We start from the raw sequence: 144,179 nt of genomic DNA, 5'->3' as shown, positions 1-144,179 counted from the left end.
GCTCTGAGACCTCTGCTCCCTCTCAAATTTGCTTAAAATTAGCGTATGGATGTAAAAGCTATGAGTGCTTGCATGTGAGGGGCAGGGAGGGTAGGGCTGCAGAGACGCAGTTGTGTAAGCATAATTCACTTAGGAAAATAAGCTAAAAATAATAAAGCTACATCATCACATTCTTTCACAATGCTTCAGAAGAACTGGAGTGGCACTTACAGCTGCGAGGAATCCCTATTAAAACCGAAGGGAAGTAGGTGAGGACGGAAAAGCAACCTCCGTGTCCTGCTCGCTCTGCCAGGCAACGCTGGGCCAGGGGGCTGGAGCCCCTCGCTCCATCCTGCTCCGCACTCCCCTGCTTCGGCGCAGGCTGCAGCAAAGTCCTCAACGCACTGCTCCACTCCGGGTTAGCATGCAGAGAATTCCTTAAAAAACCTCCTCTCTCCTCTCGGCTGAAGGGCTCCCCTGCCTCCTCAACAGGTTTTTGAAGACAGCTCGTCAGCAGGGGTGAAGGCAGGTGTTAATCTGTGTTCCCCCCAGGCGCGCCGTCTAATTAACTAAATTCACAGGCTGATTCTCTGGGAGCTCTGCGTGCATTTGTATGAAGGAGGGATATGACAGTGCAGGAAAGACTGTAGGAATAGTAGGACTGTTCAGACCAAAGCTTTGCTCAAGTTTAGGGTAGCTGAGTACAAAATCATGTGCGTATTCACCCCTAGTTCTGGCTTTTTTAAACGTTGCTGCCCTAAGGTGACTATTCCTGCTATCACTAACTTCTAGTATTCCGTGGTTTGGGAGCCTTTGCTGATGGAGGTGGTCGGTACATATAAGGAAGGCTCCTGCTGCAAACAGCTGGCACGCTGAGGATAAGAGAGAAAGAAAAGAAAGATACAGATAAGAAAGAGCCCACAATGAACTGGGACTGTATCTGTCAGTACAGCAGGAGGTTGTCTCAGCACACTGGGAGCTGAATCACTGCAAAATGCCGTGCGGTAGGGTGTAGATAGGGCCTAAGCAGCAGCTTCTTCAGAAGAGCCTGCAGAAAGAGAAGAGGGAGGTTTTGGCCACAGGGACCCGGCACAGCCTTATAGGAGAAAACGCTTGGCTGAAAATAAACCTACAGGGCAATGGTCAATGGCACTGTGGGCAGTTCAGAGGTGGGAGTTAAGCTCTCAATGAGTGACGAGCAGGAAAGAAAGGCCGCTTGTTTCTCTGCTCCCATTTTCTGCCTTCTTCCTGCATGTGGAACCGCCCTGGCAGTGCCAAAGGGGATGGGAGCGGGGTCCCATTTGCTCCGCACCGGCACCAGCCGCAGCACTCGTGCTTCGGGACTTTGTTTTCCCCCTGGAAAATTTGCTATACCTAAGATGAGTAGATAAGTTTAGCACACATTAGAGTTAATTCCTTTTGTGAAGCTATATTTTTCTGTAGAGACACTCAGCTGGTCCCATCCCCTAAGCAGTAAGGGATACTGCTGTAGAGAGGGCACTTTCGTCCCTCATTTATATCCATCTCCTGGGGGTGTCTTGCTGGCAGGTTGGTTGGTGCAAAAGAATTGAACGCCATGCTGGGTGTCTGTGCTACCCGGGACGTGAAGGAAAACAGGACAGATGCTTTCTGGCAAAGAGAGGAAGAAAAGACTGACAATTCATATGGTGTGATGCTGTGAGGGCTGCAATAAAAAAAGAGTTGACGTTTCTCTTTGACGGAGCCACGTTCCAATGGCTAAACAGGCTTTATAGTCAAGAAAAAGCCACATTTACGCTGCAGTAGAAAATAGCGAGTGTACACTTTTATTATCTCATTAACACCCTCTCCCCCTCTCCCCAGGATCATTTGGCTCCAAGTCTGGCAGCAGGGTACAATAATGTTCCCAGCAGAAACAGCTGGTACAGAGACGGGATATTGTTTGAAATGGCCTGAGAGACATCGTCACCAGGTGGCATTTATCAGCTGTATGCAAACGCTGCGCTTCAGTAAGGCAGTCTAAGAAAGGGTATATATCCCAAAAAATAAAAGACGAGTACAACTCAGCAAAGAGAGGATTTGTAGCCGAAACCTCCTTTTCGGTATAGATGGAAGGGGAGGGAGTAATAAACAGCCCTGTTAAGCTAGTCTGTTGGCTTTAAACCAAGGTAATGAGGCATGTGGGTGCTTTGACAAGGAGCCAGAAACTGCATTTTGCCACCGATTTGACTTCTACCTTTTTTGTCTCTCTTAAGCTGACAGTAAATTCCTCACAGTCCACTGAGCATATCAAAATGGGGCTCAGGCTAGGTCTAATGCACTGTTAATTGGGGATATAACCTTTTAAAGTACTACTAGGAAAATAATTCACTTAATTAAATATTTCCAGTTGTGGAAACCACCCTCTAGGCAAATTGCACCACCTCTTCCCCCTTTGCATACCCAAGATATAGAATAAAAATGGATATGCTCATTTTTTCCTGCATGCAGCATTTCCCACACCCATTTCTTCTCAGCTGTCCTTCCTAGGGCTGCTTCCACAGCCCAGAAGATTAGTCTGGTGATTGGGTTTGAGAAGTGGGAGGGTGAGCTCCTGGCTCCGCTGCCCACTTGTTTTGCAGCCCTGGATGGATTTCTTAACCCCTCTTTGCAACAGCTTCTGCATCTATATGGCCTGGAGACAAGCAGTGTCCTTCCACCCCATCGCTCTGCTCATTGACTAAGCGTCCACAGAGCAACTTAGACAATGAGGGTGGTGAAACCCTGGAACATGTTGCCCAGAGGTGGTAGATACCCCATCCCTAGAGACACTCAAGGTCAGGTTGGACGTGGCTCTGAGCAACCTGATCTAGTTGAAGATGTCCCTGCTCATTGCAGGGGGGTTGGACTAGACGACTTTTAAAGGTCCCTTCCAACCCAAAATATTCTATGATTCTATGTTAGATAGAAGAGGATTAAGAGTTTGTTCAGGCCAGAGCACTGCCGATCGGTTCCTTGGACAGAATATTGTTCAGCTGTAGGCACAACAGACAAACCCTGCCTTTGGGGAATTGCGAGCAGCATGACCCCACCGCTTGATCAAAGGTGCCTGACCACACCAGGGAGCCACTGGTGGCCTGCATTGGCAGAGTCCACGTAGGAGGACAGAAGTATGCAGGAAAATAGGCCCAGTCTTTTTGTACAAATTTGCCTGTCACTTTAAAGAATCTTACCATGATAGAAAGCTTGGGGTTTGTGCAGAGATAAGCCTCCTGAAAGGAAAGCATGAAATCTTAAACCCTCTTGCACGAGTACTTTTTTTCTCCAGACTCAGTACCATCACAGCCACACTGAAAATGTCACCACTGGGCTTCTGGAACCCTTTCATGAGATGAACACAAAGTTTCTACTGGAGAACAAAGTGTGTTAGTATCTTTTAACAGCCATCTCTAACTAACTTGCAGTACTTGCCCTGCAGTAGGTAGGCTCCTTATATCTAAACGGTGTCCTGCAGTGAAGAGGTTGAATCAAAACATTCCTGCATCTTTGTGCACCATAGCTGTTCAGTGTCTAACCTGTACCAGATCCCCAAGCAGTTCGTAGCAGCTGTATTTTGTCCAAGGGCACATCTATGCTACCACTAGCACCTGCTAATGTTTCTTCTTTATGACTGAAAAAATTTCCCCATCTCCGTGCATTTTGCCTGCCTCCTGCTAGGTACCACCACGAGTCTTTACAAATGACGGCTTGTAAGTGAGGAAGGCACAGCAAGTCGCGCATTAGATTTGCTTGTACTGCTCGCAGACTTGTTAACTTGCTCTCTCCTGCAACCCTTCAAAGGCTGGGAGATGCTGTCTCCAGCATCCTCCATCGCAGCAGAAGGAGGCAGGTGGTGGGCGCCCAGCTTGGGCTCGGGACATCAGGTGCACAGCGCTGCTCTGGGGGCTGCTGCACACGCCAGGTTTGAAGATAGCACCCAAAGCACGTTGGGGCTTCCTGAGCTGTCAAAGGATGGTGTTCCCCAGCTGGCGGGAGACGCTTGCCTTGGAGTTTGCTCACTCCCCACAGTGAGAGAGCCGGCCAGCTGCAACACAGAAACTGCGTTTTCAAACTGCTTCCTCAAAACCAAGGAAGAAAGGGATTATTTTTTTTTGGCCTGCAATGAGAACAAAGGGGAAGTGTGGAAGCCACATTTATGATCTGGGTAGAAATTTTACTATCCACTCCAACAGGAAGGGTGTTTTCAGACAGGGTCTTCAGGACACCTGTTTGTCGCTGCAGCGCACCTCCCAGCTGTGCCGTCTCTATCGCTGGCTGGTGTGTTTTGACAAGGAGCTGCATTCCTCTGACATTATAAACTCAGAAGAGGCCAGGGTAATCTCTTCGCCTGACCTCCGGCCTCATGCAGGCCACGGAAGAGCTCGAGTTCATGCATATCTGGATTTATTCCACGTGAAACTCAGTCTGGAATAACCACTGCAAAACTTATCTTTAACAGCCCTCAGAAATAAAAAGCCCTTAAAGCTCTCAGAAAGACAATGTTCTGCTGTCTGAACATAGCAGTAATTATTTGATTGTATGTGACATTTCAGACACTTTTGTATGCAGCTGTTACGAGTTGTCCTACCTGTGCCTGTTTCTGAGTGATTTTTAAGTACATCAATTGATGCCACGTGCTGCCTCCATAAGGAACACGTGAGTCATTTGGCGGATCATGTGAAGCCAGTTGGTGGGTCTCAGCCCAGGTCATCATGGAGAGATATCAACATCACAGGGAGCTCCCGAGTGTCCATCCCCCAGCCTACATGTCTGTGGACCCCCCACTTTAAGGAAGACCCTCGTTACAGAGGTTTATGTAACATCTGGGTAGATGCCTCTGGTCTCTGGCCCTGTCAGTGTGGTACCTTTCACTGACAATGAGCTGGAGATGTTTTTAGGATTCAATGGGGAAACAAACCTTCCAGTCATCTCATTGCTTAATTGCTCTCTATTGCCTTAAGTACAATGGCTAACAGCTAAAATGGACTTTGGGGTGTTGCCTACAGACCTCTGTAATGGTCTCCTGCTTTTTCTTTCTATTTGCAAGCTATTTTAAGTTGATCTACCTTTCCTGGACTGCCTAAGAGGAGCTGTGTTGTGCACTTTTCATCAGCTGACTCTGGGAAATGTCAGTTATGCTGTTCTGTTAGTAATACGTTTCTTGAACGATTTAAAAATAGCACAGTATGAAACATTTCCATCTTCTCTCTTCTGGAGGAGAACTGAGGGGGAGTTAACTCTTTTCTGCTTCACTGGAGCAAGAAGTCGTGCAGCGTTCAGGTGCTCTGGGACAGGAACCAGCTCCTGGTGCCGGCAGAGGCAGCGCAACGAGGGCACCTGGCAAGAGCCTGAGCTAAAGGAGGCCCTTGCCATTGTCCGGACGGGTGGTCCCAGTACACATGACAGTTGTGTCAGTGCAGGACATGGCAGGACTGGGCATCTGAATGCTGACCTGCCTTTCTTCTGCTTTTACAGCTTGCTCAGAGGGCTTCCCAGCCAGTGCCCATATAGCCAGCTGATGCTGGTCACGTTAAAGCTGCTCTCTGTGAACTGCTCCAACACACGCTAACCCTAGAGTCTAAACCCAAGCTGGGAACTACCTCTTCCAGGCATCCACTTCAGTCCTATAGCACTATCCCATTTATAACCCCCCTTGGAGTGCTTCATCACTGGCTGCTTGGTCTGTGCCTTGTGTTCATTGGTGTCTCCTTCCTCAGCTGATCGGTTCCTTGTTAACCTCCCCTCCCACTTTGTTTTGACCTTCCAGCATCTTTTTCCTTTCTCTTTTGGTCCTACCGCCCTGGCTTGCTCCTTTTTGTTTCTCCATCTCTGGCATTTCCTCCAGGGGCACCTTCTCCTACGCTCCCCATCTGAAGGCAGCTTGAAAGATGGTCATCTATGGTGCAGTCCCAGGGAGCTGCTTGGCAGCAGCCTGCTGTGATAAACCTGTATCTACATTAGAGGCAGAGGGAGAAGAAAGATCCTTTTATCACCCAAGCAGCAGAAGCATACGTTCATCAGACACAGCTTCCCCTATCCACTTGCACTTGCCACGCACTTTTCCTCTGGCCTGTTGTCCCTTTGGAACCACTCTGGTAACCACAAGGTTGGGAAATACTGTTTCAACCACAAAATGCAGCTTCCTCTTTCAGATGACAATTAACTTTTCCCCTGTGCCTGTGGACAGCCTAGAAACATTTAAACAACAACTGGTCTTGGCCTGCTTGTGTAAGCACCCCCAACATGACGGCATGGTAGCTTAGATTTTTTTGTCTAGTGGCTTTCCCTGGACCCTTGTCTCCTCCAAACCTCCCCTGCTGAGTGCAGCCCCTTCCAGCTTTTCCTCCCCCTCGGTGTGCCCCAGGTCTTCTAGGTGCAGGTGGTGGGTGCAACCACACAAATGCAGATTGGCCACATCACCCCGAGTTGGAGGAACAGCAGAGGTCAGTAAGAGTTCACTGGCACATGGTGGTGGTGGAGGGGTGAAGAGGAGAAACAGTGACGCAGTTAACTACGGATGACTCGTCCTGGCTCTGGCTGAGGTTTAGTGCCACTTTGGCTCCCTGCCGCAGGAAGGGCTACACAGGAGAGCCTTTGCATTGGAGCCTGCCCGACTGAAATGAATACAAATATCCCTACCAGCTTCCTGAGCCTGGGGGTGTGGGGCGTCTCTTTTCACATAGGTATCTAGAGGCACATCAGGGCTTCAAACTGCTTCCAGAACGGTGCTGTCTCATTTTGTTTTCTTTCTTTTCTCATGGGCAAATATTACTTGTGGTAGGTCACCCTTGCTTTCTCTGCCTGCCCAGAACTGCTTTAAAGCACTGATTAGATGGTTATAAATCACAGGGGATCTGTGGTATTTTGAATCACTCCAAACTTTGGCATTATAGCTGAGGTCTTGAATGCACTCTGCAGCAAATCCACTTGATATTGGTTTCTGTTTATTCAGCAGTGTTGTCGTATCAAACTTTCTGGAGCACTCTGAGGGAGACTTAAGTTTATTAAAAGAAGTCTGGGTAGCGGAGCCAAGTTTAGCTGCAGCCAAGTTATTCAGTAAGACAGCAGGTTGGGTAGCAAAGCAGAAGGATAACTCTCGCCTCTGTGCTGATGTCTGGCTTGAAAGCCTGCATCTGCTCTGCCTGCAAATGCTGCCACGTGCAAGGGTCCGCTCCGAACAGGAATTATGTGCACCCACAGCAACCCAGGAGTTCAACTTTAACTCGTGTGAAGAAGACACCTGTGTGCTTTGTTTGTCTCCACTTGAAAGTAACACTGCCCAAGATGCATTTTCCATCAAATAAGGGCCCTACGGACATGAGGAGAAACAGTAGTAAATTTTGCAAGAAAATGTTTTCCAGTGGGAAAATACTCAGTTGCTAATACCTCTCAGGAACAACTTATTTTCCATGAATTTCCAAACAACATAAGGAAGGCTTCCAACATTGCTTGGTGAGCCGTACCACACATGGATTTTCCCGCAAGTTCCCTTGCTCCTCAGGAACCCACTGATATTTTCTACATTTCCCCAGCCCTTCCTTGAAAGAGATGCCATAGCTGGGATTGCAGGGCTTTTACACTCCCTGATAAAGTGTTTCCTGGGAGATACGGACTCGGGAAGCCCTTGACAACTGCTGACTAAAACTGGCATGGTCCTTGTCGTCTCCACCACTCTTTACAGCTGAATATCTGCACTCAAACCTCTTCACTGCAATGGGAGAGATTGTGCCACTTTGAAGCAGCAGCTGCCCCAGGTCTGTGGAGTGTCTCACCGAAGGGGAAAAAAAAAAAGAAAAAGCTACGTCTGCAGTATGAATTTCCTGCGATTTCTGTTTCCTGGGCAATTTGGAAAAGAGTATTTTTATTGCAGCATTGGAACAAAACCAAGAAGGAGGGCTTCTTACAAAGGGTAAACCCCCAAGTTTGGAGCGGCCCTTTGCCCGTGCATGTTCCCTGCCACGCTTGATGCCCTTGATGCCCCCTGCGCAGCCCGGCTGGGGGAAGCTTCTCAGTCTGGCTGAAACGCTACCGCTTCTTGAGGGGAAAGGGGTAAAAGTGAAATATTTTTAATGGATTTTTTGTTATGCACCTAAAACAAAGTTCCCAGGACTGGCTGCAGGTGCAGCTTTCAATGAGCACAGCTTCGTTTCCCCGGGAGCATGCTGCGAGTCGTGGTGCTCTGGCGGGTTGAAGTATGTTTTAAAGTGCTTCATACCTGTTCAAAATCCCCTGAGAACCAACCTACCTATGTCATTTTGGAGCCCAAAACTGAAGTTTTGGCATAGCCCCAGGGTAGGAGAAAGTAGTTTTGCCTGGCTCCCAGCTGGCTCGGTTGCCCATTTCAGCACACAGTCTGAGTTGGAGCTTGCGTAAGGCTTCTCAGGAAAGAGAGGAGCCACACTTTCCCGGCTAGCCAGGCTTTCCAAGGCTCTGCTCTTGGCCAAGCAGGGCAAGGCCAAGTTTTGCCCTTGCAGCTTGCAGGCTCACACGACTACCCGTTTCATCTTTGCCTCGGAACCAGCCCTGGGGAAAGGGCTGCAGGAGCAAACCAAGAGGGGCTGTCTGCAGGAAGGGTGGATGTCACCCACAAGCAGCAGAAAGGATGACCTGAAGGTGAGGAAGGTCTCCCAGGGTTTGAGCTTAGGTCTTACCTGCAGCGTAACTCCTTAGGCCAGAGACCCAAACCAGTCCGCAATGTGAGCCCTCACCAATCGAACGGGGGATGACACAGCTCTCTCTTTCCCACCGGAGTGTCAGGAGGATAACAAAAATACTTTATTGCTGCGAGGCCCTCCAATGCTGCGCTTGGAGGAGCACATAAATCCCTGAATAGCTTCTTTGAGTTAGACCCTCTCTGCCTTCCTCTTCTCTCCTTATGCGAATGCGTTGCACTCTCTGGGTAGAAATATTAACACCTGAGAAAAAGACTTTGCAGGCTGGAGCTGCGCTTGTCCTTCTGTTTTTCCTCCCCAACAGATGCACCCAGGTGGGGCCAGAGATGCCAGAGGGCCAGGCACGGCCCCAGGAAACGTTCGTTAATTGCAGAATAAAAAGAGATCAGTCTTGAGGTTTTATTACTCACAAATTTAAACAACAAACTGGTGGGCATTCCCTTTGAATTAAGTAATAATGTGCATTTACTGCTAAATGCAGCTCTCCAGTTGCTGTCAAGTTGCCAGCGTAGCCCTCTGTCCCTGAGCGGACGGACGCCGTGCGCTGGTGGCCTTTCCGAGCAACCAGGAGGGGACCGGTGGCTGCCGCAGGGCCAGGGCACAGCCCCTCTGCTGGGGGGGACCTTCTTGCACAAAACACTTTGCCAAAACACTTTGATGCCGTGTGCCAGGCTCTCGGGCAGCATATTAGCCATAGCACAAACTGCCTCTCACAGGGGAGTCAGGCGAAATTCAATATTTATAAAATACAAGCAGAACGCCCCAGGGCAGCATAAAATATTACCTTTTTTCCTTTATTGGCACTCACAGGAACAGTTAATGCTCAGTTTGGATAGAGCTGACGACTCTGCCGCTGTTCATCATTTATCATCTATAAGTTATTGTGGCTGCAAATCATTTGGCCGATTTCTCTGTTTTGTCTTTGGCAGATGGCAGTGTCCGTGAAGCATGACACCCTTGCAGGCATCTGACTTACTGCCAGGCAGGAAGCTCGAGGACCTTTGGGGATAAAATGATCCTTGATATTAATTGACCTCTAATGTTCATGGACTGATGCACTGTGATTTGCGCAGACCTCCCCGATCCAGACACTCTCTGCCTGGGTCGTTGCTTGAAGATTGTGCTGCTTCCGAGAGGAGCCTGCGCCGGCGATGGGTCAGCACAAGTAAGAGTGTAATTTTATTGCTCTGCTACTTAATGTTCTTACTATGCTACTTAATGTTCATGCTTCAGCTCTGGTGCAACCTCTTCCAAGGCGGGGCTCTAACGCACTTAAGCTGTAGTTAGACTAAGGCAGCATGGAATAAGCCCCCCACACTGTAATTTAACATGGGAAGGCAACGTGCAGAAGCCACGCTTCTCCAGCTGATGTCCTGTTTGTTGTGGGCTGGAATGGTAACAGAGCTGAGCAGCTCCTGCAGCTGCAAACAGAGGGTGTTTCCATCCCCAAGACACACTGAATCAGTCGATGTACTGTTCTCCTCCGCTGCCTTATTAGCAGTTAAAAACTAAGAAAACACAATGTCTTCCACAAACATCTGCCTCATTTGCCTTCCTCTCAGCATAGCAACGGCCCCCGCTGCAGACCAGCCCTCATTACTGCAGCTCGGGGGGAAGCGTAGGTCAAATTCTTCTCGCATAACGAGCTGCAACCCTGTGATCTTTAATAGGATTATACTGGGGGAAAAGGACAGGACTCGGCCTTGTGATTGCAGAGCAGCTTATGATTCATGGACATCAGTGTACTGTCTGGGGACATCCTGGATGCTCCCTCCTCCTCCCATTAAGATGTCTTTGTGCAGAGACACGGGGTTTGTTCAGCTGTCCCTAACCTCAGTCCCTGACCCTACGCAGCCAGTACCATCCAGCTGCCTGGGGCTGGGCCAAGTCCAGAGCAGGATGGAGCAGCCCAGTAAGCAACGGAAGTGACCAGCCATGCTCCCTCTGGGTTTGTGCCTTGGGGTTGACAGGCTTTGTAACTCAATCGTACTATAATTCGCTCTTATCTCCTCCTATCCCTATAAAATACAGTTTCTTTTTGCCTTAACAGCTCTCCCCTGGAAGAGTACTTTGGAGACAACATGCGGGCTGGCATGTGCTGCAGCACTGGGGACTCTTGGGAATGATGCCTCCTCTCTCCCACACGCAACTCTTGCTGGTGAAACTTGATATTTTTGGGGCACCTGTAGTCAAATTTGGTTGAAATTGGCTACCAGGCTCGAAAGTAAGGGTGGCAAAATGGATAGTCCACGAGATCACGTGAAACTTCCTTTCACAGGAAACAGTCCTAAAACATACCTAAAACTAGGTGAAGGAGCACGATGTGTTAGGAAGAGGGGCAGACTTACAGGATGGAGCCAGAGCATGTGCAGAGGCACATGCCTCTCTCTCAGGAGCATCCTTCTGGACCACTCTCACAGCCAAACAGTCCATTCCCACCCTCAGTTAAAAGCTCTTTCCTCCATGTACGATGGGCCTGTACTGAAGGGTAAAGACCCAGGCAACACTGAATCATGCATTTCCCACCTCCCACCGTCACTAATGCACCGTACGCCACTTAGGAACGAAGGTTCGGGGTTTCTAGAAATAGAGCGAAATAAAATATCATGTCATCTGCCTGAAGATTCAGCAGCCCACGTGTCCTCCCACACACGCTGCTGCGAAGGCACCACGCCGGTGCTTTGGGCAGTTCTCCGGCTGCTCCTTCGGTAGCAGATTAGATCCGAGCTCTGACTCCTGAGCAGGAACGTGCTTCGGAGACTAGCGCTCACATCAGCAGCGTGCACCAGGGGCAGTGGTCCTCTCTGCACCAGGGTGAAGCCTGCGTGCGTGCAGGACAGAGGAGTGCTACCAGCCTTCATTCGTACGTAACAGTACAGCCTTCGTTTTTCTTTCGCAGGAATGGGATGATCTTGCTGTAACCAAGCCTGAATACAAGCCCCTGTCTTCTCAGTATAGCCCACCCCTTCACTGCAAAACACAAAAGTTGGTAAATAAGATGCTTATCATATCCTAGTAGGGACAAGAGTTTCTCCAGAAAGTGTCTATTTATATCATCTCTGCAGGGCTCAGATACCACAAAACCCAGTAAAGAATAATATCTTGGGAGTGCCTGTTGCATTGCAGCTTTATGTATCATTCACTGTTTGTTAGCAACCTTGAAACTCCTTCAGGATTTCTCCTCCCAGGCTTGCCCCAGTGAGTAACCATATTTTGGGATCACATTACATTTTCCACAAATTTCCCCCGTATTTTTTCTAGCCATGCTTCTGTTCTCTGAGCCCACAGCTCCTCCCTGTCCACACTCTCCGGGAACAGCAGCTGGGTAATGCTTATTCCTCCACCTGGCTCCTGCATGGGGATATTTCTGAGTATAAATTGCAGACTATTTAACATTGCGCGTCTCAGCTCCACCCTGCGATTCTCTTGTGCTCTCCGCTGATACCTTGCTGCCAGTTATCCTTTATTAGCAGCACTTCGGGCACTTTTAAAAATTGCTAAGTCTTTGTCAGAGCCAAGGCAATTTGAATGATTTTTGAGGAACTCTTTTTAAATGTTCTACTGAGACCCAAATATATTCCACCTTACCACATGCCCCTTGAATCTACTAAGCTTGAAATTCTACCTCATAGATTCATTTAAAATTCATTTTGCTGGGGCCTATGCAGATTTGTTAGACTGCTTATCCCTTATTCCGAGGAAACTGCCTTTTAGGCAAGCTTCTATTGCTGGGAAGTCTAAAGACCAAAGTCCAAAAGGGTTTAGTTCACATCCAGCCCCTGTGGTGGTTCACTCATTAAAAGAGATTTCATCTCTGTCTGCAAACTTCATGCTGCCTTCTGATGGGTCACGGGCTTGTTAGAGACTCCTGTCTTCTGCACATTTTATGTGATCAATTGTGATTGCAAGCTCCAAGCCCCAGTCCTCCCCTTGCCAGAGTCCAGCAGGAATATTTGATTTCTCCCCGGCCCTGGTGATTGCTGTGGAGCTCACGGCAGCCCAAGTCAGGCAGACGGGCAGTGTCCAGAAGACATGCCTTGGGGGATAGAGACTAGGCTACAGCTTTACACGAATGGTTTACTAACATGTTTATCTGATGCCAAAGAAGTCACGCATCCTTTTCTTTCAGCACTTGGGACATTAGGAAAAAGCTTTGGGCTGTCTGTAAATATGTACAAAATATGAATTATTCATCATTGCTGAAGATAGCTCTGTTATTCAGGGAGCAGCCCAATTAAAAAAGTTCTCCAGGTGTAAAGAACTATGAAAGAAATGCCAGAACAGAGAGAAATAATGTGTGGCCTAGGCTATACGCAGCCACATTACTGAAACATGAGAGGTCCTAGCCCTGGGCTTGCTGGCCCGCTGGCCGTGAGTACAGGCGTGTTGAAGTGGCAGACACACACCCAGCAGGGTGAGAGGGATGCGTCTGCCTTGCGCTTCCCATCCCTTGCAGATTCCCAAGTGACACCATTGCGTTTGATCCCTGACCCTTGTAATCTAAATCACGTGCCAGTATCCACATTTACAGATTTTCTTGAAGCAGGTATCTTTGTACCCAGGAAGCTCACGGTTTGCCAGGCATACAGATATCCCAGCTGGGAAGGGATAGAAAGACCCAGAGGATTGCAGAAGGGAAGGCATTTTATTAGTAGAGAAGAGCCGATCGCAAAATACTCAGATCCTGAAGGGCGAGCAATTAGCGACAACAGGAATCCTCTACCGTGCAAGACAGCTATCCTGCCCGTGGCAGGCGGGTTGGAACTAGATGATCTTTAAGGTCCCTTCCAACCTAAACCATTCTAGGATTCTATTTTGAGGTACCACAGTGAATCGTGGAAGATTACCTTTTAAATACCCCAAGTCCTCTGCCTGTTCTTTCCCTACAGCAGTTTGGGGGCTTCTGTTTGAATAAGCAACTCTGTAGGTAAAGACCAGCTCTCTCAGCCAGCTCTGCTCTCTACACCCCTGGTGCACTTCATACCTGCCCCAAGAAACAAGCCACATTCAGCCCTGCAGGGACATGTCTCTCAACACATGCCAAATGCATCTCCTCACAGTATTTACAACAATCTATTGTGGCTCCCCAAACAATAAAATGCAAAAGAAAGCTTTCATGCCGTAGGCAACTGTGAATGCTAGACCATTTGGGCCATTAACCTTCTTACTTGTGGATACTGCAAACATTTAAAGATCTGCCTGGCTAAGAGCACCCTTTCCTTTGCTCATGTAGTTGGAAGTTAGTGGAGAGATATGAACAAACTACACTGAATGCAATGAATGACTGCCAAGAAGATATAAGTGGACTGCTAAAAGCAAAGTAGCTTTATTTTGCAATTTCTAACCAAAACCAACATTTTGATTAGAAATTTATGTATGCATTGATTAAACACATTATTCCTCAAAGGAAGCAAATTGCTCTATTCATGCCGACATTATTTTTCTCCCCCTTTTATTTTTACCAGACAGCTAATCAAATAATAATTTCCATCAATCCACATACGAAGCAGGTTTGAAGATTTTTAGTGTTGCCCCCTAAGTCAATGGCAAAACATGAATTACCTGCAAGCAGAAAAAGACCAACGCTCAAAGAGTTAATGCTTGTAGCACACAAGTGATGACAGGGAAGAACTGAGAGGGTTTAAATACTATGAAGAGCAAGGAGCCAATTAGCAGAATGGTCCAGGCTAGAATTAGCATTCAAGGGTAAAGATAGGAAAGGAAAACGTGGAGTATCAGGAAGGACTTTGTGGCGGTGAGATATGCGAAATTATCTCCCAAGAGTGAAGTGGCAGAAGCTGTACTGCTTGGTACATTTAAAATTAAGTTGGACAAAGCGATAGTGAGCGAACGCAAGATAACAGTTCTGCTTCAGCAGGAAGATGGGCTCAAGTTATTTTCATCTTCAACTCCTTGGAGCTGGCTCTCAGCATGATTGTTTCTAAGCAGGAAAGAAAAAGTGTTCGCCCAATAGCAGGTAACAGAGAGCTCTGCCTGTACCTACTAGTATTGGCAATTTTAAGACATTTTGCCAGACGGATCTAGGAAAGATAGGAAAAACCATGAGACCTGAGACTGCTTTGCAACTCTACGCTAAATCAAGAAAAATCCAACAGGAAACAAAATTCTAAAATAAATAGCATGCAAAAGAGAAATTTAGAAGTAGATGGAAAAGAAAACAATAGGATATGTATACACACATATAGTGATAGAATTTACTACCTAATAGACAGTCGTTACAGCATCACAACTAGAATTTACATCTCTGGACTATTGTTTACGTTCCCCTAATGTGACTTGTAAAAGAGACGTGTCATCAATATTTTCTGGTCCCAGACTAAATTAGGCATTTTGTACAGGAGACGTTGCAAAACAGTCTCTCTCTTACGGCAACGCGGGAGTCGGGGCTGGGCTGTGATGGGTTCTACCACCGATTTCCTGCACGACCCGAAGTCGCTCCCTCCACCCTGATAACATGACTGTGGATGGGACTGTCTGCCAAGTGTGCTTCATTTTATGTCTCTTGCTCAAGTCATTCTGAAGGCAAAACTGTCCTAGCTGTGACTAAAAATTAGTCACGCACAGAAACGGGGACTTCAGCGAGTGCCGGTAGCAAAAAATCACAGCCTACTACTATGGTGAGAATTTAATATGAGTATTGAACTCGCAAAGGTTAAAACAGCTCCCTTGCAAAGCCACTGGGCCGGGCGCTGAGTTACGGGCAGCCTTGAGGTGGTGGTGAGAGAAGAAGTTGGGTGGGAGGCAGGGGTCCCTCTGCAGCACCCCATTTAAGGCACAGTGTGATACGCCGCAGATCTGGCTCCGGACTCGTTTGCAGGTTTGGTGGAGGGGCTCTAGGACCTCTGATTCAGCATTGCAAGAGAGAGAGAGACAACCCTTAGGAAAAAAGGAAATTGTTGTGGAAAAAGCCTGCTATAGCTCATGAAGGCAGCAGGCAGCTTTGAACTGGCATGGATCCTACATAATAAAAGCGACCTACTCGTTTAACGCATTTCCTTCAACAATAGCTGGGAACTATAAGGCCCAGCTGTGCAGCACAACACATCACCATACAGCCAAGCGGATACCTATAGATCTGACTTTAGCAAATTAAGCAATCCATTTACTGCCTATTTCTGCTACTACTGAGACTTGCACACGGGTAGTATGTGAGGGGAGAGAAACTACCCCGTGAGATTTGTGCTGCTGCCAATGTCTGTTATCACAGCAGAGAGGAGCACTGTTAAGATGCTAGTCTGGGTCTGGAGATCTTGGCCAGAGTCGTGTTGAAGCTGCAGGGTAACGTCGATCAGCAGCAGCTCCCAGGGACCAGCTAGGCTGACAGCATCGCTGGCTGTACGGGGAAAGGACTGGCCAGATGGAAACCAGGCCTAATATATTTTACGCTTGGCAAATGTCACTTTTAACAGCGACTGTGACCACTTTTTCCTCAATCCACTCTTTCAAGTCTCAGGCTCATATTGCGGTCTGTTAATGCTCAGAAGGGAGAACCAGTCACACGCACCACCACCCCCTTATGTATTTTTCTGGGAAAAGTCACAAGGTTATAGCAAGGAAAAATGGGACAAAACTGAAACATTTCTTGGCCACAAGCCCTGGCCAAGCAGGGAGAACTGCTAAACTGTGGGACAGTTTTCAGGCAGAAGGGACACAGCCCAGCCTCATACTTCATTCAAAACTAGACTGCCAAGAGCATTGGAGAGTATGCTGCAGGCAACGACCTTGCAGAGAGTCCAGCGAGCAAGCAAACAGAAACTCAAAAATTAGCCATAACACACATCCCCGCCCCCGCATCAAATCACAGAATGGTTCAGGTTGGAAGGGACCTTAAAGATCATCTAGTTCCAAGCCCCCTGCCCTGGGCAGAGACACCTCCCACTAGACCAGGCTGCTCAAAGCCCCGTCCAGCCTGGCCTTGTTTCCTGGCCTGGAAACTGAACCCTATTTCAATTTCCTAAAGCTCCACAGAGCCAGGCACAAGGAAAACTGGCTTTCCTGGTAGAGGCAGTTTTGTCTATACCATGTCTATGCATGTTGTCCAAGAAGACTATCTGGAAGTAGCTGGAACTATGTTCTCCATTGGGCTTTCACAGCTGAAAGATTAGAAATACGTATTTGTCACATATATTGACATTCTTATTACCTCTGCCATTAATCTCATTACCTCTCCTGGCTGAGCTATTGCTTTCTTAAGCAGCTGACTGTACCCAATTAAGGAGTAAGCTGTGTCTATCAAATCACGTAGGTCAGACTTTTCTTCCTTCTCTCAGGAAAGGTGATTTTAAACAAAAGTTTCTATTAAGTGAGGTTGGAAAGAAATTCATCCTGGCTTTTATCTTAATGGTCTTTTGAATGTCACCTTTCCATTTAGATCCTCTTGTGATAATCAGGGGCTTCCTACTGACACACAAAGGCTTTGGCAGCTCTTTTCATAATACCTGTCCCTTCAGGCAGCGCTCTAATTCGGGGAGCTTGAGTGTCTGTAGAAAGAAAAGCAGTGCTTATTAAAAAGAGCACACAAACTTCATCCACTCTGAGCCTCGTACATTCTTCCCCAGTGAAAAGGATTTCCAGTTCCTCTTTATGGAAGTGAAGCCTCATGAATACAGAAAACCCAGTGGATCAATCTGTTAGTCATGCCATGTCCCCTAGCCTTCCTCTAGAATAATAGCAAGCCTCAATTAGGAGCAAAAAGAATTAGTAAAATATCAGCACAAATGATCAGACATCAGATATCTGTGTGAGACTTGATAACAAGGCACAAAGAATTTATTTTTGTCTAGAAGAGTGTATCTGTTATGGTTACATGGCATTAGCAGTACTATCTGAAACGTCCTCTCCAGACCTTTACAAACTGCATTTAAATCCCTCTTGAAAATTATTTTCTTCATGTTCCTTCTACAATGAGAAAACAGCAGGTACTGTTGGTTTTTTTTTTTAATATGTGCTTTAAAATACCTGCTGCAAGACCCATTAAAAACTGCACCCTCACTGACAGTGACAGATCTCTTTCTTCATCCTATCTTAACACTCCTCTTCATCATCATCTCCTCCTATGACTTCTGAAAAATACAACCATCAGGCAAGGGGAGGCAGGCAGGAGAATTTCTCACACCTCTTACCCAACTTTCTGCCACTACAAAAATTAGTCTCTGGGAAGGAGTGCTCACCCCACCGAGTTCAGCGAGGCAAAGGGAGAGGCACGCACACGTTATTCCTTCAAGGAACGGTGTGATCATCATGGCTTCCCCCTATTTCCCTTCACAGCCTCACCTGAGAGTGATTGCTTTGATCATTGCTAGCGCTGGGGGCAATTAATCTCTCAGTGTCTGCTTTTTTGCAGCGCTGCATTTGCAGGGCCTTACACCGGGCACAAACTGATGTAGCTCCGACGCAATGTGATGGTCTGGCCTAACACAAATAAAGAAGTGAGCATAGCCGTGTGTTGAATGGAAAGATCAAGCTGAATTGCAATGTAATCCCCACCTAACACTGACACGGAGGCACAGTCCCTGCCTGGCAGGGTACGGACGACCAAGAGCACAGAGCTGCTGATTAAACAAATAAAACAGCTCTGATGAGCAGAGAAATGCCGAATGCTTCCATCAGCAGTTCGTTTAGGCAAGCTTTCAGCGCGTGAGTAAACAGATGCCAGATGCCCCCCGGAGCAGCGCAATGATATCAAGAAAAACTCAGGTGATGGATGGATATGTAAAGCGTTAAAAAAATCAATTTCTTTGCACCACTTGAGAGCCATAAAGGAAGTATATCTGACACAAAAACTGGCCAGCAACACTGGGAACGCTGCGCTTCTGCCTGCTTTCTGCCCGTTTCAGTTCATCAGCAAGATTTTCACGAAGGTCAACACATTTTAATGATGTCATCCTGGCCAGAGAACAAACAGCTTCCGAATTTGAGCAATTACTTTGGAAAACTCAGGCTGGCATCCCCGTCCATTCACAAACTTGTCGTTCTGGGGGAGAACCTGAAACCGGCTAGGAGGCTAGATGATGAACTAAGGATAAAAACTCATGAGACCCTACCCTCAACAAGAAAAGCATTGCTCTTTGCAAGGAGGACAAAGTGTTTTCTGCCATTCCCGCACAAAATAACGCACGGGGCGATGCTGTCCCCACAGCAGGGCAGCCATAGCCTGCGGCTCTCACCTGGTGCCCCGCAGCTCCCGGGGTGCCTCGTCCCAGGCTCCGCTAATGCAGCTCCGGCTCAGCTCTGCAGCTCCGGCAGGTTGGCCACGGGGAGCAACAATACATAGGCTTTTGGTCTTGCACTTCTCCCTGGACTTTGTGGCACAAATAAATAAATTATGCCAGCGTTTTACCACCCCTCCCTATCTAGCCATGCCGTGTCCTTTACAAAAAGATTTATTGATGAAGGATTTCCTTTTCTCTTAGTATTAATATGCTATAAACATCCATTTCTCAGAAAGCAGCAGCGGCATTCAATCCAACCTCAAGCGCACCGTTACCATCCTGCCCTTCAGGGTGGTGCCTCTCTAAGAGCCCCAGACTGAACAGTCAGCCTCACGAGTTATTCTTTTGGGGATCTGAAAGGATTTTTGTATGATTCTAGGTACAAAATCCACAGGTACATGTAGTTTCATCATTATCTCACCCACAAGTGGCGTAACTACTTCAGGTACCAGTGAGAAAAAGCACAATTTCAGGTAGCAAACCCAGGAATTTCACAGGTGGAAATAAATCATCCCTTTCCGACCTCAGCTCTCGGGAGAGAACAGCTGTGAAATGCCACCTTCAGCATTTATCCGCATGGAAGATGTTAGCCCAGCTTTCCGAACTAGCTGTCACCTTGGAGCAAGGGAAAGGAAAAGCTGTCGCACCCAGACCAACAGACATGCAGACTTACTCATTAAAGGTATTGATACGTGACATGGAAAAACAGCCTCCATTTTTCTTACTTATTGATATTTTGTTTTATTATGAAGCATGACAACAAGGATACAAGGATTTTCTTCCCCTTGTACCTGGACCAAAGCCATTTGAACGGGCTTAAGTCTTTCCATCAGGTGAAACAAATGCATGCTCGCTTAAGTCCTATTTACGGCCCAGTTTGAGGGAACGAGAGTCCTTATTCTTTTGTTGCACAGCTTGCATTGTGCCTACATCATATTTGAGTTAGCCTTATAAATCCTAATGCCTTCAACTATAAGGTATTATATACAGTATTTAATTTAAATTGTTCACAAAATGCACATAAATTATTTACAAACCCTGATATGACTGCGTGTCCAAACCCAGGCAAGGTTACCTTCTCCATTAGCAGAATGATATGAGTATTCTCAAATGTAAGAACACCTTTTCCAGTCTTTGCCTTGCAATATATGCACCTTATGCAATATGCATGCACATGCACATGTATATGCACACGCACCATGTTACGGCACAGCTGATACAGGTTAGCTAACAGCGGGCGCATGCATCTGAAAACCGCTCAGGGACTAATTGACAGTTTTCTGTGTTGCCATAACTCTTTCTCCTAATGTGTGTTTTGTGGACTCTTAATGAAGCAGAGATTTAATGAAAAAAAAAAAAAAAAGAGTCTCTAATTGTGTCGTTAAAAAGGTGAAGTCTCGGTGCATATACAACATGTGGAATCCAGTCCCAACAGCTATTCAGCCTGGACTAACACCATCTGCCTTGTGAGACTGGTTGTGTCACCCAACAACCGACAGCGATGGTTCTCTCTGAGAGAAGAGGCTGTTGGAGGATGGTTGTGGGAACCGGCCTTGTCCCCACCTGCCGACACTGATGGCTGTCAGGATGCAGGTGGGTCCCTCAAATTGGCTCGCAGGGGAGTGCTGAGCAGGTCTCCGACTGATGAATTTGGTCATCTTGACACACTTTCTGTTCAGCATTGAGCTCATGGTGGGTTGAGATTTGAGCTACTGGTGCTTTGCTGGTCCAGAAAGAGGAGAAAGCTTTAACAATTGCATTAGGAAGCCCCTGGTTTTCCCTGCCGGTGTGTACAGGATTTGCTTTAGGAGGATGTTTCCGTACCCTTGGGAAGCCCATTTGCTTGTTGGTTTTATAGGAGACCATCATTTTTCTGAGTTATGCAAAGAAAAGAGGGGAAATAGTTAACCAGCTCAGTCTACCAAAGTGGAAATGCACGGGGCAGTTGAGGGCTTGTTCATCCTTCCACAGCACAGCTGGGGGCTTCTCAAAGAGAAAAATCACAAGAAGCATTTGTACAGAAAGTGAAGGCACCCTGACCACAGAGCCTGCGTGAGACTGATCACCCAACCTCTTATATCCGGAGTTGTTAAAGCTTATTCACAACCCATCAACCACAAAGTGTGTCGCAGCACTACACTAAGGCAATATCGGGCATATTCCAGAAGTAGTGGAGGGTCGTGGCAGAGAAGCACGTGGGGTTCAGCAGGCGCAGATCCATCACACCTGCACCTGTGGGAAGGTGAAGAGGATGACTCTGCTCCGCTTCTATCCCTCCACTGACTGTGGAGGGATCCTGCAGGACTACGGACCACTGCTCCCTGCAGCAATCTGGTGGCTCCTGCTCAGCTCTGAGCCTCGCTGGGTGACCGGAACAAAAGGTGTTTGGTACCCACGGTGTGCGGGAAGAGATGGGATGGTGCGTCCCTCTCATGTGGCCAGGGGAAGAGGCAGAGCCCGCAGTAACCAGCACAGTCACAGGCTTTCCTCCAAAGGTTTGGGTTTTGAAAGCCTTCTGTAGCTGTCCCTTCCCTGGGGACGTGTCCAGTGGCAAACAACCCCCCGGTGAGCAGGTCTGTCTGCTCTTCATCAGGGTCTGGTGTGAATTTATACTGCTGCACCGGGGCTGCACACGGAGACCCTGTGGGCAAACAGTTCTCTGATCCAGCATAGGATGTGGTAAGCTGGGAAGTTCATTTTGCAGGGACTTTATTTGGTACAGAAGAGAGTTTGTGTGTTGTAGCTTGGGCAGTTAATTAAGAACTGAGAGCCGTTTTCCTGGGGCAACGTGCTTGTTGGATAAAGACCTTCCTTAGAGAGGGCGGTTGGTATTATTTATGGCTAGAGCTGACCTAACCGCTTGCTGCCAAGGAAAGGAAAAGTCTCACTTCACTTCTCCCTCCCTGCATTGACACCAGCCCTGGCAGCCCTCTGAGCTGGCTCTGCTCCCTGCGCTGGCAGAGGCAGCCGCCCCAGGCCCCAGGGGAGCAGAGACCAGGAGCAGGAGCCCCTTCCCCGGGAGCTGCTACATCAGATCAGCCGCAAGCTGCAAATTCCCCTTTGGTGCTAAACAGAAGTGAGGTGAAACCTGCTTGAAACACCTTGATCCGGCTTCTTAGCGTACACAAATAACAGTAGAAGGTGATTATAGCATTATTTTCCTGCAGGACACCTGCCTCACTCACTAGGCGGGATGGGACATCCAGTGCTCTGATTCATTCACTGCACAGCATCCAGCATGTTAAGCAAGAAACGTATGCCAAAGATACATATAATTAAGTAATGAAGCAGCATTGTAAAAAAAACAGGCACTGAGTGACAAAGTTAAGGAGAAAAGCACAACTTTATTTCTGTAAATGCCTGAATTCCAAGTGGTTCCGTCGGGAAACCTGTTCTTTTACATGTAGCTTTTAATGTAAGACTCCCTACTTTTTTAATGATAAAGAAACTGCATCCGACAGAATGATGTACCAAACTGAAGTAATGCCCAGTCGTGCACAAGCTGATTTGAGAGCGTGTCGCCGCAGCCCCCTCTGTTGTAAGAAACAGTCGGGTCTTTTAGCTAATTCATCTCGTGCTGCTCGGACCATTTTAGGGGGAAGGAGCGCCGACGGTATTTCCTGTAGCTCTGGTTAATGGGCCAGAAATTCTTCACCTTTGTCATCTCAGCACAGGTCTTGAGGACCGAAACTCTGAGCTGAAGCACCTGTAGTGACCAGTAGAATTTTTTGTCTAAGGACTTTTTGTAGACCAGATTTCAGCTCCTGTAAGTGCTGAATTAACCTATTTCCATGACCTAGAAATGATATTTTTTCTGCATACACAGCATTGCTGAGTCTCAAGTTTATTGTGTCTCTCTGAATATCTGGTATTTCTCTTAAACCTCTTGCCTGTGAAGAATGTGAAAATCTTAAATTCCGTCAAAAAGGAAAGTTTTGATTATTCTGGCTGGAAAGAAAAACTCGTAGCCTGGGTGCAGTGTGTAGCTGCAGCAGCAGAAGGCAAACCTCACCAGGGTGAGGTGGCGTTCCCAGCGCCCGCTCTCCCTCTTCAGCCGCTTGCCTCAGTGCAAAATAACAAAAAGTGGGTTTAACACCTCTGCACGCAATTCAGGATTTTACAGGCAGGAACATGGATGGCGACATGAAGCACCGATTTGCACGGGCACGTTGTGGCATGAAAGTGGGTGTGCAGGGGCAATGGTCAGGCGGTGAGTGGTCTGGCGGCACGAATGAGACCCAGCAAGGCACCTGTCCCACACCCACATCCTGAGGACCCGTCCTTCTGGAAGGCCCCCGCAGGACCCGCAGGGGTCGGATGGGGACGAGCCGGGCACCAAAGGGCTGCTACAGGCACTCCCTGGCTGTGGGTTGGGTCGTGGGTCGATGCTGCGTGCGGCTGCAGAGGGTCTGAAATTGGGGTATAGCAGGGAAAACCGGGGTGAGCTGCCACAGCAGTGCATGCCTGCGGCAGGGATGCTGCTGCCACAGCTGTGAGCAGCATTTTGCCTCCGTCCCATCACCGCACTAGCACCACTGCTGCTGCCGGAAAGCTACTTTAAGCGTGACACTATATAAAAATCTTACGGACATCACCTGTAATTTGATGTAGTTTGTATTTAGGAAAGATGGATAAATTTGGGGAGGGACTCTTTATCAGGGAGTGTAATGATAGGACGAGGGGTAATGAGGGGAGTTGGACTAGAGGATCTCTAGAGGTCCCTCGCAACCCTGAAGATTCTGTGATTCTGTAACAGTTTCAAACCAAAAGAGGGGAGATTTAGATTGGATATTAGGAAGAAATTCTTTACTGTGAGGGTGGTGAGACACTGGCACAGGTTGCCCAGAGAAGTTGTGGCTGCCCCATCCCTGGAAGTGCTCAAGGCCAGGCTGGACGGGGCTTTGAGCAGCCTGGTCTAGTGGGAGGTGTCCCTGCCCAGGGCAGGGGGGTTGGAACTAGACGATCTTTAAGGTCCCTTCCAACCCGAACCATTCTATGATTTGCTGCAGTGATGCTGTGACCTGAGTCTGGGGGCAGCGGTCACCGACCCTCTGAGAACGCGCTGCCTGCGCTGCCTGCTGCTGCCCAAAGTTTCCATCTACCCCCTGGGCTGAACTGGCTTCCAACCAGCAACGACAATACGTGTCACTGTTTTTTAACACAGACAGAGTGTTTATAGTTAGAGCTTTTGTACTCTCTTCCATAGCTTAATTAGCAATATGATTTCCTGTAGACCTCCCTGTACTTGTGGGAATGGAGGAGAACAGCAATTACTGGGGAAAGCCAGGGGCAGGGAGGGGGGAGAGGGAGATAGACACAGACAGACACCCAGAGCCATTTCTCTGCAAGTGGCGTAATGAGGAGATGGCACTGATCTAATGCTGGCGGAGGGGATCGTGCGTGGCAGGTTTATAAGGGAGTGATGACTCATTTCGTGTTTGACTTAGGGAAGGTTCCCATGTTGCACAGGAAGAAATCTCGTGCACATTGAAATAAACTGGCTTTAGCCTGCATTAGCAGCAGGGTCTGTATTACCATTACTTTCGCAAATTGTATCCTGGGCTGCCTCAGGAGAAGTATGGCCAGCAGGTCGAGGGAGGTGTTTCTCCCCCTCTACTCCACTCCTGTGAGACCCCACCTGGAGTACCGCATCCAGATCTGGAGCCCCTACTACAAGAAAGATATGGACGTGCTGGAACGTGTCCAGAGAAGGGCCACGAGGATGATCAGAGGGCTGGAGCACCTCTGCTATGAGGACAGACTGAGAGAGCTGGGGTTGTTCAGTCTGGAAAAAAGAAGGCTCCGAGGAGACCTTATAGTGGCCTACCAGTATCTTAAGGGGGCCTACAAGGAAGCTGGTGAAGGGACTTTTTAGGATGTCAGGTAATGGCAGGACTAGAGGGAATGGATTAAAACTAGAGATGGGTCGATTCAGACTGGACATTAGGAAGAAGTTCTTCACCATGAGGGTGGTGAGACACTGGCACAGGTTGCCCAGGGAAGCTGTGGACGCCCCATCCCTGGAAGTGTTCAAGGCCAGGCTGGACGGGGCTTTGAGCAGCCTGGTCTAGTGGGAGGCGTCCCTGCCCAGGGCAGGGGGGTTGGAACTAGATGATCTTTAAGGTCCCTTCCAACCCTAACAATTCTGTGATTTGAAGAAAAAGGATCTCAACGATATTATAACTGTGCCCAGGAAATCTGAACAGCTGCCGATGCCCTAAAATAATTGTGTTATGCGAAGCGCTCCAAGGCCATATTTTCTAAGGAGCTGTACAAACATAAGAGACCAGATCCGTGCACTGAATCTAGCTTATGGGAAGGTGCAGTAAAGAATGAGCAGCAGTGACAGGGGGAAGGAGGTCCACAGCAAAGAGTTCCTCAGACCCATTATTCCCATGGTGAAACCAGCCTAAGCAGATCTCCTGCCCCTGGGCAGGTTTTTCTCCCAGGAAACCTTTTTCTAGCCTCCAGCCCTGTCGCAGGCAACTGGCCTGACGCTGGTGCATCGCGTGTTTATATCACTCCAAAGGTTTTTCTCGTGACCCGTGTGAAGTGGATTGGCTGCAGAGAACACCCCCCACCCCCGCAGAGCGGTGGCTCCGGCTGTTGCTGGGGGAAGGTGCTACAACCGCCACATTCAGGGTTGTGAGTTTGGATTTCCGACAGCCCTGAGCACAGCGGAGCTGGGATGCTTTCTCAGCTGCCTTCTAGCTTTGTGTCAAGGGAGCTGATTGAGAAACCCTACCTCCCCCCAAAAATGAGAAGAATCCAAAGCTCACATCTACATCAGTATTACAAAAACCTTTATAGCATGACATATATATATAGAAATTGCTTCCCACAACACTTCTCTCCCGTGAGGTGGATAAAACTGTTTTCACCTATGAGAAGCTATGAAAAGGGATGTGGAAAGAATTAAAATGATCCAAAAGTCACCATAGCAGCAGAGTTTTGACTGCAGTCCAGGCCCCCGTGCCTCGCTGCTCAGCTCTAACCTCTGCACAGACACCTTCTCCCACCGCATCCTCGGCCCCTGGTACGGCAGCTGCCAGCTGAGTCAGGATTCATATTTTAAGCAGTTCTCGCTCAAGCAATTATGTATTTTACATGACTGTTTTGTAATTACTTGCGCAACAGAGGCATAGTTCTCTTCACTGCCACCCTGTGCATCCTCCCAGGCGTCACTTAAAACCAGTGAGGAAAACATTTAGAGAAGAGTTAGGAAAGGTGAGCATCTGCATGTTTATGAATGAGCGCGCGCCCCGGTAAAGCCATGCTTGGCCCTAGGCGTTGTTTGTAAATCGTTTGCAGGAGGAAAATGAAAACACAGTTGCAGCCACAGATGCGAGCACCCCATAACAAATCCCCGAGCCAGGCTCAGGCAGGGACGCTGAGCTACAGCTACAATTTTCACTGAGATTCCAGCTCACGCGACCCACACACGTTTTGCTTAATCCTTCATGTGATGCCTGCTTTGCTGCAGACGTCCCCGGACACGGCTCTGTACGGCAGCCTTCATTTCAGACGCCTCTGTGTGTGTGTATAAATATATATATACACACATACATAGACATACATTGAATATACATGATATTCTATCTAAGATATACATAGAATAACGTGTCCCAGGATCCCTTTAGCAAACCAGGGCCTGCCCCGGCACTACTCTGAAGGTCCCAGAGGCCAGCCACGAGGCTGAACCATTGCTCACCCTGCCCCAATGCCTTCTGTGGCCGGGCGAGCGCAGGCGTTCAGCCTGAGCACGCTGCCCAGTTTATGCTTTGCACGGTGCTGCACACTCCCCCTCCTCTTCCTCCACTCCCCACCCCTGACCATGAGAACACCCCGGGGGGTGATACGCCAGAGCTAGGAGCAGCTTCCCAGGACGCAGACGGGGACCGACGTGCCCCGGGCTTGTGGGTGCGCAAGGGGTACATAGCTGGCACTTGGGCATCTCTAAGTAACAGCAGCGGGGCTGGGGGTGCCTTTGGGGGGCAGCAGGGCTGCGAGCAGCCCGCAGGCCTGGGGGAGGGCAGGGGGTGCTGGGAGCGAGGGGGGGGTGGGGGTGGACGCTGTTTTCACCTTCCTTCAAGACGCTCTTTATATAGCCGGTTACATAAAGCTGTGCAATTTGGCTCCTGTTGGGAGAGAAACGCGGGCGTAGGAGTACTGGTACACCAAACCTGACTGTAAAAGTCATCTGTGCGGTTTGGGGTTGTGTTTTTTCCCCTCCTATCATTCACCACTAATCTCTAGTACAGTCGCTTCTAAATATTTAATGAAACGGAGAATAGCTTCACAATAAGCCATGGCCTGCCTCTGCACCCTGAGCTGGCAGCTGGAGGATGCCCCTGGACAGTTTTCCAGCTGTGCCTGTTCCGAGGCCTCCCAGGCATTCGCCCCTGCCCAGGGTGGGGGGACGAGGGGCAGCAAGGGGTGTCGGGGAGCTCAGGGGGTAGGGGGGGGCTCTGCTCCCTCCCCAGGGGAACGGCGGTGGCTGGGGGGTGAGAGAGAGGAGGGGGTGCTCCCCTCCATCCCTCCCTCCCCCCGGTGCCAACAGCTCCTTGCCCCTGGGGAAGGGTGGGCACGCGTTTTTGGGCTTGGCCCGGGAGTGGGAAAAGCACCGCTTCCCCCAGGCTCGTTATGGCATTTATTTCTGTTTATGTGATGCATTTCGTGCCCGAGACGAAGCCCAGCTCCGCCAGCACCGCTGCCGTTCTCCTTCAGGGATTGCAGTTTCCACAACGGAAACCAATTGTGTCAGAAAATAGTCAGAGCGCCATGCAGCATAACGGCATCTACAGATGAACTTGTAATCCCGGCCAGCACTGAGCTCCCAGCCAATTACTCATTACACAGGTCACTTCCATTCGTTACTGTACAGAAGGAAAGGTTTTACAGCGCGAGAGGAGGGAGGGGAGGGGATGGATGCTCACGGGATCCCCTGGCACACGCGCAGGGCGCCGAAGGCTCCAACATTTGCTGCAACAGCGAAGTCGGGGCACCAGTGGGACCCAGGCAAAAACGTATCTTCTTTCACTTGATCACCCCTTGGGTTGGTCCCGCTTGGTCCTTTAACAACGATCTCAGTTGTTCTTCAGCTTCACAGCGGGTAATGCTGTTTCTGCTGTCTGGAGCTCCCAGCTTCTCACAGGCAGCAGGTGCCTCGCCTTTCAGAATGGAAGGTTGACCTTATCAACGCTTATAAATACTTAAAGGGTGGGTGTCAGGAGGATGGGGCCAGGCTCTTTTCAGTGGTGCCCGGGGACAGGACAAGAGGCAATGGGCACAAACTGGAACATAGGAAGTTCCACCTAAACATGAGAAGGAACTTCTTTACCCTGAGGGTGGCAGAGCACTGGAACAGGCTGCCCAGAGAGGTGGTGGAGTCTCCGTCTCTGGAGACATTCAAAACCCACCTGGACGTGTTCCTGTGTAACCTGCTCTAGGTGACCCTGCTCTGGCAGGGGGGTTGGACTAGATGATCTCCAGAGGTCCCTTCCAACCCTATGATTCTATGATTCTAAGGGGGCTTATAAGTAAGACGGAGAGAGACATTTTACCAGGACCTGTAGTGACAGGACAGGGGGCAATGGTTTTAAACTGAAAGAGGGTGGGTTTAGATTGGATGTAAGGAACATTGTTTTATAATGAGGGTGGTGATACACTGAAACAGGTTGCCCAGTGAGGTTGTGGATGCACCATCCCTGGAAGTGTTCAAGGCCAGGCTGGATAGGGCTTTGAGCAACCTAGTCTAGTGGAAGGTGTCCCTGTCCAGGGCAGGAGGGTTGGACTAGATGCTCTTTGAAGGCCCCTTCCAGCCCAGACCATCCTGTGATGCTACCCCACGCAGGTACCCATCCAGCACACTTATTATCCAGGCACAAGCTCCCAGGCAGCAGCTAATCCTTACCTAGGCTGGAGGGTTTGCACAGCAGATGGAAGACCTCTCCATGTGCAGGGTGTCCACTTGACTTGGAGATCCCAAGCAGTAGCATTTCCATATGATGCCAGGGCCGTCTCATCTTACAGGTGCTCGCTTCCTTGGTCCTAATGCACTCTGCATGATGCCAAACAAGAACAAAAAAAAAAAAAAAAAAAAAGAGGTAGAAAAAGCAATTTGTGTCTCAACCCTCAGCTGTGGCTCCCTGTGAGCTGGCAAGGGGAAAAGGGGCTGGCAGGCGTGCTGGTGGGATGCAGTGGTGGGCAGCACAAGCAGAGGGGTCAGCGGGGGAGTTGGACGCAGCATATGCAGCCCTGGGGTGGGACGGGGGCGGGCTCAGTGCAGCTGCTGCTGGTGGATGCACTGGTGCTGCTGCCCTTTACTGCGGTTTGGGTCACTCTCTCTCTGCCTCAGCGGCCCCGCGGCAGCGATGGGCTGGTGCTTTTAGCCATGGAGGTGGTGGGTGACGATGGGGTGCATTGACAGAGCTGGGGGGAGTGCGGCTGCGGCTCCCGGGGCACATCCAGGTTCCAGGGGTGGCAGCGAGCATCCCTGTCTGGCCAGGGAAAGCGTGTCAGGGCTCTTACCTGGTTACTGCCTCGACAGCAACAAAATAACTTACCTTGAAGTAGAAACATTTTTCAAATGCAATTTAAAAAAAAACCAAAAAAAAAACAAAAACAAACCTCAGGTAAAGGCACCCATAAAACATACCATTCGGGTCGCGGCCAGGAGTCATTTTCAGGGATCATTTTGACTGATTCAGTGACAAAAGACAAGATGGCTGCAGGAAGCTACAGCCCAGAGGCTTCCAAGCCTTATGCAGAGGTGAGTGAAGAGCATTAAACCCAGGGTGCAGCAAGAAGGTTTCCTTGCTGTTCAGAGCAGAGATCCTGAGAAGGCAAGAAATCCAAGCTGCTGGGCTCTGCCGTGGTCAGGCAAGAGACCCCATGAGGGGCCAGGCAATCGGTTATTGCCAACCCCCCTGGGCTACCTTCTTTTCAGCTCCAGGGAAGGAAGCAGTCCTGGTCTGTGTAGACGTACACAAGTATACATTGATGGAACAAGCCACTCCCTTAATAGCAAACAAGAAGAATGACGAGAAGAGGGGAAGCTGTAGTTTGTGATTGCTCCTAGTGTACCAGAGCACTTGTTCTTCCAGAGAGAGCTGTCGTCTTGTAACCCACAGAGGGACGAGCTGCCACTGATTTTGCTCTCCACCCATCTGAATGACGGTGCTCACAATTGCGCTGGCAAAGGAGAGTGGTATCGAATGGCGTTGGCTTCCCCTTTTAGCAGCTGTCAAGGAAGACTAAGTGCCAATCGCTCAAAGTGCTGGTAAATACGAAGCACACAAGAGCGAAAAAGTTACTGTACTGCGGCGGTGACAGCGCAGGGGAGGGGGAGCAGGTGTGCTCCAAACCCCTCGCGTTCCCACAGTGAAAGAGGAAAAGGGCTTGAATGGTTCCTGTTGCTGGGCAATGTCGCTACGGCCTCTCTGTCCCCAGCAGCCACCGCCGGGATGTGTAAAACACGCTCCACCAATAAAGGAGGAAATTGTTTCCTAAAAAGACAGCGTTGACTTACCGGCGACAATCTCCTGCCTGCATTTTCTGGCATCCGCATCGGATGGAGCGGGCAGGCTTGCTGGAGAGATTCACAAGGGCACGGGTCCCAAGGATTTCTTTCCCCAGTAGGAGTGAAAACGAATTACTGAACTCCGAGCAGGTCCACGGTGCACCTCGCCAAGACATCCTGCGAGACCTGCCATGCCAGTGGAAGGGATGCAGCGTCCGAACAAGTGGCAGAGGCCACTCAGATCCTTGTCTGCCTACATTTCAAGCAACTACAGCACAGCTATGTGTTTGGGTTGCAGGAGTGAGAGTGCATTTCCAAAAACTGCATGTGGAAACAGCAGCCATTTCATTCCCAGCATCGCCGAGGAGGAGGGACACTGTGCGCTCAGACCAGGGTTTCATTTGCAACTTTGCCTGAGAATGATAATGCGCCGTAGTAAGTACAAAACATTGCAGTGAAGAAAGTGGCCTATTATAACCTTTCTAGTAGTTCTCAAGAGTGGCGTTTGCTAAATCAGAATTGTATTCATATTAATTCACACTTCTGAGGAATTCACCTCTGGTTTACTTAAACCCAGGGGAATTACTGGAAAGAAGCTGAGAAATGATATTGAAGCTGCCCACTTTTGTCCCTTGCAGCTTCCAGAAAGATGAAGGCAGTCTTTCTCTTTCCTCACAGGCCCTTTCCCCAGTATATTTGTCTTCCTTTTTCTTGCTGTTTGCTCCTCTCTTCTACTTTGTTCCCTGGCAAAGGGGATCACTGACAGCCAAAGACACATTATAACACAGTGCCAAAATCACCCAAATCAAGCAATCAAACTCATTCACCCCTGCCTTGGCTCCGCAGAGGGAAGGAGACAGGCCTGAGCGAAGCCGGTGGCAGCAGAGCCGATGGGGGTGAAGGGCTCCTAGAAACCCACCCCGGGCTCGGGCCGCAGCAGCGGTCGGGCCCACGCTGCCGTCACTCCAGATGTGCCTGACCAGCGTGGCTCTGGAGCCAGCCCCCCAGCCTGCCCTGGGGATATCGGCTACGCCACTCACACGCCGCGTGAAGAATTTCCCAGCAGTCTTCATCGACAGGTGTGGGAGGCTCATCGATATTAATATGCGGTGGCCCAGCAAGGTGTCCCAGGTACCTTATTTCAGGCTGTGGGATGCCTAAAAGGAGCGTTGAGCCTCTGCACTCGCTGGAGGGAGCGTTGCTCTGCCTTCTGCTCCTCCCTGCCATGCCCCTTGGCGTGTTCCCACCGCAGGGCTGCTGGGCTGGGGGCTGGATTCCCACCTGGAGGCAGGGAGGAAAGGCGTATATTTTTTAACGCAGTTCTCTGACACCACAAGGATGAGGCGGCAGCCCCAGCACAAGGGCACGAACTCGTAGGGGCTTTCTGCCACGGGTGCTCTGGCCGGAGCCCCCCCAGCCCCGCAGGGCAGGCCTGCGGCACCCTCTCCTCCCCAAGCAGGACTAAGGGGGGGGGCAGCTCAGCGCCAACCCATTGCGTGTGAACACCGCCATCAGCTTTGCTGCTTAGCGCAAACATCTGGATGCTTTGGTGGGGGGTGGAGATTAAAATGGTACTACTGGGGGGGGGGGGGGGGGGGAATAAAAAAAAAAAGAAAGCAAAACCCAAGCCCAGAGGATGGCTAGAACAGATGAGCAAGCAGAAAGCCAGGTGGGGATTTACAAACCAGCTCTCCGCAATCACCGCCATTGTGTTCCGTCCTGTCCCCTCCGGCAGCGCTCTGCAAGCGCCGGGGCCGGCGGCCACCGTCAAGGAGGCTGCCCCGAGCCCCCTGCTCGTCCGCTGCCCCCCGGCGCCACGCAGAGCCCCCTCCCTCCGCCGGAAAGCACGGAAGGGGGGGCCCGGGCCCGGAGCGGAGCCCGAGCCCCCCCCCCCCGCCCCCGCCAGGCGTCGGCGGGGCCGGGCAGCGGCGGGGCTCTGTCGCCACCTGCCGGCAGCAGCCGCAGCGCCCCCGCTCGTCGCCTTCAGCCGTCTCGGAAAAGCCACCGCTGAGATGAGAGAGAGCAGGAAGGGGCCCTTCCAGCCACCCACCCGCCCCCCCGCCCCGAGGCCGGGACGCCTTTCGAGGGTGAATATTTTGAACGCTCCAGGACTCAAAGATTGATTTTTGATTTTTTTTTTTTTTTTTTTTTCTCCTTGGAGGCTGACGATCCCCCCGCGCGGGGCATTACTGAGGGTAACAAACCAAAAAGCCGGCACTAACCGAGCCGCTGCTCCGCAACTCCTCTCTCCTCAGGCTTGTGTCTGACACTGCTAATCTCTGAACGCTTTTTTGGCCGACCACATAAGGCCCCAAAATGACCTGACTTTTCAGTTAGTAAGTGTAAAGGCAGAAAAGGGAGCTGAAAAGGAATCGAAATACTTCGCCACAATATCCGTCCATCCAAAGTTTTCCCTTGTTTACAGTCACAGCACAACTTGGTGCTCTTTCTGTTTGCATAGCAAAGCTCAGAAGGCTGAACCACCAGGAAAAGCTTAAGAGAGACCTCTTGCACGTGCAGTTTAGCAATGAGAGCTCATTTTTTAAGCAATTTGAGTTTCCACCAAAAGCATTTCGGTACCCTGCATCATCAGCACTGCATGCTGTTAGCACTCTGATATGACAAGGTGTTCTGCACCAGTATCTAGGAAAAAAACCAACAAAACAAACAAGAAACCACAAACTCAAAACAAACCACTTTCCAACTAGTCAGAGCAAAATCCATCTAAGCCGATCCAACCAAAAGGGGAAAACTCTCTTAAGAGATGCTCAAAAACAAGGGTGGCAATGTTCTGCTGAAACCCAATTATCATCTTTCTACACAAGAATTATTTTTCAGAGGAAGGCTGACTAAAACCACAGCACAGGATCACCTTTGGCACTACAAGGAAGCCCTGTGACAAGCATAACCCTTGCCCAAACCAGGTGTTTGTTTTTGAAGCAAACATCCTGTTCCCAGACATCGGCTCCCACGGATTCACAGTCTTGGGGGACGTGAATTGGATTCCTCTCTGGCAAAACTAAAAGAGCAAACAGACCCCAAGCACGAACTGGGACTCCAGCCCCCCAGTTCTTATCTGTGGCAGTCCTTAGGCTGCCACTGACAGCAAGAAACAGTGGGCTACAGCTTAAATCCGTTTTCTCCTTTACCACCCTTAAATCACACTGGAAGTGCTGTTCATGTCCTTTTTTCATAGTCACTGTTAAAGGTACAGCTGGAGCCTCAGCTGCACGTCAGTTACTGACCCTTTGATCTTTTCAGTGAGACTCAACAGCTTTTATTAAAAAGGACTTATTTTTTCTTAAGAACACTTGTTATATTCGTACTCTCCTCTTTCATTCATAAAGGCCTGAAGAAGCTGTTGGTCAGGTCACCTTGTCCACTGCAGGCAAACAGAAACGAGTTCCATCCAGGAGATGCTTTGATTTAAAAAAACAAAACAAAACAAAAAAACCCCCAAAAACCAAACAGGAAACATCCAATCTTCAGTTTGAAACACCCAGAGGTGTCCAGTGAATAAACCACCATCATTTCTGCATTTGAAACACTCACTTTTAAGTCAGAGGGACAAGATGATGCTGTAATTCTCTGTACTAGCGTGAAGGAATTTGAGACGGCGCACAGATGGCAGCTGAGTATTTTTAAATTAGTGCCGCTGCATCGACAAGTGCTTCATGCAAGTGTAGTGTTCATCAGGACTTTACACAATGCTGCACTTGGCTATCAGATCAAGGACAACAGAAAGTTAGAAATCACTGATTAAACCACACTAGGTAAAATATTCCCCTGGGAAGTACAAAGGAAAATTACTGAGCATAAAGACAGTACGATAGTGTTGTGGGCTTTAAAAAAAAAAAAGATTGAGAGAGAAATTTATGATACAGAAAATGCTTCAAAGACAAGAGAAAAACATTTTAACTGTGGAAGAGAGGGCACAGGGAACTCGTATTTAGGTAAAAGCATGAAGACAGGTACAATGCTGGCAGTAAAATAAATAGCTGAGGTTCTCCTTCCTACTGCTACAGCTACATAAAAGAAATAATTTTAAAATAAGAGAATCCTTCATTAAAGGGTGATCTGAATAAACTTAAAATAGTCATTACAGGGAATTTGCGAGAATGATAGCTTAAGAGAAGGTAACAGTGCAATAAGTGACAACAAGTGAAAAAAAAGGTTTTTTTTATTTCTCAGTGTTTCTCCACTGTCAATACTGTCCTTTTTGCTGCAACACGTTGCAAAAAACTCTGCCTTTTCCATTTTAAACAGCTACATTATTTACAGGCTGTTTCCAGTAACACACGCAGACACATACACACTCACAGACACGCAGGTACACATATCCCTATCCCTGGCAAGGTATCCGTTTGCTGGTAGAGGCAATACGTATTTTCATTGTCCATTAAAATCCAAAGGCGTCCTCCCATTTACGCCCTGCTCCCCTCTCCCTCCATTTCCTAACCAGCAGATTATCGTCCAGCCTTTTGGGGGCGTCTGTGTAACAAGTTAACATATCCAGCTATTTGATCGACCTCTTCAGAGTTGTGGACTAGGTGTACGGGGATTATCTATTCAAACTGTACATACCAGAAGTCATAAAAATTGCTCATATTCAGATGTTTGTGACCGAGTGACATATGTATACTCCCAAAATCTTTTGGAGCAGCCATCTTAATCACCTTTTTGGAAATATGCGTATCATGCTGGGGTGAAACAAGCCACATGCTTTACTTTCCACCAAGGTGTTATGTACCCACTTTTTTACTAAGGCACCAGTAATTACCAGTATAATTTCTGAAAGAGTCCAGCGCCACTGAATGTACTGCATTAGATTATCAAATAGCAAGCCAGACAAGAAAAGAATAGATGCCTATATAATAGGTATAAAAATTCCTTAATAAAATTAAGTACATAAAACCTGTGGTGGTATAACCCCAAATCCAATATAAGTTGAATAATATTTGAATAATATTGTTCATGGTAAGAAATGCAATCTACTCTGCTCCGTTTTGTGAATGGAGATTTCTGCGATTGAGAATGATCTTTAAAGCAGTGCCTTTGTGTTTACACTCCTAGGTCCTATGGTGGTGCGCGCATTATCAGAGAAACAATCTGAAGTTGAACCCAACTGTAAGGCATCTCTTCTCCCCCCTCGCCCAAGTCCAGACAAAGCTTTATGGCCACTTGCCAAACAGCCAAGGGCACAGACCTGTGTCACAGGTCTTCATCTTTCACCTCACCAGTCATCTGTGCTTCTTGTAAGAGTTCTTCAGTTCCCAAAGGGGTTGTGAACATGGGGGTAAGGAATGCCTGGTGATGAACTAACACAGCCAACCCGAAAAATCGAGATCACCGCTCTGAAACATGACAAGTGTCACAGGCAAAATGGCTGTAGGACCAGTCAAACTACATGGAATTACCTTAAAAAATAATCATCAGCATCATCTTACCTCTTGCTCTCCCCCCAACTCCGAAATCACGAGAGAGACTTCCCGAATTCATCACAAGTATCATACGCTGCAAGTGGCACAGAAGTCTAGGGCTCATCAGTGCTGTCACATACACATTTTAGGATTTTGTTTGTTTTAATTGGAACATTTTAAAGGATATCACAGGGAGGTGAAATGGGAAGAGGTTTTAAAAATTAAGTAGCAGCCATTTTTACCAATGAACATAATCTGCTTAGTGGGGTTTTCAAGCACATTTCTGTAATTGCGTATTTGTTTTAGGGAGCAGTAAGTCCTTACATATGTACACATAGATACCACCTTTAAAGAAATCTGAGAAAAACAAAACAGATTGGGATCTACGTGGAAGCCAAAAGGGACTCAACTGGAATGTCGTTATGGCCAGAGAATATCACACAATGCCAGTGGACAGAGTTAAAGCACTCATCTATAATAGGTTTTCATGAAAGCTTAGAAAGATCTGGAAAAAAAAGTCTGCTCTATGCTGAGCTCAATCTGGACTGACTGGACTACTTTGAAAATACTCCTCTTTTAAATACACACAACAGCAGAAAAATACTACACATCAAGACAAAGGCCAAAGTAAAGAAAACAAAAGATGAGATTATCTCCATCTGGAACACAGGTTTCCATGGACAGATCTATCCTGTGGGGAGTTAGAAGAAAAATAAACATAGTTTTGTCACTCACACAGTGGAAACCAACACAAACTTTGCACAAACCAACATAAAATCATACATGACTCTTAAGAGTTACGAATGCAGGTAAACTTCAAAAACAAGTTAATTTTCAAAAGCCTTACGGAGGAGTGAAATTTCAACTAGGTGGCTTCTGCTGAGCAGATCTGGAATAGGTACAAGCACTGTGTGTAAATGGCTTCACAACAGGTGTCTGCTGAATATCTGAAGGAAGATATTAACCTGTTAACTGGTCAGAATTAAGTCCATCTCCTGAAGGTAACATACCCAAAGCCTTAAGATTAAAAAAAATAAAGATCCATCAATTCTCTTTGCCCCTTAAGAAAAAAAGCCTTTCTTTTACCCCATCTGCTTTTTGCTGATGTAATTCCAGGCAGTTGCATGTTCTCTAGAATTTTTATATTAACAAACCATTAATTCCTATCTTATTTATTACCAGCAATAGACATTGTCATTATCTCACCCTGAAGAGAGTGAAAGAGATTGTTCAGAGCCAGGGTTAACATACTGAAACTTGTTCAGTCAAGTTTTAGATTAAAAAAAACCGAAACAACCCAACAACAAAACTACTACGTCTTTTGTTTTTTCAGTCACTTGTCAGTACAGTAAAAAAAACCCCTCGTGTAACTAATATCAAGTGGGGGCCTATTTTCAAACAAATTCCTCTTTCTAAAATGAAGCAATATTCCTAGTGAGACAGGAAACCCTGTAATTACCTGGAGGGAAGGACGCAGAATAAACCCTTAACTAAAACACCTTTGATTCAAAACTTACAACATTTTCTTCATTCCTGACAGCAATGTTACCAGACTGCTGAAGAAGGTTCACCTACTGTACTACGTTTTCAGATATGCAGGAGATGAATTCAGCTACACTATGATGTGTACATACGATAAACTACGTGGAACAGCAAAATTATTTCCATGGCGGCAGTATCCAGAACTGTGCATTTATACCAAGATTAAATGGGACTGTGTATGCATAAACCGAATAGTAATATGCAACTGTAAGATGCACAGTACTTCAAGTACAAGTTTGCATAGTATACGATGTAAGCAAGGTCCCAGTATAATTAACTGGGAACAGTATCAATAATTGACTAGCTACCAGGCACAGAGACTTACCCTTTCACGGCTAGATGGCATACAGTGACTTGAGTTGGAATACCAATACTTCTTAGGTGGCTGTTTCTTCCTTTGTTTTTTCTCATCCCATATAGTTTTACTCTTACATTAGGTACAAAATGGACATGGTTTCTCTGATGTCAGAGAAATAATTACAATAACCTCTCTGGTGTGTCAGAAGTCTCTTCCGGTTATGTTACGTATAAAGAAGCGGAGGTGACTGGGAAGAAGATGGCTGCTCCCAAAAGCTAGGACTGTGTGCAGTTTCCCCACAGAGTCCTACATAATTACAGGTCAGAAACAGGAAACAATCACAACAGGTACATTTTTTTCTTACAGATTAAGAGAAGTGAGTCATAGGAACCGCAAGTCAAGAACAAACCAGTTTCCCTCTCACACTCCCATGATAGTTCTGAGTTACTTGTTTCCCTGAATACACACTTTTAAAAAAAATACAATAAAACCTAGGATATGTAACACATGAATAATTCAACTTCACAGTTATAAATACTCAAATTACACTTACATAGAATATATAATCACAGAAAATAAAATTCAAGTCATAGAAAAGAATGAAGACTAAAGGGAAAGAAAAGGCAAGGTGGTAAAAGTGATACAAGTTCAGGGCTGTGCCTTCTATAAAAGCTCTTTAAAAGCTGAAGTCAAGTTTTTGTTGGTTTGTTTTGGGGGGGGGAGTTTGCTGTTGCCGTTTTTATTTTAAGTTGGATGGACTCAAAAACCTTCAAGCATCCATGAAGTAATCACAGACCTGCACCTCCCCCTGCAAAACTCAAACAACTGTCTCTGCCAGAGAAGAGCCAATGAAACAGCAAAACCAGCTCTGGGCGTAAGGAAGCAAAGTAGCCATGGCTAGCGAAGGGAGGACAGATGAAAGGTAGCACATTGGGGTCCACTTTAAAGCTAGATGTGTCGTACAGATTTGAGGTACCGCTGCCACCACAATAGAGTCTGATGTAGTACAGGGATACTCAGGTGCTTTTCTATATATTTGTCATTTTACCATTTATTGTGAAGAGGATGCAGCAAATGCACTTGTATGAAATACAGAACATAGAACCAAACCCATGGCACAGCCCTTACCATCAACATGTATATGGAGAGGGAGGGGATTAATCCCAAAGGCAATTTAAATAATGGTATTTTATATACTTATATTTATATATATAAATAAATGTTCTCAGCAATCTCAGGGTTGTTTTTAGTGCATTGCTGTAAAAAATTAGTGCAGTTCTCATTAATGTTTAGCTCATAAGGAATAAGAATCTATACATCTGTTCAGTCTCTTCTTGCCACACCTGAAACCCTTACACTGTTTCACCAAACTGAAGGTTTGTAGTCAATTTTTTTGTTTTAAAATAAGGTGGATGAATTCCACGCATTCTGTGACAAGACATGGCAATTTTTGGCAAAACAATTAGAAAAATATGAGGTGCTCTGATCTTAGAACTGAAAAGTTTGTTGATTTAAAGCATTACGCAATGCATAAACAAAATTTATAAACAAAAAGATATGTCTCAACAAATCTATCCTTCATGCAAATGTTTCTTCAGCAGCTAACAACTTAAAAAATTTCTTACACTTGTTTATTTGGGGAAAGGGACTTAGACAAATCTGTGTTTCAAGTCCTTTCCTACAACTGGACCGAAGTTTCATGTCCCAGGAGCTGCTTCTTCTGGACCCTTCTCTCTTCTGAACCATTGGAGAAGGGGAAGTTTCAGTCTCAAACAGATTTACACTTCAGCCCCAAGTTCAAGGACTCCAGTTTCAACAACAGCAACATATTTATCTTCGATTTGAACCAGCAAGATGGTTTTATCTATATGGGACCGACTACTTGGATCTCTGCTGCAAGGCACCCAGCGGTGAATCACCTAGAGGGGGGAAAAAAAAAAGTACAATGAAACATAAGTTCCACAGGAAGAGCTGCGATATCAAAGTTGTGGCTGATAATTCAAGACCCTTACAGGGAAAAAGGAGCAATAATATAAGTGCTAGACTTCAGTGAAGTCTTTCTGGAGATCTGCAGCTTACCTGAGAACAGCCAGCCTTTGATTTAAATTTCATCAGGAATAAACAACTTGACCCAAAGCAGAACCAAATAGTTCATGTACAGTGAGTAACAACTGGAAAAAGTGTACACATACAGATTTGGGATATTGTGATGCTCTGGCTGTGAGTCTTAAAACACTTCAGGGTTGTGCAGCATGTAACACAGAACTGTAGTTCATCAGGAGTTAGGTGTAAACTACTGTCTCCTCTAAGTCAAATCCCTAATTTTGTTCCCTACTCACTGTGAATTTAAGGTTGATTTTTTAAATTACATTATTCAAAGATAACTTAAAATGAAAAAATAGTACAAAGAGGAAGGGTTTCAGAAACAGTGCCACAACCTACTATCCCATACTCCCTTAGATCTATAGAATTCAGGTCCTTCGATCTTCTGCTTCCAAGGATCCTGCCTGATATTGACTATCAGAAGGTCCCTTTTCCATACAGGCCCTTGTATGACCTTGTGTATCTCTGCTCAGCTGCCTCCACAGAAATACACCCTTAACTTCTGGGTGCCCCAAAGGAACCACAAGAATGCTCCAGTAACATGGTTTTAAGTATTGCCAGCTCCATAGAAATAGAATTATCTCAGATTTGCCAGCTGTGGGAAAAGAACTCGAAATTCAAGACAAGGTAAGGTACGTCAAATAAAATTAATTTACAAAGTTCAGGATAGCACAGTTTTCAAGAGTTCTAAAGATACAGGTGGGGAAAAAAGGACAGCAAACCACAAGGAATCTACATCTTCCAAGATCAAATCCAAGAGACTCCCTTAATTGTCACTATACCCAACTGACAGCTGCCAGTTTCTCTAACACTGGGTGAAGGAGCTTCAGCTTTGTCCGCTGCGTGAGATCTACACTGCATCCATGGGGAGAGCATTTCAGCCAAGGAAGAGTGGCATCTTAGTTTCCCTTTATTCAATACAAAGCATGATATTTAAGTGGTCTGTTCAAGTCTGACTTCAAAGTCTGTCCAAATAAACTTTTTATGCTGCTGTATGGAGTGAGGCCAGGAACACTCTATCCCCAGACACATCAAACATTTCCCAATAAAGTCTGAGTACTACATCCTTGTTGTTCAACTTAAAACTGGTGCCTTTGAGATAGATAAGGGCTGACTCCGAAGGCATCAATATCGTGGCTCTTTAAGAACTGGGTACATGCAAAAGTTGTACAGAGATGATAACTGACTGCAACCCCCCACTCAGTTTTACCATCTCTTCCACGAAGATTAGCGTATATTTGATGCCTGTAAGTGACTGACAACATGCAAAATGATGTCACTAGATAGTCAAGAGGTGATAAGAATTTCTTGGGGGGGGGGGGGGGGGGGGGGAAGGGTTCTTCTGCACATGCTGGTGTCAGGTATCATAGAAAGATAATGCAGAGTATACCTTAGTCTCAAAGTCCTGGGAAAAGTAGCCACAATACAAAGAGGACTGCTACATTTCACTTCCTTGAACAAACCCTATACCGTCTTTGTGTGTTATATAGACTGTGCTGTTAAGCTCAGCAAAATAAAAAGCAAAGTTAGAAAAACTGCTTTTTTCTGTGTAGTTGAAAGGTTTTAAACAACTGAGCGCTGAACTTTACACCCAGAGCACTGACATAAGGCTTTGGCTGGTAAATTACATGATGAGCAGCCTTTGAGCAGGTAAGAATAACTTCTGCCTGTTTGCAGAAAGAACTACAGTCGCAGGATCAGAAAGGGAAAACTGTCCTAAGAGCCGATGGCTTTACTGATACTAGTACGTTTTACCACAGGCAGCTGAAGTAGGCAGTGGAAACTGTGTCATCAAGTTAAATCCCCTCCTCCTAATCACACATAGGATAATCTGGTGCTTTCCCCCTTTCTTCTTAGGTTAAAAGATGCTCTTCTAAAAACCCTGCCAGTATGCTGCACTAAAAATAGATGAGAAGCATTCAGATCTTCAAATCCTCTTGTTTTAATCTTTCTGTAACATCAGTCACTGTACATGTCAGCATGCTGCCATTTGCAAAACACTCAAACTCCTGGAAAAAAATTGTCCTGTGATACAAGACAACAGGATATGTTTTGATATAACCCTTTCCATTCACCATCTTTAAAACATTCTTGTCTAGCTAACAAGGAAATTCCAAAAGTATAACCTCTAAACCCAACATAACTATGAATGTTTATACCAGCATTCTATTCCTATTCCAAATGAAAATGCAGTTGTATTGATGAACCAATGGAGACAAAGTCAGTGACTCTTCCCTTTTACTATTTATCACTGAAAGAATACTCACTGAAGCATCTTTATAGAGACAAAGGTAAAAAAAAAATATGTATGCCTCAGTAAAAACCAAAAGCCTCAAACACAGACCTGTGGTTTTTTTCCTCCTAAAAGGAGCCTAAATTGGGAGATAAGTTTTCTAACTAATGCAGTGAACTCTTACAAAATGCAGATATAACACCTCTAGGAAAAAGGGAGATGGAGTTTCAAGTCATAGGCTTTTGCAAGTTTTAGTTACAGCAGATTTCCTTCTTAAAGGAAAGTAAACACCTATCACGTACCTATTATATAATAGACACATCTAATGACAATCTTTCTTGGCTCTATTTTCATATGAATAATTTAAAAACAAATGTTGTTAACCATTCAACTAAGGACTTGGTAAACTGACTTGTGTTTTTTCAAGGACTGACAGTTTAAAGAAAGGAAAATGAAGGTTGGATGGACGAGCGCAATGTCAGAGTTCATGACAAGAGCTGGAAGAAGGCAAGGAAGGAGAGGTGGTCAACAACATTTGAATCATCATTCTGCATCTTTTGGATACAGTTGCAGAAATATCCCTCTGCTTCAAATCAAGATTCTAGACCTGCTCTTCCAGCAACAGCGACTGGGAGGACAGCTGCTGATCCAACTTGCTACTAAGATGTATCTTGGGCCTTGACATCTAGGGAGACTGCCCTAGAATCAAGCCTTTTTTAAAATCAGCTTGTCAACTTCTAAGCAGAACTTACATGGCCTTCCATGCCTTCCTGAGGACTCCAGTCTTTCCAGCTGTTTCTTCCAGCTTTTAGCCGTATCACCTCATCTGGCCACTGCAGCTCTTTCCTTTTTGACACGTTGATCCCTTCCAGTACTTGACTGGGATCCATTAACTATAAGTAGGAATTGAGTTTTGACTGTTAGTTCAGCCAAAATTTAAGAGAAACAGATAAACTGTAACCTTTTGCATACTTCCAAAGAACCAACTTTAACCCACAGAAATCGATTTCTGACCAATTTCAACATCAGAAACTCAAGCTCCAGGCTAGGAAAAAAGCTTGAGCAGCACAGAATTTGGAAATTAGGCTGTGGTTTCAGACACAGCTGACAATATACCAGTTCACTGCTGTCTGTCTGAAGCAGCAGCTTCTGTTCCCTTTCCCACCCCTTCTTTCACTTACACTGGCTCATGGCAGGGTCTGAGGGGCTGGCACAACGTAAGCATTGGCAGCACATGGTCCAGTAGCAGGGAAGAGTTAAGTGATGATGAGCTGTTGAAACTGGCTCATCACTTCTTACAGAATGTCTTAAGAAACACGGTCTTGGGAGAATTTACTGTTAGGCTGAAGAACTGTTTATCTACTAGCGTGGTTAGTTGAGACCCACCCTGTGTTTTGAAGTAAACTGGCCTTTCCACAGGGGCAGCAGGAGAAAACTCCTGAAAACTTCTTCCTATTTAAGGACAGAGAGAACCACACAATGTCCACTATCCAAGGGCACGTGTCAACTTCGGCTGTATCCTCCTCACACGGAGGAATTAAGTAGTTTCATAAAAAGGACCTTGCCTGCAAACGAAAACTACTAAGCACAAATCTGCAAAATTAATTTGTTAACTTTGCCCACGATGATGCAGTTTAAGTTTACAAAAGATACCTCTAAAATGAGGTGATATCAGCAATGAAATCACACTTGTTAGGATCTATCCTATTAAATACACTTCTTGATGTTTCCCACTAATATACTGCCAGAGACGTGTATGTTGGTCTAATAAAAACCAGAAGAGCAAGAATACAAATTTCTGCATTTTCACAAAACGAATAAGGTTGCCATGATTAACTTAGTGGTGTACTGTTTGCTGCTCAGTAAACCCAGACTTGTGGCAATAACCAAAGAATACATACATATGAAAATGAATAAATACATGTGACAGAAAGTTGGTATTTTTTACACTTTTGTGGAAAATCTACTCGTTTAAAAGAAAAAAGCTAGTTGCTTTCTGCCCTGCAGATGAAGCTATTTATTCATTACAACATGTAAATCTATTAAGTGGAACTGAGTTCAGCTGACATTCTCAAAACTGCACTACACCAAAACATGTAAGTAATGTAAACAGGGATGTCTAAGCATGCAGGAAGGCTGGTTGTCCAGAAAACCTCTTCCTCACATTAGTTCTCCAAATGTAACTGCACAATAGTTGTATACTGAGACATTCCAGACTGTGTGTTTAAAAAGTAGTGATTTCAACAACATACAAGGTAACACTAACAAAAGCACACGGAAGCATAGGGTAACTTGTTCTTCTGGACTATTCACCTGGATTCTGTAAATAACGTCATCCTTTTTGGCTTGCATTTGATTTGCAGGGCTTGCATTGCCACCTGACTGAGTTTCAGTTGCATTACTCCCTCCTTCTGTCCCTAGAAAGCCCACAAGGGCATGCTGTTTACAGGCTGGGATGCTTTGGCTGGAGCTGCTAGAAGAGGGCAGTCCATGCTGCGCGCTGACCCCAGTCTGGCCAGTAGGTTCCATTTGGTTCACCATAGATAGGCGGGACTGGATGGATGATGGGAGGTTACGAAGGGATATCTGACTGGTGGAAGAGCGCCGACAAGGCACAAAGCCTGTTGTGGATGTGCGAAGAGATGAATGACGACTGCCGTAGCAATAAGATGAATGGCTAGCTACTGAGGCACGGGCAGGGGAATGTCTGACAAGGCTTGACTGCACAGAGTGAGAGCTGTGACTGGTGCCTAAAAGTAAAAGATACAGAATCAGGTGTTTGATAAAGCCTCCCACACACATTAGATTGCCAACACACAAAGGTTTTAGCACTTAGATACAATACTGATGGGTCTAATCAACAACATCTGAAACAGCTGTATTGCAGAAGATCTGCTGCATTTCATATAGCAGAGCATTTGAATACATTCCATTCAGCTTATCTTGGAATTTCACATTCTGTTCAATTCACAATCCCTACAAGACAAGTAGCTTGAAAAATGCTTCAGCCTTGCTCTTCCCACATTAACCATTTGTTTCTTAATATTAACACTTAAGTTTCCCATACTTAAGGCATTAAGACAGAGATGTCCATGTTTCAAAACACTAAATATTCTTTCTTAATATGCTTGACTGGATGTTCAAGGATTGAGTCAAAAAAATTGTTGGAGCAAAAGCTGTTTTTAAACAAGTTCAGAAAAATGTAATGCACTTAAAGTAAAAAACAGGAATTGCAGTTCATGAGCATTGCTGTCATTGCTTTTCCTATAGTAAGTACTTGTAGATACCTCTCCACAGCTGACAGACTTATGTTGTGTAAAAGAAAAAAAAAAGTTAATTCAGCTACATACACTTTTATATGATTTCTGAGTAAAGGCAGTGTTTGGAAAGCTTTTTCTCAGCTTTACTGTTTATCACCTCCCTAACTACAGACCACTATGGACTCCTGGGTAGGATTCAGCTAAAATACTAAAGAATCCATTCCAGTGTATAAATAAGAAATATAAAGATATTAAAAAAACAAGTTTAGCATTTTCACACAATATTACAGAAGTTAAAAGATCCAATCTGTAGTGTTATAACAAAATACTTAATCTATTTTGCCTGCACAACTATAACCCTATCTGTTTGGGAACCTTGCATTGCATAAAACGCACTGTAGTTTGAGATGAATCCAGCAGGTGTTAACACTACATAATCAGGTCACTTTTACCTTTTTTTTTTTTTAACTTAGGCCTGATCCAAAGAGCTGCAAGGCCAGTTCTAGCTATAGGATTGTACTTCTATAAAATTGTTGCTTTATTTTATTTTAACTTTACCCAGAGTGGAGGGATGAGTTGGTGGATGAGCTGCAGGAAGAGTTGTGGAATGAGCTGCAACAGGAGGGTGCTGTACTGCTCCAGGTCCCTGCCCTGTAGTTGCATTCCCTCCTCCTTGCGACATGCTGCTCTGCGACTCATTGATAGTTGCATTGTTACTTGTGCAAGAAGCTCCACCTCCAGCATCTGAATCTTCAATATTCCCACCGCTATTGCAGCCAGCTCCACAGCCTTTCCTTAGTCTGAAAACAATGCAATTGACACATTAAGTCAGGCCTCCTAATCATTGGGGTTCTAAGAAATGCCTTATGATGACTTGACTTTACTTTTTCAGAATATGCTTTGCAAATATAAATGCTGTTTTCTAAGAGATTGCAATTTTCTTCATGACAGCTATTCAAGTAACAGTTATGTATGACAAGCCAAATGGCTCATATAAAATAGCTTTTGAAAAATCAAGCCACCTCTGAAGTGCAATAAGTGATAAAATCCTAAATATCAAATGTGGGTAGAACATCCTGGTTTAGTAAAATTTATGCTCCTTAACATACCAGTCATATGTGTATTCTTATACTGCAAAATCTTTGTCTATTCAGATGAGCAGGAAAAGAATGTTTGCTGGTTTTTTATTATTGTGTGTGGTTTTTTTCTTTTTAGTGTATTTGGTTTCTTGTTACCTTCAGTAATGTACTCACAGTTGTTTGAAGCACATACTGCAATTATTTGAATCACAAATTCTCACGTGAATTTTGAGCATTCAGACAGTAGGTTAGCCAACATTTCCCAGTGCATATAACCATACAGGCTTTTCACCACATTGTTAGCATTAATAAACTTCAGATGGACACAAGAACACAGCATATTCTTCCTCTCTTCTATTCCTACTTTTTATTATTCTTTTCTTTCTGTTGCACTCAAATACGGTGAGCACTCTTTTCCAGAATCCCAAAGCACACACAACTTGGGTCCATATACTGTTCTGTATCCTACTTTCACCTGTTATTCTATCCACTTGTCCAACAAGCAGATGGTAACAGAAGACGAAAACCACGGACTGTAATAAGTGTGGCATATTCTGGGGTGAAGCAGCATGTTCTGTTTTGATGTGCTGTAGATGTCTAAGTGTAAAGATGACCATCAGAAGAGTTACAGGACTGTTTCAACTACACCACCAGCTCCCAGAGCTGGTAAGATCTGAGACACACATTTCTGAATGCTACACACAGCTGCCACTGTGGCTTTTGGACCCACATTCATAAGGAGCCAGAAGCATAGTAAAAGTTCTCATGGCCTATAAAACACAGCACAGCACGAGTTTGTACTCGGTTACCCAAGGGGTCATACGGAAGGAGGATGATATTATTATCACTCCAGTTACTTATTCTGGCTCTGACATACAGGTATTTATAAGCACTCGTGAAATTCTGAACAACATCTAAAGCTGATGTTACTACATATGAGTATACCCTAACATTAACATTGGCACTTGCACACTAAGTATTTACCAGACAGGAACCCTTGCAAACAGTCCCAATTCTGTAAAGATGGTATTATAAACTGCAAAGCAATAGTACTGAAAAAAATAATACAGAAGATGCATTGCGTCTGATTGTGCATCAAGCCTGACATTAGAGCTGATGTTGTAGTTCTTGCATCTAGACTTTCTGTCCTGTTTTTTCTGAGCTCTCATTTACATAGTTTGTGGTGTATTACTTATATGACTTGAAGATTAATCCTGTACCAAAGCAGGTGCCATATGCTACAGATGTGCCTGAAGTAAAAGTCAAGGCTTATTTATTTTTATGTGACTGAACAGGATAAATTATGCTGTGTTAGGCATGTATGAGACTAGTTAATGGACTATGAGAGCATGAGCACATACTAATGAGAACTCATTTCCTCAGCTCACCTGTGCCACGTAGACACTATGAAGTTTCTGATGTTTCCTAAGCTGATAGCTCCCCCGAGAATCTCCTTAAGCTGTTCATGACTATCTGAATAGGAAGTAGTCAAAGGTGAGACGTAGATTGGGTATCCAATTGGCTGGTCACAAGAGGAGTTGATCATGTTCCTCAGAGCTTGTTTTGCGTTTTGGATACTTCCTCTTTCCGGATTACGATTACGCAGGAAGACAAGCTCCTGCTGTTGTCCTGCCCACAGGCCACGCACACACTCCTTATTCACCTGCAAAAGCCAAGCAGAAAGGCTGTGTCAGAAAGTGAAACAATGAGAGTGGGTGATGACTGCTTTGCTATACCTAGGCCTTCACAGGTGTATGTAATATTGCACTGCAGAACTGCAAACACCCATATTCACTTCCTTAAAAGGCTGAATTTATGGACACAGGCTGCAATGATGAGAATAAAACAAATTTAAGAATAGGATGAGAAATAAGATATTTTAAGCCAGGAGGAAGTGACCTTCTGATTAAATTTGCACTATATGAGAAGAAGTAGCCCTAGCAATGACAAATCAGTAACAAAAAATATGATGATTTGAGTTGAAGTAGCAATTTAGTATAGTTATCAAAATATACCACAACATACTGTCACATTGTGGAATGTGCACAAAGCTTACCTTAATGACCCTGAAACTGAGATACCGCTTATTCAGCATAATGATTTTATATTCATTGGTGCCATCATCCATCACATGACGCAGAGCGAGGAGGGAGGGAGAATTGGAAAGAACTGCACTGCGCCAAGCAGGGTCCCCTTCGTGTGCTATAACTAGATTTTCTTCATGGGTTGTTATGGCTTCATAAAGGACAGAAGGATCATCATACTCATCTGGAGAAGTGAAGTGATCCTGTTTCCAAGGACACATGTTCAGTAAGAAATGGTTAACATTTCAGATGTAACTACATATGAAATCAAACACTTCACACCTGAAACTCTTGAAAGACCCAGTGCATTACACAAAGTTAGACATCAAAAATATCAGATACCTATTAAAGATCATTGCTAAAGATGATCTCTTCTCCAACAGATTAGTCCTGTTTGCTTCCTTTAGCTTAAACAAAATGATTGGAAGGACCTCCCTATTACTGACTCAAGTCAATTTCTAGTTGACTTTTACACTAGATTTATATCTATTTGTATTGCCTGCAGAAGCATTTTAGTTTGAGCTTCTCTGGTTATTCACAAGGCTCCAAATGCAAAACACACTTAAGTAAAGCACTGATTATCCACTGAGACTGTACTATATGAAAATAGCAATAGGAAGAGAAAAACAGCTGACCAATAAGGCTTATCTGTATTCTCTATTTAACAGTTCACATTAATACTTGATGACAGACTATTTCATCATCAGATACTACCACACAACTTACATTGCTGCCAGTCAAATAGAAACACAAAATTTACAAGTTCAATTTAGCAGTAAGTCACATTTCTTTCCAGTTGAAAAAAGGATAATGGTTAATAGCTAAATTTCCACTGGCTGAGGCCTCAATATGCTATTGCACTGCAAGTGAATAGAATCACCCTTTATAGATTAATACAATAGTGTGCAGAAAAAACTTTGTTAGAGATATTTGGGTTTTTTTTCCTCACTTTTCATTCTCTGACTGAATTCGAGCCCATTCTGCACAGCAACTCAAATACATTAAGAACACTTCAGAATGGTACTTCTGCTGGTTTCAATGATGATTTTATTATTCTACTTTGCTACGTGTACTTATAACAAACATTCTGCTAAATACAGGGAGTTTGTGGTACATGAAGGAGTTTATTCAACCACTGCTAGCTTTAGGGGACTTCTAGACTCTGCAATGACAGCAGAAAAGGAAACTAATTATAAACAACTAAGATTTCTCTACTTACTATTATTTTCAAGCAATCTGTTCTTCTGGAGTACCAACACATTTCCCCCCTTCCCAGAGTGCTTATCACTCAGTACATGCTTTCTTGTACTTGCTTAATGGATGCACTGGACAGAGTTTGAGATTGTTCATCTTCACCCTCAGTTCACTATAAAGACTAACCCCAGTTTCAGCTTATTGAAAAGCAACGTTCTTATTCTCACCTGAAACCTTACTGACAGGATCAATGAGTAATGCCAAAGTGTCTGTTATTACAACACTTCAAAGGAAAAAGAACAAGAAAAACAACTCCCATTGGAGGAGAGGGCCGTGCAGCTTTGAACAGCATGATAACCTTTTAAGCCAATTACATGTATGTGGGGAGGGCAAGAGGAAAGGAAAATATCAGAGAGGCTGTTCATAAGGGAATTATCTCTAGATGAATATGAAAAAGGACTTGGCACGTTCTCTGATCAGCACTTGATGTAATTTCAAGCTCTGAGCCTAAACTGCATTCCCTTCTTCCTCTATATCACCTTCTACACGAGCTATAATGAAACAAAGGACAAGACAAGATATTCCCTCATTTTCTGTTGTCCATCTCTATCACATGCCCTTTTAGTTTCTTCCTCTTTTTCCCCCCTCTCTCCCAGCTGCTTATTTTTAAAAGAACCAACACACAGAAATAAAAAAAACTGGACACATCTTCCCATGCATTCTCTCACCTGATGTAGTTTAAGTGACATGCGTATTCCAGGAACCACTACTTTCCTCAGCAATTCCATGTCAGCAAAGATCCATTCGTCTCTAATTGAAGATATACGGAAGTCACCCTTGAAGAGGGCATGTAGGCCATACAAGAAGGATTCCAGGTTACTGTTGAGGGGGGGAAAAAAAATAATGAAGAAAATAGCCCAAATATTAACAGAAATACAAACATATCCACAATTATCATCACTCTTGAAACTGCATATCTGCAAGACCTTCAGGGGTCAATTGGCTGGTACTTAGAAGAATTAGTCAACAGTTTCTCTGAAAGTGAAATAGAACAGGTTTTACAGTCAACGCCCAGTACCAATAGCTTCCACATCTGATTATGCTTCTTTTTATTTTCTTTTTAAACCATGACCTCGTGTTTTCCTGAAACACAACTATATTTTACATCGGCTTTCTAAAGAAAGGTGAGGCTATCAGTCTGCAAGAGGTTGCCATATGATAACAGAGTTAAGCTGAAGGAGGCTTGTACAAAACAATTGCTTGCCACAGAGCCAGCTAAACTGTGAAGCTTATCATAATGGTCATATCTAACTTCCATCAAGATGTGTGTTCTTCATTTGAAGAAGCTGTCCTCTTCTTACCCCTATCTCCATATAGGGCACATATTTGGAGCAGGAAGCGGAGCTTTATTTTAGAACTCAACCAGTTCTTGATCTGTTTATCACTGGTCCTTACCTACACCAGAATTCTCACCTTGCATTAGTTTGATAAAACAAAACGCTAAAATTCAAGTTCTCCTTCATTTGCTGTTCTTTGGTTACATTTCAATGAAGACAGGTTACATGGTGAATCTCTCCACTTTAAGGAAAGATGACATTAAATACCTATTTCTTTTATGAAGAGGTACTCATCTAGTAGCTAACCTAGGGTTAGGGAGGAAAATAACCGGAGGGATTTTGAGGAAGTGAAGCTTACAACAATATTTTATTACCTAGACATATGATGTGAAGCCGTTCCCAATGCTCTCCGCCCCAGAACACATAGTCCGTAACACAAGGTCACCAGGGGTGAGTCTTTACTCGAATCCAGTGGCTTGTAATAACAAAAGAAAAAAAGAATATTAAGTTGAACGGAGTAAAGATATTACCACAGAAAAACTGATCTGCCAGACAGAGTAAGAAGAACCAAACAAACTGCTACACAAACTCAAGTGTGTGTGTGTGTGTGCACGTACCTACCATACCAGTTATTCTTGCTCAGACTTTCAATAAGAATTGTTTATTAGAAGTTTTGCAAGTACCCGGAATAACTGTAAAGACAGACACACACATACTCTATTTGAAATAAGACAAACTGTAAACTGAACAGATGCATGCAACATTCTTCATGGATACTGTGTATCTTGTATACAAACTGTGGATAAGACAAAAATATTTTTAGTGAATAAAGTAGATTCTCGCTTACTAGTTATGAGCGTATAATTCTGAGTTAACTGAAAATCTCCCTGGACCACGGCTTTATTTAGGGGAAACTCAACCTCACCTCAAAGCCAGTAGTAGCTCTATAGGATATATAATGCCCTAGATAATAGTATCAATTCAGGTGACTAAACCTCATTTTCAATATCTACACAAAATATTTCACAAGATCATGACTTGGAGGGAAACAGTTTTCTTCAGCTCTGTTTGTCATTTGACTGCAGAACACTTTAAATCTTACATCCATTAAAATGGGCTTCTAAATAATCTTTTACCTCCAAATATTCCTGTCCCTTTAATCTCAATCAATTTCTACTTATTCTCAAAGGCAACACTACTTTGACTACATCACATCCAAGTTTTTTGTAAACAGTAAGAAGTCAAGGCATTCCTCTACAAACATACTAATGTTTCTATTTAAAAGGTGGAAGGACTTGGAAAGAGGAAAAGGGTTGAATATGGGATGATCAGTTTCACAAGCTAACAATTCCAGTAGTCCAAAGAAACAGCATACTATAACCACTAAAGAAGTAATCAGTCTTATAAGCTGGCAACAGGTATTTGGTTTTTGGGGGTTTTACTTTTGTGTTTTTGTTTAAGTTCAGGTTGATTTGTAGCCACTGACATCTAAGCACAAAACATCAATTATATAACCACAGCCTTTTGTACATAGACAAATGCCTGACTAAGATTCAACTGATTCATTTGAGCTGGTAAATGAAAATTCATTAGTGAACAGGGTAAATCATACAATACTTACAGGGTTTATTTAAATTCACATCTCAAGAGCAGAAGATCAAAACCAGTACACTATAAATTAATATTTCAATTATAAATCCTTATTTTAAAAACCAATATTAAAAATGAGACCATGCTAGAACAGGGAATGGCTTTCCTCACACATTCATACTTACCTTTTCTCTTCGAGAGCAGCAATATTCTATCCAGTTCAAATATATCATACAGAAACTCTCTCTTGAGATCCCTGCTAGGCGGTGGTCATAATCCTCATCAATATTTGGGTTAAATGTTGGGTCTACATCAACATAATTGCGGTCTGTGCACAACCGCAGTCCTTCCTGCATTGTCTCATTAGCTAACCATTCCTCTAGCTTGGGGGATGTTGTGACATAATAGATGATTCCCTGAAACAGCAGTAATTAAAAGTATGAGTCAGTATTGTAATAAAAAAAAGTCAATCTCAATAGTTTCAACTCATTTGCATTATTTTCCTGGTAATGAACAAAAGTAATACACATTTGCGTTTATTTAGCCCGGAGATGAAACAAATTTGCACAGAAACACCAAAGACTGCCAAGATTTATGAAGCAGGCACTGAAGGAATAAGGAAAAGAAAGAAGGATGGGACAGGACTCTCACTGTAATTTTGCGGAAAAACAAACAAATACCCAGGAATTTTTATCTGGTTATCATTGAGGCTTAGATATTGAATTTCTGAAGAATTCAAATGCTAAATAAAAGACAAGACAGTTTAACACTCTTGTGTGGGTTTTTTGGGTGGTGGTGGGAGCAGGAACAGGACACAAGTGACCAACAACCTGCGCGTGTATCTTGGAAATATTTCAACATGAAAATTTTCAGCTCTCTGAAAAAGGGTAGCTTATGAAATACTGCAATTCGTAAACTGATTATCTGAAAGGGTCCGAGGCCTAGAGTCTTCTTACAACTACAGGACAGGGCTACTTTTTTTTTTTTCTTCAAAAAAACGCAAAACAAACCAACCAATATTGGTTGGACAGCATTTAAAGACCAAAGCAGCTTGACTTTCTCCAAGAGAAACAATCTATTTAACTTTTCATTTACAACGGAGCTATTACATTTGGGTAACAGCTTTCAAGTTTCTACTCCAGCTTCAGATGGAAAGTGTCCTCTCTCTGTTCTAGACTACAGAGTCATTGTCCTGCTCATGCACCAGAGTTATCAAGTAATCATCAGTACGGCAAACTCTGTCCTCCTTTGATGAAGATGTTCAGACATCTATAATTTGTATCACATTCCATGATCCTCATACGAAAATTCAAGACATTAAGCAGTTCCCAGATGTAATCCAGCCTACTTCCCCACCAAGGGTTGCACTGATCGGAGTCATACCTTCACATAGTAAGTGGTGAGAATTTTCCGGAGATCAAAGACTTGAAGCATGGAAGCTGCACTGTTGTCAGTGATGCTATAGCCCTCCAGGACATACTTTGTCACAAGCACTTCCCAAGCCAGCCAACGCTGCCCAAAGGCAGCATTAAAGGAAAGCATGTGAGGAAGGTGGCCTGGTTCACAGCAACAAAAACCTTCATCTTCCTCTACACCTTCAGTGATGGCCTCTACTTCTCGTTGCTGGCAATAAGTTCCTTAGGAGAAAATACAGAAAAGATGACAGACTTGAACACTTGCTATGATTGCTTTAACATTGACTTGTGTTTAAAAGTATTTAGAATCCAACCCATCTTCAATTACGTTTCTGTAACACCAAGTGAACTACCTGCCAGCAAACACAAAAGATTCGGTTAGCTTAATTTATCACTCTAGGATCACATTTTAGTTAAGTGTCTCTAAGATTCAATTATGGTAGACATATTGCACTAAAATGGAAAGAGAGACTTAGCATCAACTCTGCGACAGCAAGCTAGTTTTGCTCACAAGTGACAGGGGCATAAAGAGACCCTTCTGCAGCCCATTTTCAAAGCAATTAGTTTACAGGACTGAACTGAAAATAACTGAAGTTTCCAAAGCAGAAACCCACTTTTTAGTACAGACAGTTAAGGAAGTGTAACATGCTCACCTCTGAATTCAAGCCCCCTCAGCTGGAAGGTGACCAAGCCATTTCCTATCTCTATAAGGTGTACTAGTGCATTGAGGTAGTCAGAGGCTAGGATGAAGCAGTCCCCAGTACTATAGTTTCCCCAGCGACCCAACAACAAGTCTCCACATAGGCTGTGCTGAAGGGAACGGGTTAAATGTTCATAGAAGATTGAATTCAGGTTGTTATCATCTGAACCTGCAGGAAGATTGGATTTGGGTCATTATCTGAATCTGCAGAAAAACATGAAGCTTGAATGTCAATTATCACTTTCACATTGAATTCTACAATTTTCTTAACAGCAACTTTGTTTCAAGGTCATTCTCCACACACAGACACCCTTTTTTAAGGGACAACTACTCAAAATGAGTGATAAGTGACATTTAGTACTTTTGACCAAATCTTCTCCCTTCTTAGTCAGTCCTCCATCCTCCAAATTATTCCTTCAGATCCATTCACACATTTCCCATCAATCTATTCCACACAGTAAAGTATAAAAGCAGATGAGCACAGAAGAATCTCAGTAATGACTGTTGTACTGTTCTCATTACCACGACAGAGACACCTTCAAATAATGTTTGCCTTTTTTTAATTACTTAAGAATAAAAAGCAAGACAGCTCAACACATACTACGATTATAAATAAAGTAGTAAAGCAGACACACATAAAGGTAAGGGGGAAGACAAGAAAAACCTATAGGAGAGTCTAAAGAATAAAGCAATAGAGAGATGATGGAAGAGAAAATAACAGTAGACAGAATAGAATGGTTGGGCAGGGTTGGAGAAGACCAGAGAGCAAACCGATCATCAATCCTATTAAAAAAAAAAATCCATTTACCTTTGAAAAAAACACCAACTACCCCACCCCCCCCCCAAAAAAACCCTCCAACCCACAAACACACATAAAATAAGCAAAGCCCACCAAAAAACCCCTAAGAACAACCCACCAAAAAAAGCCAAGCCACCACGACCAAACAAGAAGGCAGACTAGGAAAGCTACCTGGGTTTCGATCAAGCTGAGAAGCCAGCCTTGTATTCGAATGATCCACACGCTTTGTGCTGAAAATAAAACATGGCATACTTAAAATTTATTACTGTAAGAAAATCTAAGGGAAGAAATACTAACAGAAAAAAATGGTTAAAAAAATTCCCACTGAAATAGATTCAAAAAGTTATTTTTAAATAATTTTATATGCAAGTTTGCTGCTCTTCTCATGTAAAAGCTTTTTCTGCCTATAATAGCAATATGATCCAATACCTAATAAAGTTTATCCACGGTAGGTAGCCACAGAATAGCTTTACATGTGACAGACTTACAAACAATTACATCAGCACACCTAACATTCCAATAGACTTTACTGAAAGGGCAATTTTCAGAAAGTTATTATTTCATTGGCTGAAGTTACAACCTTAATGCTTTAACGTAAGATTTGGAACATTGTATTTAAGCTGCTCTAGTGTTGGAAGGGAAAAGGCAATAAAGCATTGAAATGAAAAAAATCAATTCTCCATAAATACCAGAACTCTCTATAAATACCAGCTCATCTTGCCCTATGCTGTTTATCTAACATTTCACTGATCCGATACGCCATCAACAATAGTGGACTTTGGAGAAAGAAAACCCAGGGAGGTATAATCTGAAAAGAAGAATCTTTTACTACTGAATCCACCTTGACCAAAAGAGATTTACTTTAAAGACTTATATATTGAGGTTAGCCAGTTTTAGCTGTGAAACAAGCAATAATGAACACAGGTCAAATACAGTTACGAACTGCCCCTCAAAGCCTTTTTGTACATAAATTCACTTTCTGATTAAAACTGCACTTTACAATACCATAATTTTTATGTTTAAAAAATTACCAGGATGGCATACCTCCAAGTAGTAATTACTTAAGCTAAAGCAAATGTTGCTAGTATAAAAACAGCTGCTACAGTATTTCAGAAACAAGTTCATTGAAAATTTCAGTGCTATAAGCTAGTTTTCTCTGCAAAAGAAAATAGCAACACTTGGAGGAAAAAAACCAAACCAAACCAACATATTTAGCCATAGTTACATTACTAAAAACAAAGGACACAAACTTTAAAGGTCTTATTTCACCTACTTGTAATCTCTTTCCCAGAATTTGACAGGCCTGGCGTATGAAGTGATGAATATTGCACTTCCCAGAAAAGGATTCAGGGGAGTAGAGAAGAAAGCTGACACAGCTGCTTGGACAAACAACATTGCAGAATCTGTAGGATAACAGAATTAAGGAAAGCAAAGTAACAACTACTTTTTTTTCAAACTTCTGTGATAGTACCTGAAATAGACAGCAATACCAATTAAGAGAAAAACAAGACCTCTGAGGAGTTTTATGGAACAAAGTATCCTTACAGCATCTCCAGCAATAAGGGGGTTATTTTTTGTTTTAAAAACAGAAAGAGGTTAAAATTTGGCACTAAACATGGTGGCCATTCTTTCTCAAAATTCTACAGAGAATACTAACTCAACACTCCATTCAAATCAGTCTACAGAAGCTTAAAATGCAAAACTCAAGAACTAAAACCATAGTTAGTGACTCTTGAAAAAGGGAATGACTGTCATAAGAAAAGCTGTCATTTTCAGAATGAAATAATTCCTGCTCTATATTTCTTTTATGTCGGAGTTCTATTCCTACTCTACCTGCTACTGTATAATTCATAACATTGTAGCAAGGCAGAAAGTGTACGGTTTTTCATAAGTACTCACTAGACAAACCTGTTCATTCAGTAGATTTAGCCCATAATACATAATCCATTACAATGCAACATTCAGATGTTATACATACACAACTTCAGGAAAGTCTGCATTTTCAAAGGATACGTGGCACAGCAAAGGGCTGGGCAAAAGCATGGAAAGCAGATCCCCATGTGATCTGCCAGGGGGCAATGTAGGTATATACAAATCTCAATTTATAAAAGAGTTCCCAAAGCTACAGGAAAAAAAAAAAAAAGAAGAAAAAGAGAAGAAAAGTTTAGTTACTTGGCTGAGAATTAACAAGCTCTGCAGTACATAAATATCCTGAGGAATTTACTGGTCACCCTAAAGTTCTTACTGGTCTACCAGAAGCCTTGAGACTTACAAAAAGGATGTAACAATGAAGCAAATAACGTCACTGAAGCAAACACTTCATTGTTCTACTAACAGAAACGTGAGATTTTTAGGAAGTTACATATGCTTTCTCAAGCAAACATAAGTGATTTGGGAAGGAGAAGTCTTAGCTGTCTTATAGCATATTGATTACAGTACCAACAGGACTGATGATCTGGAGGATTACCTATCAGTTAGGACTACCTGTTTTCCCTTTTGGATGACCTGAAACACCTAGAAATAGAGAGTTAAAGTTACCTTGCTGAAGAGTATGGACATGAAGAAGAGATCTAGCAGCATGGTCTCAGTAAAACTTTTGTAATCAAAAGTAAAGAAGAGCACTGTGAAAATAACAGTGACATACTGGCACGTTGGGCTACTGAATGATGAACGCAGTAACTTCAAGCCAGCTATTGTGATCATTAAAGCACCCAACCTGTGTAAGAAATTCACACAACACAGTTACTTATCTGCTGCCTGAACAGGGTTTAAAGACCACCTAAACTGTTGCTATCATGCAATACCAATCTCTTCAAACTCAAGGTTTAGATTTGGGTTTGCTTTTGGAGCTGGGTGGGGGCTATGTTTGGTTTGTTGTGGGTTGTTTTTTTTGTTTGTTTGTTTTGGTTTTCTTTTGTTTGTTTGTTTTTTTTTAAAGTCAACATCAGATTTTTAATTTTATTTTTAAAGATTACCATCCAAGTCTTCCTATCAGTATTCTCAAGACAATCAATATTCCAGGATACGCACTATTTGTAAGAGTCTCACTAAAAAAAATAAAAATAAGAGGTGAAATATCCTTGTGCTCTGAACAGAAACCTGATCTTTATTTAGGTTATGAATATTGAGACACAAAAATGCTGAAGTGCTCTAGGTTAGTCAGCAAGAGGATGTTAGTGAACACTGGATTATCATTATTTCCTGCATGCCTATACTGCTCTAGCTTATATAGTTGGAGACACAACTTAATGATAAACTTACAGGGATATTCTTTTTCACAGATAGTAACTGACTTATCAAAGGGCTATAAAAATAATGTTAAAGTAATGTAGTGGCAATATTCCTCCCAAAGATCTTGTAGTGACAAGAATAATGAACCCAAGGCAAAAGTTTACTAAGTCCAGGGATTATTAAACTTAAAGAAAGAAACAAACCAAACCTCTGCCCCAAAAAATCCAACACCCCCCTTCTCCTCAAATATATGTTCCATTTTGCTTCAAGATTTATTTTCTCTACAACACTTCTGTTCTAAATCAACAGAACTTCAAATCCAAAAAAGACACCTGGTCATTGTTCTTGGAGGCAAAAAATGCAGGGCCTCTCTCAAAATGCATTGAACTCTCATTTACTGAGATACACTGCTTGAGGAATTATAACTAAGTCTCAATTTAAGAGGAAGTGTGAAATTCCATCTGGATACAGACTATACTTAGGGGCTGGAAGGCCTGGGGAATTCCTTGATGAGAGCAGAAAGCTGTAGAGAAGCTGCAAGCTGGACACCAACTCAGGGAACATTACACAAGTCTTAAAGCTTACACGTGACAAAAATATCAGAATGTACTGTCACTATCTTGAACTTGCAGTCCAGATAATTGTATCTTAGAATCTAAAGATCAACAGGGAAATTCTGATATCACACTACTAAATAATTCTGCAACCTGCAATCGTTACAATATATGCTATGAATGGAATAATTTATCTTCATGTAGGTTCCTAGTTTAACACTGTAATACTCCATTCAGTTTAAGTCAACAAGGTGACTCGGTTCTATAAGAGCTTTCAAATAAAATTTATTTATTCCTTGCCATCGTTTTAAGGCAATAGCATTAACTGTCTTCCCATTGAGGACAGAACTCACTATTTAATTTTGCACCACAGCAGACTTACTCAGATTACTTGATAACCTTTTCTACTTACTCAGTATCCAGTTTCTTTGGACTAGCAATATTCTTAGCGCTGCTACTAAGCTCATTGAGGACTATCAGTGGATAGATAACATTCTTCTCTACAAAAAGGAGCCAAATGTGAAGTTTCTCAAACCACATAACATGTGCAGCATCTATTAAGATACAATAAAAAGAAGAAATCAGATTGCACTGTCAAATCAAACTCAGATAACAGAATAAAGATTGTTGATCCAAGTAATTTGTGAAGCCAAACATTAACTGCATTCTCATACTGGACTGTCCTGGTTTCAGCTGGGATAGAGTTAGTTTTCTTACTAGCATCTGGTCTAGTGCTGTATTTTGGATTTAGGATGAAAATAATGTTGATAACACTAATGTTTTAGTTGCTGCTAAGTAGCCAAGGGCTTTTCAGCTTCTATTACTGGCCTGCAAACAAGAAGGCAGGAGGCACCCATGAAGCTGGAAGGGGGCACAGCCGGGACAGCTGACACCAAGTGACCAAAGGGATATTCAATACCATGTGATGTCACACTCAGCATATAAAGCTGAGGGCTGGGGAGGGGAAGGGGAAAGGCATGATGTTCAGAGTGATGGTGTTTGTCTTTTCAAGTAACCATTACGCGTGATGGAACCCTGCTTTCCCGGAGATGGCTGAACACCTGCCTGCCCATAGGAAGCAGTGAATGAATTCCTTGTTTTGCTTCTCTCACGTGTGCGGCTTTTGCTCTACCTATTAAACTGTCTTTATCTCACTTTCACTCTTCTGATTCTCTCCCCCATCCCATTGGTGAGGCAGGGTAGTAAGCAAGCAGCTGTGTGGTCCTAGTTGCCAGCTGGGGTTAAACCATGACATGGGCTTTCATAGTTTTATCTGACTGAAATGAAGAGAAGTTCCTTCTAAGATACCATTGGTAGCCCCAGTAGAGGTTTTGCACTGTTACACATGTATACAAAATATATTACAAGATAACAGTTTGCAAGCTATTTGCTTACTGCACTTGACAGGAAACAAACTGGGTTGCCAACTCTTCAATGATTTCAACATTGATACTAATGAAACTGTTTGACATTACGCATTTTATCTCATGCAAAAGGATGTTTTCCAACCATACTTGAACTAAAAGCTTTCTGGTTTACCGCTCTACAATATAGAAGAGCATACGTAACCTGCCAACACAGGTGTCAGACTTAAGAACTTCTTTTAAACTTCTACAATAATCATGAAATATATAACAGGTTTGCTCCCTTTTAAATTAACACAAATGAAGATAACGAGAAAATTTATTTTACAAAGCAGTACAAATATAGTCTGGAAAAGCTTATGTCAAAAGTTATGTTAAACACTGCTGCATACATAAAGGCCCACCCCTCTTCATTGCTATGAACAACTGCATATGAAGAGCCTTAGCAAAAAGTGAAGTTCCTTTTCTACAATAGAAGCCATAAGGACAATTAGTCATTGACATGGCATGAGTTCTCTAAGTTACAGGGACCAAATCAGGAGATGCTACAAACTTACGTTTAACATTACTGGATATGACTTTCATCTTTCCTGAAAACTCTACTACATACTGAAATACTGAAGTCGGCTATCAGCAAAAGGGCACCAACTGTAGCTTCTCTAGTTGAGTTATTTTTGATATAAATTTCTTAAGTCCACTGTTGGAACATTTTTATTGTTAACAGCAGAGACCCCACAATCTACCAGTACATACTGGAAAACTGATCAGCAGTATTAACTAATTCATATTTTCTGCAGCATCCAGGGAAAGATTTCATGGAAATCTAGACTTTAACACAAGGTGCAAGTGCATGTCTACGCAGGTCAGCTAGCGAGACTGGTCCCTTAGTAGGCCACTTGCACTACTTTCTGTTGTTAAACACGTCAACAATACCATTAAGAATCAAATCCATGACAAGATGAATCTCCAACAGCATTCACCATACCCAATCCTCTAAAACATTTTAAAACTTACTATCTTGAAGAAATACCTAGGGAAACACATTCTACCTTTATAAAAAAATTAAGGCAATGATTAGCACAAACTTAGCAACTTAAGATTTTGAAGACTGTGCTTTAATGGAACTGCTCTGAGATAATGTTAGCACATGTAATATTTTATCATGATCAGTTAAGAGATACCAAAGCATGAGGAACTGAGAAAGTAAGACATTTCTAGATTAGATGTCATTAAATACTCCAGTGATGAGAATAATAAAGAAAATAGATTAAGTGTATCAACAGGTAACACAAGTTGGTCAGCAACTACATCAAGTTCAAAAAAGTGTCATGAATGATACTTACTTCGGACTTCAAACTGATAGTATTCCTTGGTTTTCAGCAGCGGGTGAGAAAAGCAATGCCAAGGAAGTTGCTTTCGGAGTTGAGGCAGAACATAATGGGTCACAAAGCCTACCGTACCCACCAATGCATAGAGAACATAACTTAAAATAGGCTAAAAAGAAGAATTGAAGAAATTAAGATTTGTATTTTTATAAACAAAATCATACACTAATAATGAAATACCTTTTCCAGCATCTAGGCAGGTGCTCCTGTAATAGTAAGTTGGGAATGTATTTCTTCATAAGAAGCTGTACTAACAACTTTAAGATCAAACAAGAAATGCCTGTGAGAGAATAAACCATCTATTTCTAACCAATTTTCACTCAGTTGAGAAGTATTTTAAAGTAAAAATAGTACACCAATCTTCCTTCATAGTCTATTGCTTCTGACCCATCTGCACTTCATTTTATAAGTGATAAAGCCATTACCCTCTAAAGGCTGAACATTTTTAAAATTTAAAATTTACATTTTAATCTTCTGGATAAAAGGAAGTATAAGCATAAGGAAAAACAAATCACTAATCTCACATTCTCCTGAGAAGAAGGTGAATAAGACGACCCTTTGATCCTACCAGGACCAAACTCTCACAGAAGTCACAAAATACACTGTATTAATATGGTATGAAGACTGGATTTCACAGTAATGCTTTCTACGCATTAAAATTTTCTCTAAATTTCTAGATATGTTGTAGCAAATTTAAGATTGTTACAAGCTCTTGATTCAGAAATTCTGTGAAGCCCAAGCCTATTGAACTATACAATTGGTAAAGAGCATATAGCCAAGTTTCTCAAATATGGCAGAAAGTATCATTCAGGAAGGCTGAAGTCCAGCCATAAAATGGAATAGATACTTTCCTTAGAATAAACTAGTACACTCGCTTAAGTAGGACACTTCACCTGTAAACCTGAAGCTACCTAAATGCATATGCTTTTTAAAATTAGTTTCTCACTTTAACTGCAGGCAGCAGTGGGAGGGTAAAATCCTTCTAAAACACATGCAAGAAACTTTCATTTGCCTGACATAAGGCTGTTCATAAGCTAACCAATCATTCCTCTACAGGAATACCAAAATAAGAAATTCAGTAACTGCAACTCTTTAGGCAAATGCCTTTACCTAAACAAATTCAAGCACAGGATCTGGTCCCATGTCATCATCATCATCCAGTAGGAGTCATATATACACATTAAAAGTATCCAAAGCAGTAATATTAGCTAGACCAACAAATAAAAAACTTGAAACTCAAAGGCTCTTTGAAGTCCTGTAAATAAGCATTCCAGTAAAGGGGTACTCCCCTATACCATGGTCTACAAAAAGCCACGCTAGCACGCAATTGCCAAGTCAAGGCTCGTATCTTCAATCTTTAAGAATTAAACCTTTTAAACTTTTTTTTTTTTAAGAAAAAGTTTATTTTTTCCTTACTCCAAAATGATCCTGACAGCGAGAGATTAAGTGAAAGAGGGCATTTTGTGTCAGAGACTAAAATAAAAATCCAAAATGTAGGAAGAAACTAGGAAAGAACAGGCAAAGAACAGTTTTTGAGCACAAAAAACTGGAACATGAAGATCTTTGGTCATGTACTTGTCACACTATATATTTAAAGATCACCTAAAACTAGTCAGGAAACCCAGTGAACTACCAGAATAAGCACTATATCACATTAGAGTATTTCTACGTAGAAGACAAGTGTCAGACATGATGGAACACCTTACCTGTAAAACTGTAAATACTGTACTGACGTGAATTGCAAAATAGAGTACACCAATGACTATACACACAATCAGGTCAGATTGCAATCGTTCACTCTGGGGAGTCAAAACAAAATAATTTTAGAAAATACCAGCTTTGGTTCAGATTCTTACTGCCCATTGGCAGTAACACAGTAACTGATTAAAGATTTTCAAATTATGCCAGTGTTAATTACTTCCATTGAAGTTATCAGAAATTTCAGAATATAAATCTTACAGCTAAGAGCACTAGTTCAAATGAGTTAAGCAGAAAGATGCATACCCAAAGTGTGGCAGGAGAAATTAATATACCCAATATATTCTCTCTCTCATTCTGGACTGTGAGGGGGTATAAGGACCCCCCCTACAACACTGACAAAAGAGCTGGAAGGGCTAACCAAATTTCCCATTTATGATCTAAGAATTGTTTAGACTATGGGGCAATTAAGAGCTCTGGAAGACAGATGCCTAGACAGAACTAATGACCAGGTGAAACAACTAGGCTCTTTAACCCTTTTCCCCGCTCCTTTGCAGAAGGGTAAAGGATAGCTTTGCAATGACCCTGAGGAAAGAGTTTGAATTTTTTGTTACCCCTAAAAAATGAAGACAAGCTGTTGATAATGGGCTAAAAATAACAAAACAAATAATGCCAGATTCAGTCACAAGGGGGCAATATGTACTTAGGGCCTCTACAACTCAAGAATTTTCAAGCTCAGACCTGTTCCTACTCTGTAAATACAGTATTTTCAGCCCAGAAAATCATTAAAGAATTAACTATTCCAAGATTGCCCAAATAATTACACACAGCAATTATTGTGCAAGGTCTTAACTTCTAGGGATACAACTTTTTTTTTTTAAATCAGCAAGTTCCAATCTTAAAAACACCAAAAGAAATCCTCATAATCCTCAACTCCCCTGCCCCCTCGGTGACGAACAACAGTTTGAGAGCTAAAGAGGAGCTTGCAGCTCCTATAGTCATTCTCTCCTGTTAAGCATTAAAAGAACTGCAGTTTTGCTGTTCTAAATATTTACTTGCAGTTTCCACACTCTGCACCTTGTCATGCTTGTGCCTGCTGTACTAGGACAAACACATCTGTACTGTTATTCTTCTACAGCCAAGCCTTACACAAGGTTAAATGTTCAACCTTTTGTGTAAGTTCAATATACTAAGCCTCTTAAGCCTTTTACTTACTGCTCTGCTGTGTGAAAGAGAATGTTTAAATATTGCTACTTACATAAATATTTAGAGTGAATTTGTACTAAAAATGCAAAGTATGTGCTGGAGTAAATGGAACAGGTTACATCTGTTACAAACCCCAAAACAAACAAGCAACCCATCCCAAAAAAAAAATTCACAACACTTTCCACAATTTTTATTTTCTACTTCTGGAACAGCACACACAAAGGTCTTGCTCACAAGACCTAGAAATAGAGTTAATATAGTTTCGCTACCATTAATTCTTTCCTACTAATTTCTGCACAAAAGCAAGTATCATTTCTATTATTAACATAAGCTAGAAAAAAAATCCTCCATGATGCTTCACTGAATTCACATTAGGGAATTCCATTTCTCTCACATGTCTCCTTTTAAATAACTTAAATTGAAATATAAACTCAGTGTAGTACATTGGTTAATCTGCAGATTTAAAGGAAATGCTCTGATATCTATTCTAATCAACAGAATGGTAATTATCAAGCATTGTGAACCAAGTAAGATCCAGATTGATGCTATGCAAACCAACGTACATGAAGACTGAATTTAAGAAATAAATTAAAAAGCCTACTTACCACAGAATTTCTAAGCTTTTCAGGTAAAGGATCTTTTACTTCAGACAGAGGATCCTCGGGATTTTTGTCTTCAGAATTAGGAAAAAATTTTGATTGCACTAAAGAGCTTAAAGAAAGAAAAAAGAACCGACTGAAAAGCATGTATTGTTCTATGTGGTTTTAGAAGAATAACAAAGTCAGAAGTTCTACTACAAGTTGATTACAAGAAAAAATAATCCTGGCATATTAGTGCTTTCACATGACTGAACAAATTTACAAAGATGAGATCTCAACTTCATGAAAGAATTAGATCTCTGGTTGCACACAGTGACCACCATTCAAGATGAGTCACCAGACGTTTTTTAAACAGCAGTTTCTCCAGTACCAACAGGAGTGACTCAACAAATAGTGAACTTCAAGTGGAGTTCTTAGTAGTCATGAAACGAAACTTTAGTTCATAAATAACTGAACAGAAATGTAACTTGGTGCAAAGTTTAGAAGTGGTCTATTTGTCAACACCAATTAGAAAACCAAGAATTCTTTGGCTTAATTCAAACTTAAAAAGCAATAAAAAGATATTCTATACTACCCTGATTAATTCGTGAATTAGCTATCCTGACTAAACTACTAAATTCTTAGCAGACCTTGTTGGTACTAAAACCCAAACAATTTATGCCTAAGCTTTTAGAAAATCATATGCAGCACTGCCAGCCATACTTAAGTGTCTCACAAGCCCTTAATGTGGTTTTTCTTACAATACCCTATGTGGTACAGAAATACGTATTATTTCATTTTATGGACAGGAAGCTCACTACAGAATGAGCCCTAGATCTTCAAAGGAAATTACATATCACAACGTATTGCAATGCTTTACTGTCCCACATCTTGCTGAACAGGTGAACCTGCAGGTCAATCATAAGCATCCAGGCTTTAATACTTGGAAAGAACAAAAGAGGTATCTAGGGACAAGGACCTCATACCAACTAAGTAAAGTCATCCAAACTAAACGTAACAGGACAAGGTTTAGTTGTCAACCTAAAGATAAGAATTTTCCTTCTGTGTGAACACTTGCGAATCATTAATCACCCTGTTCACAGAAGAGGTCCCTCACTATCTACCTCGGACTATGGCTTATCAAATTCATCCAACATTATGGCTAAATTTAAATCCAAGTTTAAGCTCTGACTAACCCAGGTATGTGACTGAGCCTCTATTGGCTATTGTGTGGGAGGTGTTTCTCCTACTGGAACTATTTTGTTTTAGACATTAATTATTAACTGAATCATAAATACTCTCATCATCAGATCAATACTCCAACTCAGAACAGCAACACAAATACGCAATTCCCCTTACTAGACAGGAACGCTCATCACAAAAACAGATCCTTATTGTCTTGCATCTGAGACAAAATCATTTGAAAGAGTGCTTTGAGGGAACACTGAAGATAAGAACATAATAACGAAGTGAGAGAAACGGTTCAAAAAAATCCACGTGGGCTTTAGCTTAACCTAGTGCTTTGAGCACCTCTTTAAATACAGAACGGGTACAGACTGTTCAGCACAAACACACCACCAGAAAGATGGCATCTGACTGGCATTTTAGAGAACATCAGCAGGCAGTCAAATTAAATTTTGGCATGTAAGTGATTTGCCAGAAGTCACAACAAAAAGCTGTTGTTAGAGGCAGAACTAAGTGCAAAATTTGAGAATTGCTCTCTAACTACTGAACCAGTATCACACTATGATGATGCTGGTGACTACCAGTTCAAACAGTACTAGTATCTAACATTATAAATAACGTTCTCTTGGCACTTGCTTCTTCCTTGGGGAAGGTACACAAACTGAGTGACTTACAAAAGTACAGAAGGGTCACTACTTTGTCGGCTGAGATGATACGATATTGCCACTAACAAACCACAAAATATGGAGAAGAGAACTGGAATATGCTGCCCATCCCAAGAATCCTGGAAACGGAAACGAAACGTTAAAAAAAGGAGACAAATTATAAAACACTTATCTGGCATACAAGAATTATGTACATCTTAGTAAGAGCATGGAAATATTAACTACGATTCCACAAAAATGAAACAGGACTTTTAGTATAAAATATTGTTCAATATTTACCTATGTCTAACTATAGATCAGAAACTCTAACATAGTATACATCCCTTAAGGCCACACCATCTTAATCACTAAAGTCATCTGTTTTCATAACCCTTGTGAAGAATTTCTTACATTCCTTGTATCACAGGTTCCTAGAGCTGCATTTAGTCACTTGTTAATTTTGAAAGTTACATATGTTTTTACTCAGATTTATTTTTTTTCTGATGTGCTGAATTCAGATCAAACCAGTGGTTTTATTTTTTTTTTCAAAAATATTTTGAATTTTACAATTTGTATTGCATCTGCAAAGATGAGACAGTGATTGTGTGCTAAAGCTTGTTTATCTTGAACAGATGTGTTTACAAAAGGCTAGTAAGACAAATGTACAAATTCACAGAAAGCTAATGATGTTCTGCGGGTGATGGCATCATGGGAGTATTTCCTCTAGCAACTTTTTACCCTCTGGACAGAGTGGAAAAAAGCCCATCAACTCCGAACTGGAAGGTGCACATGCTACTGTTAATTGTGAATCAAGAGCATTTGATTACTGACACACACCTGAAACCAGCAAACAGAACCAAAACAATAGTGTTTTCAAACAGAATGGCATTTCAAGCAAGGAAAAGCTGCTGGTTTTGGGTGGGTTCCACCCCCTGCCAGCTAACTCTACCTTTTACTACTCTTCACTTTGACACTACAAACTATTTCCTGGTTTATTTTCAAGTAAAGATTAATATGAAAAGACTATTTCTGGTTTGCAGTACTGGAAAAAATACTCACATGAGCCGTTTTGAGAGATTAACAAACCAACACATGAAGACTGAGCTACAAACAAGCCACTTAAATGATTTTTTTTTTTCAAGAATCAACGCAGAATGGAGCTGACTAAGAGTCATGCGTTTTCAGACAAAAAAACAGCCTGTTAGTGCAGGCACAAATCATACCCCTTTTAAAAGTAAAAAATCTGCTTTGTTCTTGCATTGCATCTCCTTTATTGATATCACAGCTGAGCAAGTATAAAACCCTATCAAATCAGACTAACATTTCTAATTCACTTTCTGCATATTTAAGTATCTAAGATACAAAGATGCAGAGAATAAAACCCGAAACATTGAGGTATGCTCTGTCTAAAATTTTGCTCACCTTCAGGGCACCATAGCACAGTCCGTACAACAAGGCAACTGCCACAATACTACAGATAAAACTGTAAAGTGCTGCAAGCAGGCTTGTGGTAGCTGAATATCGTAAGAAAGAAAGAAAAATTCAGTGTTATGCAATTAGGTTACAATACAAAATACTTCTGAATGATTAAGAAAGTTATCCACCCCCTAGTTGCAACATCCCTCTGATATAAAGTAGTTACTGTGGGTTGGATTTTTTTTATTTTCCCCTACAAATGATTTTTTTTTTGTTTTAAGAGAGCGAGTAGTTTATGTGGTTTTATTTACCACCTCATTTTTTCAACAGCATTACCATGAGAATGGTTAACAACTGCAACAGAAACTAGTCGGGGAAGAAAGTATACTTTTTGACAGACTTATTAGGACAGTAACTATTTTTCGATAATCCACCACAAGACCTTTAGCCTTTTAAAAAATACAGTTAGTATTCTATGTTTAGAGGGTAGGAATAATAAAGTGTAATCACTAATTTTTTTTAGCTAGCCTACTAATCTGATGGCTGTTCCTAATCTAATGCTTTTGACACTGACATAAAAAAACCCCAACACTCACCATTGCCACCAAAGACGTGAATATCCAGCTGTTCACAGAGATACATCACAAATGTATTCACCTGAGGCAGAAGACCAATGAAGAATACTATAGGGAAACATAGTGTAAACACTAGGAAGAAAAAAAAATAGTTGAAAAAGTGGCGAATATGAAAAATACACCATGGTAACGTACTCTTCAGTTACAAGTTCTATGGTATCACACACACCATTTAACTCAACATCACTGAAGTACTTCTATTATTTCTAAGAAAAACATCCATTATGCAAATCCCTACTTCAAAGACTCAGAACTGACTGAATATAGAGGTTACATAGACCAGTAAGTCAGATTTCTTGTACTTCCATTTTAATCGCTGTAGAAATGGACACAGGCCAATTCAGGCTTTCCATTTTTATTTAGCAAAGATCAGCCAAGAGTCTTTACAGATTAGAAGATCTGTAAGTTTTCACTCATTGTAAATGAGGCTTATGCAAGCCTAACTGCCTGTCTGGAGTTACAGGAGCAAGCTAACACCAGCCACAGTGACGTAAGAGAGGCCAAGCATTTCACCTCTGGGTTTTCTGCCACTAATAACGTCTGACAATTTTACCCATTTTCCCACACCACTTCTGAAAAGTTCTGATCCTAAATGACTTTTTTATTTTTTTAAATGAAAATGGGTAACTGTATAAACCATTAAAACCTCTGCAAATTACAGGACTTAAGAATGCAATGATATACAAATGTCACTTAATAAAAAGAACAGTGTGTCCTAACCTGCACGTATCATTTACTTTCCATCTTAAGGAATAAGATATGCAGAAACAACAATCTTTTACACAGCTTTAAGTAGTTCAGATACAATTCACAAGCAGCAGCATATTACAAATTCTAGGTTTTGAGGGACAGAAGGATCAAACCATTAAAATAACTCTCACAGACAAAAATCTGACTGTTTAGGGAGGATTTTCTATAACCTTATTGACTGTGGCTTCAGTGACCAAGAGAAGAAACCAATTTTAAAGCATCCTGTAAAGAATCACAAGTCTCAGTTTTACATCTCTAACTTTATATCCACAGAATGGCTGGATACTAGAGGATATCACATTAGAAATATATACGGTGCGATAGCTACTAAGAATCTGATTTTTATTTTTTTTCCCCTACTCCTTGGTAAAATGAAATAACTAAATGTTGTTTTAAAACATGTAGGTTCAGAGCTTGGGAAAAACATTAAGTTCTGTATCACTTCACCGATACAAATTAGGAAATATAAGGACCCGAAGAAAACATTTTTCAGAATTCTCAAGGCAAACCTTGATCTCAAATCATTACTCAAAGCCGCCTATATAGGAGAGAAACAATAAAGTGTTCTCTCACTGACAGGTTACAAATTTGCTTCATCAAGGCCTGTAAGTTAAACTATCTTGAGTGCACTGAAAACAAAATCATAAAATAGATGTAAGAATGCGCAATTTAGAGAGAGTAGCCCAGCAAAAAGCCAACATTTCTGATTGCTATTAAGTCTGTAACAGAATTGCTCTCTAATGGGAACCACGCGAGTCAAAACAGAAAGTGATTGTTATAAGCGTTGAGCAGATTTAGACCAACTGATCAAGTCCAGTATGTGGGACACAAAATAAATAAATGAAAAATTTATACTAGTGCTCACTTGTCTGTTGGCAAGGACACAGCAATTATTTTATTTAGCAATTATGCTATCTAGACACAGAGTTTGCCTTGCCCTGCACCTGTGTTGTTCTAGTAGCTACGCCTGGGAATGGGAAAAAAGGCAGCTGAGATTTTTACTTTGTGCTAACAAAGTATGTTTGCTAGAAGCCAGCTTGCTGTATAATACACGCAAAGCTTTTTGAAACAGTGGTTCAGCAACATTAAGAGTTACTCCAAAGGCAAGGGTTTACAGGAAAGGGGGGGTGTAGGTTTTTATTTTGGTTTGTTTTTTTTAAGTGAGAGCTGTTCTGGCAATCTGATTTTTTTTATTGGCAGAACTGCTAAGAAAAACAGAACACAAAAGCTGGTACAAGATACCCAAGAAGAACAGTAAGACACAAGGATGAAAAAGCATTCAGAACTCCTGAACCAAGAAGTTTTAAAAGCTAATCCCAAAATGGACACGGCCTGATGAAGATGCCAGCATGGCTTTTTAAAAATGGAAAAGGCTCTTAAGTACTTTGTAAAAGTAGGTCACTTTCACAATGCAACACACCACCTACATAGAGTTATGTATTACCTTATGGAGATATGGCTATACATTATGCAACCACTCAAGGTAATAGGAAAGGGAAGACAAGATTTCTGAAATTGACAGAGCATAAACAAGGGGAAATGAAGCTACTTTTACATCTTTACATATTTTGAATGGGTCAAAAATATCTGCTGTCTTAACTTCAGTATGCCAGTGCATGGACAGATCCATAGAATCTGTAAAAAAGCACCTCTGGAAATGCCTGGGCAATACTCTGTTCATAAATAAGTGGCTTAGACCTTTTCCCTCCAGGCATTTACATTTAAGCACAGATTTACTACCAGAAAGTTGAAGGGGGAAACAGTATGAGGTAGGAAATTCAGAATGCTCCTAAAAATCAAGTAATAAAAACTAATTCTCAAAATGCCAAATTGGTAATTCTTATAAATCAACTAAAAGTCAAAAATAAAATAAAATAAAAGAAAGAAGAATCAAAAGCAATACCAAGTTTTAATTTTTCTTCGACAGAAGACTGTCCAGGAACTGGAGGCATGAAGTCATAACATTTAGCTGCTGTAGTCTTTCATGCCCAGATATTTTGGTACAACTGAAGAGCACGTCTGTTCAATTTAGATGAATTCTTACGTATTTTCTTCCCCCTCCAAAGAGGTGATCCAGACCTTTAGATAATAACTTTGCTCCTTTAAAGAATACACACAGTTTCCATGATAAGATGGTCTTCAAGTGTTTACATTCTTTTTCTCCTTTTTATGGGCTCTGCTGTTACTGTTTTCAACAAATTTTGTAAGTAAACAGGGGAAAGGTTTGTTGGTTTTGGTGGGCTTTGTTGTTGTTTGTTTTCTGTGTTGGATTCTTTTGGAGGTGAGGGTGTTAAATACCAGCAGTATTATGAATGCACTGTGCTGCTCAGAATACAATGCAAGTACCTCACATACAGCACAAAATTGTATTTTTTGGTACTGCCGATAGGCCTGTTCTGCAAAGATACACATTAAATAAGACTTAATCTGCCTATAGTGTTTTTAAACATTGTGTCCATACTGCTCCACTTGATTGCTAAACACAAATAACCTGGTTTAAGAGAAGTCGCACTGATGTGCCATGACCCCTCTAGAAAGTACAAAAAGAGTCCAAATCAAAACATTTCTTTAACTACTGAGCAGCTAGGTCCAAGCATAAGGTAGCTTATCCAGGTCCAAGCTAAGAAGAAAGAACAGAAGTTTCAGGGATGAAGACTAAGATACTACATAATTAAAAAGCTAATTTTTTTTTTTTTCCCCCTATGACACCGTATTAGTTGGCATCTCTGCAGTTTGTTACAGCAAAGCTATAGAAGGGGGAATTTTCCCATAAACTTTGGCAAAGCTAAAACTACTCTTTCCAAAGGAAACTAAAAGAACTGCATTTAGAAGGTGATGTTGCAACAGTGTCATAACAAGATGCAGAGTGGAAAAAGAAAGATGTCTACTGTGGTGAAGCAAACAATTAAAATCCATGAAAAGGCCACTCACCTATAACTAAGTCCCTGGCTGACAGCAGCAGCAATGGGTTGGTGAAAGCCATTCCATACAACCTGAATCTTGTTGTAGATATGTTTCTGCTGCCATAATCCAACAGCCAAATAAGACCACAACATAAACAGAAATATACAGGCCTACTATAGGCTATGATACGATTATGACCCTGTTTAAAAAAAAAAAAAAACACAACAAAACCGGTATTTGTTTCATTATTAGCAGAAAAAGTAATTATTATTGTTACAGACAGTTTCAGAACGAAAATTAATCATTGTTCACCAATTAACATACTGTCACCTCAGCACATCCTTAAGTTTTGTTCATAAAATCTTTAATGCATTGTCTTGCACTGATGTAAGTCTTTTTTTTGTGGCTTTGATATAAAAAGGACAAGTTTGCTTAAGTTAGACTAAGCTATATTCACCCTTCCTTATTATCAACTAAGTTTTAAAATATGATTCTTGCAATACTAAATGCCAGAGAAACTCTAACTAGGCTTCATAAGCAAGAGATAATACATTAATTTTTAAGAAAATGCAATTAAAGTTTATTACTCAGATACTGCTCCTGATGGGGGGGGGGGGGAAATCTGCATTTGTGTGTTCATTAAAACACACAGCTTATTACCTAAAATAATAGGAACGCTTGCTGCAGAGGAATAATGCTTTTTCATATCTAATTTAGGACATAACAAAAATATTTTGTCTTGGCAATTTATCAGATGCACAACAGAATATAAACATATTGTGCAACGCTAGCACATCAACATTTCCATGCTCAAATGTTAATGCTCACTAAAGCATTGCATACTCTGCTTAATAGAGTGAAAAAATAAGTTTATGTGCACACTAGGACAACTGAGTGATCTACAAGACCAGAATAGAACAGCAAAGTCATGTCAGTTCATACCAGCACAGTAAATTACAGCATTAGGAATAATTCTCAGTATAATTGCTTGAATACTAAAGATTTGTCAAAAAACTTATCACAATAAGACTCCACAGCAGAAGCTAGGCTTAAAACAGGGAGGACGCAATTGCTAAATACAAACAAAGCGGGAGGTGGAAATAGTATCAGTTCCCTTCTCACAGACTAAGACAACATACACCTCTTGTGCCTTATAAAAAGGTACCCAAGAAAAATGCTGAAAAGATCAAAATAAAAAGATTAATTTTATGTGGAAGTTCTACATCTGCCGGGTTAATCCAGTGGCACGTGGCCATGACTTACATGTCGGGGGGAAGAAGAATCTGGCTGAACGCTCTGAAACCAAAACAGAAAGAGGAAAGTTACCCAATCTACAGACAAGTGCATTTACCTCCCCACACACACACACATTCCTGATTACAGTTCTTTTAATAATATCTACAATTAGTTTTACAATTTTCAAAGCAACTGTACAGCTTTTAAATACCACAATGTATTAAACCAAAAAAAACCACTGTTCAAAGAGTGTACGTCTACAGCTAAAGGTTCTAAAAAACCAAACCTAGTTTCTAGAACTTCTATTGTTTTTTTTAAACACAAAATGTGTTATGCACTTTAATTTTAAATATAATTTCCACCCTAATAGTCTAATCATAAGGAAATAAGCAATCATTCTTAAGTTACAAAAATACCATTAACAATTTTCTAATAAGAACTAAGATTATGATTAAAAATATTCTCAGATATAATTGCTTAATATGAATGCATTGAGGTGTATCCAATAAAAAAACAACAAACAAAAAAACCAGTAACACTTCAAGTTTAGTTTGTAGGCTGTTTTCAGCCAGTATGAATGTGCTCCTCTTTGGGAAAACAAAGTGCATGAGAACAACAAATAGAAGGTTGTTTAGCAAACATTCACTAGAACCATTCTAGTGAAGTGACCTTGTCTGACCATCTATCAAGCTTTCCATGAAGTTGAAGTTTACTCATTTCTATTTAAATGATAAACATGTAGTTTTTTCCTTAAAGCTCTAACTAGCCTGCAACACCCAACCAAAGTTATTTCTATTGTTTATAGAAAGTGAAGATAGAAATTAAAATACCTTCAACAGTGAGTACTGACAACTGGCTATTACCAGGCAGAACTGGAAGACCCAAATATCCTTGAAAAAGCCCTCTATAAGAAGTACAGAGCCCAGAAATGCAACTAGAATAGCAAGGATGACAGCTAACACGTTTTCAAGGATCTCACGATTCCTGTATTAGAGGGAGAGGGAAAAAAAAAAAGAATTAAAAGCTAACTATGTCTAAAAAAAGCTGCAAAGGAACAGTTAGGGTCAGAAGTTACCAAGAGTTATGCTTCTGGTAGCAAAGTAGTTAATAGATTTGAACCCGCATAGACTATGCTAGTACACTGTCTTTTAGCAAAGTTAGGAGCTACCTAGGAGCTTTCAATGATAGCTGAAAGCAATTAGTATCTTATGGAATTGAACTCTAACGAGCAGAAGATAACTTCAGCAGATAATTTCAGAAATAATTCAAATGCTCAACCAGAAGCACAGCCTGTAACATAAATCAATATTCAAGGGCCACACAGGATGATTACAAGCCCATGAAAAAAAATATACACAATAGCTTATCTGTATATAATCTGTCATTCATAATTCTGTAATGAAGAAACTAAAAATACTCTGACTTGGCTAAGATACACCAAGTGGAATAAAGAGAATTCCATATGATATTGGTAGTGCTTAGGAACAGAACTGATAGTATTTCTGCCTGGACAAAAATCACTACTGTATTGTTTATCTCAAGGAAGTTCACTACCAAAATTTAAATACTATATATATTACAAAAGCTGGTAACCTGGGGGTCACCTTCATTTTATTCCACTGGGTAAATGCAGCAGGGACAACTGATTACAGTTTTAGATGACCCTTTGGAAAAATGCTTTGAAATAGCAGGTAAATTCTCTCTACTTGCTGAAATAATGTAAGCATATGCCAGGTTCTAGACCCTTTTAGTTTTTTGGAAAAGGTTATTTTCTTACTTTAAATATTAGCAACAAGTCTCTCTTTTTGACCAAACATGTTATCACCCAACTCATGCAAAGTGAGGGGTTTGTTTTCCTTTGTGTTGTGTTTTTTTTTTTTTTTCCTTTTTAGCATCGCTGGAGAAAAAAAAAAAAGGGAGAGTAGCCCTCATTATTTTAGAAAAACTGCATTTTGTATTATTCTTTTGTCTTTCAGAGTACAGTGAATAAATACAATTCTCTAAGGATAGCTTTATCTGTATTACAGTTTAGTTACCATTTTTTAATGTTTACTTTCTGAGGTCTAGTAACACACAAGGATCTCACCTATCAAATAAAGCCAGAAGAGTTAATCTATCAAAATTGATGCTAATCCAAAGCTTAGGCAGGATCCAAAAGCGATAGTACTGCTTGACTTTTTGAGCTGCTTCCTCTGGAGGTTGCATGTGGTCCTGAAGGTCAGGGCTCAGGTCAATATCTTGCTGCTCCAGCAGATCTGTATCCATGGTTAGCAGCCTGTTCAACCTGATCTGAGGAAGAGAAAGCTAAAAGAAAGTCAGTATTAACAAAAGCTCATTTTTATTGTATCAGTGTATTTTACTGGAAACGGCTTTGGAAAAAATTGCTAGAATTATTTAGTTTCACTTTTGAGAAGTTGCATGTTAAACACTGTCAGTTCTTGGGCTTCACTTACATTTCCTGTCCTTATCATAGCAAATGAATAGCACCAGCAGCAATAACAGTTTGCTTACAACACAACTGCTCGGCCTTTTAGCATATGACTAATTTCAAATGAAGCACGAACATGTCTTCCAAGTACATTATCCCATTTACTTTGAAAACTTCAAATTTGAAGACAAGTAAACTGATACGTGAACAGGAATAACGTATACTACATGAATAATCCAATTCTGAATATAAATAAATTACAACACATTTCTTATAGTCAGCTAATGTGCATGCACACCCATGCTGAATGGATGCTTTTGCATGACAAAGCAACATATGTGTGCATCAGTGGTCAAATTCAAACTCACTACATTCAGAATATACGCAGAGACAAACTAAAAAAAGCTCTACCCTAACTAGTCAAGTACTATTTATGACTGACTACATTTCTCACATATTTTGTAGTTTGTCACTCTAGCATTCTCTTGAAATCACAGTAATTCTAACAACCGTAAGTGTTCTTTAAGGAGAATACTCGGAAGGTTAAAAAGTTACTACAGTATGTATGTGTCATCTAACCACTTTATAGATTTCATTAACAGCCCATTAAACATCTTAACGCACTGCCCTTTATTCTTAAACAATATCATTGTTAAAATGTCATTTAATGAAAAATATTCACAATCTTAAGGCAAAGGGTAAAATTTAAATACTCATGTCACCTTTAAGTGTCAAAAATTATATGGGTTTTGGGTTGGGTTTTTTTTTGCAATTATCTTAAAGTTTAACATTTGATTTCAAGTTGTTGAAAATTTTTTTCATAACTCTTTAAAGCATCAGTGTACTGTAACTGTGCTGAGCCAGCTTTTCCTTCCTAGAAAAATACTAATAAAAACAACAAGCACGAACACTCCCTTTCTAAAGGCATTTCAAAAATAGAAAACATACTATCTAAGATAAGCTGTGTCAGAAAACATGTGATTTTTTGACAACTTTTAAAAAGAATCACCATAACGTAACATTTGTAGCACTAATAATAAATTCCAGTGGAAACTTCCACATAGGCACATGGGCTAAGACTTTACGAGTTTGCCTTAAACAGAATCGTCCCCTCTAATGAGGCCGCACTAGGAAACCAACAGCACATAAGAGGTAATGCAGCATCTTTTTTGAACGCTGCATTTTCGAGGGGGATGGTGGAAAGCAAGGAAATATCCTCGAGCAGACACCAGGTTTGAAGAGCACATTCTTGATCTAAAGCATGGTCAGGCAAATGGAGGTCTCTTGCTCCTCTGCCAAATGCTGAATCCATATTTAATTTTCCTTCTTGACTAGTTATTTAGGTACTTCAATATATTTTGGTTTCCTAGCTTAAGAAACGTGACCATTTGCACTGTCTTCATGACACAGCAATATAAGACTTCAGAATTAAAAGTACAGATATGTCTGGACTTGAAAACAATGTAAAGGGTTTGAGATGATAAAACTAAGGAATGCTAAAGCTATTTGCAGTATGAAACAGCGTAAGCCTCTGCCTTTTTTCCCCAGTCACTCCTTGCATATGAATTAATATTTTGTACAGCAGACTCCAGTGACAGATACTTAAATTCCTTTCAGGAAAATTACTGAAGTTTCTCTTGGTCAGAACACGAAATTTATTCTTGCTGCTGCCTGCTAATCTTATTAATGCACAGAAGGCAAACTGTGTCCAAGTTGTCCAGTCAATCTCTGGAAACCTTTACAAGGTATCTCAGAACATCCAATTTCCACATGATTTACATAATCAATATGCTTTAGATCAGAGGAAACCATTTACATTTAAATTTTCAAGTGCTATGCAGAAGGATGAATCTGTGTGTATATATGAAGACACTGCAACAGTGAATACTTTATCTTCATTTAAACCCAGGCAAAAATCCTTCTTAAGAACAAAGAACTACCACATAGGATGATTAATCAGTGCTTTAAAATTGGAAAGTCTTCTGATTTTTTGCATGCTTTAAAAATAAATACGAAAAACTTACTAGATCGTGTGGATAAAAGCGAACTGAGGTAGAACTCGATACGTGAGAGTCCGTGTCACTATAAGAACAGGGGAAAGACTTCAGATTATAAAACTACATTTTATTTCAACAGGCCGCTCATTTTCTAGTGTCCCAAATTAAGTTTTGAATCCTTGCAAATTTTAACTAAAAATCTTTCTTTAAGTTTTTCCTTGAATTACATATTTTAAATACAAGTATCCACTTACTCTTGTGTACTGTGGTAAACTCTGTAGCTATAGTACATCAGGAGACTCTTATCCTTGGTATAACTTTCTCAACACCTAGTCCCTAAATTGTCTAACAAGGATTATCACAATATAGCAATTATTCCACTTGAAAAAAAACATAGATGTTCCATAATCCGTTAGCTACTGATGTGTAAACATGCATCAAATCACGAAGGGACTGCAGAGTCTGCTATGTGTTTGCATACAGAGTTTTTGTTAATTCTATACTGTTTTTACCAACATCCCAAAACTGCCAAAAATAGTACATACTTAACACGAGTACACTGAGTTACTTAATCTTACATTGCCTATGAAAAACTTAACTTTAAATAAACCTCTGGTAAGAAGAGCAAAATAACTGCAGTTTCCATTCATTAGAGGTGAGGAGAAATTTCTCTTACTGTATGAGAGTCCATATCCAACCATTGCTTTTTTCCCCCATTTTGGAAAGCTTTTGGATGTTTGTTTTCCATGTAAATCACATGGCTCTAAGACTCGTATCAAATTTATGCAGCTTTCCTTCAGATCCTTGCCTTAAGATAAAAACATTCTTTGTTATCAATTTTACTTCACTGAAACTCAAGTGTTCTCTAAAGCAGAGATCCGATTATTTAGATGTAGCCAGTTGGCCAGGTTGTTCCTTCCATTAGCACATATAACTTCCTAGCAGCAGCCACCAGCAAAGCCATTGCATCTGGAACATGCAAGCAGTAGAGGCAGGCATTGGCAGCTTTGTGCAAGGAATACAGAACTTTTTGTCAAAGTTCAACTCTACAAGATGCACTTGCACACTTTCACAACAAAAATTTGAAGATGGGAGCTTTTATATTCATTAATCCATAATTCCAATAGGTATTCCACCTATACATGGTGGGAATTTGTAGCATTCAGCATGATGCAATAGCTTCAGAGCAGTTTTATGTAGTGAAGTGGATTGGGGAAGATGGGGCCCATGGGAGGTTTTGGGCTTTTTTTTTTTTTCCTCTCTTCTGCCTCCTGTCCTGTCAGAGAAAGAAAGGGCATCTTTCCAACAGCAGATGAACTTTCCAGTATGTAGCTGGCTATTTCAACTGTAAGTCAAATTTTAGCCTCAGGCACGTTAACATTTCCATGTATTGTTTCATGGCATCTATGAACTTGAAAACAAATTTATCAGTTTACATTTGCTTCACAATTGGAAGTTCATTTGTAAATAAGTTAATAGCCATTATGGTAAACAGCCACCTACTTTCTCAAAACCTGTGTTAAATCCTTTAAGAAAGGCATTCTATAAGCCAATCAAAAATGCATTTGTCAAGTTCTCCGTTTGGACATTTACTGCTTAAGCTAATAGTAGTCTTCATTATCTGAGATTTATTTAAGTGGAGATTATTTATTCAGCTAGTGTCATCTTCTAGTAAAAATAATTTAGGTTTCAAAAGTAAAGTATATGGATAATATTTTATATTGATTTTTTTGTAGTCTGCACCAAATAACCTTTTAAAATTAAAACCAAAGATTTTGTTGCAGTAAGACAAGAATCATCACTCTTGACTGGCCTTCACACACACCAGATGTTGGATGCTCTTCTTGCAGCTGGCTCAAAGTTCACAAGCGACATGTCGCAGCCCCCTGTCTCGTAGAGCGTAGAACTGAACTTACCTATTAAAGAAAAGGTCAAAAGCAGGTCAAAATTTCATAATGTTTCATCCCACTGGCACTAGTTTCTATTTATTAACTTATTACTGAGATCAATTCAGGAATCTGTCGTGGTTTAGGCTGGGCTGGCCACGAAACAAACGACAGATGCTCTCATCTAAATTTATATCAGTGTCAGAATACAAAATGTGATTACACATTAACGTGTCATCAGTGCAGACAAGACATTAGCTACTCAGTCCTCTTGCATACCATTTTACATGACATATATACAGTAAACTGCAATACCGAATTAAATTTTAAGAGTTTGTATTTAGAAGATGTCACCATTAAAACAACAGAAGCACAATGTAAGCCTTCCCCCACCCCACCTTAGAGAATAACCAGGTGAAAAGCTTGCCATGACCAGCTTCTTCAGTTCTTCCCCACCCCCAGCAGAACAATCAGTAAATCATTTGCTATCAGCATTTAAGAACCATGGTATTTAGCTAAGGCAGTGATTCCTCAAGCGTCCTAAATAAAATTATTTTTAGAGGCACATGTCTAATTGAAAAGAAACACAAAGAGTGAAAGAAGTGGCCAGATGCTCCATAAATTATACCTCTAGAAAAACTAAAACATGAATGGCAGGCAGAGATTTATTCTACAAGCCAGAAGCAAACACTTCAGTATAAGAACAGAAGACTGCAAAATAACTTCTCAGATAAACCATTTGGAGTTACTGGAACTCCATTAACCTTAATTTCCTAAAGATATTATTGAAGACTTTTTGAATGAACAGTATCAAGCTATTCCTAAATATATAATTAACAAAAAAAGTAGTCAGAGATTATAACTCAAATGATAAATTACGTCACTCACAATATGATGTTTTTACAGTGTCCTTCTCCCACAATACACTGATCAGAGAGATAAGCATTGTAATTTCCCCTGAAGGCCAGGTTCAATGTATTTCAGCTCTGAATGCAGGAAGCTGATTTTGAAATCGTGACCTCATGTGAGGTTTTCTGCCAACTTCTCCATCTCCTCTAGCTCAAAACCTTTCTTAAGCCATGATGCAAAGCATGCAGTATTTTAAGATCTGCTTTTACAAAACAAAACAAAAAAAAAGAAATCCCACTTTGGAGCATCTGAATACATCTCTCAGCTGCGTGTCTTGCAGCTTGCTCTTCTGTTGATCCAGGATAACAAGCAGCCCCAGGAGAAATATCTAATGAGATCAGGGCTTCCAATCTTTCCCCCATAACATAACCCGCTTCTGATACAGTGTTTTTTTGACACATATCTTTTCTTAAAAAAACCCCCACGCTATTATTTTAAAAGTCCAATTTCTCATCAGACCCACAGACAATCAAGTTTGATTTAGAAGTGTTTGAAAGCAAGAAGGTTAAAAACATCGAACTGGATGATTAAAACCAGTGAAACTAAGGAAAAAATACTGGTATATTGAAAATATCTTCATAAGGCTTTTACCCTCAGAGTGGGCACTTCAGACCAAAAAGACACACTGCAGCCATGCTAAGACTAACCATTCTGACAAGACAGTCAGCTACATAGTTCATAAGTCACATACAGCGTGCGTCAGAGCTCAGTAACGCAACAGCCCTCTCAATATTTAATTACCTCTGCTATAGGTATTTATAAGGAAATACAAGTAGAGAGTTCACTTGTTAGGGTTTTTTCCTCAATAGTTAAGATTTTAATGAAGCGTTTTAGTTAAATACCCTCTGGTTTTTAATGCACAGTGTAGTACACAGTTGTAACTAAAGTTTAAACTAGCGCAAGACATCAGGAGTCTTCCTCCCCACAACTAATAAGTAACCCCAGTTACACAGGACTATTTCTCAACTCTATCAGTAAAAAAAAAGATTTTCAACAGCAAACATGAAGGTATTACATTTGAGGTCCTAGTCAGGACAAAATGATACATAACTTACTACAGAAAAAAATCTTCCATGTAACCAGTGCTTAAAAGAGACAGCGAGTCTGGGTTAAATTCTTCCTGGCTTTGCACTATTTAATTGAGAGACTGGAAGTTAAGCTTTCTGATTTTTATGTTAACGAAATTCTAGTCCCAGAGATTAGAGTATACCACTTGCAAGATATAACTTCCCATTCTCTTGGGATGAGATAATACATCGGATATATTTGTTTCAAAAGAAGTTTACCAAACTGTTACACTCACATCAAATGTGTGAAAAGGGCCTCAAACTATGAAAACAATTTAGCATAACACACCTCACATTAGAAAATATCTACAGTTCCCTCACATACAACTCATCTTTGGATATGTCAAAATTTACTGCATTTGTGCTGCTGCTATAACTACTGCATGACTGTAGGATAAAACAAACCAACAGAGAGGTAGCAAACGGACAAAACACTTAATTCCAATTGTTTACACACAAACTACAAAACAGACTCAGGTTTTGCCATACTTGCAACTTACCCCCCCCCCTTATATAGACTTCCTATTGAAAGTTAACTCTCTGTCAACAAAAGCATGGGTTCTCAATAAAACAAAATTGCCTGCCAAGCACGCCCCCCCCCCCTTCTTTTTTTTTCCCCTAAATCAAAAGGCTCTCCAGAAAAGCCTCTTCTCATCTGAAGTAGAAAAGATGACAGGACTATCCAGTGCTGTTGAGGATGCAAACCCTAAGATGTGACTGGAGATTCTACAGCTAAGCTCTGAAGTCCCATCAATTAAATACTTCTTAAACTGTGCAAGATAACAGCAGCTTCCTCACAGCATTCTCAAACTCTAATGATGGATCCCAGTGCACACAAGATTCAATACGTATGGATACAGCCAGCATTTTTAGTTACCCTAGTAATTTTCTCTCCCTCCCATTCCTAGCTCTCCCACAGCATTCTCTGATATATTTTTAACAGCATCACCCTAAAAAAGTGTAAAGTTTTTTCTTTCCTCCAGGACTGTAGTTTTTATCAAGTTGTGAACAAGTGGCAGACTCAAAAGTTTATTTTTTCAAATCAAGAAATACAGTCAACAGCATGTTTGTCCACTAAACAGAAACGCTTGTAACTTCCCCCCTCCCCCAGGGGGAGCTATGAGTTCTTAGCAAACTAAAGTTACCCAAACGATATTCTATTTGGACCAGGTTATAAAAGCAGCAAAACCAAGTCATTGATACTCAGGCACACAAATCCAAAATACATCTTTGTTCTGACATGAAGAGAGGAAACAATGAACACACTTCCTTTGAAACAAGCTTCCTTGTTTCAACACACAAAAGTATCTCGTCACCAAGTCCAGAGACAACCACATAACAGTTGACACTGCACGAACTGGTGTTCCCACAGTTAAAGGAATCAATGAAAGCAACAGGCTGATGAGCTTATACAGATGAAACCTGGAAGGCTTAAATGGCTGTGGATCCAACTAAAATGGTTCTCTGACAGTTTCCTCAACCAAGTTACTTTCAGCACATTTCAGTTTTCCATCTAATAAATGGAAAACCTTTGTTTTAAACCTCTCAAACTAGTTCTGAAAATTGCTAACACTTTTTGACATGTTGAAGCCTATGTCATCATTAGATCATTAAGATATATTCATCTACCGCTTATGACAATATTTTTTTAAAATCCTAGTCAAAACCAACAATGCCATCAGAATTTGAATAATGTGTAGCATGCAAGGAGCTTCACTTCCAAAGGTCAAAATTTTACCTTCAGCTTCAGTATAAAAACTTCCAAGTTTTCAGTTAGAACACTTCAAAGTGTTTCATTTTTTATTTCTACATGAAGTTTATCAAAAGAGTAACTTGCCTGTTATGCAGAATGGCCCAGACTACAACAGGGATATTTTCAATATGAACAATGGGAAATGAGTATTTATTTTCTACTTGTACCTTTGAAAATACTCCCCCATTCATCCCAAATGAATTAAGTCTACTTTGTTATAAAAAGGTATTGAGGAACTATTCTAAATTGTTTTTAATCAAAGAAGTGACCCGTGTATTTATTTATATTTAGAAAAAAGTTTCATCTTCAAGACCATCCAACTGCCTTCATAAATTAAAATACTCCAATAAATCTGAAATACTATCACTTGCATATAAGTGATACAACCAGAAGTCCAACACACCAGTGTAAGTGTATTGTAAAGCTCCAGATGGCCAGTTCTCTTTAATCACAAAAGCAATATTCCTCCAAAAAAAGCCAAAACCCCACACATTATCCAGCTGAGGACAAGAGGCTGTTATTTCGCCACAGTTTCAGAAACTGGACAGCTGTTTTAGTAACTCAGCACTTGGATTCCTAACTACTTCACAAATTATAACACCTACAGCCTTCGCTGCAAGGACTGAAAAATCCCACCCATACCCTACATGTCTCAAGAATCAGACATTGGTGAGAATAAAAGGCATCAGTATTGCCACACAGTGCTCTGAAGACTGTCATTCACCTAAGACATGGAATGTGTTTTGTTGCTTTGTGGATTCATATTATATTAATCCTGCCTATAAATCGTGGCATTCGATCTGCCACCTTTCCTTTCTGTCCTACATCCCTCCTATGAGTTACTTCATGTTTATTGCTCCACATTCAGTTCTTTTTCCATCCTTTAAAGTCCCTTCCTCCTTACAAAGCACCAATATAATTGATAAAAATCTTTCTACTTTGAGCCTGGAAGACTAAAAGATAACGCCTCAAAGCATGTCTTGCCTTACTCTCAGGACAATGCCCAGGTAAAGATGACTGTATAGTCACCAGAGTGGATGTAAGCTAGGTATAATACAATAAGGCTCATCCTTTGTAAAATTAGACACCAGAATCAAGTTAACAGACACAAATCTTTAAAGCAAACAAAAAAAAAAGTTCTGTGTCTTGTTAAGAGCTGCAGTTTGACATCAACACATAAATGGAAAGCACGTAAAAGCAGGTATTGCATTGGTGCACACAAAAAAGTCCTAAACGTGGGGGCTTTTAACACATGCCCTGTTTATCTTCCAGAAGAGCTGGAATATGCCAATAGAATTTCAGTAAGAAAATAAATTCTTGTATGCATTGTACAAAGATATATAACCCCATCTACTACATTTGTCACTTACATTTCCAGTTGCTGTATATCAGGTTTTGTTCCCTTAACTTTTCCCCAGCCTCTATTTTCAATATTTTTTTCTGCCCTGGGCAGTCACAGCAATTTCCACAGTGACAGAGAACTGGTCATATCACCTGCAGTGCTTTGATCAGCATCAGAATAAAAGTTAAAGAAAAAAAACAAACTACTACCCTCCCTCACCCCCAAACCATATACAGTCTAAAGTAAAGCAACAGGGTCATTGTTGACTGTAAGGTATCTTGGGACAACAGAAGAAAACCAACAGCCTTCGACTTAAGAGAAACAGAGCAGTAGTGTTACTTCATCCCTGACTGAGGATTAAAAGAGAAAACAAAAAACCAAAAAACAACAAAAACCACACACACAAAAAAAACAACCCCCCCAAAAACCCCTCACATACTAGTTAAAGATAGATAATCTCCATTCTTGTCAGACCTGATAAAGGAATCATGCACGTGAAAGCTCACACCATTTTGCCAACTATTTTACTCTAAGAAAACATAGTACCTGTCACACAAAGCTTGCTACACAACCTAGAAAATTTGATTTTCCTAAAATAATAAAGACAGATCTTGCCTATAATGGCTGCTTTCACACATGGAAAGTTTCTGAACAGATAGATGCTCAGAGCTTCACGTCAGGAACAAATCCCTATCATACATCAGATTTTTAAGTGAGCAGATCTTGGAAGTTTTGTGCCTCCCAAAGGCAACGTGCCACCCCATATAACTGAAAGCACAGTACACACAAACTTTCAGAAGAATTTAGCCACATGGGTTTCTGAAGACTCCAATACACACCAAGTGCAATGAATATGCCATTTTAGAGAGCCTGACTGCAATGCTGAATTTCCTAAATGACTGATCGACTTCGATTCCTACTGCAACATAGCAAATTAAGTTCTTAACTCAGACTTAACTAGATTGTGTATTAAATATTGAATTCTATAAAACTTGACTGTAAACCTCGATGAACGAAATTCTTCAAATACAATAATGGTAGCTTTAAGAATAAATCTCACCATTAGCTTTGCATCGATACAACCAGTATCCCTGAATTTCAGAGTTATATTCCGGTATTTTCTCAAACAAGATATAAGAGAGTCCAAGTTAAATAAAGAAATCTGTAGTTTCATGTGATAAGTCAGAGACACATACAAGCATTGAGATATAAGTCTCGATTTTTCTATCTAGAAACTAGTAGAGCCACAGACTCTAAAATGAAAATTATCAGATAAGTAGATTGTGTGTATTTAGCACAACTGTAGTTAAGTTTTATAAAACACCTCAGAGCACATCAGGGTTGTTTTCAGTTTTGCTTATATTTGTTTTTCCCTTATACTGCAGCTAGATGGTGCAGAAGAACAGCAACTTGTTAGCTAAACTCGTATTTAAAGGAGTATCATGGCCTGGTAACACTTGAAGTCTTCCCCACCAGTGGAATCTGATCACAATTCACTTATCTTTCAATACTGGGTTACAGCTAGGTCTGAAACAAGTGTTTTGTCAGTGTTCTGAGCTAACCTGTACTTTTAAGCTGTTACAGCTGACAGCTGCTCAAAATACTGTCACTAGTAATTGTCAGTTCCAAAGATGCCCATTTTAATAATTCGAGGAAGAATTACATATTAATGCTGAAGTCATAAGTAATGCAGGCCATGTACAGATAGCTGCAAAGATCCATGCCAGGAATTTTTCCACATCTGCCCCTGCATTATGGTGTCACAGGAGATCAGTCACTTATTATGACCATCATAACTTCCTTCTCCCTAGCAATTTTATTAGCTGCATAGAAGTTAATAGTTAAGAATACTAGATAAAATGGACCATGAAGAACTAAGGGTCACTATAAGGCTCCATGAAATGATGGCATTTGATAGAACAAAGAGTCCAGATCTTCTTCCAATCTCAACCTCCTAAATTAAGGTGTACATGAAAAATAAAGCACTCTCGTTTACATGAGGATTAATTTTTTTAAACAGTAGCTATGCAAGACTCATCTAAAAAAAGTAAGATCAAGAATTCCTAGGGACCAAAACAAGTATTTTTTTCAGAAACCAGAAGATCCCCGAAGCTGTTCTCAATCCCTGCTGGACTACCTGTAACAATGCAAGAAAACTTACACATTACATGTGTTACATTGTTTAAGTCACGAAAGCTCTCACACCATCGCTACTTGTATCTTTGCATCCTTCCAGCATTTCCCATCCTGCTTGTTAGAGAAAGTGCCCGGAAAGGCAGCTGTGAAAGGCAAGGAATTTATGAGCAACACGGCCTTCTGTGAAACGCACCTACAAGGTTCAGAAACAAAGCTAAGGTTAGCTGATTTCCCCCGCATTATTACCGACACATCTGCCGTATTAAAATGTCCATGTCACCAAGGTTACATAAGGCCTGCATACCAAGTTCATCGTGCAAACTGCTACCGCCTACAGCAGATGCAGTGGCATGTGATGCTTCTAAGTGGACACTCCCATTTCTCACCAGCAAGGAGGCGCTAGCGCCCAGCACAGCGGCCTGGGAAGGGGGGCGGGACTGCACTCTGACCTGGGAGGAGGGCTGCTGGCCTTGCTGACCATCTTGAAGGCTACGAGAAAACACGGATTGGGGAACACGTTACCAGGAAGAAGAGGAAAAATAGCCAGAAGTGAAGCAAAACAAGACTTTTTAGTTTAAAGCGGAAAAAGTATAGCATTAAGAAGCCACTTATTAGGGTTAAGATAACCCATGAGTTCCATATAAGAGAATACTTGGACACTAGTTATGTCAGTAGTCTAGAGACACAGTTCCTGTCCTAACTTCTTGCAAGTAGTAGTGCTTTCGAACATCTCCCCAAGTGACCCTCAAGTATATTCTTATAAATCTTAACTTGTGGCTGCAAAAGCAAATTACTGGTATCACCTACGTACAGGAGTGACTATTCCAGTCTTCTCGTGACAGTTAGGGTCCTTTTTGCTCATTGAGGTATGACTTGATCAACTTTGTAGTTGGCTGTTTGGGGTTTTTTTTGGTCACAGTAACATCACCTTTCTTGCTATTAATCTGTACTCTAATTACAAAATGTCTTTAAGCTTTGTTAATAGCCACATGCTACCACAGACCTTGTAGATAAAGTTCTGAAACCTTTGGATGCAGAAATTTTTGAATATATTAAGAATGCTTAGAACAAGTTATTAATTGCCAAAAGTTTAAGTCTATTTTAAAGTTACTTTGACAGCACAGCAAAAGCTTTATTACTCAGTACTATTACCACAAAAAAATTTTCTATACCCAGACACATACCTACACCAAAAAACAGGTTTTAAAAGTCAACTTGGGCTTCACAGAAATTTGTAAGTTTACAGCCATAGAAGTACACAATGCTTAAAAATGCTAGCTGTCCTCTTCACAACCTTCTCCCTGCAAAACTATTTTATAAAACTATTTAACATAGGTAAAACTTTTTTTTAGTAACTTGTTTAATATGAAACATAGCAAAGTGACAGAATAAGTGACATTTACACTTGTATATTACATCTACTTTGCAAGATTAGTGGTTTTATTATCCTTCATTTTGTGCATTTAAAGAAGTTACATGTCACAGTCATTAGCCGTGGGACATGATCAAATTAACAAATTACTTTTTTTAGACAGATAAAGGAACTTTTATTTTAAAGACTATGGAAAATATCTTAAAGTCTTGAAAAACATTCTCTATCAAGTGTTGCTTTTAACATTTCACTGTTTACAGTGTGATGCTACAGTTAGCAAGTGCGGCAACTGAACAAGCAAGATCTTACTAAGAATTGAGGGGTTATATCTGATGTACTTGCTTTTAACATATTTTCTAGAACACCTACTTTTCAGTTCTTTTGTTAAGAGCACCACTGGAAAATAAAATATGGATATAAGAACAGGTGTTACGAAAAGCTCATGCAAAATAAAGCACACATGCACACAGCTCACAAGATAAAAATTGCAACTCATCATTATCGTATTCTAACATATTTGAATCTGAACTTTTTTCAGTGTTTTGTTGCTGTAGACGTGGCTCTCAGTGAGCTACATAGCAACAAAAGCCCTAAGGAAGCTCACAGACATGCCACATGCCCTCATTGTCTCCCTGAAGTATAATCAGCAACACCAAAACAATGCTGAACAATACTGCTGAACAATACCCTTACATAGTAGCTATGTATCAAAAGGTATATACAAAGTTGCCCTTTCAATAGTTATTCACATCAGTCACAAAAAAACCCAAAACCTAAACATTAACAGATTGCACAGGTATGCAAGAGATAAACTTACTCTCTGCCTAATAAATATCAGAATAAGATTCTGCTTCAGGCACTTGTGTTCTCGTATCAAACGCACATGCATACACCACGAACTACACAGGATGCCAATATGTTTGACGTGCCCAAAACACTGTTGACATTTAGGCAGGACAAAAGCAGGGGTAGTTGGCTCTTTCGTTGTGGGGTTTGATTTCTTTTTGTTTTATTTTGAAGTTACCAGGCAAACTACTCTTGTGTCTAATTTAGCATCAAAACAGCAGAATTTACTAGACCAGGTTTTACTTAAGTGCCTATCACTGCCAAGCACATACATACATAATGCCATTGTCTCTTTTATTAAATATTCCACAGAGGAAGTGAAACATAATTGCAATAATGGATAGGAAATTTAAAAAAATAAAATCAGATGGAACTCAACAAGTTCTAAGGGAACATCCCCACAACATCCAATTTTATGCAAGAGTTAGAAGATTAGGAGATTAAAGTTTTGCTGGCAACAATAAGAAAGAATTAATATTAGGGTAATTAAAGATTAGTAAACCTAATACTGCTAGATGTTTAACACCTGAAGTCATATGGATTAGCAATATCAGGAACTAGACTGAGACAGGTCACCACTAGCATATACAATTAATGCCAGTACAGTTTCAGCGATCTTTTGAAAGGATCTTGGTGGTAGCTGGCTAAAAGTATCTGTCATTTCTTCACATTTCTTTGTTATACACAATTTTTTTTTTAATCTTTCTTGGGAGTTTCTTCTTCCAACAACACATAGAATTTTCACTAAAATTAAGCTGCTCATATAAAAGAATGTTTTTTCAGACCATTCATCTAGAAATCAGAACAGTAATAAATATAATTTTGCAGATAAATTCCATTTGAACTACCAACTGTGAAATGTATGTCAAACAAATCTGAAAGCACTTTGGTGTTTGGCAGGACTAAGGCAATTTAACTCCAATCCAAGGGACCGTCATTTAGCATCACAAGCAATGCTTTGAGCAAAGTAACCTCAATAAATATTCAATACTGAACATATGTTTATAATACAAGTATTTTTGATAATATGTGTCATTACGTCAGAGAGAATAAAGTTGTGTTTCAGTGGTTTTACTTAGAAAAGAACAAATTTAGATAACTGGAAGGTACAGAGAGGAAATACAAGACTAGAATATTTGTTCTGCTTTTTCACCCTTGAACATCTTGTCCAATTAAAAAGTTACTTCCCTCAGCTTCAGTTTTCTCATGATCTCTCACTGAAGTCCAGCTTAAGCCATGGGAACCTTAATGACTGCACTGGCATGTGAAAGTGAGGCAGTTATTAGCCTCAGTTTATGACAGAATCCTTTATTTGTCCTACTTTCTCCCTGTCTAATAGAAAGAAAACTCACTGTTTTCTGGCTAATGCACAGTTAAGGAGCCCTGATGAGTCTGCACAGCCTCTTATGAACCAACACAAAACTATGCTACCTTCCTCTTAAAAACAAAAAAAAAAACAGCCACCACAAAAAAACCATATCAGAAGCAAGTGAATGCAATAGAGAGTAGAGCAAAAGTGATCCAAGAGAACGCAAAGTTTTAGCATCCCTCACTATGAAGTAAATTACTAACTTCAAGTTGAACAAGCTATGTTCAGCAAAACGAGAAGCTTAATACAAAATTATCTGAAATGTGATGACTGCTACAGACTGCACTAGCCAGTAAAAACACATCTAACTAGGTTCAGTCCCTGATGTGGCAGAAGTCAATCCTTCTTTTCTTAGATTTTACATACCATTCTTGCAATCCTCCTGCCCGAGGAAAATTTAGAAACTTAGTCCTTGATTATTTCAGTGGTGCCACATAGATGGCACAATTTCTACCCCATCCTCTACTGTATTTTCTTTTTATTTGCTCAGTTTCTATAGCTTTTTCCACTTAAAAACATTACACAAGTATTCCTTAAACACAGAAGCAGACTGCTCCTTTTACTAAAAGATAGCTCAGCATATGAAGGAAGATCATTAAGAATACACAACATATACAATTATTCCTGCATATTTATCATATAACCACGGGAAGAATTCCTTTGGTATGGATGGGTGAGTGTTCCTTCCTCTACAGGCAATGTTCTGCTCCCCACATTCTCCAACACCATAGGCAACCACGGGATTGAAAGATTCAAAAATCAAGTTTAAAGACTTATTGTGGTTGCTGTTTCTACTGTTCAAGCTGACAGACAAGAGTTGCTGTATGTAATGTATCACTAGGCTCAGTATTGTTAACAAATGGGCCAGTGAAGGCTGGGGACTCCTGGATACATGTATGCAGTTCATTTTAAGTATTGCCAAGGCATGCTAAGTGACACACAATTAGATTTAATACTGAGCAATACTGACTGTGCATTCTACAACAAAGGCATCGCTATTACTTCATGTCACTATTATTCTTTTGCTGGAAAGACCTACAGGATGTTCATAAAATGGTTTACCTGTGTTTTAGACTTGGAACCTTTGCATGTATGATTTAGCTCTTTATCATGTTCTTCCATTTTGTTATCATGCTTATCTCTTACTATCTACAGACGTGAAAAGTGATTACACTACTAGTCCCTAACGCTTACTTTCTTAAAGGAATGAAAACCAAAATGAGGAGCGATGAATAATATTTTCTTGGGTTCTTTTCATTGCTTGAAATCAGAAGTTTCTAAAGTTTCTGATAAAAAACAGTGAGTCTAAGTTTGTTAGCATTAGTTCATTTTGTTATCAATCTGAAATCAGCTGTAACATGTTAGAAACTGGCTATCCTTATCATTTTGAAAATAGTGCCACATATACATGCACAAGTCAACAAGCCCACAGTGACATGCAGTGACAGCTCAAGGAGGTTATGGTGGGGAAGGAAGTAAAAAGTGCTTTTTTGGCAACACTGGTGGGTGTAGGGAGAAGTGGTCTGCTACATGCATGCTAAATATGGTGGAACATTTAGATACCCTACCTGAGGGGTGATCCGATGAGCAATGTAGGAGGGGTAGGGTTACTCCCTGCATTGTGCCGGCGTCGTACTGCCTGACGCCTAAATGTGCTGCGTTCACGACGAAACGTGACAGTCTCCTCGCTGGCTTGTGCTGCTGCATCAAGACAGACTTTAGGTCAAATAAGAACCCATCCTAGTTACGTACACAGTAACTTAAGACTCCTTTCTTCCCCCTGACCCTCCCCAAGTTAATGAGCTTGACTCGCAACAACAGAAGTAGCTTATTCAGTGACAGTTCAAATAACCTGCCTCAAGACAGGATCACAACACAATTATTAGTAAAAATTTGGGTAGCTGGGGGGTGGGGCGTGTCTGTTTTTGAATATAGAGCTTACTTTTCTTTTTACCCCCAGATGCAAATATCCAACTTTTTTTGTAACCTGGCTATCTCGCATCTCTTCCATTTGCACAAGGCAGGAAGAGACAAAACTGATCTCACCCTTTATCTCATTTAATAGGAGAAGCCTAAAGGACAACCAGAAAGGTTGTCTGACACACTTCACTGTAGTATTCTATTCACAATTTTGTAACTTCTGCCGAACAGGTAGGGTTGAGGTTAACCTCATCACACCTCCTCAGGGGACAAAACAGAGTTGCTTTCTTCTTTTTCTTCATAAGCACCAAGGGATACATGTTGCTCATTTTAGACTAGTTACACTATGATTTGGAGGAGCAGGGAGTTGAGATTAAGTGAGGGAATAATTTCTTTGTGAGGACTGGTGGCTTTGTTATTTCAACTCCCCAAATAAAAACAAAACAAAAAAGTGTGGTCTACTTATAAAGCAACACTGTAAAAAACAGTTTGTATGTACATAAGGGAGTCTTAAGATTTTTCCACAGATTACCACCCAAAATCCACCTGTGCTCCCCAAACTTCACAGCCTGAACAACTCTGGATTTGGACTGCTTATTCGTGTGTCTACAATGTCAGCCTTCCTCCTGAACCAAGGAAGCTACTAACCAATTTGAACACAGAGCACTCAAATGAATGGGTCATTGAGAAAATAGGTTTTGGCAGGCAAGTGAAGGAGGAGGAAAAAAACAAAACTTGACATGAAGTCAATGCAAGAGGAGAATCACAATCTTGCAGGGGGAGTCACAACTTGGTAGCCAAGAAGCCTGTTACTAGAGTGAGAAAAAAAGATTGTGTCAAGCCAAAAGGAAAAAAAAACCACCACACTAAGGGAGCGATGCTTTTTTATAGCAGAAAGATCACAGGCATCACTTATGCACATTTCAAGTTACAACATTCCTGTCATTAAGCTTTCAAAACTTACCAGCAAAGAATCTAATGCTGATCTACAGGGAATAGCAACCTATAGCAACCTGCTACTGCTGCGTATCATTGCCACAGCTCAAGCAATAAAGACTGCATGGAACATGAGCCTAATTCTACTCATGAACCACAGGTTATCAAGTGAATACTGTGTATGAAACTTTACTCTGTAATTTGCTTTAAAAGCCAAGAAGCTACATGAAGACATTACTTTAAGACCAACATTAAAGTTACAAGCATTTCATTACCAAAGCGTCAAAAGTTAAGGACATCCTTAATTCAGTCCTTTCCTATAATGTCAGGAAAACTGTGGGATTGCTCACTTTCTCCTCACTCCTCCACAACCGTTTTTGTTATTCTAAGCATGAATAGATGATACTTCCCTTTCAGTGTATTTCATCAAGAGTTCAATACATTTCTCTTGTGGCTTAATATACAGCTTTATGTTTTGTTTTAATACACAGCCTAATTCCTTCAAGGATTTCTTTATAGCTTTAATACTTGAAACACTAGAAAAGTAAAACACACTAAACAAGATAGTATGAATCCTGACTTTTTTTCTGGTGGATTAAGTTAACACAGAAGAGGTCAAAACTGCCCACTAATTTTGGGTGACAATTTGTAAAGCTCAATTTTTCCAGTGTATACATCAGCACATAAAAACTCATATATTCACGACACAGCTTCCACTGACTTCAGATGCAAAAGCAATTCCACACATTTCTGCTAATCAGGTCACAGTTAAGCACCACGAAATAAAGAACACTGACTAGTCTTAACTGAAATGTAAACATCTTCATTACCACTAGCATGGTAAACATCAGCATTACATCTTAATTTCCATTTGCAACTGCTTAGCAAAAGCAGCGTTCAAGTGCAGTTTCAAGGCAGCATACTTAACATTGACAACATCTGCTTTTCTTTTCATATTCCTTTTCACTAAGCATCACCTTCTGCAATAACTGAAGCTCAGATTATGGAAACACTCCATACACAGCTCCAATTTATCACTAAAGCAAGTCTACCTCAAGCACTGACTGAGGCAGTGCCCCGGGAGGAAAATAGGTATAAACATGTTTGAAGATTAAAAAAATAATATTCAAGATCAAAATTCATATGTACTTGGGGATTAAATTCAAGATTGCACGGGCAAATAGTTCTGGCATTTGCTAACTTCTTATTATTTCACTTTAACCTTTTGAAAGCAAACTAGATTTTTGTGTACATTTCTACCTAATCTACCAAGGGTTTTTTGATTTACCTTGAAACTTTTGTTCAACACGCATCTCCTACATATGCTCTTCCTGAATGTGAGTGATGACATTCAGGATCACTAAGCAAGTCTAAGTTCTTTTGAGAAGACTGCAGAGCTTCTCAGCCCAACAAGCTCTGAGTCTGCTAATATTATGCAACAGCTCAAGAAGCTACATGTTGAAACCATGACTAAAAAAGTAAAAAAAGCAGTCAAGCAGAAAGGATTAGTGTTTGTTTGAAGTGTGGAAAGCCAAACTGAGCAAAGTTTGGTTTTGTTTTTGGTTATTGGTTGGTTGTTGTTTGTTTGTTTTTTTTTAAAAAAAAAAAAACAAAACCCAAACCAACCTCATTTTAAAGAGCACACCAGATTAACATAAGTAGCTTTCCATACTGGTATATTTTTTTTAATACGTATTATTTGTGTTTCTACTTGTTTTTAAATGAGATGCAGTACAGCTGCTCGTGAGTTCACCAGTTGGATCTAAGGTAAAGCTCCTAAATTATCATCTGTCATGCTCTGAGAGCAGTTTAATCATGAAGGAAATAGTTTTGTTTTAACATAAATAAGCTTACAAATATTTACAAAGCAAGACAGTGTTTTGATGTTTAAAACCAAAACTAAACAAATAAAAGTAGGATAGCTTTTTAAAAAAAAAAACCAAACCAAACCCAAACTCATCCTTAGACCATCACTCATACTTCCCAAATGCTGTTACTTACAACCACATACTCTAGACTCCAGAAAGGTAATATCCAACATCTACACTCATGTACAAAATCCAGATGTAATAGGGAGAGATAAACACAGGTTGTACTTTCACAGTTCCTGCTTACTTTAAACAAATCAGTAAAGGAAGACAAACCTTTCAGCTTACAGAGCATTTGTTTCTCAAGTCTGTCCTATTTTTCTGTTTTATTCTAAACTTTCATGTTGAAACACTACACTAGTATCAAGAAATTTAAGTGTAAATTTCTTCTGCATGTTGTCATATGAATTTGAGCCACCAACATTATCTATTCTCAAGAACAGAAACATCAGGTTTGAAGTTCAAAGTGCAAAAGTTAGGAATAGGAACCTACATCCCAGAGATCAATAAAATAAGAGGTGGAGACCTAATGACAACTTTGTAGCAAACTTAACCCTCCTGCACCTATTCCCAACTATAACACACCTAATTTCAAAGAGGAAACAATTTGACTTTTGTATTTGTTAACACAAATGCGCATATGAACACATATTTATTAAAATTCATCCTTTTTTTTTCTTTCATTACACTTCTAATTGCAAAAAAGCCAAATCAGCAGTTACACACCTAGAAAGTCATGAAGATATCATTTCATCACCACACATTTGGAACCATACTTTCCCAATACAGGGACTAAAATCTACTGCAGAGGAAATTCTAGAATAACAAATAATTCCCATCACTTCGCCAAACAGCTGGGAATACCTGACCATAGGTTGAACTATCCTGCCTGCAGGTCATGCCTTTCCAAAATTTCTTTCTATACTAAACAAGTGGTTTTGATGTAAGCCTCTGTAGTTCCTCAAAGTTTTAAACAGAACTGAAGACTCAAATTTTTGTCTACAACTATACAATTGTTATACAACACGACTAGCTTTAAGAAACATAAAATGCAAGTATATTTTTCACAACAGGCACATTTACATACAGAAGGCAAAACATTTACAACACCACCCTGCATGTGCATATCACTGCTTCTAACCCAAGCTTAGAAGATGGAAACTGAAGAAGCATGAGATGAAAAAGTAGAATTTCCAAGTTTTATTGCATTAAAAAGTCACACTTCATTTTTGCTAGGCAAAAACACTAAACCCAGTGCCTCAGATAAATTTTGAAATACAGATAAATTCTTTCCAAGTAAGAAGATTCATGGAAAGATATGGTATAGAGGTAAAACAGAGGTAATGCATCTATGTGGTATACCACAGAGTTCTCAGGGTAAGAATTGCAAACTTCTTATCTTGCTTGTTCTCTTTCCAGTCTGACTGGAAAAAAAAAACAAAACACCCACATACAATGGAAACCACAATGTCCCTCACTCCTCTCAGGATCGACAAAAAAATAATAATACTTCACTTAAGTCTACATGGTTTTGAACAGTGGTCAGGTTAAGCATGGTTAAATGTGCACATGGAACCTGAGTGATGCTTGGACATGCTACTTCTCTCCCTACCAAATGGGAAATTGCGATCTGTTTTCAACCATTTGTAATGACCAACCCTACAAATTCTCAGTGAGAAACAAAATGAATAGTTTATGGCTTATGCATTCACATAAGCAATGAAATCTGTCTTCTAATACTGAACATACTTTGCCAAACCAAATAGCTCAAATTTTGCTCTTCTGTATAGACCATCTATATCTTGTTTTGGAAACCTCAGAAAAGCCATACCTCTCACACCTGTTTATTGGTTAACACCACCACTCTTCTCACAATTTAGGCATTCATAGTTTATTCTCATGTGCCCCAACATAATTTTAAAAACCATATTTGTAAGATAACCAAGTATAAAGGGGTCTGTTCAGTCCACATCTTCGGTATACAGTTACTAATCACCATGGATTATGCACCATCATAAGACCTACAATTGCACTGATTTCTTAGACATCTCTGATGAAAAAGCAAAATATTGGCTTATAGTATTATAACTTACTGTGGACATTTAATGAAAAATATCACTAATGATATTTTCTGAAGAACAGAGATGTGGGCAGCAAAGAAGAAACAATGATGAACAGAGAGACATCTCTAAGATATAAACTTTTGCTAGAAAATAGGACAGAGGAAAACACCACAAGGAAAGCTTGTCATAAAAAGAAAACTGAAAGAGAAACAAGGGAAGCAAAGCCCAAGACTTCAGTGTTGTGGTTGAATGTATGAAAAAAAAAAAAACAACAAACAAACAAGTTTGAGACTAGGCCAGTAGGGAATATTACATCAAACCAGTCACTACAATAATCTGAAAAGCAAAACACTGTCAAGCAGGGAATAACCAGGACAATGAAACCATCTGTTTTGACTTGGGAACCAAACATTTTTACAGACCAGCCTGATAGACTAATTTCTATGCTAACACGAAAGATAAAACTAGAAATCTGAGTTATTCTACTTCACGGTATTTCCCACATGAATTATTTCACTTTTTAAAACATTAAGTGTTACACACAGACTTCTTGACTATAATGTTGATGGACTTGAGGTCAAAGAGCTAAAGCTATGACGTAGTCTTATCCCCTTCCCGATATAGTCCTTATATCCAGGGATTTGGGTATCGGTAGCTAGTAGTATGTTCACGCAGCAGACTAATGTTCATAACCTACATGAATCTTCATGAAACTTAGTTCTGACTTTGGATTTCTTCACCTTAAGGAAAAGATACTTTGAATCTTTAGAACATACAGCCTTTCCAGCTTAAGTGGTGTTCTGTGTTAGTATATCATACACAGGAAGTCACATTTGCTTTGAATGGTCTTCTATTAACTACAACACCATATGTTAATTACTAGCCAACTTTGATATATCCTGGAATTACATCTCATAGCTACATTTGGCAGCAATATGAGCACTTCCATTACAGCTTAGAGAGCTCTCAGAACTGTTCTTGGCTGCATGCATAACAATAAATCCAGGTACATCTACAAAAGTGCATGAAAAAAAGTGGCTTTTAAGTTTAAGTTAGTAGATGCAGCTTTGTTTATACCAACTATCAAAACTTCTTATTCAACTCCTGTTTGAGATGAATACTTGGCAAATTTACAAACAACACATGCTACTTGTCAACAAAATCGAATCATTTTTTCCAAATCAAGTAAAAATTATTGCAAGAAGAAGTTGCACAAACACTACCAATCTAAGACATTTAACAACATCTCACTCTCATAGCAATGCAAAATATTTGAAAAGATTTATTTCTTTGGGAGGCTTCAGAGAAATTAACCAGGGTCAGATTTTACAAATAACACTCCCAGGGAAAAAAGAAAAAAACCAAGAAATGATATCACATGTGTTTTGCTTCATTTTTAACTTTGGTATATGTTGTAATGCTTTGCCATGCATTTTTCATCAGGTATCCTGACTTTCCCTTATGCAGCCCTGCAGAACCTTAGGTAAAATATCTGCTACTCTGTAGATGACAGACTAAGGCAACGTGTTTCTACCAAGTGACAGGAGGACTCTTACCAGTAGTACTCAGGGCTTTTGCCAAGCAATTACACACATTCCTGGCTCTCAACAACTACTGCTGTGAGTTGGACAAAACCTGAGGTTTTTGTTTGTTTCTTTGCTCCCCATCACCACCTTTATGGAACCACAAAGTATCAGGAAGATGGTATTTATTTTGGTCATAAGCCATCTAATGAAAGATGCCGTATTAACCATGAGCACCAGAAAGGGGACAAAACCAGCAGGACAGAGTCCCCACAATGTACTAAAACTGGATTTTGCCTTGGTAGGCAGCTATTAACAATTAGTAGATGCAAGATTCATGCCAAGTGTTATTTTGTTGTTAAGTTCCAAGACTGCAGAGTTCCATTTCAGCCTTGCACATTGCTCCTAATGCCGTTTACATCTTCAAGTGTTTAATGGCAACATCTCAGCTCTACCGAGATGACAGAATATTCAAATATCAGAGGTAATTCTGCAAAACTCAACCTTTACACACAAAAGCTGTGACAGAGAAACATCATGCTTTCAAAGTCAGATATTGGGAAGGGTTAACATTAAAATTTCTACGTCATTCTTGAACCAAATGCTGTGTACTTTATGACACTGCTAGTTGACACCTAAAAATCAAGTAAAAGAATAGTCTTTCAGTTCCAATAAAGACCATCATGTAGAAGAGAGGCCCTTCTAGTGGCTAATCTGCTTTATCTGATCCAGTTACAGGAGGGGTCCTGCTGAACACATGAACAGAGATAACTAACATAACACACAACCAGATTACAATAGCTTTACACATTTTTCTATTTCTACCATTTCTAAACTCTTTCAGAGTTTGATTTCTCATGCAAAACTGTTTGGTTTAGCAGCTTGAATGTGAACTGATAGACTCCCAGAAAACAGATCAGAAGCCCCATCTTCTGTAACTGTATTAAATTCCACCTGCAGAAAATGTTATCAAGCTAAAGCCATCAGAAGCATGGAACAGCTCTACGACACAGGCAGAATAAGTAATGACTGTAGACCACATGCAACATAAGCACAGTAGGCAAAAATTAATATACTGGTAGCAGCTGACACAACCGTTGGCTGCATAGCAGAGAAATGAATTGTACTTTTAACTTTGGAGAGGATACTGTCTAATGATTACAGGCAGATACACTAAGCATATACGTACAAATACACAGACTATACAAATGAACAGGTTTCCATATGCCATATGAAACACAAGACTAATGCAAGCTCACAAACCCCTATTTTGCCTGCCTGTAGAGATGTACTGCAGACCACACAACAGAACACTATGAGCTGTTATTTCAATATCACTATGCAATGCACAGAAGGAAAATGCATTACATTACACACAGTTTTATTTACAAAAGAGTATGTAACTCCAGAACTTAAAACAAATAAATAAATCAATCTTAAATTACAGCAAGCTGTAAAAGACAGTAGCAACTTAAAAGGTTAATCTTTTACAGTTAATATAGAACTGGGAGAGAACACTTGACTTTTCAGGCCAGCTCAAGTTTTACAAAATATCACTGTGTCATATACAGCATTATGTTGATTCTTTAAATCTTTACAGACAGCAATCCAGAAGTAGCACACATCTGACAGGAACCATGCATAGGAGAGTATCAAGGTGGTATTTCCAAATTACCACTAGACATCTAGGCAAACTTTTAGACATCTGAACAACTTCATCTAACCCATAACCCATCAATTCACTAGCTACTTTTAGGGGCTGCATAGTTAAACAAGGATAACAACTATTTTAAGACATCTTCCACTTTTTGCTATACATCCACCACACGTATTTATTTACAGAATTTTCAAGTGCCGTTTGTCTACATTTTAATGAACTGCAATTTCTATTCAAATGCACAGGTTATCTTGTAAGAAGTGAGTCATTCACCGCTTCCCGGCATAAGATATAAAAGAAACTGCTAGAGTTGTATCTGTTGAAGTATAAGATGTACAGGTTTGTATAGCATCCTCCTTAGTAAAAGATTGCTAAAAGCCATACCCATTACAAAACACACTTTAGCAGTTACACAAACAAGAATGTAGTTTTTAGTTTACTCCCTAAAGACTTCAAGATAAAATGAAGTTATAATTACTGATTTAAGTCATATTTGAAAAACAGGAACAGAAAGCTGCTGACTGAATAAAAGGAGGCAGTATTAATATCAGTCTTTTGGTTATCCAGCATGCATCTGCTAATTATTTGTTTCAGAAAGTTATCATAAGCAATCACAGAAATGAAAAAGTGTTTATATAAAATAATCCCTTCAACAGGAGATTGGACCAGACAACTTCTAAAAGTCCCATCCAACCAATACCCTCTGATCTTATGAAAATATGAACCAATTTTATTCCGTAATTCATCTGCTACAGGTAAATAAAATAACTTCTTAATTTTCTCAAATAATTTCCATACACAAATATGATGTATATTTATATTACACATGTATGTCTTTAAAAACACTCCCAAAAGGTGAAGACAATTCAACAGTGGGAAATACTGAATATAAAGCAATTTAGATTATAAGAAGTTAAAACATTTTCTCTGATTACTATGAGCCACAGGTAAGCCCAAAGGAGAAAGCCACAATTAAAGATACAGCTGTTGCAAGACTTGTAATATCAGCTATAAATTTGGAAAAAAAACCCAACACACACACAAACAAAAAAAAAAACAGTAGAAACAAAGGGCAACACAAAGGAATTATTCAGATTGATCATTAACAGATAAATTCAAAATAATGACTCACTTGATGCTAGACATAACTGCATAAATGTTTAAGTAATGCTAAAGAAAAATAAGTGATGTTTTTGTTCTGCTTTCAAAAAAAAGCAGAATGACATTCATTTCTTACAATTATAAGGGAAATATTTCCTATTTTATTGGTAATAAGAAACATAAGATACAACAAGTGTTATTAATCATATGATGTCATTAGATCTGGAGAAGCTTAATCCAGATTGCTTCTTAAAGTCAGCCTGAAACCCATGGGTGCTCACCACTTATTAAATAATAATACTTCAAAATGGCCCTTATTTACACAAAGTTTAAAGGGGAAACTGAAGAGAATAATCTGGCAAGAATGACGGCAAGACTTCCCTGCTTTAAGCTGCTACAGATTTGTATCTTTAAGATCACTTTTAAATATGTTAGGGTTGGTCTTCCCAACATTTCACCCTTTAAAAGAGCAATCAAAATATCTGGCAATATACAGTGATCAGTCATGCACTGATTCTTTTGGAGTACTGACAACTCATGAGCCCATATGAACTCTGACACATTCTCTAACGTAAGACATGTTAATTCTCCTTTGCATATAAGGAGAGAACCCTAACAGTTTTAAGCTGTAATAACACAAACCAAAGTGAAATTAAATCTTGTGCTAAGGAGATCATAGAGTCAATACAAATGGTAAATACAAAACCCAGACCTTTTATTAGTCAAATTACTCTCCAGACAAAAAAGAGTGTCACTTTAATAAGGCATAATAAAATACGTGTTAAGCGTTTAGCTTGCAGAGTTAGTACTAGAAGAGCAACCTGGACTCTTTCATTAAAGCTACTACAACTCGGTCACTGGGAATAAAAGAAAGACAGAAAGTACCAATACATGCAGATTATGTTTTTGTTTGTTTAAGTGAAAGTATCTAAATAGGTCTGAGCTAATTGTAAACCAGTCGAATTTGATCAGTAATCGATACACAGCTGAAATTCGGTGTTTTTATTTCCTCCCCGGAAATTAGTTGTACTGATTTTTAGAGTTTGCTCTTATGTCAGTGTTGGGGGTGCAGAGGGGCGGGGAGAAAAAAAGACAGAACTATCGGTCATATCTCATCTCACTGTGAGTTGGAAGTATCTCCTTTTAAGATCAAAGAGTCACTATACTTTGTTTAGACAGTCTAAATAACAATAGTAAATTAGCTACAATTTCTTTAAAATGTCTACGTCTTGATCTAAAATACAATTTTATTAAGCATTTGTGTGCTTAGCTAACTAGATTATCTGGTAGGTATTCCCCTCAAACCATCCCAGAAGTCAGACTGAGGTAATTAGCAATCCCATACTGCTCTGAAAATGTATTTTAAATACACTTATCTTCCATGACACAAAAAGCCTTCCAGTTAAGGCAGTCAATACGGCTAACCAAGAAAAGACACTGAAACATCATAACAAATGATAAACAAAAACACATTTAAGAGCTCCAAAAATCTTCTTAAAATGTCCCTATTAATCCATATTAGTATCAGTTACTACAGGTAAGCTTTGTACTCTCATTACACCATGCAAAGCAATAGTTATAGAAAGTAAGAGGAAGCTACATTCCACTCTCCAGCACAGGAAGGTTATTGTGTTCTCATAATGAGGACAAAAAAGAAACCAACCCAAAGAAAACAACACTGTCTAGCCAACAATGGCAAGGCTAAGCAAAATCAAATCCCTAGGAGAACTCAGCTTAGTAACTGGACCATCATAAGAATGCAAAATTCAAGGCAGCATGGTAAGGGTTTTGGGGGTTGATTTTTTTGACACCACACCTCAAGTCATGCCACAGAGTTCATCTAAGAGGCAGCAGAAACTTCATGCAATCATTTGCCATGTTCCCAAATTTTCTAAACTGCACAATCTTTAAAAAGAAAAAAGAAATAGCCTCTCTTTTATTGTTAACTTTTAAAATAGTACACATAATTTGAAGTTTGAGTGATACAATGGAGCAGGTCTGATTTGATCACAAATAATTTTAAGATACAGCTCAGGTTAGCAAAGACTGCCAGTTGCAAACCCGTAACAAATCTACCTATAGATTTCATAACATTTGTTTGAATTCAGCTCCCATTTCTGTAGATCTTCAAGATATGATGAACGAAATGCTTTGTCAGTTTTACTAGGCAAAAACTAAGAAACAGGAAGACACTTCAGTATAGTTGTAACTTAAGTCACAGATACCAGACTCATTAACAAAATACGGCAAGGTACTTCTGGTAGGTCGTTTACTTACCTCCACTTGCTGATTCTTGCTCTTCCCCTTCAGGAAACGTAGCCTGGCTTGGTAAGCTATTCCTAGAACGAGTGACTGACTCTAAGTGTGAAGCCCTTCCCAACAGAGATAGCTCATCTAGCACCTCTCCTTCTTTGGCTTCCAAATCAGATTTTGAAGTGGTTAACTGTTTTATGTTACCTGGTGCCATTAAACTATTTGGGTCATTTAAACAAGCTACAGTACCACTGTCCAGGCTTAATACTCTGGCACGGTTCTTGGCACTGTTTGTGCTAGAAGTCCGACGTGTAGATCGTTTTTTGCTAATTCCTTCAGAGCTTACGTGGGTTTTGTGAGCATTTTCAGGGTCTGTGCCCCCACGTTCTTTAGAAACGTATTTGGTCTTTAGAGCACTGTACTTTCCCTCAGGAGACTGGCATGAATGGGAGGTGGTGCTGGAAGAGCTATCACTGCTGAACTGGTGAGCTGACTGCATACTTGATGTCCTGCTCAAGTCACTTTGATCACTGGAGTCCTCATCATGACAAAACACAGCACTATGAGGTTTAGTACCAGATACACCTCGGAAGGAAACATATTCCCTATGCCGACTTGAATCAAAACTACTAGCCCGCTTTTTTCCTGTCCTTCTCCGGCTGGACTTGTGGGTAGAGGCTGTTCGATGTATTAAGCTAGAAGATTTTGGTCGGACATCTCCTTCTTTTTGTTTTCCACTTGTTTCTTTAGAAACTCTTGAATCTACTAGCACAGCTAGTTTCTCACTCTGCTCATCTCTCTGTTCAGCAGCCTTCCCAGGTGGCCTGTCAGCTTGCGTAGTCAATTCATTGGCATGTGGGTTCTTATTGGCCTCTTCTGAAGCAGAGGCACCAAGACCTTTCTGACTGTGCATCTCATCAGATGCATTAGAACCCTTTACCTCTTGAACACCACTGTTAGTGCTCACTTCCACAGCAGTCCTTTCGCTACTAGTCCTTTTGTCAGTAGTAGAACTACTGTCATCCTCTGAGTCAACATCACAGTCCTTTTTCTTACCGTCCTCTCTCTCTTCTCTAGGAGACTCCTCCTCGTGCTCTGACAACACACTCTCTATATGTGTTGAGCTAGTATGTTCACTTTTATAGCTACTGATGGTACTGTTAGTGTCACGATCAGTCCCACTGCAGTAGCTTTCTGTTGAACCACTGCTTCTAGTACTCAGGCTTCTCAGACTGTCCACACTTTTGTCTGCTTTCAAGGATTTGCTCTTCCCACTCTTAGCCAATGGTCGAGGGCTGCTACTTCTCAGAATGTCATCTAATTGAAAAACTCCTGAAATGCAAGAGTTCTCAGCCAAGGACTCTCTGGATCCAGAAGGGGGCTTGGAAGCTTCTAACTCACTGACAGGATCCAGTCCTCGTCTTTGTTGATAGAGAGGGAAGTCATTTAATGAAGCCTCTGGAAAAGCAACAGCAGAGCTAGAAGTCCTTGGTACACCTCGTGGTCTATGATCCTTCCTATAGGAGTGAGAATGCAGAGTTACAAGCGAAGCTACTTCTGGGTCACATGCACTGGTTTTAGACTGGTCCACAAGCTGGTTGTTCGAGAGGCACACTTTGTCAGTGTTGTCCCTTGGCAAATCTTGTCCAGAGGATAATGAAGGTTGGATGGAGACAAACGAGTCATTCGACACCAGACGAAAAAGCTTCCGATCAGTTGCCAAATCTGTTTAAGTACATATTCAAAAATATTCATGTAGAACGTTCATGTAAGTTATACAGTTTGCTTTACAACTGCTTGTTTATATGAGATAAAGCAAATAAACTGACAAATCCATTTGCAAGTACTATGAACCACATTACCATTTCAAAGATTTCCTAGCATCTGGGCAAACCTGACAGACTTTTTTTTTTTAATAAAAAAAGAAACCATCAACTCCAGCTTAATCTTAGCAGCTAATAAAAGACAACACGATTATGACAAGTCCCCAACTTCCTCTATTGCTCATGTCTCAGACAATGTTTTTATATATCCCAAAGTTTCTTAATTATAAAAGGGTACCCTGCCTTTTGTTTTATTTCCTACATGCAGTAAACTGTTTGTTTCACATAAACTTTAAAATTATTAATGAAAACAGAGTAAACCCCATTAACTCTGAAGTCATTAAAAAACCCAACAAAAAAAAAAATCACCTTACCTACCAGATACCAAGTAAGCTCACACTTAGCAAGGATGCAGGCAATGGAACAAGTCTATTTGTACTACAATGAAACTCCCTATGAAGTTATTGACTTTCACTACCTCTATAACTGGTGCTGTTAAAGCAAATCAAGAGGATTTGCTGTCAGCTCTTGGTCAGAGCAATCACTTCTGTTATCCATCACAAGCAGTCTCCTGTAAAAATGTCCACCTGCAGGCAGTACTGAGAGTCAGGCTACTTTCCTTTTTGGTGCTATCACTAAAAATAGAAGATCTGGAGGGCAAGTTTACTACAGTTGCTAGATTTTTTGTAGAGTGTATTTGCACATGCGTAACTTAAGATACTTCAGTTAGTCAGCTGAAAGTAGCAGAACCCTGCTGCCTATTACAACAGCACAGCCACCTGTAACCCTCTATTTTAAACACACATTCTGCACTCAATCACACAGTAACGACTGAATCAGTAAGATTAGATTGGCCAAAATGAACTACAGTATTCACAGAGTTAACTTCTTGCTAATCACCAGGTACTTTAAAATCAGCAAACAAAAGATTTCCTTCATTTTATGCTCTATTTTAGTCTGAGCAAATTTTTTCCCAGCAATGAAGCTCAATGAAAAATGAGATCTGAAACAAAACTGGACAATTGAAGAATACAAGCGAGCAGTTTCCTTACATACTAGGAAAAAACAATTACAAAACTCTAATAGCTTGCATGTTAGAAGCAGTCTATAGCTCCAGAAACACAGAACTCTGAGCAGGATTATTGACTTTACAGAAATGCATGCCTGATTTACAAAAATTCATTTGGCTGTACTGGAAAACAAAGCAAAGCAAATTAGTCTACAATGAAGTCCATGAATCCCAGGCCACTTTCAGTACGAGAGAGATCATCTAGAGACATGTAAGCTCTCTATCTTTCAGCAGTAAGGAGACAGTAAATATTTATTACCTGCTGGAAGATACCAGAACAAGAAAAACACAGCCAAAGAATAAAGTTTAACAATTCAAGCTATGCATTCCAAGGACTTAAAGTAATTAAGAAAGGAAACAGGGAATTTCAAGATACTCTTTCTTAGAGTCTATCAAGAAATCGCATGAATTTATTTAGCATGTTAAGTAAAGGGTCTTTGGTAACAAAATACTGTTTACATGTTTACTATGTACATGTTTAATATGCATGTTTAATATGGAGAAGAAGAAATTTTACCTTGTTCTTCACTCCCTTCTTTACATAGGCTAGAACTCTGGCCAAGACTTAAACTGATATCATCAGAGGTCTTGGCAGTGTCAGTATCTCCTGTGAATTTTAAGAAAGAAGAGTACTAGTGCTCAAAGTATTAACACATACATCCACACACAAAGCAGATTTCTCACCTATCATGAAAGACTGTTGCTTTTATTTCTTCATTTGAATATAGATAACAATAACTACAAGTAATACGAGATCTCCATTAACTTTTAGAGATAAGTATTGCCTACTCTATTTCTTTTACTTTGTATATAAGAGTTTTCATTCAACTACACAGATCTTCCTTGAAGAACTGGAAAAGTATCTTACACAGAATCCAATAGAAATAAAGATTATTCTTTTTCATAAAGATATATCTGATCATTCCTTATTGCATGGTTGCCAATAAAAAATGAGGGGCAGATTGTAACAAGATACTCGTAAAAATAAAAAAGTAAGGAAGAATCAGGAAGGTGATGAAAATTCACATCTCATTTTTGTTTGTCTTATTATTGCCTAATAAATTTACAACATAGTAACTCTGCATATTACAAAAAACTTATTTTTTCATCTCTGAGGAGTTCACAAGGGTTGTCCTGGACAATACTTTGGCTAGATGCCAAGCAACCAGAAATAATCAAGTCATTGAAATACAATACCAGAAGGGCGAATGGTTGCACAGAACTCAAAATAGTAGGGGAAAGCCCACTCAAACCAACCCCTTGGCTCTGCATTTACAAACGAGAAAACCGTTGTTACTTGGAAAACAGAGCACGGATTCGAGGATATCCTCTCCTAGTGTTTTAGGCACACAATTTGCAACTCCAAGGAAGATTTCTGTCAATTAGTGAATCCTGTACTTAGCTCACAAAAAATTTTTGAGGATGAACAATATAGACAGTATTTGGAAATAACTTAGTAAACAACAGCGATTTGAAGTGCTACTGCAACATAATTTTAAGCAGGCAAAAATCTCACCTTTGATGGTTGCTGCTGTTCCCAGACGAGATAACCCAGATCCAACCTAGAAATAGGGAATTATGTAAGAAGCTGTAAACTTTCAGGAACTGCCCGACTATTGTTTCCTATTACTGCAATGCATGCATTTGCTTATACAGCTAGGACAGATTTTCAGAGGCACAAAAGCATCCAACAGCACAGTGCTGTAAAATCCTTTCTGATTCAGAATGTTTCCACTGCAAACAGAGATGACAAGGCATCTAATTATGCATCCAACTGTATCACTGCATTATTCTGTTTTATAGCCAATGTAATTGGAGATTTTACTATGTAGACTTTAAAAGCAGTTTCTAATCTAGGAATTTTCCTTGAAAATACTTAATGTGGAAACAAACTACTAGTGTGGTGGTACACTAATAACTGCCGTTGTAAAGATGGATGTTTAATGCAGTGATCACGGTTGCCTAAAATGCTGAAAGAAAATACCATTTTAATAAAAAAAAAAACCCATATCTGTTAAACATAGCAAACACCAAGCTAAATCCAGAAACTGTTCCTCTTGGAAAACGATACGTATTTTTAACAGGGTTAGTTTCCAGGTCTGTCAGAGTTGATTCAATGACCAGGTCACCACAAGAACTTAAGTGTTGGTACATGGACAGTGGCAGCAGCGCGAACAGGGGATATGGCAGGATGATGCCTGCTGGCAGCTCAGTAAACTTAAATCAGTTTAACCTGATCATTTTCCTGTACCTTATTCCTCCCTCTCATTCCTGCAAATGCGATTTTTCTTTTGAAGACAATTTCTGAGACCTCAGATTGCAGTTACGTCAAAGTAAGTAAACTGGTTAGTGGAAGACCGCAGTATTCTTTGACCTATTCTTGGATATTAGTTACAATCACATTTGAAATTTATAGTATCTGCTTTTCAGCCATGTTCAATGGCAAACCAGCAGGCATATACTTCCTCACATGAAAACAAGCTAGCCGTTTAGGTTTGCAGTCTGTCTTTCTACATACATATAGTAATCTGCAGCTGATTATTTTGCAGAGGTGCTAAAGAGAACTTAGTCTTTCCTTCAACAGTATTTCCAGTACCATCTCTCTCAAAGAACTCCAAATAACACAGAAAAGTGTACGCGTCAAATAATTAAACTACTCAGAAATAAGACAGGAGAAGAGCACTCAAAGGCAAAATCTGAACCTAAGATATATAACAATGATGGCAGTTTGACTTCCCTATATACTTACTGGGATGCTGTTTTTCAAAAATCCATAGCTCAAATTACTTGGGAAAAAGGACATAATCCTACTAATTCTTCTCTGTAAGCACAGCAAATTTAAGGTAATCTGAAGATGTGTGTAGATTTTATTCAGCCATACTACAGAAGAACAAGGGCTTTGCTACATGTAATGCAGAAAAGCAGCCGGAGCTTGTTTAATACATTTTCTTTACCACACTGTCATCATACTTTTAGTTAGTCATTTTGCCATATTTCAACTTTTTTTTCCCCCCTTCAATAATATGCCTTGCTGAATACTAATGCATCAGCATGGGAAAGCTATTTCATATAAAAAAACTGAGCAGAACTCAGACACTTACTGTTCACATACCCTTTTGATGCTGCAAATTCAATCTCAGGGGACTAATGAGCACTAATTTTATCAGTGTAAACACATTCTAAACACTATACTTCCTTCCACAGCAACTTTAACTGTGTTAATAGTGTCAGCATTAGAGCACACAGGAAAGAACACAGAGCTTCTTCACTGTTTTAACATTAAAACTGTTATGAGTATGTTTGGAATAGGTTTTTCTTCCCAAAGACCAAAGAAACATGATCCCCAGCCCAGTTCTGTCTTCCTACGTAGACCATCGCTTCCTATTCCTTTCAACACTACCAAATACCTGCCCTCGTCAAAGGAGAAAATCTCTTAGAGTATCTATGCTGCATAACGGAGCGTTATTCAGATAAAACACCAACATTAGCATAACATTGCACTACATTATATACTGCTTGCTGAGAGAGCTAATTAGAAGGACTTGATATCATAATACCACACCAAGGATTTCCACTTCATTCAAAAATAGCTCCTGTATCTTTAATAGGATGCTGCATTGCTCATTGTCAACATAACCTTACAGTCTGGCCAGCCAGTCTACCTGTCCTCATGAAGAGTTGGTAGAAGAAAAATGCCGCGACTGGCTAAACATCACAAGCCAACTAGAAGGAACAGCACATGCAGCGCTATGGAAGTTGAATGCATAAATCTAGTAGACATAATAAGGAAACAGAACAACTTCCCCAGTGAAATTACACAGCAACTAGAGCATAATGAAGTTGCATTAAAACCTAATAAAGCCAAGTTCTTCAGCACTTCTGTCTGGTGTGCAACAGCCCCTATTTATTGCTTTCTTCCCACCCCTGTTGAAGTGTCAAAATAGTAAAGATTTTGCAGAGGTAAACCAAAAATGAACAGTTTTGGTCTTCCCATTTTCACCAGTTTATCTTGCTTTGTACTTTAGCAAATAAACATTTTTTACTTCAGTCTGAAGTGTCAGGAATAACTTTCAGAAAGCCATTTAGCATTGCAAGAGATAATCAGCAGTGGATACATTCTAAGACAACTTAACATAAGCCTCCTGAAATTCAGCACAACTGAAGTTTGCCAATTAAGCATCTAAATGACAGATCAAACAAAAGTAAGGGAGGAAAACAAAGTTAGAACATAAGGATGAAGTTACAGCTTGAGCTATCCAACTGCTCACCAATACCAAAAGGAAGAAGGAGCCCACCACAGTGGGTCTTGGTACTTATCTGACCATGCTCTGTGACACTTTGATTTACTAAGTGAAAAGAAAACTAACTGAGAAAAAAGGAATGCTTTCTGATGGGACAGCAGGTTGTCTTATAAAATCCAGCCATTCCTTAAACGAACACAAGATGGGATGAGCGAGAGCTATGCAGCTGGGAGAGTGCAATGCCACAGTAATAAAGCAATTATATAATATAATAAGAAAAAAATCAGCAGAGATTCCTCTACAGATTGCAAAGCCAGCAGTACTAATGCAACAACTGCAGTGGCTTTATTTCTTACCTGGTTGTTTGGATCTATCCCAGCATAAGAATTGCGTGAACTACAGCCAACAGGGGGAGTTGCTTCTCGTATGAACTCTGACATCTCAATCCCTCCACCAGGGTCACTGAGAAAAACATAAGAGAGAAAAAAAAAAAAGAAAGCAAACATTAACCTATCAGTTCAACAGAAGTTTGTCTGCCTATGCTGAGTGGGGATTCAAGGCAGTTTTTCCCTTTTTGAAACATCAGGGGCTCAAATATATACCAGTATCTCAGATGAATACTGCCCATTTGACACACAAGCTCAGTCAGAGCTGGAGCACCCTATGTACTGTCACAGAAGTTGCTGCCATATTAAGTCCACTGTCACCAGCCAACAAACTGTGAAGACTTAGGAGCTACAAGGCATTTTGAAATGCTGACATGAAATTCTCTCTGTCTATATGTACACACATGTAACTTTCCGATCATCTGTCCAACCATAAAACACAGAAATCAATCAATAGAAAAAATAATAAATAGAACTCTTTCGAAGAGCAAGGAAAGGAATCCAGATCTTTTCCTTAGACTGGATCTAGGAACAAAAGTAAGGATTGGTTAACCAAGCCACACACTGTCAATTATTGGAAAAGCAGAGACATACAGGGACCCTGTATCTCCCCCAGGGATGCAAACCACTACCTTCTACCAGAAAATAAGTTCCCTTCAGATAATTTAGAGGCTCTACCAAGAAATATTATGAAGTACGATATACATATTACATCCTAGTGATTTCCCCCTTTCAGAATTAATAACTATTGGTTTGAAAGTATTTATTTTCTAGATCAACATCACCAAACTGAAATTCAACATAATTCAGCTTGTCAAAGACAGATATTTATGAAACAATAGCAAGTTAGGCCTGTCCATTAGGACAATGGGGTGTGAAATGAGTTGGGGACTGCAACTCTGGAATCCAGCCTAGGACTGTTTGTTAACTGCAAAGAGGGAGAAGTTGAGGCATCCTTTTTCCTCTCCCAATGCAGTTCTCTTTAACCACTGTCTCCAACAATACACGATTCAGAGCTGTGGCAAGTCCACTTCAACATTTTACTGGAGAAAGAACATACGCACAACCCTTCTCCATCTGGTCTAAAGAAACTAAAGATGAAGCCCCACTAGAAAAGGGGACAGAAATGGACAGAAGCACTGCAGGACTTACTTAAGAGACAGCTAGTCTCGTAGAAAAGCCTCATGCAATAAGACCAACACCTAATAATTTTTGTAATATATGGACATGGATCTAGGATATTATAAACAAACTGTATGTAGATTAAAGGACCTGAAATATCATTTGTCCTGCAGCATGACATTTCGAGCTGTTGTTATCTCAGAGCGGTGTAAAAGAACAACCTTGGGAGCCATTCTAGATCATACAAGAGGCCCCTGAACTTTCCCTTCATCAGAGATAACAAAAAACACAGTTTGAAGTTAGGAATATACAACTTCAATAAAAATAAGTTAACTTAAGAGACAATCAGCTATCGGTTAGCAGAACAATTATGGTCCGACACCAGCGAATTGATGAAACAAGTGAAAAGCCACCATTTTGGTACAGCTCAGCAGTGAGACATAAGCATGCTCTTATTGATCACTGCTTGCAGAGCCCTCTCTGACCTGATATTATCAACTATGGTAAGACAGAATCAGGTACAGGAAAAAAAAAAAAAAAACAAACCAAAAAACAACAACACACCAGAATTCAGCTTCAATAATCTCCACCAATTTTAGCGAAACAAAGTATTCCTTATGTAAGCATTGTAAGAACACATAAGGACATAACATGAAGTTAAAGACTAAACTGTAAAATTCTCACTTAATGTTTAAGTCCAGTATACATTATGATGACAACTGAAGATACAACTAAGAATGCCTTTCAGAAAAGCTGGAATTCTTTTTCTGCTTGAATAATTCATTCAGAAACACCACATATGATTAAAGTATGTCCTATAAAGTACAAAAATATGTCAACGTGAATAAGCTCTCATGCATAGAACTGGATAGTTAGCCAGGGTGGGAGAAGGAGGTGATTTTGTCTAAAAGTGACCTAACACACATCAGCGTAAGCAGCAATACAACCCAACACCACCTCTACTCACAGATACTGTCTTCTGTGACAGCACACACAAACTAATGGATTAACAAAAGCTAGTAACAAACAACAACAAACAAAGTCTGAAGGAACAAGCAGGAAGTACAGATTTATCATTGTGTGCATAAGGATGTAGAATACAACAGCATGTAGAATCCTTTAGGAGCCATTTATCTGCTAGTGTTGTGGCGATTGCTTTCTGCAATTAAGTTTAGAATCAGTTTCTTAGTTTGCCAACTTCTTACCTTAGAGCAAGCACTACGCTTTTCAGTTTGCAAGCAAAAAACTGAAGTTACTACACAAATTGAGAAGACTGAGTAAGTTATGGCCAGCTACCTGCAACAGAGGCTGCTGTGAAAGAGGCATTCAGAGACTGCACAAAACAAATGAAAAGTAGTATTTCAATTATTAGTAACTGTCCTATCTAAAATTACTATCTGCAGCTATATTAGATTAGTGTGTCAAAGACTAACCGAAAGTCTGAAGAGGCTGCAAGTGAATTCAGAAGTTTAAAACCTGACTTAGGCCCATCGACCAAAGAAATCTGATATTTGGACTAGAACTTCCAGAGAGAATTTGGAATGAGCAAGTTTGATTTCAGGATGAAGCAGAGGAAGAGTTTTATTCTTTTCTTTTGAATACCTTCCCCCCCTTAATTTCCAACTAAAACAAGATAACTAGTCAGGAGGCTGCTCTCAAAATACAAAAGGACCACAGCATGCGCTGCAAATGCTAGACCACAACAGTTTCAAATATTAAGAGAAGTTTTCTTTAAAGCTTGAATCGCTAATTCAGAAATCATTAAGTCAGAAAGGCAAAACAGCTCCAAGCTTAAGAACAGGTCTGCTAGCTACAGAAAACTGCGAGGAGAAAAAATAGCAAAGGTAGGGCAAGAGCTGTAGAGATCACTTCTTTTTTTAAATTTCTCTTGCTCGTACTTAAGTAGACTGCACATAACTCAAAGATGCAACATTCTCCAGCTGTCAGTTTTATTTTGTAGAGGCACACATGAAATTCACATAGCATCATGATAACAGCTCACCTACCCTGATGCTATCCAGGGACAGCAATGTCACCAGGTTAATGCTTTATGATGCTTTCAACCATAGTAGTCACTAACACAAGAATTCATATTGCCAAAAGCATAACTGACTCAAGTGTTTTAAGGTATCCACATGGGTCCACAGATACCCAACAAAGATTACGCTTGCACTGTTCCTTCTACGTTTTATGTGAGATTAGGAGCCTGTACCCCCATTATTTGTTTTCATGAAAACACACAGAAGAATTACCAACACCACCCATTTAAGTATGAAAGCAACAACCACACTAGAAGCTACAGAAGACAACTCACGTTCCTATCTCTAAATTAAGACTAGCTTCTTTCAAAAATATTAACTACAGAATTTCAGCTTTATAAAGACAATGAGGAAAAAAATAAACAAGGCATTTCTTAGGGAACAGTAAGTTGTTCTTTACTTAAGCATACCAAAGTTTTATGACAAGATTAAAAACCCTCAGAGTTTGGTCCTATTCACAAACCAATGTGAACTGAAGATAAATAAGCAGTTCATGTAAACCTACAAGTGACAGCACATAATTTTTGCCAAATACCTGAAAGCACCACTTTGCAGATAAACATCTTCAGAAAGAAAGAACAGCAGTTCTTAGAAGCTAAACAGAATCCTGAACATAACTTTTGAACAGAAGCCAGACTATTGCTTAATCCTTCAAAAATACTAATATTCATATCTAAAGTGGTCCTAGGGATGGTATGTGCACGGGGGGTAAAAACTCTAGGACAGCTTTGCACATTATACTATATATATATATAGGTATCACATGGTGTAGCCTAAGCTATCAAAACTAACCTCCTGATTATGCAAATATTTAAGGTATGTTTGCTCTGACCTCCTCTATATCCATCTTATGCTAGGGGAGCAGAGTTTTAAAAAGAGAAAACCCTACATATACATTTTCTTCTGAGGCAGTTTTTTGTCATTATTGTTCCAATTTAGCTGACTAAGGGGACACCTCAATATTAAAACACTCACTGTACATCCCCTCTACTGGTTTGAATGTTATCATCCCAGAGTTCTTGTAAGCTTCCAGGCAAAGATTAGCATATACTGTACATCCCACTTACCAAAAAGTAACTCCGTAATTTCTGCATTGACCTTGTTCCCAGTTCTAGTTAAGAGACCTGAAAGTGGGAACAAGGATCATATAAAAAGTTAATGAAACTTTAGTTGGCAAGCAGGACACACAGCATCAAGCTAACCTCTACTTCTGAGCTCACAAATGCTTATAATGTAATAACTTGTCCCACGTCAATTGCTCCTTAGACAAAACAGAACTTCTGAAACATCCAGAAGTAATTCACAATACTAGTAGGAAGAAGTCCCTTGCCAAGTCTTGGCTACTGTTTTGGAAGCAAAAGCTACATGGCTTAGAGAAGAAAAATTAATCATCACTGCTAAAACATGTGTTAGCAAGGTTGCATTGAAACAGAAGAGACCACTAGTTTACTTTCATGAATTTTATTAAGCAGAATAAGCATTAATATACATTTAGGCAAGCATTCTGCCGAAATAGCTCAATACAGTTTTAGTAAGGTATATGGTGATCTAAATGGAGTCACAATTAAAATCAACGGGTTCGGTTACCAAACACAACATGGAAAAGGGGTCAGGTTATAAAAGATTGATACAAGAAGTTACTGTATATCAACTTTAAAGGAATCCAAGACACCATTTTGGCTAACAATACCTGAGCTGAGAGCAGATACAGAAGAACTTAAGACCCATCACATGAGAAGCTACCCCATAGGCACAATGAAGTCCTTTTACTTCTAGGCTGAGCATTTTAATGAGCATCACTTTAACACTTCCTTTAAGCATCCTGATAAACAGACTTAACAGTCTTCTTACAGCTACATTTCCTTATAGCACGTGTCTCCATGTAAAATTTTCAGGGTTTTGTTTGTTGTTTTTTTTTCTTTTTTTTTTAAATAAAACACACACAACCTTTTAAGAGTCAGGACAGCATACTAGTTGCCTTGCTTTGAAAATGATTCATGCCTACTAGTACCAGAAACTCACAGACAAGAGAAAGGTCTTCTTTAAAAGCTAACAATTCAAGGTTGATTTATGTCATGCAGTGTAACTCTTAAGATGGCCTCAATTACCTGGAGCCAGGCAGAGGCTTTGATAATAGAGCTCGTAACACATCCACAGTCTCATCAGACTGGTTAGGCTGGCCTTGTTGACTCATCTTTTGCTCTTCTTTCTCCAAGTAGTCTGGTCGGAGGAGGAAAGCCTCTGGGGTTTTTTTTATGCTGGCAACAGCAAAGCAGGTCTGTGGAAAGGAATCACCTCCTATTGACAGTACTTCAGAATCATCATCTTCATTACTGAGCAATTCCAGAATTTCCAAATCCACAGGACAGCGTTCTCCTGAAGACAGACTATGACTAGAGTCAAGCACTGTATCCAACTCGCGCTTTTGCAAAACTAAGCAAATTGAAACCTGGTCAGACATTCCTTTCAGTGATAAAAGACTTAGCATGTAGTATGTGGTCTCCGACAGCTAGATTTTTAAAACTAAGTCCACTGCTGAAATAAGATTACTTGTACTGGTTGTGTTCATTAAGTATTTAGTGACCTAATCAGCACACATTTTCCATGCTATTGTTTCAGTGCTTCCAGCATTTTCGATATTGTTCTGTAACTCCTTTGGGGAAGGAACCAGGAAATTAACATGAATCCATCATTTCCAAACTAATACATAAGTAAGTCTGCTTTTAAAGACCAGACTTAAACAGTCTTTCAAAACTATGGAGGTCTGCATCTATATTCCTCAGTGTTTATTTCGACTACCATTCCAGTTACCTATCTGATGAAGACAGGCCTGTTTATCATTTGAAGCAGTATACAAACATCAGCAGACACCTTACCTGGGCCCATTGCTGTCTTTCCTCTTGGCTGAAACATTGCTTTGTTCTGTTTTTGCACCTCTGTCCATATGCTCACTGGCATTCCTCTCCACAATTTCTCCCTCATCCAGTGCCCTGTGCAAACGGTAATTCACCATCTTCAAAACGATAAAGAGAGCTGCTATCACCGGGCAGTAGACAGCTACTATCATCATGGAAGAAGGAAGGGCCTTTCAAAAGAGAATAAGAAAGAGTTAATGAACACGAGGTCAAATGTCTGTAAGAATACATAAAGCTATCTGTAGTTTAACAGTCTCTTTCATATAGAAAAGATTGATCACACTAAAAATGAAGGTTTAAATACACACCCCCTACGCTCAGGCTTTGTGTGGAGATTGTTACAAGCCTAGCAACATAGAAGAAAGGACCAGTTGGACTACAAGATACCAAAGCACCACAACAGCATGGTAACTATACCTATCACTGGAGCTTCAGAACCAAATTCAACTCTTGTTCTCTTTTTCCAGACTATTGGAATGTAAGACCTTGACTATGAAACCTAAAGCTAACATGATTTTGTGCATCACACCCAATATTTTTGATTAGTTGCTATGAATAATAAAAAAAAAAGATTTTAAGCAACTTGAAAACTAAACCAAGCACAGGGTATGACCTTATTTCAGGTCTAGTACACAGCACCAAGTGCATTTTGGAAAAACTGATGGCAGATGGGAGAAAGCCTGCTCAACTACCCAACATAGATGTTTTGACTTCACCTGTCAGCCTCCAACAGCTGCTCTTGCACAAGATATTGATCAGTCACAAAAGCCAAACTTTTCCCTACCTACATGCAACAAAAGGCTGTTTACATTTGTGGCTCACACATTTGAGCAGCAGCCCACAATAACCTGCAAGACCACATGCTGCAAGAAGTATCTGTGCTAGACCATTACATGCCCATGGAAAGGCAGACAACACAGATGTTCTGAAGGGAATTTTTCAGAATGTCTCAAAGATGACCAGAAGCCACATGAAAAGCCTCAGTCCTGAATCCAACTTTTGAAATTCCACTCAGAGATAAGACTTCTCATGCAACTTTTGCTGAGGCCCAGAAGACTTTTACAGATCACTTCAGCGACAGATATTAATTGCTGCCTAATGGCTATTTAAAAGAAGTGTTCAGAGTACTAGCTAAACTTCAGATTTCACTTCAAGGCTTTCACCCTTCTAATTCACCTTTTATTCATATTTATAATTTTGCCATTTCCCAAGGCAGTCACTAAACAAAGTGAGATATCACCTCTTAGTCTTCATGCACCAATATACCACTTTCCTTACAAAAGCAACTAGAGTCTGTGTTCTCAAATATTTTGCTGCATCACTATCCTCTATCCTTTACCCCACCGATGGTGTAGTTTCATATAAAATCCTAACAGCCATAAATATCTATACACACACATAGACATAGGACAATCAGAATTAAGCAGCATTTGTTACCCAGCACGAACATTAATTTAGTAGATGAGAAGAACAAGTGAGCTTTAGACCTCCTAGCCTAAGAATAATTCCAGCTTGTCTCGCACACCTCCCTTCCTATACAGGTCATTGCAAGAGAAATGCCATCATGGTGATCAAAGCCCCATGCACATCTTGCAGAATCAGAAAGTGAACATGACTGGAGAATAAGACAGAAGGCCTTTTCTATTCTGCACATAAAACTAGTTTTAGTCTTTTAAAAGAGATCCAATTATAAGATTAATATTTCTACATATTCAAGAGTTTATTAGTCCCAGAAGAACTGACAGTGCTTGTCACACAATTTAAGCCATGACTTCAGCAAAAACAGTTTGAAGAGATCTCCAAATATGAAATACTGTACTAATACAGGGGATAAAAGAATATACATTTCTAAATATTGTATTGACTGTTACTTCAGAACAAAACTAATCCTTAATCTGGCTGCTCACCTTCTGCCAGTAAGCAAAAACAAATAATCAACATAACATTTCTAAAGCCGAACAACTATAAATAATTGAGTCTGGAATCAATCAGGAGGCAGGCTACTTATTAGGATTCTTTTCTTAAAGAGATCAAGTTTAACCTACCTTTTCCTCCAAAACAAGTTAAGTCAACACCTAATGAAACATTTGAAGTAGGACAGGCAAATTAAGCTGAGGTATGCTAACTTGTATTTTGCACACTGAGCTGGACAAGACCGTAGTGGACAGGGAGATTCATGCACCAAGCACCACTTCAGGAGGAGAAAGAGGAAACATAGCTATTTAAAAACAGCATCAGTAAGCAACCAGGAGCCACAATGATGCTAAAGGCATCCACACAACCCCTGAAGCAATGCTATGAGGGTTTCCTCAAGAAATGCAGTGCTTCTGCTTCCAGGAACTTCAGAGGCAGCTAGCTCACTGCAGGCAAGGGCAAGCCCGTTAACTTTGGCAAAACGTATGAGCTTCATACCTGCTAAGCAGTCTGCTAGTCAATCGCAAACACAACTTCAACTAGCCTCTCTTTAACAAGTACCTAATGTTCATAAGCCATTATCAGCAGAGTCAGTTTAACACTAGATGACAAAAGCTAGAGTTAGTCTACAAAAGACATGCCTATACTTTTCTATCTGCAGAGCTCTTCAATTTCTCCCCTCCACTCCATCACCAGTGAGGTCACTCAGTGTACCCAGTTTACTTTGTGGAATGCAAATTCTATGCATCCTGTTCTACAAAGGAAAGTTGTGAGAACAAGTGGGGAAAACAGCAAAATGCCTCATGTAACTTGCAGCAAACCCAATAAAGAATTAAAGGGTACTTTTTCCTCACATGCCGTTTCTGATGGATTGCAAAAAGCTAAAAACAAAATAAATTAATTCACTACTTTTCATTCTTCGCATTATTAGTAGATATCCCTCTCTGGATAGGGCATATGCTCTGGGAATAGGAGAAATTTTAGCATGTTCGGCATACTCTGCTGTCTGATTACACTCTACATTAAGTCTCAAGCTGTGGCACTAGCAGCATGGTACCAACAACTCACCTGCATTCTAGCCAGAAGAGAAAGAATTACTGCAACCCAACCTAAACCACTGGTGCCTTCTCTATTTTTCTTTGCCAAACTTAGAAGCATTCAACATCCATTTGGGGTCTTCTGTCCACAAGCCAGGGCAAGTTAAAGTGAGATTATATTTTAAATTGTGCTTGACATTTTACCACATTTGAGGAGAGACAAGTCTCTCACCAACATAACTGAGGATCCTATACAATACCATCTTCAAGATTGGAATACAAATCCAAGTCCTACAAATTTGCAGATAGATCTCACTTCAGTTATTTTCACAAGTACTAAAGCATTTTTATTGGGTACAACAGACTAAAAACCTCAGGTCAGAGCTTGTTAGCAGACACCAGCTGGCTACAAGTCTGTATCTGCAACAGCATTTCAGAGAACATCCCATTTTATGGCACATCTCTAGTCACTCCATTAGAGCATCAAAAGAAAACATACACTGAACAGCAGCAGTCACAACTGAAGCTCTTATAGGAGAGAAGAAAGAGCTAGACATGACCATACAAAACCTGCCTGCTTTAATTACATTCTGTTGAAAACTTCAGTCATCTAATGGCTGAATAAACCAAATCATTAGATAAATTCCTAGCTGAAAGTATTTCCCTAAATCTTAAAGGGAAGTTAAGTAGTACTCTCAAAGATGGAGGGCAAGGGGAAGGACAACAAGTTTCTACCACCTTTCCCTCAGCAGTTACTTTCCAATTTTAAACCTTTCAGGACAACTTATGAAATCCATACTATATATGTGGACAAAGGTGAGACACAGGAATGCACAGCTGAGGAGCGGGACTGTCCCTTGTGGAAGCTGCTGGCTGTTAGGTCAGCTCAGCTGCACCACAACACACCTTTTGTGAAAGAGTAGGTAGAAAAAGCTTTAAATACTCCTCGATTCCAGTGGTCAATCTAGAACAGAACTGAAACCTCAGACCACTAGTTACAGAACTAAAATATTCCAATTTGAACTACAAAGGACACAGTATCTTGATTCAACTTTTCAAATACGTAAGTGCCAGGAATCAGAAGAAATTTCATTGATCACAAGCTAGGCTGCATACTTATGAAGAAACAAAGACCATATGGACCTTACCTAACCCCATCTAGCTTTAGCTAGATACCACAGATGCAATGAAGTTTCCAGATTATTGTCAAAAAGAGACGTGTAGGTGTTACCTGTTGAGAACATCCATAGGGGAGTCTCCCAACCCAAATCAGATTGCAAGTCCTTACGTAAAAGTGATATCAATCAAACATTTATTGAGCAGTAGCAGTTGCCTTGTAAAATGCTCTCACGTTAAAGCATTTTAAAGGCCAGTATTTTATAGAAACTGTCACACTGGAGAAAAGGAAAGAAACAGCAGATGCAATTTTGTCGCCATTTTTTGTTTATGAGCGGCCTGATAACTGCTGTTATCAGGAAGCACGTTCAGTTACAAGTTATCTAGCTTTCGACTGAAACCTCAAGGCATACAAATGAAACTCGAGTAACCAGGAAACTAGATGTGGCTTAGAGCAGTGTGGGTTACCAGGGATTCTCATCATACATCCAACTTCAAGTACTTAAACTCTTAGTTTATGAAACAGCACCTATTTCAGAAACTTCACTGGAAAAAGACATCCACATGAAGATACATTTGTGTGACCTACTTCTATAACTACATACACAAGTCAGGAAACCAAGTGCCTATTAAGTGAACTGTTGTCTAAATGAGCTTAACTTTGACAGACAAGTTCTGTAGGTACATACAAGCCCATCACCCCAAGCAAGGTACAGTCCTGGCTCCTCTTCAGTCACTGGCAAAGTTCCCCAAGCACTGGAGCCAAGACTTCACCCCCTCCTGCGCACGTGGTGGGGCTGAAACAGCATTCCGACTAGGGGAAGTGCTTTGGCAGCCTCCTCTCTTCCCTTCCCCCTTGCAAAACCGATGCATAACATTGGCCTCTGCATTTACAGTATTTTTTCCAACTCCGCCACTATGTTTTACAACCTAGCTGTACAGTTTCCCCATATTGTAGCCTATTTTCTTCTCCCAACTTGAGTTTTGGATTAGAGTAAAAACAGGGATCAGCTCTTACGACAGATATGCAGATCAACAAGCACAGTTGAGTCTGTTACTGAATACAAACATCCAAACAGGATAGATTTAACTAGTCTAGAAAGCAGTATTTTTGTATGCATGCTGCCAAGCCACAGATCCAAAAGTACAGACTCAAGCAGCTTTGCTCAAGCAGACGTTTCTCTTCCTCTACACCCCAATTTCTTCATTAGATTCACTCTAATTTTGCCACATTCTCAACAAGGATGGGTTAAGTCCTTCAGTTAAATACACACGAGAAAAATAAGAGTATCGGATCTGTAATACAGATACATTTTTCTATACATCTGTCTTCTCCTTTACACAGGGTACCGATCTCACTTTCATGTACTTAAGCTCAGAAGGCAGATGAGGGACCAAGGAAGAAAGGTTCACTGAATTCTACTGCTAATTTCTTCAGTTGGTTTGCACCATGCATTAAACCATTAAACCCATCAACCCTAACAGTACTGGCATACATGTGCTAAGAAACACACATATTTATGGTATTACTTGCTGACTGCAACCATTACCAGATTCCATTCTGAAAATACAGGATCAATAGAAGGAATGCACGGATGAAACATCTGCAACCTTGCGTGCAATAAACCAAGTTGTTAAGCAATAAATGTATCTAAATTATCATATCCAAAAGAGATTAAGTGTTCCATTCCTGTTGGGAGTTAAATGACATTTGAAAAAAAGTGATTAGGTTTACTGTAAAAATGCATTCAGCCTTGAGAAGTTCTTAGGGGATCCTTTTGCCTTTGTTGCTACAAAACAATTTAGGAATAACTACAGTTATTGCTGCCCCAATGCATCAAAGCAACACTATGATCTCGGAATTCCTTTAAGTGAGTAAGTTTTATAAGTAATATCGAACCTGCCAGCATTCTAAGTCTTTCTATATACTTTGTTTTTTTAAACACACAGGGTTGTCTGCCAGCAACAAATCATTTGAAGCTAGCTTAGAAACTCCCTCCTACACACCACTGAGCCATGCTCAGAATTCAGATTACGATTACCTAAGACTTTTTAAGCAAGTTCTGCTTATTTATGTATGTCCTACAGCAATGCAACATTTACTGCTTTTTATTCTGAAAAGGCGCTTAAGAGATGCTAAGGAGCTAAGATGACCATCACGGTTCTGCCTGTTTAGCTTGTGTCTAGACAACACTTAAACTGCAGAGGGTGGAAAGAGGGAAAACAGCCAAATATGATTCAATCTGCTTTAACTTGTGACTAATCTCCCTACTTATTCTCAGGGAAGTTGGCACTTGTTGTTGCATCTTTAACTTGTCCAGAGCTATGAAGCAAGAGATTTTCTCTGACCTCAACAAAACCTGAAGCAGCTTGCTTTTGCCTGTCTTTTCCTTTTGCACAGGAAAAGCAAGAAGTTTAAGCAACTCAAGTTTACCCCATAGTATGGGCAACTGAAGTTTAACTGCTGCTTTAAGAGCAGCACAAGACTCAAATGCTGGTCCAGATTTATCAGTTGTCAAGAGACCTGTGTACAATATAGATCAACTCCCATCAAAAGTCTCCTGTACATGCAGAACATAGCTCACCACAGCTTTATGAGCAGCTTGCTCAGCAAGGCAGTACTAATTAAATAGACTATTCTGTCAAAGCAGAAGGATAGTATTTCTTAAAAAAAAAAAAAAAAGCTGCATTTCAGACAAAAGGACTCTCCTCTTCCAACATTCAGCAGAACCCCAAAGAGATAGAGATTCACAGTTTTTATAGAGAGGATCTGCTTAGTTGAAAGTTTTATCTAGCTGTTGTCACATTAACTTTGGTTTTAGAAGCATTTTGTCTCAGCCTGCGGTTTCCTTGCCAGCAGTCTAAAGTTTTCAAACAAAAAGCCTCGAAGCTACTTTTTCCAAGACCCAGTAATGTGAATTAAAAGCTAACTGTACAGGGTTGCAGCTTCCTCTTCTACACTAGGTATTTCTTAGTATGAAGTGTCTCAGACTGCAGTCTTACAAATTGCTTTTTAACAAAGCAAATGCCTGACCCCAGAGCTCTGAATCTCTGCAACTGCACTCACGTAGAGTTTTTCCTCCAAGATTTCATTCACTAACTCACATTTTTTCACAGGGCAGTTTCTACTTTAAGTTGTCACAGCATCTGGACCTGGCAGATTTGCAAATTACATTCCACCTCACATGCTCAAAAGCGGTCACAACATACCTAGTGTGCTCACGCTTTCCTAATGAAAAAAATCTAAAGTGAAATATTAGTATTTCAGCAATTACACACAGCTTACACAGGAAGCAAAGCACTGACCAACAGGAAACTGCCCCCTCTCCCATAACTGATCATACCTCTCCTATATTTGTTTCCAAGTCCAAATGTCAATAGAGCTTCTAGGTTTAAAGGTTAGTATTTCAACAGTTGATTGAAGTGGCAGATACAGAGATATACTCAACAGCAATTCTCCCAAACCAAGTACAGTAAAATCTGGTCACAAGCAAAAAAGACAAAGTAGCTTCTTGTCAATAACACACAGTCCAGATACACTGCCAGCCTGCACACAGCACGCTACATTATGGCCAAATAAACTTCTCGGTTACGGACCCTGTGTCCATACGTCCATTGGGGGAGGGATGTCCATAACCCTGTCTCAAAAGTCAGAAGAGAAAGCGACAGAGCCACCAGGCAGAAATACCGACTAGATCTGACAGCTTCTACAGAAACTGCGCTTCTTCCTGGACTACCAGTAGACCTGCAGTGGAACCTCGCAGCATTATGTCCAGTTTTGAAGGCAAGTGAACAGAAAAACGAAGGCAGAGCGCCAGCGACTAAAGCCCTGCCGCGCCCGACCCGCTCCCCCCACTTTCCCCCCGGTAACAGGTCCGTGCTCCCCAAACGCCGCAGCCTCAGGCGTACCCCGGCCCGCCTCCACCGCGGCTGCTGGGCCCGCCGCGGGCAGCGCCGGGGGCCGACAGGGGAACCCGGCGGCCGGCGGGCCCCGGGGCGGCCCGGCGGCGGCAGGGGGCGCGCGTGCGACGGCCCCGGGGCCCTTCCCGCCCCCCCCCGCGCCGGGCCGGGCCGGGCCTCGCCGTCGCCGCTGAGGCGGGCGCGCCCCCCCGCCAAGGCCCGCCCGCCCCGAGGCCCAGGCCGGCACCATTCCCCCCCCGCCCCGCCGGTCGCGGCCAGCGCTCACCATGTAAAGGGTGAAGGGGAAGCCGAGCAAGAAGAGCCACAGGTAGAGGTGCAGCGCGTTGACCCCGGCGCCCTGGTGCGGGTCCTGGTACCAGCCGCCGCTCAGCGCCGCCCACACGCCCTGGCGCAGGATCTGCAGCACCTGGGAGCCCATGGCGGCCCCGCTCCGCCGAGCCGGCCCCGCTCTATCCGCCCTGCGAGCCCGGGCAGAGCCGCGCGCCGCCCGCCCTCCGCGACAGCCCGCACGGCCGCAACCGCCGCCGCCGCCTCCCCAGCAACGCCGCCGCCATCTTATGTCCGGGCCCCGGGCCGGCCGCCCGCCCCCGCGCCGCCGATAGACCGGCAGCCCTTGCGGCAGGGGGATGCCCGCCCCGCGCTCTGTCGCCGGGGAGGGACAAGGCGGCGGGGGCGGGGGCGCCCGCCACTGCGCCTGCGCGCGGCCTCTCGCCCCGCCGCTAGCGCCCCCTGGCGGCGCGGAGGAGGGCGGGGCGGGCGAGCGGCTGCCGCTGGCCCTAATCGCCACCCGGGACCCAAGCCCCAGCGGCGGGGCGGCGGCAGGCTGGGGGGCGCCAGGAGCACTCGGGGTGGGAGGGTGGAACGTATGTCCCCATCACCGGGGCGGGTTCATGCCTGCGGCCTGGCCCGGGTGGCTCTCGGGGCTTGTGCCGTGTCAGGATACTCCTAGAAAATGGAGGGAGGCACATGGGGTTTTCCTTCCCCTCTTTCAGGGCCTTGCTTCTGGCAAGGCGCTGTCACCTCTTCTTGTTGCAGGGCGAGGGGGACATCGTCCCGTCACACGCTTTGGTGCTTTAAAATTAAGGTAACAACCTTGCCTTTTTTTGGAGTCCACGTTTACTGTCAACGTACGTTACCAAAACCCCTGTCCCACCACAGGGCTTGTTTTGGTGTTGCTTCCAACACGCACAGAGCCAGAATTGCTCAGGCTTTAACGCAGGGCAGAACACAGCACAGCAGGCCAGGGGCACACCGCGAGTCTCTCACAGAGGTCGGTCTCAGCTTCCACATTCAGCCATTTTCACAGAAAGCAACTAGTTCTCAGCAAGTCCCAGCCTTCCCCTTAGACGGGTACGTCCCAAAAGTCACGTATCAGATAAAAAAAGGATAGATTAGGGAAGGAGTTGGGAGAGCGCTGTCAAGCAGGGGAAAAGGGAGGTTTTTTCCTTCAAACCTTATGAACAAGTACTGCTGAGGATGGCTCATTAAAATAGCCTGGCTCACCAGTCACATCTGGGAAAAAGTAGCCGTGAGGGTACGCTATGATACTCTCGCTGTGGTGGCAGAAGGTTCCCACACAGGTTCCGTCCTGAGACCAAGCTACTGTCCCGCTCCAGCGGATGGGAGACAGGGGAGCGGCACCTTCTGGGACTCTGCTGCAGAGGAATTGCAGGAATGAAATAACCGGAGCGCTCAGTCATGACTCATGATGAGCACGCATTTGGGCTGGTGTTTTCAAGAGGCTGCGTTAATGCCACAGTCTCCACAGTGTTTTTCTCCCTGACAGTTAGCGAACCAATGGCAGCATTTGGCTATTCTTGGAAAACCAGGAGACAGAAGTGACTGACTCAAAGCAGATGTAGATGAGCTATTTTTTGTTTCCCCAGTGACAAAGTAGGGAGAAGGGGTGGACACAAAACCCCAGCCATGATGGCTGTCTCTTCCCAGTATAAACAAATAAACCACTTTTAACTTTATTGTTTCAAGTAATACAGTTTTTAATATAAGACTGCTAGCAGTATTTTGCAAAGGAGTATTTTTTCCACTCTGTCAAACAGCACTGAGATATGAAAGGAAAAGAGGATTGGGGGGGAGGGGAAAAAAAATCCCAACACACCAACAGTGAAAACCTACAGAGGATTATCATGGATGGGGAGGGGGAATTCCCTTTATCCTTCTGGGATAAAGCCAAGCATGACAAGCCTCAATAGTTACAGTAGGCTCAGAAAAAAACCCAAAACTATGAAGCATGTTTCAACTACATCATTTGCCAAAATACCATTTAAAACTAAAATTACAAATACAGCTGTTAGAAGATGTAGTTTATAGGCTGTGTTATCCATAAATATACTCTGATACTGTAATGATCAGGATTATGAAGTGTTAGTTCTACCAGCAGCTGTTTTATGAATGTTACATAAAAAGCTGTTCACCTTCTCCACAAAAAGGAGGCAAGAGGGATAACATTCATTAGTAATGCGTCTGAAGGCTGCAGTAAATGCTTTAAAAACCTTTATGCTTCTGTTTAGAAGCCATTGATTAAATCCGGACAGATTAGCCTCAGCCTCATAGGGATGATTCATGTTAAACCGTGCCCCTGTGTGAGAGGCTGGATGCTGTGGAAACTCATGGCTGCTTCCCCAGCCCTGCTCCTAGAAGTCATTGGACCAGCCATGGAGAGATAGAGGCTTGGGGGGGAATGGGGGGTTAAAGAAAAAAAAAAAACAACAACCACAAACAGAGGAAACAAAGCGTGAATATCACAGGCTCAACCCTGATCCAAAACAGTGTAACCTAGTTTAGCACAGATAGCCCTGTTCAAGAGCACTTCATCATGGGATGATCTAGACTGCATCCAGTAAAACACACGAGAGAATATCACATGGTTGAGAGGACAATTAAATTTCATTGTTTAGCTATTTGAATGCAGACAGGCTGAAAACATTAGGACACAAGATGGGGAAATAATATTATTGGAATCCATCCCTGCCCGAAGGTAAAATTGATAACAAGCCCAGTCGTAGGCATCATTAACAAAGTAAGGAAAAAAAATAATCCTGATTAGCTTTTACGGGAAACAAACAATCAGTCCACATCTGGATAGAAAGTAACAGCAGTAGACTCAATCTATGCATCAAACCTCTGCAGTCCAAGGAATTAACTAACTTATCTTCTGCAGTCTACTTTAGCCTTACAGTACTTCTTTAGGATGGGTGTTAGTCTCTACAGGAAAAGAGTGTGCTCTAGGAAAAATTGAGCATGACATCAGTGAAGAGCGAACAATTGATTAGATAAGATATTTAAGAGAAGAGGCACTAAATCAAATGGTTGGAGATCAACCTATTTTTCTACAGCATTTCACTTGTAATTTAGTATGCCAAGACTAAGGCAAAGAAGTCATTTTCCACATAAGCCATCGTTACACAGGAGGAAACCAACTCGAAACAGTAACTGTTATTTTGGGCAGGCAATCCTTAACTCCATTTTTCCTCATGTTCTTTATATACGTACACAGTCAGGTGTCTTCCTTACAACCGCAGGCTATTGGGGAAACTTCAGTAGCAAATTAATATTGTGGGGTCTCTTAGGTATGCCATCATATTAAAGATATGGCTGTTTTGTCTTGGACTTGTCCAAGGAAGAGTGATCTGGTACCCATATACAGCATCATTTTTCTTTACTTCATGCCACACTCCCATGGGTTGAAAGGGCATTTGCAAAATCAGGGCAATGCTATGTGGTACACAGTAGAACGTAGGTTATACCAAATACTCAGACGGATAAACTAATTACAGTTTCTTGACTGGCCTTATGAGCACACTTTTTCTAATGCGTGATATTGTAAGAACAGGAATTTAATCAAAACAGTAACAAAACACTGAAACCTGCCACAAAAATGCTTCAACATGTTGTCATTTCTAAGAATAATACTGCAGAATGCTTTGCAGCATTAGTAGTACTTCAGCCTCTCTTATCTTCTCATTCAGGGGAATGAAGTTCTATGCTTTCCCTCCAGACATCTTCTGTGGGATACCCAAAATTACCATTTTTAAATTAGTTATCAAGAGAATTCCTAAGTTTTATGAGAACATAACTTAGATAATTAGGACAAGACACGAAACAAAGTTAAAAAGAATAAATTTCACCCAATTTAGGCAAAATATTATGTCCAGAAGGAGGCTTATGACTGGCACTTCCTTGTTTTTTTTCGTTACAGTAATCATCACAGTATGATACCAAGCTGTAAGTAACTAATAAAACAATCAGCAGAAAATAAGAAAAACACTGATTTACTGACTTTACAATTATGAAGGCTAGCACTTCTCTCTCCACGCTGGATACGGCGTTTGTTTTCAGATGAAGATTGACAAACTAGGCCTCGGTGGCTCACTACCAGCTTTTATTTACTTCTTCCTATTGATTCCTTGTCTCAGGATCTATAGTTAGACAGCAGCATTTCAGCCCCAATTTTTAAGATCCTGCTGACACATACTACTTACTGTGGATTGGATACAGTATCCTAAGCAGCAACTTTGGCTCCAACAAGAAAGAAAGAAAAAGACAAAAGGCAATTTTCTATGCAATTGATCAGCCTATGAGAGAAGTACACCTGCTTTTTGATTTCCTGAAGCAGCAATAGTTAAAATACGTACTTGCTACTTGGGCATTAAGAGCCTTTGCATAATTTTAAGTCTTGACTTTTTTTTTTTCCACCATTCCCCTGTAATTGCAACGGGCTTAAAACAGGGTTTAACTGAATTCAGAACATTTTTGTAAGTGGCGATAAATGTGTTTTATTCTCTCATATGAGAATTAAGAAGTAGACTTATTTACAAGGGTGGTAGAAAGCAGAAATTCATTCTACAATAATATTTGTTAGCCTAGTTTCACTGTAAGATAGCTAATTTTCTTATAAAACCTGTCAGGTGGTTGTTCTGGATTTGTTTTTAATTACTGTAGAGTGGTTTTTGACGACTGCAGGACTCCGCTGAACATGTTGCCATCAAGTTAACATCTGACGGCAGCTTATCTGCTTATTCACACAGTTTTTAAACAAACATCTAAACAAAAGCCAGATCCTTTCACAGGCCACACTCCCTCTTCTAGCAGAGAAGTCACACCAGATTCAGCCTCACACACTACAAGATTGCTATGAAATTGCTCTGTAAAATTCATTCCTGCCTATTACCCCTACTTCCAACTAGAACACAGCCTTTACAGACAATGAGAAAAACAAGCCTGTTCTCTAGTGCTTCAGTATAGACCAGGCATGGCTTTACCAGCAGGAAGGCTACATGGCAGGAGACCTCCTCTCCCTGCTGTGCTGGTATGTTCACTGCTCACAGCACATGATGCAGCCCCAGCTGTGTGCCAGGATACAGCCCACGCCCACCTTTTATCACTGCCTTTATCACTGCCAGGGCACCAAACACGCTCCCAGATCCACCTGCCCTTTTGGGATACACCCTGCTCGTGGGGCAGGCCAAACCATTCCCTGTCTCTCATCATGGGACAACATAGTTCTTGGCCTCACACTCCAAGGAAAGGGGAAGAAAGGTTTGGGTTGTTGGGGTTTTTTATTTGTTTTGTTTTTTCTTTTTTTTTTTAACTATCCCTTTGACTGATAAAGCTCTCCATATTACTTTATAGTGCTGCTTAGGGAGAGATCAATTCACTGGGTGGAGGATGCTAATTACTGATCTGCAAATAGCTGAACCATGAAGCTCACAGTCCCATTAATCCTGCCGTTGCAGTTTGTCTCAGCTGCCTGCTGCACCTCTTGAGTGTGTAAGCTCTTTTCTTATGCTCTCAGAGCCCTGTGGTTTTCTCAAGACAAAATAAGCAGACCAAAGCAAGATTCTCCCCGAAGAAGAGCACTTACATAAGTTTCTTATTATCAGGGAGTGCTGAAAGGGGAAAACTGTTTAAAATAGATCCATGCAGACAAAGATGTCCCATGACAGCTAGGAAAAAAGAATTCTTACCAACTTGTTGATAGCAACCTTCTGTAACTTGCCACTAGAGCAACAGCATCTTCAACTCCCCTCGTTTTCTTTGTTGTCTAGAAGTTGTCTCTATACAGCTTTCTGCGCTACATTTTTAGCAGCTACATGGGCCCTGGTCTCCCTATCCTAACCTCTTGTAGCTGTTTCAGCATGGCTGAAAAATCAATTGGAATGGCTTAATGGTCCCATTGCTCAAGACAGAGTGCAGTTTTAAGATGAACTTTCCTCCTAAAGATTGTTCTGTTAGTGTTTCTTGCAAGAAAATTGCGATGGCATCATCCACTTCCACATTACAGGACCTAATTGTCTGGACGTGTCCATACAGAAATCACACAGAGAAGCGTCATCGGTGTCCCGGTGACCACAAGGTCTCTGTGATAAGGAGGAATTTGCTAGCATTGCTGGTACAAGCATTGCCTAAAACCACCATGGAGATGAAACATAATAAACAAGGCTAAAATTAGAATATCCAAACACCAAGCTGACAGTATTTTAGCAGCATTTATACCACATTCTTTAAAGCACAGCACAGTGGTGCCTTACTGTAAGAAATTTCTGCCAGACAATGATTCACGCTGCCAATGGGATAAATTCCTATTGAAGATCTTTGTTCTCTGTTAAAACTCTGTCTGAAGTAGAAAGCTCCCGTAGCTTGCAAATGAGTCCCCAGGACCCTCTTCTCCATTTTGAAGGATTTCCTCTCTCTTATGGCTCTTTTTAGCCATTTTTCTAAGAAAGTTAAGCCTTTTCAATTGGTTAGCCACTGTGTGGGAGAGAGTTTCAGTTTCAAGTACGTTGTCAGAGGCGGAATTTTAACAAATATTCAACGCCTGCCAATTTCCAGGTAATGAGAAAAGGCCAACATTAGGAGGCCCAAAGGGGAAATGAACGCAGAATCTGGAGAATAGTCTTAAACTGGCTGGCTTATCAACAGGCATGTAACGTCATGTTATCCACAGCATGTGCCATGTCTTGCACAGTTAGCAGGCCAAAAATGTGTAGACAAGGAACGTGGGTTGGGGAGATTATCATGGGGATCTGTGGAGGAAGCTATGACATTGTGGTGAGGGCCTGGGAAGAAGCTGAGTGTAATGTATGTATGCAGGGACCGCGGGAATCTGTGGAATAACTAGTGGCATTGCAAAGCAACAGCGTTGTAGGGGATGTAAGTCACAATTTCATGCAGTTGGAGTTCATACGAGAGTCTGCTTGGGCAGATGAGTTCAGAGGCCCTGCTGCCTTGGCAGTTTCCTTAGATCTCTCTTGGATTTCAGCTTCATTCTGAATAAACAGAAGACTAACTTTATATTTCTGTCTGATTTCAACTCCTTTGCTAACTGTGTATGTAAGACTCCTCACTGAATACAGCCTTGTCTGAAGTGGAATATGGCAGTGACTGTGTGCTTTAGTAGGAGGTGTGAAGAATAATTTTGACATTCAAGACTATTGGAAACAGTATGTAATTCATTGCCTTGAGATGGAATGTGGCCATAGTTAACAACCTGAATTTGAGAAAAGAACTGCAGAATCTCAGTTTTAAATCCCTTTTGGAAGGTAGCATCTCTAGTCACACCCTGCTTCAGCAGCAATATAGGTCGGTCGCAGCAGAAGTAGTGCTATTTTTTAAACAACCAAGGTTTAAATTCCTAGAGATGTTCTATGATTTATACTGGCAAGAAATCTCAGCTGCCTCACAAGATCTGCCCCTTCCTGTATCCTTTCTGTTCTCTGGAGGTCTCACGGATAAATATTGAGCAGGTCAGACCTGCTTAGTGTAGAAGATCTGATGAAATCATGCCCTGAGGTGTTGTGACTACTATTTTTGTATTTGCTTGAATTGGCAGTGCCTGAAGGTACAGTTGACAGATTTCAGAATGTGAAAATGATTAATCTGGGGGGAGTGCCCTGAAACACTGCCACTTTATGGCAGATCTAAAGTAACTTGGATTCCAGCAGCCCTTTAAAGAGTTATTTAAAAAGAAAACCCATATGAGCTACCCAGTGAGTAACATTCCAGGAATCACAGAGGCACAGACCCAGGCTGTCCCAGACAATCTTTCCTTTTTCTCTAGGCGTGTTTTCTCTAAGCACTGGTTTAAGAAAGCCATCGTCCTACAGCCATACCACTGCATGAACCAAATGAAATCAGGCACAAGTATAGCAGAATGAGGGAAGCCTGAAGGAGGTGTGATGCGAGCTTTATTAGAGAGGACATATGGCTTTTAAAGAAAGGGTCTTTGGCAGCCAGCTGGAGGTGGCATAATTATTTGTCAGGAAAACAACAGCAGCTACAAAGATCTTCTTCCTCCCCTGCCGGCTGAATGGATTTGTTGCAGCCATTCAATGGGCAACTGGTTTTAACCTACCCTCCCTAAACAGCATTTCATGTTAAGCTGATTTAGGAGGAAGCTCTTACTGTAAAAGAAACCCATAGCTGTACAGTAACACATATGCACATTCAACTCAGCCTCTCCTTGCAGCCCCTGCTTTCAGCTAGCTCTTTGCTATAACCCAGTGAGACAATTCCTGTGAACACAGAGCACACATATGGATGCATATAGACCCATGTGTTCATGCACACATATAGATACACCACAGGTTCTGAAACTGCATAATTTTTCATGCAAATATTCTTTCAGCTGCATTAGCTGATAGTCTTCAGCCTGATTTTACATCAGACCATGTTCCACTTTTTACATTTATCCTTGTGTCCATGAGGTGTGTTGTCAGAATTCTTTGCCCTCATCCATATGGGTAAGGCCTGATGACTCTCATCAACAGCAGGGGCAGGGTGGCACCTGAGTAGGGAATTATATGCAGCCATGATAAGTGGACTTAAAAATAGATTCGGTTCACTTTTTGCAACTCCATATTATCTGTTAAGTGGCACTGATACCAATGCATGTGTTGGATATAGTTTTTTCATCTGTGGATGAAAGCAACTTGCAAAGGAGTTATCCTTAATTCCTTTGTACAGGTGTTAACAGCATTGCAAAGTGAGTGATTTACTCTGGTTCATGAGGTAAACCATTGACAAAGCCAGCACCCAGATCTCCCAGGTCCTGAACCATTAAACAGAGTGATGTTTAACACAAAGAGCATCTGTACGAACTGTCACAGCTTCTGCAGAGTCGGTACTAGACAAGTGAGCTTTTTCTTGGTTCAGAGACAAGGCAGTGGGATGAAGCTAAGGCTATTCATTCCTCCATATTTATTTATCACATGAGATTGTTCCCCGTTTCATTTGAAGAGCAGATACTGAACAGCACGGTAGCAGTGGAGTTCTCAGATCAGAGAACTGCAGGCAGGTTCATTCCAACTCTCAGCCAGCCTAAAGGTTTTTCTTTAAACACTGCTTGTTGATCCATCCTTTCTGCGGAAAAACCCACAGGAGACGCTCTGAGAGGGTGGATCCGTTAGCAACCCTTTGCAGAGTTTCTTCCTGATCTTTTGCTCAGGAATGAAGGATTTTGCCCACCATGGAGCAGCCTGTAAATCCCTCATGTCAGATTCTTAGGGATCTTGAGGCATCCAGAGGCATCTGCGTTTCCCAAGGCCACTTGCGTGGATGCCATGTGCAGCTCCTAGGTTCTTGGCTCCAGGTTTGGCTCCAGATCACTGTCCATATTAACAGCATTAGTCTATTTATTTTGTTGGTGCATTCTTTATCAGTCCGCAGCATGGAAAAATATATTCAGCCCCTTGGGAAATCTTTAACGGATTAAGCAATGAAAATGAACAGGGAGGAAACTGTTAGAGAGCAAAGGAATTAGATATAGGTGTCTGATGCTGATGACAGACATATATTTCTGACCACATCTGCCAGAGAAACATATAACCTTCACCTTTTCTTAGGCCTTCCCAGAACAGGGATGACTGCAAAATGGCCTGGAAGCACTTTTCTGGAGATAAACAATGGAAATGATCTAACATTAAAAATAATCCTAAAGGCAAAAAATCAGAAATGACTTTGAAACAAAGGAAGGGTGGAGTAAGCAACCCTTTTGGAGAGATTTATACTCTGCTTCATGCTGCTTATAGAACCCAGAAATGCCAGCGAAGATTGCATCAGAAATCTGTAAGCTATATGCCTATAGCTCTTATGTAGTGTTATAAGCACTATAGAAATTGGTTGAACCTATTGCAAAATTTGCAGCATTTAAAATTAGATTGGAGTGATTTATCTTTTTTCCATTGTTTCAGCATGTGACGTGACATGAAAAGAGGAGGTTTTGTTGCAAACAGTATTTTAACCACAAAAAGCTATTTTGCAGTAGAAAATGTACTTCCAAGATTTAATTCAATACGGAGTGTTACACAAATCATATGAAAAACAGTCTCGCTGTGGTAACAGCAGAATTAAGCACAGGTGGCCAAAGTATTTTGACTCTTGGACTGAATTTTGAATTTCTGGTACACACTACTGCTTCGCAGTTATGTTGGTAGCAATGCAACTAAATGCTTTCTTGTAAGTCTTTAAATGGCATATCACGGAAACCAAGCAAAACATTTTAAATTTTTAAAAAAGATATATAAGTCAAAGCTTTAGGCATAATTTTGCAAGCTACATATTGAAAAGCATCTTTATTCACAACTATTACTTCCACTGACATCAGGAAAACCGCACACAACTTAGGGTTTTTTTAAGGCAGAAAGTCTGTAGGATCTGGATCTTACAAGTGAACAGTTCAGAGCTTATAATAATCCAACTTTTCACTAGCCTGCCTTCTGCCTTACTCCTAACAACAGATCTAAACAACACATACTTTCTCAGAAAGATTTCTATGTGATTGGTGGGCCTGGTAGGAACTTCTGTTGGATGCTATTCTCACTAGCTAATTGCATTTCCTGGTTCTATGAACCTCATCATCTCATAAACTTTAAGAAAAGTGCTTAAATTGTCAGATTTGCTCATAAATACAACAGAGAAATTATGAGAGACTGAGTTTAATGGCGTGATGGGAGAACATCAGCTCCAGGCTGAAAGTGTTTAGTAGGAGTGAGAGTGGTGTCTCCAGAAAATCCATCAAATTCAGTTAGCTGGAGTGACCTTCAAGCAAATTCAGTAGGAGGTGGCTGCACAAGCAATGTGTGTGGCCTTGTGTAGTCTACAGGAAAAAGAGAGATTTCATTACTGAAAGCTTATCCTTTATAATAACAGCTCGTCTTCTTCCCACTGATGAGATAGCAACAGCCATTGTCTTTGCAATCCGGCTGTCTTTCTAACACTCTCTATCCAAAATAAGGGTAAAAGTGTGCTGAGAGTTAGTCAGTCTCCGTGGGTAAAAACCTGGAAACTGTCATGTTCGCTGAATCGGTCGGTAGCAGAGCTGAGGAAGAAGCCTGGAGTCCTAGATGTGCATGTACAGTTACATTTGAATTAAGACTAATTCAAACTTTAAGTGAAAATTAGTTAACCTGCCTCGCCCTTCTGGACAGTTTTTAAGAAAAAGGAACAAGATTACATCCGAAAAGCACGTTTCTTTTTTCTCACTCTTACAGCACCCTCGGGATTTGTAATGGCACACGTTAACTCCCATAGAAGATTAAAAAGAGTAAACTGGAGGGCAAACAAGAAAGAACTGAAATCAGCCCCGGGTTCAGAGAATAAAAGGAGCTGTTCTGAGGGGGAATCTGGAGGAAAAGTATGGTAAGAGTAGTATGAAGCATGGACCATGAGAAGGGGCCATCCAAGGAGGAACCGGGTGTTTAGGGGAGCCTTTGGACCTAAGTCTCCCAAACCTCGAGGACGTAGATGAGGCTGGGTTCAGTGGTGTCGGCCGTAATAAAACGCAGGTAAAGAGAGTTTATGCCTCTGCTGAGGGCAACCATGAGATCATTTCTCATATATGCTAGGAGATGAACTAGTCTATGATTCTATGACTATACAAATTTCTATTTTCGGTGCTATACCCCTGGCTGGGCTCACTGGCTGTGGGATGTAAATGGCAAACTCCCTCCTGGATGGGTGAGAACTCGGAGCAGATGAAGTGCTCATGGGCGAGATGACTCACACTACCTCATTCCTTCACTATTACGCAACTTGCTTTTTTTCCAGAGTAAGGTTTTCTTCCACATTCTTGCTGTGATTTTTTTTTTGAAAAAAAATTTTTTTTTTTTTCTTCCTTTCAGTAAAAGTGCCTGCCTTTGTCATGATTTCACCCTGAAACGGGCAGGGGATTCAATAACGCGCCCTGGCAGGGTATCAAAGGCCCGTTTTCTCAAGAGGAACAGGAAAAGGTAATAATGGTTGGAGGAACTGGGGAACCGATCTGCCCCGCGCGGACTACAATGGTTTCACCTCGCTGAATAAAAACAATGGGCTTTGTGAGCCCGCAGGAAACCGCGCGCGGCTCCAGGCGGGACCAAAAATAAACCCCGGCGAGAATTTCTTCATTGTCGACCGCAGAATGGAAAAATAAAGCCGCTTTTTACAAGGCGGCGCTGGCGCGGCGGAGGCGGGAGGGGGGAGATGCGGGGGGGAGGGGGTGGGAGGACCGTCAGCAGCGCGGCGCCCCCTGGCGGCGCGGCGGGCCCTTCCCCCGCCGCGACCCCGCTGCTTCCCCCCGACCCCATCCTCCCCATCGCGGGGGGCTTCCGCGACGCCCGCCCCAGGGAGGCGGGATTCGTACCCTCCTCGGGTCAAAGGGTTCGTCCTTCTGCTGTGTTAATTGAGAGCGATGAGAATATCAGTGCCAATTAGTTCCGGCTCCTGCTGGCGTGAGGTCATCTCCCTTCTCCTTCCCCGGGAAGAAGGAGCAAAAATAAGCGCTGGAAGGTTACTGTAAATGTCATGTTGTGGGTTGTATCTCCGGAGCGGGCCTGAGGAGAAGAGAGACTGCCCAGGGCTGACACCGCAGCTCCTCAGCATGGGTGACATTCCCCTGGCATAGCCATAATGAGACCTGCCTCGTTAGAGATCCTCCTCCCCAGACAGCTCTGGATTTGTTAACCTTTCCTTTTTTTTTAATTAAATTATAGAATCATAGAATGGTTAGAGCTGGAAGAGACCTTGAAGGTCATCTAGTTCCAACCCCCCTGCCCTGGGCAGAGACACCTCCCACTAGACCAGGCTGCTCAAAGCCCCGTCCAGCTTGGCCTTGAACACCTTCAGGGATGGGGCATCCACAGCTTCCCTGGGCAACCTGTGCCAGTGTCTCACCACCCTCACAGTGAAAAAATTCTTCCTAATATCCACATAAAGAAATTCTGGCACAGTATTGGCAATTCAAGGATGGATACCTTCTACTAGGGTTAAGTAGGCAAAACAATTTGTACACTAAAATTGGATAGAAGGAAGCATATTTCTTTCCTGGTAGTGAAGCAGCTATTCTATACTAGAAAGGATAACTGTGTGAAAATGGGGAAATGAACTTTTTTGTAGCCATCAAAATAGTCTCACTGTAACACGTTTTACATATGCATTCAAAATAATGTAGGCAAATAGCGTGCTAGCTTTTCCTGGAGCTTGTTAGCAAATGGTGGGTTCTGTTCAGTGCTTCAGTCCCACTAGGTCCCACCTCCCTGCAGTCCCAGAGAGGTGCTCGCTTGTGTTACAGGCTTCGGCCCTTTAGACTCCTGTAAGAGCACCATGGAGTCTAAGGAGAGTAGGTATTGTTGTGGAGTAGTGGAATGGCTCTGCTGGTGTGAATTAGAGGTGAACGTTTAACGAGCTGTCAGTGAATTATGTAGCTCACTCTGTTGAGTGTTGGTTCATCATTACCCCATTCCTCATTAGCTTGAGGCAAGGTAGAGAAAAATAGACGTAAAAAATATCTGAAAATTGCAAAACCTTTTATTGTGACTTTTTTTCAAATCCCCTCTTCCTGCAAAGCCAAGCATCTTTCTTGTTTTGAATACAAGGGTCAAAACTGACTTAAAGAAAGATCTGATTATTACTTGTCTGTCCATAAACGTTGTAGGTAGACTCTTACCTGAGACCTTTTGGGATCAAAGCTGAGGCTCTCCACTTCCCAGTGATAAAAAATTTCAGATTCTACCAGCAGTGGAGCAGGAAGACTTACTCTAAAGCAATATATATGTGCAGAAAAGACTGTTACTCACACACTAACATATATTGCTCTTACAGGCCCTTTCAGCAGCGTACTTTGGAGGGAAAATACCATACCATGAGAAAGAAGGAGGCATGTATCCTTCAGAAGTTAATTATGTTTAATATTATCTTTTGAAAACATCTCAGGTACCAATTAGAGTCAAAGACACTCCACAGTCTGCAGTCTGGGGCTGTTCTGTGTAGGCTCACTCCATGAATCACACTTCCCTCTTTCTACAAAAGCTTCAGCTGCACAGTGAACTGTACGGTGCCTTGATGGTGCACAGGACCAGAGCTCACCAATTAAGACCGCCAATTAGGGAAAGAAAAAAAAAGTAAATAGATAATGCAAATTAATTCTGGAGTGTAAAGGCAGACTCCTTGAGATGGTTGCAACAGCGTAATATGAAATCCCTCCTCAATGGGTCGGTGTCTCTGGCTGTCGGTGGATCTGGTGCTGCCAGTACTGGGAGATGGCATCACAGTAACAACATGATGTGTCTCTCTGCCCACACTTAACTAAAAGATCAAAACAGAGTTAGGTCCGTTTCCACGTAAGTACAAGGAAATCCGCCTTCCAGTTGCCTTATGAAATATCGAATGAATACAGTATCATATTTGAGCTTAGTCACCAGGCATAGAGTAGATGCTATATGGGAAAATCAAGACAGAATATTTTCCAGTAGAGAGTCATGCATTTTTTGAAAGAGGCTCCTCTAACTAATTCTGGTAAGGATTTAAACTGTGATCGCAAATAAAAGGAGACAGCAGGCAAATGTTGCCTATTCCCTGAAGACAACATGGAAAAAAACAATTATTACTGCACTGACCTAGTTGGTCTTATTTTAGATTGAGGTTTATTATTCTGAATAGTAAGTTAACTTACTAAATACAAATTAGAGAAAAAAGACATCAGCCTCAATCAACAAAAGGATTATTTTATTCCAAATGAAAAATCTATCTATTTTATGTCCTTAACTTTGTATTGACAGATTCAGCAGAGTTGTGATTTGGGTATAAAGCTGTGATTTGGATGTGAATGCTGGTATCCAATGGATGTTGTATGTCTCTGTATGTTGTAGGAATAAAGTTTGCGTCTGTCTCCTGTGGCTGGAGTTCAGATGCAGGATTCTTCATTTTTGGGTTGTATTTCTGAAGGTATTCAAGTGTGGCTTCAGTGACATGAAAACTGGCCCAAAAGCTTTGTTTGACAAACTTAACACCTAAACAAAACCATGAACTACCTAGTATGTTGTTTTCCATCTTGCTTTTGTTATTTCCAAACAAAACCTCATCGCCCTCACCAACAAGGGCGACTTGGTCATTCCTCGGGCAGAGGCCTCAAAGGGAAGCTGAGGTGCTGCAGGCGATGCAGAACACTGAGCGAGTGCTGCGCCATATGATGGCTCTTGCACTGAAGGATACGGTGCTGCTGCTTCATTTTTTTCACAGGAAACATAAAAAGGAAGACTGAAACCACCAGCACCTATAAAGATTTCAGAAACCCAAGAGGTCTTTGCTAAACTCTGGTGGGAGCATTTGCATTGAACTAATCTCAGTTCCTCTATTCAAATAAGTTAAATTTTTGTTCCACAGACTTACAAAACTGTGGCACAATGTTGCCGGTATGGCAGTGAGGTTCTGGTGTTCCTCTACGGGAGCAGCAACTCAACCAATGACAAATTAAACAAGAGCTATAAATGTGGCTTGGATTGAGATAATACACAGTATGCAAATGGAAGTCATTACTGAGACAAAGATAAACATTATTTCTGTTAGCTGTATATCTTTCAGTGTAGGCAGGAATCTCATTTGAAGGTCTTCCTTTTTTAATTTTCTTATACAGTTGCTGATAAATGTATGAATGCTTCATGTTACATGTGAAATTATACTATGATCTGTAATAATAGTTATGTAATCACTGTTATATTTTATTATCAGAACAAATTAAAACTAAATTTAAAAGCCAAATCTGTCTGTAATCTACTGGAGGCTCTCAGATTTTGGCCCAGGATTTCCACTCTCCAGTGTTTTTAGTCTTCTTTTATTTTCCAGGTCATCTGTTCTACGGAGAAAAAAAGATCTAGCCATCTGGGAGATTAGCATATATATTTTATGAAGCGGAGTAGAGCTCTCTCTTTTACTGACTCAGATGCTAAAGACCCAGATTCGCAGCCTGCCTCCTAGCTAGTACAGCACAGTTCATAAAGCTTCTGTTGCCGGTGGCTTACCTCTCTCCCCTGCATGAGGAACAAACCTACACTAAAGTGATGTTGGCAATGCAGTCTGTTCTGAAGTGGGGAAAAAAAAAACCACAATCCAGCTCTACAGCCATGCAGAGAGGCAATTTGTAAAGACAGAAGAACCCATTTGTCAGTAAAGTTTACATTGTTTGAGGAGAGATTATCAGCAATTGATGAAACAAATCTGTCTACTGGCACGAGATACATCTCCAGAGTGGTATATATGGTTATATCTGTGGGTATAACCACGGAACACAGCTGAGAGATCTCCTCTGAAATGTATAGAAGCCAAATGAGAGCATTAGTGCCGGGTTAATTTGAGATGCAATATAAATTACCATGGGATGTAAAAGGAGTGAGCTGCACTAAGCAGATCTGCCAAGGAGCATCTCCTTAATCTTTTATACTTTCTTACTGTGCTGGTAGAGATGTGCTTTCATCGTAGCTATAGTTGGAAGTACAGTGGTTTTCTAGTACTGCAGTGTAGTTGCACTGTGCTGGTACTTTTTCTTCTTTCTGTATGTTCTTCTTCCTTTTTTTTTTTTTTCCTTTTTTCCCCAGTATTCTGTTTTTTCCCCCCACAGAGCCCAGACACCACAGAATCACAGAATGGTAGGGGTTGGAAGGGACCTCTGGAGATGATCTAGTCCAACCCCCCTGCCAGAGCAGGTTGACCTAGAGCAGGTTGCACAGGAACGCGTCCAGGTGGGTTTTGAATGTCTCCAGAGATGGAGACTCCACCACCTCTCTGGGCAGCCTGTTCCAGAGCTCTGCCACCCTCAAAGTAAAGAAGTTCCTCCTCGTGTTTAGGTGGAACTTCTTATGCTCAAGTTTGTGTCCATTATCTCTTGTCCTGTCACTGGACACCACTGAAAAGAGCCTGGCCCCATCCTCCTGACACCCACCCTTTAGATATTTATAAGCATTGATAAGATCCCCCCTCAGTCATCTTTTTTCCAGACTGAAGAGACCCAAATCCCTCAGCCTTTCTTCATAAGAGAGGTGTTCCAGTCCCCTGATCATCTTGGTAGCCCTTTGCTGTACCCTCTCCAGCAGTTCCCTGTCCTTCTTGAACCGGGGAGCCCAGAACGGGACACAGTACTCCAGGTGCCAACATTTTGATATCCAGTGTAGATTTATAACTATGGACTGCCACAGTGGTAACATGTTGTTATAGAACTGCTAAGTCCAGTGGAAAGATAGGAAAGGCAGCCATTGAAAGAGAGAGTACTAGTTTAGTAGTCTGTACAAACACCTAGAAAAGACAGGGCAAAAGCTGAGATTATCAGCCTGAATTTATGTGAATAGTAGAACTGAATAAACAGAGTACTTTCCATAGCTTCTTAAAACAAGGGCTGGGGATAGACTGGCCTTTTTGTTTATCCTCTAATAATTTGTTAGGGTTTTTTTTTAAATGTAGATACAAAAATGAGCCTGGATTAAAAATCCTTGGTCCAAAGTTCCCAGTTTGGAGGAAGTTTGAACTAAATTCAGAATATCATCTGCATTTTGCAGATTAGACTCTCCTTTTAAGACATGTTATAACAAAATCTGTATCCAAACTTCGGGAAGCATTGAGTGTGTATTCAGATACAGACTTCAAGAACCAGATATATCTAGAATCTAAT

At 41.1% G+C, this 144,179-nt stretch overlaps 1 protein-coding gene and 2 long non-coding RNA genes across 12 annotated transcripts; 1 reads left to right on the top strand and 2 right to left on the bottom strand.

Annotated features, from left to right (window-relative positions):
• Nucleotides 1-28,454: 28,454 nt before the first annotated feature.
• Nucleotides 28,455-32,382, bottom strand: LOC134514112 (uncharacterized). The gene is made up of 3 exons (XR_010070646.1): nt 32,087-32,382; nt 29,538-31,682; nt 28,455-28,940 (listed from the first exon to the last, which is right to left on the bottom strand). It is a non-coding gene; the product is annotated as an uncharacterized LOC134514112 (long non-coding RNA).
• A 2,181-nt stretch (nt 32,383-34,563) lies between these two features.
• On the bottom strand, nt 34,564-126,893 carry PCNX1 (pecanex 1). Of its 10 annotated transcripts, none has more exons than XM_063331411.1 (37): nt 126,516-126,893; nt 118,224-118,432; nt 117,456-117,734; nt 112,157-112,262; nt 109,076-109,121; nt 108,077-108,166; nt 104,692-106,392; nt 92,915-93,047; nt 88,064-88,248; nt 80,492-80,582; nt 78,694-78,751; nt 76,328-76,545; nt 75,072-75,225; nt 74,269-74,301; nt 73,033-73,204; nt 69,313-69,423; nt 68,723-68,814; nt 67,331-67,440; nt 65,499-65,604; nt 63,696-63,788; nt 61,948-62,098; nt 59,653-59,794; nt 57,994-58,171; nt 57,469-57,577; nt 56,729-56,858; nt 55,627-55,685; nt 54,610-54,825; nt 53,925-54,178; nt 52,727-52,957; nt 51,326-51,426; nt 50,343-50,493; nt 48,393-48,623; nt 47,725-47,999; nt 45,816-46,057; nt 44,311-44,747; nt 42,750-42,890; nt 34,564-39,580 (listed from the first exon to the last, which is right to left on the bottom strand). In XM_063331411.1, the coding sequence occupies exons 1-37, from the start codon at nt 126,666-126,668 to the stop codon at nt 39,440-39,442; spliced, it is 7,329 nt and encodes a 2,442-aa protein (XP_063187481.1). In that variant the 5' UTR covers nt 126,669-126,893; the 3' UTR covers nt 34,564-39,439. The 10 variants fall into 10 exon arrangements, with proteins under 10 accessions (XP_063187481.1, XP_063187483.1, XP_063187482.1 ...); XM_063331413.1 differs by having other exon boundaries at nt 76,328-76,530; XM_063331412.1 differs by having other exon boundaries at nt 92,915-93,044.
• Nucleotides 126,894-138,325: 11,432 nt separating this feature from the next.
• LOC134514325 (uncharacterized) lies at nt 138,326-141,541 on the top strand. Its single transcript, XR_010070691.1, has 3 exons — nt 138,326-138,495; nt 140,345-140,403; nt 141,301-141,541. It is a non-coding gene; the product is annotated as an uncharacterized LOC134514325 (long non-coding RNA).
• Nucleotides 141,542-144,179: the final 2,638 nt, after the last annotated feature.

This window comes from Chroicocephalus ridibundus, chromosome 4 (genome assembly GCF_963924245.1).
Source record: "Chroicocephalus ridibundus chromosome 4, bChrRid1.1, whole genome shotgun sequence".
Taxonomy (NCBI): Eukaryota; Metazoa; Chordata; class Aves; order Charadriiformes; family Laridae; genus Chroicocephalus; species Chroicocephalus ridibundus.
This window is presented reverse-complemented; position numbering and strand designations above follow the sequence as displayed.

Bases quoted from the DNA above. Each gene is read 5' to 3' on its own strand.
- PCNX1 (XM_063331411.1), bottom strand. From the start codon at position 126,668: ATGGGCTCCCAGGTGCTGCAGATCCTGCGCCAGGGCGTGTGGGCGGCG. The intron at 69,424-73,032 runs GTGAGTGGCCTT...TTTTCTTCCTAG, and splicing joins AGCCAGGGACTTAGTTATAG to TGTTTACACTATGTTTCCCT. The intron at 62,099-63,695 runs GTAAGGTGTTCC...TCTTCTTTTTAG, and splicing joins CAGTATTTACAGTTTTACAG to CCTATTTTAAGTTATGTTCT.